This window comes from Cyanistes caeruleus, chromosome Z, assembly GCF_971803275.1.
Source record: "Cyanistes caeruleus chromosome Z, bCyaCae1.hap1.1, whole genome shotgun sequence".
Lineage (NCBI taxonomy): Eukaryota > Metazoa > Chordata > Aves > Passeriformes > Paridae > Cyanistes > Cyanistes caeruleus.
The window spans coordinates 17,157,852-17,302,030 of record NC_141732.1 but is presented as its reverse complement, the minus strand read 5'-3'; the positions used below and the strand labels follow the sequence as shown (position 1 = coordinate 17,302,030).

Below are 144,179 nucleotides of genomic sequence, written 5' to 3'. Positions count from 1 at the left end.
TAATAAAAACCAAAGGCCTTGCCTTAGACTTAATTTGAGCAAAATTATATTCACTTTGAACAAGAATATGGAAAAGGAGAGATGACTTGGGTAGGTCAAAAGCAAAGGCCTTGTCTGCTTCCTTGCAAAAGACTTGTATTTCCTAAGGGTATAGTACAATTAAGAGAGTTTTGCTTCAATGGAGTATAATGTTATATCTGTTGTTTTCATTTTTAGGTTGCAGATATCAAGAGACTTAACAATCTTATCAACGATCAAGATTTTTTTGCCCTGAGGTCTATCAAAATTCCAGTGAAAAAGTTCAGTGTATTGACTGAAACGCACATGTCTCCAAAAGGAAAACCAGCTCTTCGGCCTGCTCTGTGTTCCCCAGAAGTACAGGAAACATCTCTTTGTGATAAATTCTCTGCTAATGAGACTGCTGGCAACTTCTTAAAAGAAGTCGATCGAGATATAGAAGAAATAGTGAAATCTAATGATACAAAGAGAGAGAATCTGAATGAAGTTGTTTCTGCTTTAGCAGCCCAACAGATCTGTTTTGAAACTGATGGTAAAACTAAAAAATGCAGGGATCCTTACTACGGAGCAGACTGGGGTATAGGATGGTGGACAGCAGTAGTGATTATGTTGATTATTGGCATAGTAACTCCAGTTTTTTATCTCCTGTATTATGAAGTTCTAGTGAAAGCAGATGTCAGTCATCATTCTCCAATGGAATCTTCCCATTTGTTTGTCACAGCAGTATCGCATCAGAAAGAAATAGAAAACGGAATAAATCCAACAAATATTATGAAAGTTGATAATCAAGGAGACGTTCAGCATTAATAATGGAAGATCCTAGACAACTGTTATTTGTAGATACGTAACATAACCTTATATAAAGGGCAATCCACAGAATGCAAAATGCACTTGGAATGCAGAGAAAAAGTGTACTGATGTGTGACTTGCCTTTATAGGTAATGTTCCACTACAAGGATATTTCTGGGGATCGCATAATCTCTGAATATGGCTGTGACAGGCAATTTGCAAGATTGGGGTGTAAATTGAGGTATGAAGTCATCTCTGAAGCTTTGCACTTTTTTCTATTTTGATAGGCTTGTTTCTTAATTAATGATGAGGTGAAAAAATGTAGTTCAAACTAATACAAAAGGAGTCTCACTGTGAGTGTGTTTTACAGCCCAGAAATGGGCATATGGGGATATCTAACTTTTAAACATCTTAAAGTATTTATAGAATTGATAGTACACTTGACATTTTAATATCAGGTTTACAGTTGTAAGTTAAAATGATGTTCTCATAAGTTTATCTTTCTTATAGAGTAAGGTTTTTTTTAAAACTCAATCATTCCATTATTAATTGCCACTATGAAGTTCTTTTTTTACAACTGACTATTACAGAGGCAGTAGCAAATACTTAAACTGGAATCTTGAAATCTTGAGCCTATGGTCAACCTATTCTTTAGTACTTTTCAGTATAGGCACTAGGGTAATTTGCTTTTCTCTGTGTGCCTGAACACAGTCCAGTTAGGAGTCTTCCTGAAACTTTACATTATTCCTTAGTATCCTTCTGAAAACTGACTGGATTGCACTCTCATCTGGTCACCTGTGTGTAGAATGAAAGAAGTGCAAAAGTGTGGCACCATGCTGTAACTGCCCCAGTAGTCCTTATTTTCTGCTAATAGGCTTATTTTTTTTCCCTCTCCAGTTAATCTCAGTTCAGGACCAACTGATTCTTCAGACAGCAGTCATGTGGGTACTGAGCATGCTAATATTGGTCTCATGCCCATGAACCTCAAGCACTTAACTTTTTCCTGAAATATCCTAGAAAACTTCAAATTATATTTAATGCCTGCTAGCAAATTGCAGCAGAATAGACATCTTGCACCTTCAGATTTGTTCTTTACATATTAGTGTTTTCATTAACGATTCTGTTTTTGAATGTTTCTCTTGGAGTTTCATGATCAACTTTGGTTTTCCCCTCTTTTTTTCTTCTCCATCTGAAAATGCTACAAGTTAAAAAACAAAACAAACAAAAAACCAATTTAAAACCCCACACCTCTAGACTCTTCATACCAAAAGGAGGTACTTGTGTACTCAGAATACTTTTAAATAAAAACTGAGATGGTGCCTATAATTCTTTTTGTTATATTTGCCTTGTGGACCAAGAATTCCATTGCCCTATTGAAAATAGTATTTATTACCAAAACCTAAGATAACATACTTGATTAGTATTTAAAAAGAAAGAAGTGAAAAAACAGTATCCTCTAAACTACTATTGTAAACTTTCCAATGAGTGTCTTGACTACGTATACACAGTATAAAAAGTCAGGAAAAGTAAATGTATTATAACTATTGAGGTATTCCAAAACGCTTTACCCGATTCTTAGACTTAGGCCCCATCTATTCTCGGGGCACCTGTTGCCCCAAGAAGCTGAGCAGATAGTCTTCACTGGCATGCCAAGTGTATGAACAAGAATTGGCTAACTTGTATTATATTGAAATTGAGGCAGGCCAAAGAAAAATTGTGTACAGTTAGGTACCTGAACTATAATCTGTGACTGTTGAACGTTTTGATTAAAGGAGCATCTGTGGAGTTAGTGAGCCTACTCATAGTCTCCACACTAGAAAAGGGATTTCAAACAGCATGAACTTGACGGTTTGCATAACATTTGTTTTCAAAGATCTTTTCCAGTGGTTTCTCTTTTCATTAAGAGAATATGCCAGTAAGTCAAGCATAAACACTGAGGTAGCAGTTCTAATGCTGTATGAAAAAATGCTTCACAAAGTAATTTATGGTAGCTAAAGTGATAACAGCTCTCATGGTTAAAACTTTAAAAGGTGACTCGCTCAGACAAGAAAGCTTTAGCACATAAAAACAAATGTTTTCTATATAGGATGAAACTTGGTATATAATGCATCATTTTTTTTGCTGCAAGTGTTTTTATTGTTTTGCTCCTTCACCCATCATTCTGTTCCTGAAATTTACCAGTTCTAATACTTTATCCTTTTTTTCTTACGAATTGATCAAAGAACATTAAATTAGCTATTGTGATGATGCAGCATAAGCCTAATTTACAGCACATACCTGAACTAACGGTTACTAAATTGCTACTGGTGCAGAAGTGAAACGAACTGCAGTTATGGTTTGATTAGGTCAGGAAAGTCTCTGCTGCATTGATACAGAGGCCTGTAGTGGTACAGCTGAAGAGTCCTCCAGAGTGTCCCAGACTTGGGGCTTTCACAGTGCCAAAGACGTGTGGCATACTTGCACTGAGTTAAGGGTGATGTGCCTTGATTTACCTTAATACAAGCAGTTTGATTGGACTATATTCCATTCTAACCAAGAGCCTGGCATGTTTTTACATATGTATTATGTAGCATATTTCATACAGTACATTTTTAATTTCAGTTAACTTTATCAGGAAGATACAGTAGATCTCTTTTCAAGACTGTAGGACTCCTGATCCTGGAGGAGGAGTACAACCATCAAGCTTGGCTCTCTGCAGAATGTGGGAATCTTTACAGCTTTTTTACAAAATACAACACAACGGGTAATTCATCATTACATGTCAGCCCTGAATAAACAGGGTAACTGCTCTGTGAGGAACTTAAATCTGATTCAAGTTAAAATCTGTGAAGTTAGTCTTTTAGAAGCTGAGTTCTTAAACAAATAAACAAAAGAAACCCCAAAAGCAAACAAAAAAAAGAGCCAAACTCCCTCACAAAAACATGGAATAATTGAGTTGTAAATCACTTTTTGGATTAATGCAACACATTGTTCAGGAAATGGGTTTTAAACTTACAGTGTTGGATCATATAAAATCTAAATGTTTTAAGTCTGGTATACTTTGGAGTAAGTTCTCACAAATAGTCTTTGTAAGTTTTATAAGGGCTGAAAATACAACTTTGTGAAATACTTCTGAGTGGGGATGCAAGTCTTATTTTAAATACTTTGCTCCTCTGCTTTTCAAAGAACATAAGTAATATATGTAAAATAAAGATTTTATCATGGACTGCAGTGAAAATAGTGCATGTAATATATTTTTAGTTTTACATACTTTGCATGTTTTACTACAGCAGGCCACTACTTGTATTTGTTTAGGCCAATTTTTATGTATGATGTACAGTAAAAATTCCTGGCCAGCAAGTACTTTGTTGGCAGTAGCTGCATATAGCATTCCTATCTAGTATACCATAACTGCAGCCTTTATGGTTTATTCTGTTCATGCCTTGTAAACTTTGAACTTTTCTACATACATTTCAGACAACTTGTTAGTTCTCAGAAACAGGTATGAACAACTGAGGGAGGGATCAATGACGTTCTTAGATGGTAAGATGACACTGAAAGCAATATAAATTAAGATTTGAATATATGCCTGTTTATATTTGAAATTTGCTGAAAACCAAAGAAGAGTCATAAGCTTTGTTGGCATTATAGTCTTGCAATGAATTCTAAACAATCAGAAAATCAGCTCCTGAAAAGAGGTGCAAGCATTACACCTCTGGAAGAGCACAATCTCACCTCTTTTCAGAAGTGCCTTAGCACTGTGTCTTGCGGTACTTGTTCCTAATCGATGACCTTATTTACCATAGCTAAACTAAGCCTGAAGGGTCCAACCCAAGACTTTGCAATTCCCTCTGCAGGAAGAGGTGACTGCAGTTTACCTCTTAAAGGACTCAAAATTACTTGATTTTTAACAGAGTAATGTTTCTCAACAGTAGTTGCAGTAGAAAGTGCAATGGGAAGGCAGTTACCCATTAGCAGAATGATGAATGGTGAAAGTAATTGGTCCTCAAGAATTACTGTCTGCTGCTGAATAAGATACTATACTTGTTCAGGCAAGCCACAACTTGTCAACAAATTGTTACTCATGCAGTAACTCTTTTCTAGTGTTAATTTTACAGTTCCATCTTTGACAAAAGCCATTTATTTGCATTGCTGTTGTAGGGGGAAAGGAGTCTTATCCTTCATCTTGCACGGGGAGAACAGCTAACAGAAGCAGTTATAGTCACAGCAGGTGAATTCAGTTTTCACCATACTTGCCTCTTTCACATCTTCCGTCTGTGTTTTGTATATCACACAAAAGAAACAGGCACACGCATTCAAGAAACAGCTGCTGCTATGTGTGGTGTTAAAAAAGAAATTAACTGGCAGAATACATTTCCTGTGCAATGCAGCTGAATGTTTATTACACCTTGCAGTCAACAACACTTCAAATTAAAAGTAGTATACCTCTGAGGTGTGACCTGCATAGAATTTTAGTTTAATGTCCTTTATATATGATAGGTATTTTATCATAATATTTGAAAATTACACCTTAAGGACCAAATTCTTGCTGCATACAGAAGTTCACAGAATAATGCAAAATTGTTTCCCGGTCACCAGTGAGGTGAATTACCTTTTCAAAGAAAATAAAACCTCAAAATCAACCAACAAAGAAAGCCCAAAACCCCTGATTGCTAATAATGTAGTTGAAATAAAATAGTATTTTTTGCTATCAAAAAACCGTAAGATACAGAGAATGTGCTGTCACAATGTTCTTCAAATACCTAATCTCACTAATAACACTATTTCAACACTGCAGCTGTTGGTTCTCAAATAAAAAGATGTTTCCAAACATTCAGCTTTTTCTTAGCGTTCTCTTATTTTTCAAATTAATACATGCATTAAAATACCACATTCCTTTCCTATATTTAGGGGTTTATTATTGCTTTTTTTATCTGTTTCTGTCTAGTTTGTTTTGTAGGAAAGTAAACAAGTAATCAACAATTACATAGATAACTATCATCTGCCAGCTCACTTTACAGCTGTAGATAAGAAAGTATTGCCCTAACAGGTGGAGAAACTGAGGCAAAGGGCTCAAATTTTCATCACTAGTGAGTGCACCAGTCTAAAGCAGACATCCATAATTTCTTAAATTCTGCCATATATTCTTTCTAAGCCAAATAATCTTTAATTATGGTTTATGCTGATTCATAAAGGGAATATATTTAACTGTGTTCCTTTTTACCAAAATACTAAAGGCAGTATGTTCTAACTAGACAAAGGGTCCTTCAAATTATTGAAGGTCATGTTATTTGCCTATATTAACAAGGTCATTCCAAGTCAGTTTATATGGAAGTACATAGTTGTCAATTGTTTTCAGTTACCTGAACTCAGAAGTTTACATAAAGTTCTTCAGAGGAGTCAGCTGCCAACAAGCAGTTTATGTCCATAAAGACTGTATGTATTTTTTTTTGCAGTGGTCATCAAGAACTTCATTATTTGTTTCACGATTTTACTGTTGAGGCATAGAATTGAGTAGTGCAAGACATAATTTCTAGTAAAATGCATACTTTTTGGTTTTGTGCAGAGGAAATGCAATGGTATAAAGCTTACTCTAGGCATTCCAGAGGACCTTAAAAAGACATGTCTGCAAAACACTTTGCAAAAGAACAAAACAAAGGATTCCCTGTCCTCTTTTACAGCATAGTACAGTTAAACTCCAATGTGTTTTTGGAGAATCTCCTTAAAACCAGGACAGCTAAAGCATTAAGTCATTGATACCTCAGGAATTCAGCTTCAAGTACTATAAGGCTGGAGCAGTATAACAGGTAGAAACAACAGCTACTGTGTTGTTTTAACCATATTGCCATCACTGACAGCACCAAAGGCATCTCCATCTTCAAAACAGGAAAAAAATGTAGTCGTTTTCCTAAACCAATGAAAAAAAAATCACTATGTGTGTAGAGAAGACAATTTATAGAAGAAATATGATTTGAACTGCACTTGAGCACCCACACTTTTAAACGGTAATAGATTCTTGAGAAAGAAAAAGAAAAATCTTGTAATGAAGCTTTGATATATATGAAACAACAGGCATCACTCTTTTAGTGATGTAAAGGAGTGATTGTATTGATCGTGTCAGAACACATTCTTGTGTACAAGATCTTTTTTCAGAGCTCTTTGTGAGTAACAAGTCTAGAACACTCAAATTTACAATACAATGTAGCGGAAAAACGATCATGAATGCAATAATTTCTTGCACAACAACTCTGCCTTACTGGGAGCTATGGACATGTCTTTGCCAGCCAACACACTATCAATGACTGGGATCTGACTCCACGTAAATAAGAACCTAACATTATACCTCTTCATGGTCTTCTTCATCATATTCCTCTGGTTCTTCTGCTTCTTCATTATCTTCACCTTCTTTGTCTTTTGTTTTGTCTTTCTCCAGATTTTTCTTCCTCTTCATCCTTCTTTTCTAGCTCCTGTCACAAAACAATCTCTTAACAAGATAATCCTGTGTTACAGCAACAGCATGTCCTCCATACTACTAAAGAGTTAAGATACATTTAACTGCAAGACAGTTAGCATAGCAATGCTGTGCAAATGTTGTGTGTCAATATTTAAACCAATATGATGTGAAGCACAAGAACTTAATAAGAATTTACTTGGTCAAGCATCAGTCATAAAAATCCATATCCTGTATAATAAACTGAGATGATTATTTCCCTTTACAATACACTGTTAGAACAGTTGACAGAAGGCCATGTCATTCTTGACAAAGCAATACCATATACTGTATTTGGTAATAGAACTGTTTCAAACACCTGGTGGATCACCAGGAGGAAAAATACAAAGCTGTTTCACCTTTAATGTTCCATTGCCATATGGTAAGTAATTGCCTACAAAACAGATCAATTCCTAAGTTTCTGTATGTTTCATCCTTCTCAACTTACTTGTTTAACTTCTAACATCAGTAGATTGGTGAAACAGAGGCAGATTTAAAAGCACTGACACCAGTCCTTCCTGTAAGCTCCAGCAGTAGCTCTACTGCTCACATTAGGCAGTATTTCTACCCAGTGAAGAGCAATTAGTTGTTGTGTTCAGGTACAAACAAGAGCAAAAAAAGTAATTTCTCCACAACCAGACTATTCTTACCCTAACCCTTGCACACCATCACGCTGCAGAACAGTTTTCTGTCAGAGTAACAAGACGCAACCAGAAAAACTCTGTGCTGGTTATTCTGTTTGTATTAATAAAGATACTAGGTTTCATTTTCCTTCAATTTCTATTATAAAATTTAGAAATAGAATGCATATTTTACCTCCATTTTTTTAATCACATACAGATTACTTTTAGGCTCAGAGCTTTTTTTGCCTTTTCTGTTTTGCACCTGGTGAAATAAAATACATCACTGTTATTTTTTTTTTTTATGTGAAAAAGACAGATTTTCTTGTTTTATTCTTAGGAGTAAATTCATCCTGAGTATTCCATGGAGGTCCCATACTGTCTGTATTAAAACAACCTTAGACTTTGAGCTACATCATTCATAGAGATGTAAATGTCTGATTTGTGTAAGAGACGCCTAGAAAGCCAGTCTGAAACACAGTTTGAACAAGCAGTTGACAAAGGCTGGGCTAAAGTATGACATTCAGATTCACAAAATAATAGTCACCTCTACAGTTAAAATATTTTAAGAAGCTAGAACAAAATCTCAATTGTTATGTTTAATCATCCTGGAAAGATTAAAAACTCATTTTTACCGATTTATACAGGACATTAATGATGGGGCTTCAGACAAGTAGAAGTAAAAAAAAAAGGCAGAAGTTCATTAGCTCTAAAAGAAGACATGATTACTATAGCTACATGGCTTTTGGACTACAGTTGGCTCTCATCTAATGAATCTATGTTCTGTATTTCTACTTAGTCCCCTGATTCATGGACATATTCTTTATCACATTACTCCCTGATTAACTACGTGGTGGAGCAAAGATCAAAAATAACTCATAATTCCACATGCCCAAGTAAGAGTTACTTGAATGGCAGCGCCCTAAACCAAAGTTCCCCAAATACTCAATGAAGCAGAACACCAGGAACTGCTGAGAAAACACCCGTACTTTATCAAAAGCATTTGTCATAAATAACATTGAGTTTATTCCAGTGTTTTGCCTAGGAAAGGATTATATGACTAAAGTACTCACAGAGCTCAGGGCAGGCAAGCTGCTTTGCAAAAACATGAGTGTCATCAAAGCAAACACATCTAGAATGAAGTAGACTTTCTAGGAGAACAAGCAGAAAGTGCAATTCAGAACTGTCATCTCTGCACAAACTGTCTGGCTTTTAGAGATAATGCATATAGAACAAACAGACCTGGGAGAGTTGCCTCTAAAAACTGGGCATCTTTGTCCCTGATAAATTAGAAACACTGACCCATTGTTAGAACTTCAAACAAAATAGCTCCCTACATTATATACATTAGAGGTGCAATGGAATCCAATCCAATCCAATCTAATTTCCAAAAACCTAGTCTTGCAGTACTTGGGCTAAAATGCATACATTTGAGTGCTATATTCCTTTGCATATGGCTGGCCTACAATGTCAACTGAAGCCAGATGACATTGTTATTTATCTTATTTATTTATGGAGTTGTTTGGTTTTTTCAGCAGGTACTGCTGGTATCTAATACTGCATTTCACAGCCCAGGGTCAGTGTGGGAGAGATATGGAATTCTACCCAAAGTTTTGTCACTGAGAAGGCAGATGGTTAGGTCTTCAGTTAAAACATTCAGGGAAACCAGAAAGAGGGAGGGGAGTGTGCGAAATTAAAGCTGCCCCTCTGCATGGAACTGTAGTGCTCCCCAAACCACTCCTGCAAGCTAAAAATGTAGAACAGTACCCTGGTTTGAGTTTTTCTGCAAAGTCTGGTGATTTGTTCACCTTTGTTCCACCATGGTTAAAGTGTCACCTATGTTATCTGTCCTCAAAATACAACAAAGACATGTACAGGAGCTCTAATGGGTCACTGATAAGCTATGTACAAACTTCCTGATTCATATGTAACTCTGTATCATCAGGATTCCACAAAAAAACCCCTAAATGCATCATCATGAATCCACAAAAAACCCCTAACCCATAGGCTTATATATGTGTGTGTGTGTGTGTGTATATGTGTATATATATATATATAAATATTATAACCAACACAGCTTTTGCTTTCAGGGGAACCTGTTTCTTAATCAAATCAAAGTCTGATGGTCAGCTGATCTTTGCTATTATAACATGTAAAGGAATGTACTTTTAACAGCCAGTAGAGAAACTAGTACTGAAGAAAGAAAAATGCCTCCAGTGAGCAGTGATTCTCTTTTTATGATAATCACAACATTTTTTAACAAGCGATAATAATCTTCATTTATTATTTCACTAGATCTCAGGGCAAAAACTATTGCGCACAGGCTTATAAAAGCCCATTGGTTCTTCTTTTGGAATAAAACCTGGTATATTCTGGTTGCACCTTTGGACATTTTGCAAATGAATAATTAATTTTCAGTTGAATCTTACAGTCTACCTTCAGCACCATGCTTCCCAGTGATGTAAATTCCCTTCAGATACTGGAGGCTGCAATTAGGTCAGCCTGAAGCCTTCTCCCTTCCAGGCTGAATAGTCACAATTCTCTCAGTCTCTCCTCATGGGAGAGGTTCTCCATCCCTCTGATGCCAGCTGAGTGGCCTTTTCTGGACTGGCTTCAACAGGTCCTCCCTGTGCTGGAACCCCAGAGCTTATGCAGAACTGCCAGTAGGGTCCCACCAGAGCAGGGAAGAGGGGAATAATCCCTCCCTCAACCTGCTGGCAATGGCCAGGTGCAGCACCTTGCACTCACTCTATTAAACCACATAAAATTCCCACACACCCACTTCTCCAGGCTGTCAAGGTCTCTATGTATGTAATCCCATCCTTCAGGTACTCGCCAAGGAAAAAGAAAAAATCATAAATTAAACTAAATCTTAAACTTAGTTATTAAGAAGGCAAATAGAAAACCTCAAAATTGTGCAACAGAGTCTACAATTAAAATAACAGTGTCTCAAGGGGCATTCATAGATGTAGGAAACTATCAGCAAAGAGAGGAAAATAAACTAGTAGTTTTGATTTCAGATCAAGGCTCTTTAGTGAAGAAATAATTGCTGATGTCGTCAGAAAAAATATATATTGACTGACTTTTGCCCTTCACAACTAATGAACTAATTCCAAACCATTGCCAAACCACTGCCCAGTTTTGGCAGATACACTTACAGGGAAAAGATGAGTCATTCATAACTTACATGGTGAGGTAAATAAAGAACTTTCTATAGAATATGCCTGCTATTCTCAAAAAGAGTGTTGAATGATGGAAATCTATGCTTTATGGCACATTAACATCAACATTTCCAGGTAGAATGAGATATAGCTTTCATTTGCTGCATGAAAAATGGAAGATAGACAGATACATCCTAACTAATTAAAACATTTCCCTTCTCACAATTCAAAGGACCATTTGGCTCACAGATGTTGTTCTGAGGTTTTAAAACAATCCATTCAATCTTCTAGCAAAGACTGTTTATGAAGTTAAAGCCCACCCTATAATACCCTCTTAGTTTTACAAAATGTTTTGTAAACCAGGTAACAGAAGACATCAGTTATAAATAATCTACCGTCTTCTTAAAGCTAGACCACTTTTACCACAGAAAGCAGTCCCAGAGACAACTGCACATTGCAACTGAGATGAAAACAAGCTTTTTAAATTGCACTCTATCACTGATGCAATTATAACCCATCCCTCAGATGTGCCATTTTTGTGCAATTACAGATTTTGTAAAAAGATACCTCAACTTACCAACTTACCCTTGCAGTGGTGATGAGAATATTTGAAGCATTATTTGAATCTATAAAGTGGCTGTCTACCTGATTTCCCTGAAACTGCCAATTCTGGTAGGAAAAAAACAGTTTTCAAAGCTGGCAACTCTACTAAGGAATACACTCAGCAACACAGAGAGACTTGTCCATCTGAGAAAGAAGATTTCAGGGACAAACATAATACTGAGGTGAACAGTGAGAACAATCACATGAGGTAAAGTCAGAAAAGAGAGATAACATTGTCTCATAAAGCAGCTGGTTCACTGGAAATAACCCTGGCTGGTTCTCAGACACAGCAGTTTCCTTTTTTGTGCCTCTACCAGAAATAGCAAAACTTCAAGCCTGACAAAGATCAAGAGCACAGCAAGACTCTAGTGAGATGGAAATCCAAAGATACTGAAACTTGTTTATCCAGAAGATGAAAGAGGACATATGATAAAAGATTAACCCAAAATTCTTCTACCATCATAAAGGGATCTAGAAATAAGGATCAGATCTGTTCTCTCCTCATGACCTGTTTTACCTGGTTGCACCACCTGGGCTCCAGCTGTAGATCAGGGGAAATACTCTGTCTTTTCTGAGCCACAACATCTGGCTGTCACTGTGTTCACTGATCACACTGCACGGTGCTGCTCCACTTTATATATGGCTTTAGTACACGAACAATTGGACAAAAAGGTGTGTTACATTCGAAGCCTAATTAAAAAAAAAAAAAAAAAAAAAATTGCATACAGTTTCAAAAACACCTAGAATTTACCATTACACCATAAGCAGAAATTACCAAAAGTTCTGAGGGGATTAGATTATGCACCTGTATACTATCAACATCATGAATATTTAACCAGAAAATATTCTGATGGGTTTCAGGTGAAAATGACACCTTACATTTTAGAGTTTAAGTCAGCTCTCATTATTCAGGATAGGAAGGAAAAGATTATCCCGCATTTAGCCACTTCAGGTTTTTTAAACACTTTTATAAAGCCGTAACAGCACTTGCCATTTATAACATTCAGAATAAGCACTCAGCAGCTAATAAAACTAGGCAAAAAAACATGAATTAAAAAAAAGCACTTCTCACAGTAAAAATCACCACTGACTTCTAGATTTACAATACCCTCACAGTATGCTAAATAGACAAATAAGTCTTTCTGTTCCACTTCTTTCCCACTAGCTCAGTTTGATGACTAGGAAGCTTGAATTTTAACTGTATGATGATGTGTGACTGGATGTCAAATTAACTCCAGCATTTATTGTTATCAAACAATAAGAAAGCAATTAATTTTTAGTTATGTGTAAGCAAAAGAAAATCTTAGGTCCCACAGAATAAGATCAAGATTTGGCTTCTAATCCAGCTCTGCTTCTGATAAAACTTCAGTAAATCACTAATTCTCACCTCAGTCTTCGTATTTCAGGAGATTTGTCTGTAACACTTATTAGTATTTCCTAAGTGGACTTATGGGAAACAAAACTGAGTACCTTTTAGAATTTCCATATATTAAATAGAATATTGATTATTTTGAATATGTCTTTACACACTTTCTATGAAAGCTGAATTCAACACTAGTATTCACTACATTTTTTTCTTTTTTTTTCCTAAAGAAAAGCTTTAGGGTATTGTAACACATAGAAATACTAAATTGGCTTGTATTGGCTAGCATATAATTGAAAAGGCTGCATGTAGATGGTTGAAATGTTTATTACTGTGGAATAGATACTGGATACCTCACTTTTCCACACAGTAGTTGCTTTCTAGTTATAGCACTTCAATAAATGTAAAAGCAGAAAAATTCCCTATTAGCTTAAGCTGTCGTTTTTACATATGAAACTCATGCTTCTCACTACATCAGCCTTCACAGAATAATACGTAAAGATATAAATAAAAATAAAAAGCACACAAACAAACCTTGATGTTCATCTCCTACTGTCAAAAAGTATGGCATTTTTTTTTGTAGTTCCTCGAAGATCTTGTTGTAAGGCCAACATGTAATCTTCATGTTCTCTTGTTTTCAGAGGCACCGGTTTATTGTCTGTACTCTATACAAATTATGTTTATTATTTATAAGGTCCTGATATCCACCAAATATACACGTACATTATAAAAGCTACAAGAAACATATCTAATAAACAAAGAGTGCAACTATGCACTCTACTACTTCTCAAGTGCACTTCATTGCATTTTTATACACCTACTAACTCTGTTTTCATCTAAACTTATACAATTTTATCTTTCAACAAAAATGTATTACAAAATAAAGGGAAAAAAAATTATTGAAACTGTTACATAGTCATTCATAGTAATCCTAAACTCTTAGTTGCCAAAAGCATTATTCTCACCAACCTAAATTTCTCAGAAACTACTTCTCCCTTGAGTCAGAGTCGTGCTGTTCTTAACCATTTCCAAGACAGAGTTACAGATGCATTAAGTATGATATCCGAATAACATGAACACCCTTTCTGTGACCACTATCATGGAAACTGGTTGTGTTGTCTAAAACCAGGCCCTCACACAATTCAGTTTCTACCAGTTGAATTTAAATGAGTTCTTAAGAGTTGTATTTTTGGGATTAACTTGAATCTCAAAATTGAAGAAGATAAATATGCAAAAACAGTTTTAAAAATATCCAGAATACTACAGACAGAATTACAGAATAGATGTTATTTCTCTCATGTGATAAATGGTGCTTAATCAGTAACCAAGTGGTAGGTTGTAAAGCATAAAGTGCTATCACAGGTCCCAGATCTGGACCATGAAAGGAGCTTACTGCTTCCAGCTCTATTTGCTAGTTGGCCAGCACTTCAAATCACTTAATGTTGCTGATGATAAGCTGATGCTCCTTAATTTGGCTTCTAATTGCATTTATAGAAATTTTGTGTGAACTCAGAATGTGTCTAACAAAAATATGCAACAGCAGTAATTCACTGCTTCAAATAATTTCACTGTAAGTTAGTCAAAGCTGTAACATGCTTTAGGTCAATGTCCAGTCATTAAATCACTACTTGAATTTTTTATTGACTCTACTTACACAACTGGGATAACTCTGATTTTCTTAAATGGCACCACATTTCCCCTGAGAACATTAACTTTGTTCTGAATTTTTCTTCACAGAAGGAAGAAAGCTTTTTTACCTTCTCCATGGTATACATTAAACACACTGGGGCTAGTAATTGCCCTGCAAGGCTGATGACTGTACCTCAAAAGCTGCAGTGTATACAGAATTCAGATGTGCTACAGAACTGTGCTACCAAGCAGACTGCAATGTTCACACAGCAGTTACAGATGACCTAGTAATATGAAACCACACATCTTAATTGTAATGCTGGACCAAGAGAATGAAAAATATATGGTTCAGTAAAAGATTCCCTTCACATCAAAATGCAGTCAGAAAATGGTCTTTATTCCCCTTTGATTTTCAAATACACGCTAAATGCCAAGTCTCAATTAAGTTCCCTTAATTACACAAAGTATCAGTTATTTTCAAATGCTGACTTCTGCAATACAGGACAATCATGCACAATCTTTCATGTCTGCATAAATAGTAATTTTCTAAAATAAACAAATCTATATATAGCTTTAAGGATTAATATAAACTCATTTCAGACAAATTCAAGTATCCAGTGTTTCCATTCTTGTAACATCCAAAAAACCAAATCATGATGAGAACTTCAACACACTAACTCCTTGCAAGAAATCCAGTTAAATATGGGATACAACTGTTAGCAAAGGGGCAGGAAAGCAACAGGAAGAAAAATGGTGCCTTACATTATTTTAAAATCCAAATTTTTTAGTATTGTTCATGTATTTCATTAAGTCCTCTAAACATGAGCGTGAACACAATTTACCTGAACTCAGAGTGTGCTCCAAGACGGAAATGGTGGTGGAGGCTTACAGATGGCATCACACAGAGCTGCACCTTTACCAAAACCAACAGCCTCCAGCTGTTGTACCTAGATGACCCAGCCATTTGGATGCACTGAAAATATTATAATACATTTTCCTTACATGTTTTAAATTTATGTACATATTACCAAGAAAGTTAGTGTCTAACAAAGATTACAGTCATTTTAAAACCAAAGACCATTTTTAAATAGCAAGCCATTTCCAATCCCCATCTTAGATTCTTCCACAGACTGTAAATTTGACACATGCGTAAAATCAGCTTCATTCCTTTATTTCTGATAGTCACCTCTGCATGCCTGAAATTGCCTCCTAACCTAGGAATTTTAAGCCATCTTCTAAACCTTGGATGCACTATATTGAGTTCAACCAGAAGAATCAGAAACAACAGGTGAAAAAAAGAACACTCTAAGAACACTAGAACACTCTAAGAACACTGAACTTTCTGTGACTACATACTAGTTTTTGAACTTTTCTCCAAAAGCCAATTTGTGTTTGTAATTCATGACTTCTTCATCCTGACTATTTTCTGTCCTTTATTTTTTTGGATGCTGATAAAGTGACACAGTCGAAGAGGTAATTAAGAAAATCAAAAGCCATGAAAAGACTCCAGCAGGACTGCAAGGTAGATGCTGAAAAGAAAGGAGGTTGTTTTTAATTGAAATATTTAACACAGGTCATAAAAGAAGAAGAGCCTCCCAAACACTTAAGAGTCACATCTCTTCACCTTCACTATTATACCAACCTTCATCTCATGAATTGCATGACCCATGGGTTGACAAGTAAATCAAAATGTGAGAATGGGGGAAGATGTCAATAAATGGAAGAGAAGTTCAGCTGAAGCCCTGTGACACTGCTCACTTCCACAGACCACTCAGAGATCGGTGCAAGGTCATAGCCCAGAAATCCCACGAGCTGTTCACTATTAACTGTTCTAAATAAAAATCCTAATATTTTAATAAATAAAAATCCCTATGTTCAAATTATATGTTCTTGTTTCAATCCCAGTTTAAGTCCCTGGATAAGGGGTTTTGGTGTTGTAAGCCCCAAAAGGGCTCACTGTTAAGAAGTTCGTACTTGTTTTATCATTGCATTTGTACCCCCACCCCTTACTCCCTTCCAACCCATCGGGTATTCAGCCACTGCTACCCAGGATGAACTTCTGCATTTCCCATAAAGACTTGCACACGGGTGCATATTAAAATCATATTACCACCTGGGAGCGAAGACAGCCCTGGAAAACGAGCCACTCTTGAGGAACATCTGGAGGACCACACTGTGGAGGCAGCGGGGACCTGGGGAGACTGGGTACACCAATGTCAGTCTGGCAAGCTGGTCACCATGACCTAGGCAGGACTTGAGAGGGAAGACATCCCTGGACTTTCAAACCTTAAACAGAGTTTCTGGGTGATCCTGACGAGGATAGAGGCTCCAGTCATCTCATCAGTGGATGACGACAGGCCTGTGTGGTCCTCTTCTTCCACATCAACCACGGGGAGCAGCAGCAGCGGTGCACACCCCGAGCCCCCACCTCTAGGCTTAGTTCTTTCTAATAAAGGCTTATTAAAGGGAGCTGAAGGTCTCCTGGCCCCTTAATTTACACCATTAACTGCAAGGTCACTGTACTGCACCTTGCTTAGTACAACTGGTTGTTCAGACTTACTGCTGTACCTGTAGGAGCGCATCTGGCTTCCCCCAGACAGAAACAATGGCCTTTTTATTAAGGCCAGAGAAAACATGTTGATGCCAGCTTTTACCTACTTGTTACTTTTAACAGAAATTAGTTCTATTTGGTTTAAACAAAATCACATTATATATTTCCATGTCACTCTGCAGCACAGAATACTGTTTAACAAGCAGAGAGACCTAAATAAATATTTTTTAAGAAAAAACAAAAATAAACAAAAGAAAATGAAGGGAAGGGAAAGGGAAAGTCCTTTGAAAATAGGAAGAAAAGCAAGATCTGAGCCTTGCAGAATGGAGATGATAAATGAAACTGTAAAGCCCTAAACATGAGCAATTATCTAAGTGTAAAAGAAAAAAAAACCAAAACAACAGCATACAACAAAATAAAACTTAAACAAGACACAGGGCTAGAAAGGAAAGACATTAAATGTAGTGAATTTCAGGTCCATTTTTTAAAACTGCTTTAAAATTAATTCTTAGTAAACTACCTTTAAACAGCATTAGTCTGATGAGAAGTGACAACCATTAAAACTAGCAGCATTTCAACACCACATTTTTACCCAAATTTTTGATTTTTTTTCAAGCATACTGGTTCAAAAAGCCCATGTTTACTGAAAGCACAAACTGACAGTGACAGATGGAGAAATCCTGAAGAGCTGAGTTGTACAACTAAGTCACCAAGCATGTCAAAGTTACCACACTAAGTCTTCTCGTTGCCTTGAGGGACGTCTAAAGGATCACCCTGGGTGTATTTTCATGTTTATACATAGGTCGCGTGTCATTTATAAAAGAGAAGCTTTTCAGATTTAAGCTTTTCAAATTCCTCAAAACCTATGCAGGCAGTTTTCTCGGGCAGTAGCTCAGGGGTAGGCAGCTGATGTTTCGGGAGGAAAAGGCCTGTGGAATCCGGAACCCCGATAGCAGACCCAAGCAGACTGAGCGCTCTAACTAGCTCTTGGTGTCCCAGGCTTTCCGCACAACAAAGTTCCTGATCTTGGTTTGGTAATCGTGGATCCTTGATTTTCAGAGGCAAGCATAATCAGTTAAAGGGAACAGCAGATACAGAAGAAAGGACTGAACTTTAGATACTGAAGTTTTGTGTGTGCCTTCTTAAATAGACGCCCGTGAAGGTAAGCGGGAGAAGATATTTGTCCCGAGGATCACTAACCCCTGCCGTATGAAAATACCCCCTCAGCTGCTCTCCGCTCCTTTGCTGCTCCCTGTCCAGCCCCGCAGGGTCGCACCGTTCCCCCCACGGCCGAGGCGCTTCGCCTTTACTGCCCCCTCCGTCGGCGGGTCTCGGTGCGGAAGGGGGCTCAAATACACGCCCCCTCAGACCACAGCTGAGCGCCCACAGCCCCTCCGCACTCCGCCGCTCCTCACCCGGCACCGCCACGCTCCGCCTGCCGCTGCCGCAGTGGGCCGGGTCCGCGCCCGCCCCGCCCGCGCCGCCGCGGGGGCGCTGAGGGGGCTCGCGGGGCCGCAGCGCCGGCCGGGCCATGTCGGCGCTAGAGTGGTTCGCGCACAAGCCCCTGGGCGGCGGTATCTTTTGGATCCAGGAGCGCTTCTACGAATCGCACAACCGGGCCAACATCTGGCTGGTGCGGGGCTCGGAACGAGACGTGGTGATCGACGCGGGACTGGGGCTGCGCAGCCTGCCCGACTACTTGCGCGACGCCGGGCTGCTGGCGCCGGCCGATGGCGCCGGGCCGCGGCCGCTGCTGGCCGTAGCCACCCACGTCCACTTCGACCACTCGGGCGGGCTGCAGCACTTCGACGAGGTGGCGGTGCACAGCGCCGAGGCGGCGGCACTGCTCCACGGCGACAACTACGAGGCCGTGACGTGGCTGTCGGACCGGGAGGTGGCGCGGCCGCCGCGGCCCGGCTGGAGCGCACGACAGTTCCGCGTCCAGCCCGTCCGGCCCAGCCGCCTGTTGCAGGAGGGTAAGGGGGCCAGCCCCGCCGGTATGCGCTGGGTATTATGGAGCAGCTTCTTTGCCGCTGAGCGCCTCTAGATTTACTCAGCTCCTCGTATCAAATATTTAAATCGATTAATTTTGTCACTCCCGTGATCCTATAAACCACCCGTAGTTAGCATGGGACCAAAAAGACGCGTAGTGGGTTAAACCATTTCTACCAGTTCTGAAAGTTCTAGCGGCCCGAGATTTTCTCCATCTAGAATGAGAATCACTCAGCAGTGATTTAGGTAACTAATTGAGCACCTGATGTTTATCCTTAGGCTTCAAACAGTATGCCAGCAGATCATATTCTGGTATCTGGTGACCTTTATTATTTATAAGCTGTCAAGACATGAAAAGGGCAGTTAACAGAACAATTCCTGAAATGTGCACTGAGAATACAATTTTTGTTTTACAGAATTTACATGAATGTTACATAAATACACTTACTGAATTTTACCTGACTTATGTAAAATGTAAAAAATAATTTATTACTGATAAAGCATTTACAAAAGTGGCTTCTTGCAAATAAGAAAGATCACTTAGTCTCTAATGGGAGACAGTGACTAGGGTTCTGGTGAAAAAAGCACCTAAACTATACAGTACTGTTAAGCAGACGTTACAGGGTGGCTGTCAGACAGGTGATACCTTAGGCGGGGTGCTTACTGTCTTCTTGGCTTTATTAGGCCATCCCACATAGGTGGTTGGAAAAGCAGAACTAACTTACTGAAGGCTTCAGTAAAGATGGAATGTGACATTTAACTATAGTAAATCAATAGAAGTTTAAGTTGTTTTTGTGTTTGTTTTTTTTCCCCTCAAAAAGGAGGGAGGATTATTTAGAAAAATACTTTTGTAAAAGACAAAGTACATTGGCTGCTAGATTAGCATCAGTGTTTCTAGGATGTTAACTGACACATGATAACATGAATATCAGTTCAGTGGCTGGTACAATTAAAAGGCATTCACATTTAACACGTGGACCTATGGTAAGAAAGTTCTGTTTTTATGTCTTACTTCTTAGATGAAGAAAGTGTATGGAGGCCTGTCTTGGTGCTCCTCCAGCAATTTATGTTTTGGCCTTTTGCTTTTAGGAGTAACAGCAGTGCAATTCTAGATGAATTAAATAAGGGTAAAATTACAATGTATTGTGAAATACATTTTTTGTAAACTTTCAGAGGAGAACCAGCTTTAGATGTGTTCTATTTTTTTCCTGTTTTATTTTGTCTACTGCATTCCTTTCCAGTTTATCAGAATTTATTTGAATATATTCCATTAATACAGCCCCAAGCCTGTGTTAACTGTTAATGTTATTGGAAAATACCTTTTTGCACATTTATATTTCGGACACTTCTTTGGCGCTCACTGAGAAGATAAATGCCCCACTCCCATTGTTGCGATATGTCATATGTCTAAAGTCTCTGTGTATGAGTAGGTAGTTCTCTTTGTGTCATTTAAGAAACATGACAAATGCATACAATTTCCTGTGACATATCTGTTTTCAGGGGATGTGATCAGCCTCGGAGATCGACAGCTCACTGTCATGCACATGCCTGGTCATTCACGAGGCAGTATTTGCTTACATGACAAGGACAGGAAGATTTTGTTCAGCGGAGATGTGGTATATGATGGATCTATGATCGATTGGCTTCCCTACAGCAGGATCAGTGACTACGTTGTAAGCTGCCAGCGCCTGATGGAGTTAGTAGACAGAGGTCTTGTGGAGAAGGTACTACCTGGGCATTTTAACATGTTTGGAGCAGAAAGGCTGTATCGGTTAGCTTCCAACTACATTTCCCAAGCTGGAGTTTGTCACAAGATTTCTACCTGTGCTATGAAATCCATTGCAAGCATAGCACTTCATGTTGCAAATTCAAGAATTACTTCTCAGTGACAGTTAATTTTGTGTGATATGTCACCTGCTGTATAACTAAATGGGTTCTGAAAGCTCGGTAACAAGCAGAAGCAGTATGTGTTAACAAAAAGATGGCAAATTGATACAGGTGAGCTTTAAAAATTCTCCCTGTTTTCTCCTACTTTATTCATATTTTTATAAAAACTGTAAACTTGTAGCTTTAGCCAAAGCTATAGTTTTTCTTTCTACTTTTCACGAGCATGTTTGTACATGTATTGCAATTCAAATACATTGTTTTAATTTTGTTACAACTCTGGCAGATACATGTGCTAAAATGAGAGGTTTTACACCCACGGCTAAAACCTTGTTGCTGTAGTACTAGACTTATGATTATTCATTACTGCCTGCTCAGGTTTTGACCTAACAGCTCTTGCTAAGACCTAGTGTGTGCTAGGAGCAGCCATTAGGTCACAGCAGGAGCAACATCTATGCCAGACTCAGTGTCCAGAAAGAAATAATTCTGCAGCCATTGCCACCTGTGGGCTTGGGATCTGCTGCACCTCTCAGCACCTGAAGGTTTATCGTTGCACAATACTTGCCTGGTGGTTTCTTTAGACTACACTAACACATAGAAGTTGTGTAGACCAAACTTTCCAGCTGGAAGTCGCAGATATATCAGTTTACCACAGAAGCTTTTGGTGCAGATGGTTTGTTGAGGCTTTCGTGTCTCCTGGTGTGGTGCAAGGAGCCAGGAGAGAGGAAGCAAGCAGGAGCACTCTCACCATTGTCTAGGGAACTGTTTTACTTGTAGGCATGTGAGTTAGGAATTAGAAAATTTGTGAACTAGTGAATTAATGTGTTATGCTACTCTGTACAAAGTGGATTGAGTTTTTGCTGGATGTATTTATTTTTTTTTCCTGATCAGCTCATAAAAAATATTTAGAGAGTATGTTATGGAAAGTTGAGAGAAGTGGACTGTGACCAGCTTAAGGCATTTGTTTATGCGTAAGGATATTTTTATGTGACTGTGTTGTAACTTGGTTGTTAATCATCTGTGCTAGGGGAGGGATTGAGGCTTTAACATGACCTTGCCATAGTGAAGGTGCTGTATTAAGCACCCAGTATACCTTTTATCACAAAGAGAATGTAACTCAAATTGTTTACTGTTTGCATCAGAAGTATGTGCTGCACATGGTTGTTCTGAAATGTAAGGTGTGCTACATGGAGTTTTTTCCAAAAAAAAAGTTGAATACATTGAGAAATGCTAAATAGCATTGTAACTTGCTTATGAAAATTGAATGTGTGGTATTTAAAAACTGCTGAAATGGTTAGTTTGTGTAATTATTCTAACAGTTTGTATATATGTAACTTTTTTAAAAGGACACTGTCTGAATTTATTTTTGTACATAGACATATATATGTTCCAAAAAAGACTGCAAATGTTTCTCCCAAATATTAGTGTAGTTTAACTTCTCTTGTTTCACTTTATGCAGAAACTTGCCCCCATCATAGCCAATAAGTAAGGGAGCCAGAGGTTTGGGCTTTGTCTAAGGCATGAGGGAGAGGAAATTGATAGCCTTCTGAATAGGTGCAAATTCTTCTGGGAAAAAAAAAAATTGCAAAATTAAAAAAGCATCTCTGTCTAAAATTGATGAAAACTAGTATATTATGTAAGGCTTTTATCTCTTCATAGATGACTACACTCCTGCCTTTACTGTGAATATGTTCTTTACCAGGATTTGCACTGGTTGGTTGTTGCCTCGTTCTTCTTAGAAGTGCCTATCTCCAAGCTGAAGCAAAATTGTGAGTGGGCAGGACGTGCAGCACTTGAAAGACCTGTTATCACTCATACCACAGTATCTTTTTTTTTTTTTTTGAGAAATCCATGTACATCATTGTGTGGTGTGAGTGTTCAGTGGGTAGACTTAATGTCATAAAACCAAGAGGTATTTATCTTGGCCTCAGCTGGCAAAGGAAGAAATACCAAAACAGGCTAGTAAGCAGGCTGAAGGTATACATATCACTAAAGCTTACACCAGTCATCCAGAGGATGCCATGGTGTTACAGGTTACCTGACAGTAATTGAATTCCTGCAAATTAGTTGACAGTGGTGTAACATCAGTAATAATCCTTCTTTTTAAACATTGCTTTTGTGAAGACTGTGGGAGTCCTGGTGGCAATCCTGTGCATTAAGCCAGTCACCAAGAACTCCTATCACAAAGCTTGCCAATATTCATGTCAAGTTGCTAAAGTTTTGCAAATGTTCACTAGAAGAGTAAGATCACTTTGAATTGGTATTGGTGTGTTATACCGTTATCAGATTATTTGATTCAATATTAGAATCTTGGTAGCCAAACTTTACTGTATTGTAAAGCCTGAACTTCTAAGAGAAGACTCAAAACACGTCAGTTCAAAAGAAAAGACAACCTCCATCCTCCATCATTTGTGTTTAAATCTGTGCTCAGTATCTCTATCAGCTAGGATCCTTAAATGGCCAAATCACTGTCAAAATGCCCTATTAAGCTATGCTGAATTCCACTAAGTACTTAAACAAAACTTTGACTTTTTTACATTACCAAATTCTAGGGGATATTTTCTTAATTCAGAAGTGAGCTTATAACCCAAAGTGGAGTTTGTTAGTAAACTGCTGCTATAATCCAAATGAAAATAGTTTTTTGAGGGTCATGAAATTATTTTTTGTATTAAAAGAAATTCATTACTAGATAAACAATACTAAAATGATCTTAAGTTAAAAGAGCAGTCTCTGATTATTTTTGTTAAGACTTATCAGTTTTTAATTGTAAGAGTTTGACAGCGGTCCTTTCATGCTACTTGGATTAAATATTTAAAATGTATATTGTAAGTTTAAATGCTGCATCACATTGAACCTTTAGAGTTGTGCTGATTTCTTTGTAACATCTAAATATATGTTAATTCAGTTTTCAGTGGATTGGGGAATTGACATAAAAATCAGATGGGAATTTTTGTTCTGTAATCTGTTAAGGTTGTTACAATGTTAACAGTTTGCACATAATTTTTTTTTGTATTATCATAATAAAATATTATAATCCTATGCAGTTAAGTAATAATTTCTAGGTATTTCTCAACAGAAGCACTTTTCATTCGAGATGGAATATATTTACAAGTTGCTAGCAGAATTATTTATGCTTCTAAGAAAGAAACTGCATTAAAAATGTTCATACATCATAGATGTATTTCGCCTTGTAAGAGCAGACATCTGTAGCCAAAGAAAACAAAAACCAAAGAAATGCATCTCTGTTAGGAAAGTGGGAGGGAGATAAAGGTGGAGAAAAAGAAGGATTTATTAATCTAATATTAAAAATCTAGGTCTCAGCATTCAACCAACACTGGTCCAAGTTCCTATTTATAATTAATGCACATGTGACTTAAATCAGTAAGCAGTACCTCTTGTGTGTAAAAATTCAGCCATGTATCAACCAAAATACTACTACTGTATCTTCAGTCCCTTCACTTTCAAACTGAATTAGGAAGTTTAGAATTGATCGAGAAGCAATGAAAAAAAAAACCCAAACCCATTCATTACGTTTTATTTTAAATTCCATTAAAGTTAACTCTTACACAGGAGAGCTGCTATCCAAAACACTTTAACTGTATTGCACCGGGTTTTGAGGGCAGTCAGAAAGCCACTCTGGGGCACATCAGTAGCAGTCTAGAATGCTGTGGAGTCACTTCACTAGCTCACACATCACCTTGGCGTGGTGGAATCCTGCCCCAAAGCCTGTCACCATAGTGCATGCAGTGTCCATAGGGGTGGGGTGCCCCTCCTGTGCAGTGTCTGTGGGTGGGAAGGTGCCTTTGTTGTCCCAACCGCTGACTTCGCCAGCGCCAGACGGCCACAAGCCAGGCACGGGCTGCACTGGCCAGGAAAATAACAGAACTGAAGATCAAACTAGAAACCAGCGGTGTTACATGCCTGCTCCTTGCTTTTACTGTGCTACTCAAAACCATCTTCAGCAAGGTCACTCCTAACAACCCGGATTTTATTGGACAGGCTAATCTCACCTGTTAAAAATCATTTGTTAAAAAATTATTCTAGCAACTAACTTTGCACATATTCCTACACATTCCTCCAACAGAGTACAGGGGTTAGGGGTGGGGGGTGATGACGCATTCAACAGAAATTAAAATTGGAAAAACAAATAATAAAAAAATAAATAAAAGGACTCTGACATGGGAAAAGGTTCAGAAACTTGGGCAACACAATTTTGTGACTGTGCCAGGTATCTCCCAGCAGTTTGACCCAGATGCACAAAAAAGCATATTCAGAATCATCAAACTGGCAATGATTCTTGGTATGTTTTTAGTATGGCTTTATATTTTTACATATGATTTGTTCCAAGAGTGACATGAACAAAATTAACTTGAACTTGCATGAAATCGTCCCCAACTTGTTTAAGAAAATCAGGATTCATTTAATTACAATTCTGATATGTAATCTGATTTTGAGCAGTTGGGTTGAGGTCTATTATCTTCTGCACACTCAAATTCAGTTAAGGACTGAGTGGTAGGATAGTTTCAAATGAAACTAATGAAATTTGGACTAGAGAAGCATGTTATCTTCAAAAGGAAGACAGACCTAGCATACAGCCCCGTAAAAAGCTATAGATGACTTTGAAAATTTAAGTAAAAGCCAGTAACAACATCTTTAAGTATATCTCCTAATTAATTATTTTCTTTATTAAGCTGACAATATGTATGTTTGAGGAACATGCTAGTGCTATTCATTTATCAACTCTGTTATTAAGAGGTCATTTTAGGATGGGCTTAGCCAACTTTGAAAATGCAAGGATTTTCAAGTCACTGCTACCACGACCAGGTACTTATTTTTAGTTAATATTACTTGAGCCTGTCTTTTCTGTTTGTAATTCTTCGCATATCCATTTCACATGCAGTATGAGCACTGCTGCTAACTATAATCAATTTACAAAAGTGGCACTTTGGTTTCTGGAGCAACTTTTTAGCTTATAAATTTAGAAGCAGGGACCTAAATGTGGATCTCCAGTTCCCAGAAGCACACCCAGAGTATCAGTATCAGGTATTTCACTCTACTTGACACAGAGCAGCCAGGGCACAGGTGCACCATTAGAGAGGACAAGCTGGAAGCCAAGCACAGTCACAACACAGGCAGGGATTGTGACCTCCCTGCAGAGTAACTTGACCTGCCAGCAGCCCAGTGACTGCAGACAATGGCAAGGTGATGACTCAAGTTCATGGTGAGACCACGAAGTCTGTTCAATATGTCAGCAAGAGAGCAGCACACAGCACCAAAGCAGGAATAACCCCAGTGCAGCTCAGGCAAGGACCCTGTGCTGACACAGTGGAGGCCAGAGTGTGGGTGAAACAACACAATTTGGGGCTCTTGGTGCAGTCAGGGGCCCTTGATGCTAATCACCCACACACCACTTGGTTAATGCTTCCTTTTCTCTCTGGACACATATATTCTGTGGAACACACAAAAAATTAATCTGTGATTATATATGCACCATAGTACAGGCTGAGGGTCAAACCTGACAGTAATTTATGCTTTTAGTTGCAAAGCTACCATCTGTAAAGAGAGGTCAATTACAAAGATCTTGGCTCTGCCTATTTGATCTGAAGACCAGACATAATATAGACAGCCAGATGAGTTTCATCTCTGTTTGATTTTGTCCAGGAAAAATGTGTCCTGAGCAAGCAAAAATCTACACATTCAACACTGTGTACTTGGTGCAAACCCACTGATAGTTTATTACTGCAAACACAGGTGCAAAACATCTCCAAGACATGCTGACAGTCCTGAAAGGAACAGGACTGAAACGCTTGAAGGAATTTTTCATTGCCTGAGAATTTTCAGTCTGTCTAACTAGACTGCATAACATAGTATTAGCAAGGATCTGAATATCATTGTGGCCCAGTTAGTAACACTGTACTGTGTTGTCACAGCTGGTTATGAAACAGCCCTGTTTGCAAAGCAAGGCAAGGGACAATTGCTTTGTCACAGACCAGAGCACTGAGGCAGTACTTTTCACAAATCTGAGTTTTCTCACCAGTGATACGAGCATTTTCCCCACACAGATATGTTGACTCACTGACTGTTTTGCAAGACCAAAATACTAGTATCAATGATAACTGGAATTATATATTAAGGTATTCTGTCTCCCTCCACACAGTACATATTACTTTCCATCAAATTTTTAGTAAGGCAAAATCTGTACAAGTGCCAGAAATGCTTCTGTAAATGCCACTTCTGCGTCCTCCTCCACAGCCCACAGCATCAAGTCAGAGTGAGGGCCTGGGGCCACGGGGTGGTGTTCTGACACAGCCACTACACATTCAGGCTACAGCAGGGCCACATGTGCTGACCACAAAAATCAGATTTGTTACTCTGTGTGCAATAGGCCAATAATTACACGCTTGAGTGAGACATGGATTATTTATTTCAGAGATGCACAAGCCTGGATGCTTGGTGGAATTCCATGAATCAAGCACACCAACTGTCAAAACTCTTTAGTATTTATACATTTTAGCAAACAAACACATTAATTTTCATTGGGTTCAAGCTGCATGCTTCTCTTATTAATTATTATTCTAATCTTCTGTTGGTTAATTATTATTCCCTTATTTCTCGCGTTAATTAGTCCACATGCTTCTCTTGAATCGGTGGGCAGCTTGGTCTGTCAGAATTGGAGCTGATTCAGGAGAGTTATTAATTTTTCCTTATCTTCGGAGTTCTGCCAAATGTCTTTGTGTAAATTCTGAACTGTTTGTCTGACATCACTGAATCATGTCGTGCCCTAGACCTTAACAAGGAAATTCCACCGACAAGAGAATTTGTCTTTCTAACTAACCCTTGGACATCACTTTGAGCTTGCTTTGTAGCGTCTATCTGTTTCAAGGATTAAATCTCTTTTCTTGTTGATTAGGCTTGAAATTCAAGACGAAACATCAAGAACATCCCTCCTTAGGGAAACTTTCTTGCGCTGCCCGTTCTGCAGCAGAAGCAACTGAGCGCCCAAAAGCTCTCCCAGCACCCATCAGCCGCAACCCGCCGAACAGACCACCCCTTTCGCCCTGAGTGGCAGCAATCTCAGCCAATAGCAGAGAGTCTAGGCATCGGAGGCGGGAACTTATCAACTCGCGACCAATCAGACATCGAAAATTGGAGGGGGCGTGGCTTGAGCGGCGTCGCCAAGGGCAGGAGCGCGGCGTCGCCGAGGCTCGGACGCGGCGGGGCGGGGGTGCGTTTGCCGGACCTGGCTGCCCGGCAGCGGCACGATGAGCCTGGCTCTCAGGTCGGTACGAGCAGGTCGCTTTCCCGCTTGCCCCGTCCGGAGCCCGGAGCGCGGTGGGGGTCCCTCAGGGCCGCGCCGCCCCCGATCGGGAGGTGGTGGCGGAACGCGGGGCGCGTTAGGCCGTGGCTGGGCCTGGGTCGTCCCTGGCCTCAAGACGGTCACGTCTGATCCCTCTGGCGCGGCCGGGGGAGGATCAGGCCCTTCTGTCTGCCGGGAGAGGGACGGGTTCGCTTCTGGCTTGCCTGATGTGCCTTCAAAAGGGCCATGAATATTCATAAAGTTAAACTGCTCGGCTTTGTTTTGTTTATAAATTCTGATTTAGTAGCTATAGCATAAAGGAGCCTGGTTCATGAATCCCAGTACCTGGCAAAATCTTGTTTTCAAGCGTAATTAATACGCTTACATAGAAACTGTGATCCTTAATTTTTAAGTCTAAGAATCTCATGTTTAGTATGGTTAAAGTAGTTGCAGAAGTGGCACCGAACTGCTTGTATTTGAGTACAGCTTTGTCTTTTGATAAATTAATTTTATGCTAAGCACTAAATGAGCACTTAAGTACCCAGATTGCTCTTTCAAAAGAGTTCGATGTTAGTCTGCTTTCAGATTTATAAATGGATTTCTTCATCGTAGCTCACAAAATCTGGGCTCCCTGGATCTGAACTATTCTCCCAGTCCTAATTAAGTAGCTAGCTCATAGTTATTTTAGTCCTTCCAAGAGCTGTAGTAATCCAAAGCCTGTGTGAAATCACACTGTCTGAATTGGTCTGTTAAGGACATCTTACTCTTTGAGGGTATTGTGGTTTGAAGCAGGCTCAGCTTCTGCTTTCAAAAAAAGCTTGCACTTTTCATGTATTTGGGATTTTTGCATCTGTGGTTGTTGAAAGCTAAGTCTACGTGTTTAATCTTGGGTTTTGATTAAAATTAGCAAATGGTTAACAAAGAAGGGCACAAAGCAGCTTATTAGAGGTGATTTGGAGAGTTAATCTTGCAGAGTTTTTTGTTCTCTGATCAGTAGTCGTTATGCATTCAACACTAGGTGGTATAGGATGCATTCTGCCTCTGTTGCAAAAAGACAAGTGAGTATAAAAAGCATTTTCCTGAGAGTATAACATAAACTATACAGTAATTTAGGTTACAAAGTACTTACAGAAATCATCTGGGCCAGCTTCCTGATCACAGCAGCTTCTACGTAAAGCTGGCTGAGGATGCTAAGCACCTTTTATAGTTAGTTTCAAAAAACAGCTGATGATGGAGACTCCTTCCCAGCAGAACTGTTCTAGCACATCACCGCATGCACTGGGAAAATGTTTCCCCTTAGATCCATCTGCAGTCTCTCCACCAGCTGCAGCTTTTCCCCTTAAATTTTTTAGTTATTGTCTCTTGTCCTTTTACTATACTCCTCTAAAAATACAAGCTTATTCCTAGGCTAGCCAATCCAAGAAATGGGGACTGTCTTTGAACAAGATTTGATGATTTGGGGGGCTTGTTTCTTTTATATACACCAAAATAGAGCAAAAAGTCTTCAAAACAGTGTGTATGTGTGGGATCTAAAGGATTTTAAAAAAATACCCTGCAAGTACCATTTGTCTAAGAGCTGTTACAGGCAACAAAGACAATTTGTAGCACCTAATACCAGCTTTAGTAGTTGGACTGTCTGGCCTAGTTTGGTCTCCACTGGCCTGTTTGTCCCCAAAATTATTTTATTTTTTTAAGCTACAGTGTAGAAACCAACTATTTTCATGAGTTGTATAATTTCAACTGCTCATCTAGTTTGTAACCTCAAGAAGCCTTTTTAACTGGTAATTTTTCTACCCTCTTGTTTTTGGTGTTGCTGCTTATTAACAAAAATGCCTGTGCCAATTTTATTTTGGGTGGGGGACTGGAGGTGTTAGTCAGATTGTCTATTTCAAATGTTATTTTAAACTGTGAATACAAGCTGAGAAAATATTGACTAAGTAAGGTAGTGATTTCTAAAATTATGGTGAGTTTCTTATTGGTGGAAAAAGTTATCTACAGTGGCATCTTCCCAATAGAAATCTGTTACCCTACATTTCTTTCTCTTTCTATAGGAATGAGCTCTCAGTAGACAAAACCAAAAAGAAGAAAAGAAGAGAACTGACTGAAGAACAGAAGCAAGAAATTAAAGATGCCTTTGAGTTGTTTGATACAGACAAGGATAGAGCAATAAATTATCATGAATTAAAGGTAGAAGTTTTGTTTAATTTAAGCAATTTTACAGCAGATAATATATGTTCCATAGTGAGCTCTTAAGATGTTGGCTATATCTTTAAAAACTTCCTTCATTGTATCTTGGTGGGTTAAAGGAGCGAGGAAAAAAAAAAAAAGAAAAAAACAGGGAATACTCCATTGGTGTAAGAATAAACTTTTCTTCCACTTTTTATACTTAATGCAGTAACAGAATTGCTATAGCATTCTAAATATATAAATTTATAAATATAGTCTACCAGGGATAAGCTTGAACAGATGACCAAGTGGGAAAAACTCCTGAAAAACTGATTATTTTTAATGACACTGTATAACCTAAAGCTTGCTGTTGGTTTTGGATGTGTAGGTAAAAGATGTAAATTCAATTTGTAAAACTGTTGGCTAAAGCCAGAGCTTACCTGTATTTTTCAAAAGAAAGCCTATGATTTGTAGGAATAAGATGTGCTCTTTGCTCTATGTGTGGGAGGCTCAGTAGTTGCCCTTCCCAAAGAAGGATGCTTCTAATGATAGATATTAGCAGATGGGGTTTAGGATGTCTTTCTCAGTAAGGCCTCCCACCTGAAAGTCTACAGAGTAGTAAATGAAGCTCACTAAACTCGCCTTAAATCTTTTATGCATTTTTATTCTAATTAAGGCATCAAGAACAAAAAGTAGCTTTGGAGAGGCCCGTGTTTCAGTCTCATAGTGGGTGAGATTTTTTTTTTTTTTGAAAGAATGCCTAATCCAGTGTATTGGCTCTACATTCTGGCTCTACCAAGTAACTCAAAGAAGGAAAAAGGTCTTATTTTTACTTAATTTGGTGTTACAGGAGTGTGTTAGGTAAAACAATTCCCCTTCCTTTTTTTCAGAGTTCATGTATTTTATCTTTGTTGGAAGCCACTGTGACTAGGGTTATGCTGCGTACTCCCTTGGTTATGGTATGCTTTGAATTCCCAGCTGTCATGATTGCTTGAAAAGCTTTTTCTTAGCTGTCTAATTAAATATTGTCACCCTGACGCTAATACTATGAAATAGCAGTAAATCATAAAGAAAAAAGGTATCTCCTTCTCTACAGAGCTGGCATATAGCATCAATTTTTGAATAACTACTTCAGTAGTTTTCCACGTGTGATTAGCCTATATTCATCGATTTGGAGGAAGTCAGTGTAGTGTGTGCTGAGAAACTGCCATCTAAGGTGAAATGGGAAACTAAATGTGAAGAACTTTTTTACCATTCACTAATGGTAAAGTAAAATGTAGGTTGGCTTCTATGGCTGACTGGAAAACCAGTTAAAAGTCTTGTGGGACTTACAAATCCATGAACATACACACTCGCCTTACTAATGAAGAGTAACTTGCAGAATTATTTTCAGTTTTGTCTCAAAAAGATAAGATTTTGGAATGGTTTTGGAAATGAGGAATTTACTTGTCCTAAGATGCATTTGGTCTAGTCTGTAAAATCCCTGAAAATGCAAACTTTTTTTTTCTCACTGTAACAAGATGTTCCATTTCCTAATAGTCATTCTAAATTTTAATATTCCAAGCTCTTTTCCTTTTATTTATTTTATTTATTATTATTACTAAACTATTGATATACTCTTTCTCTCTTGGGCAAGAAGGTAATTACTGAAATTAAAAGGAAAATCTGTTAAATCTTTATTTTGATCCTTATCTATGGTTGCACTTTCATTTTATTCCAAAAGGTGGCAATGAGAGCCTTGGGTTTTGATGTGAAAAAAGCTGATGTCCTGAAAATACTTAAAGATTACGATCGAGAATCAACAGGCAAGATCACCTTTGAAGATTTTAATGAAGTTGGTATGTGTATGATTGTGTTTCTACCTCTTGAGATATTTAGCCTATAATAGTGAGTCCAGTTTCAAAGCTGTACTTTGACTTCAATTATTTATTAAGAAATAGAAGTGGGAGATTTAATTTCATATTTTGCGTAGTATAGGTCAGTAGTGAAGGAAGATAAATACTTGTTTTCTGAATTCTTAATTTGATATGTAGAGATGAATGATGGCTACTGTATAAAAGGAAGTAGAGTATACACAATCTCTTTCAAGCTTTCACAGAAGAGTAAATGCTGGTTTAAGGCGTAGATGTTCTTGTCTTGTTCATGGATCTCTGTAAGATTGTTCTTCCTGCTGTGGGAAAGGTATTTGGCACTGAATTTCATGGGAAGAAGTGCACACATAGACAAGCAGATTACAGATTTCATATATTAAAAAGATTAGAGAAATTGAAGCAGATTTTTGATTTTCTACTAACCAGGATTTTCAACTGTTGATAAAGTCAGTAGAATTACTTGTGTCTTTCATCTGAAATTTGTGTATTGTGCAATTTTAAGTACTTTGAGTGTGTAGTCTATCTGCAGAATTTTTAGACTTGATGTTTCTTTGAAGGTTTTAGGGATTTTGTTACGTATAATTTATGCTTTTGCATACAAAAGTACATACAAAAAGTAATCTGTGTGGGTTTATACTTCTAGCTTATTATGTCCATTTTAGTTCATTATGCTCATTATGATAGTCCATTTCTTCAAGGTATTATATTTCTGTAGATTTTATGGAACAAAACACCCAAACCCCCAGGACTTGCTCTTCGCTAGAAACAGCAATCATCTTAATGTATTTAACAATTAGTGATTGAAATGTGGCATTTAGTTGTTTAATAGGTTAGTACTGGACAAAATGTCTTGTAAATAATAGGTAGTATTTCAGTAGTTATATTCCAGGTCAGATAACATTATTTTTAGTACTTTTCTGATTGATAAAGCCTTTTTGGAAGTATTTGAAAGAAAATGAATGTATTGATTTAATAGTAATATTAGTCTTAAAATTGCATCCTTATGCTGTAATACTATGTAAAATGAATATACTGTAATTACCATGCAATTACTTTTCTAATTCCTGATGTCCAGTCCTGTTCATTGTTTCCTTGTTCTGGCCTGGCTATCAATATTGACAGTCATTAAGTGCTGCAAGAAGACAGGAAAATTCTCATAGAAAGTGCAGTACATACTTAGAAGGGGATTGAACCTGTTGGAAAACTTGAGTTGAAGTAGCATACAGCTGTGGTGCCATATGACCTTGACACAGAATTGAATACAATATCACTTCCAACAGAAAGATTGAGTAGTTAGATAAAATAGGTTATTGAGACATTAACTGTGAAGAGCAGCTGCTGAATATAGCTAAGCAATTCTTGAGCCACCAATTCCTCTTAATTTAATGGTCAACTGAAATATATAAAGATGTAATTATATTTTGTCTTCTATAGTTTCGTATTTAGAGTAATTTTATTATTTTTCAGCTGTCTTTTTGCCACAAAAGGTAGCATTTTTCAAACAATACTGTGATGCAGTACTGTTGTTTTAGGAAAAAATATTTAAATTTAGGCTAAATCTGCAGATAAATGAACTTGATTACTGAAGTTGGCTTATATGAGCATGAAAAATTCTTTCCCCTAAAGTTTGCTAAGCCAGAGCAGACTTGTAGCAGTTAGTAGCAGATGGCAAGTGGTTCTTCATGTGCAAGCAGTGTTGATATGATTTTTAATGGCTTGATAATACAAGACTAGATAGCCCTGTAATACAAGACTAGTAAGCACAAAGATGTGCAGATACCTTATTGTTGGTTGGTCTGAAGTAATTACTAGAAAAATACTTCATGAGGCAATGTTGTATATTCTTTTGCAGGAACTGACAAATGGTTGTCTTGAAAAGAATGAAAAAGGCTGAAGAATCCTTTCAGAATAAACATTTTGCAATTCATAGGAGCATCCTTTTCATAACCCCTATGCTTAGTCTTTTTTTGTTTTCAGGTTTTGGGGGTGGGATGACATTGGTTGGTTGCTTATGGGGGCTTTTTGGTTAGTGTGATTTTATATTTAAAAAAGAGGTTCCGTGTGGATGTTTTTTTCACTTACTGTTTCAGTGTTCTCCCCAGCTCAAAATTCTATCCTGATGAAAATATATAAAGTTAAAAAAAAAAAAATAAAAAAAATCACACTTTCATCTAAAAGAGCTTATGGTGTTTTTTCTGAAAATTTGGAATTTTGAGAGAAAGTCATTCTGTGTGTACTTTTAATTCCTATTGGAAAATATGTGGAAAATGTGACTGTGACTGAACTGCTATGGAATTTTCCACTGCAACAGTCAGGTCCCAAAGAGCAACTCATCCTGGGAAAACAGAGGTGAGAAAGAGGTCAGATGACAGCCAAACAAATATGCTCATTGAATTCTATAGAAATCTAAGAACAGGTGAAATCAGACAAGTGTTCTTCATATTGTCTTAGTTTGCAAAGGTCATTCTGAGTTTACCTTTCAGAATTTTTTAATCTAACTTAAGTATCCTTCTTGCAGTGACAGACTGGATTTTGGACAGAGACCCACAAGAAGAAATACTCAAGGCATTTAAATTGTTTGATGATGATGACTCTGGTAAAATAAGTCTGAGAAATCTGCGCCGAGTTGCTAGAGAATTGGGTGAAAATATGTCTGATGAAGAACTACGGGCTATGATTGAAGAATTTGATAAGGATGGAGACGGAGAAAGTACGTGTTGGCAAATAAAACACCATATAATCTTGTTCTTAATTTTGTTCCCCTTTTAGGTGTTACGTTGTTATAAAAATGTCCTCTTTAGTTCCTTTCTAGAGTACTTTGATTCCAAACATAATTTATCTTACAAGTAATGCAGAGGGTTGCTTTTGACAGCTACTAATCCTGGAGTCTAAGAATTTAATTGATTCACCACCAAGTCTTACTCAACCAATGTCTATTAAAAGATGGGTGAAAGTGTAGTTGAGGGTAGAAATAAGAGATTTTGTGTATCTACATTACATTTTTATTTCCTTATAAATCAGTAAAAGTATTAAAGTGCTGGGAGTCTTTTGATCACTTACTGTACATATCTTAAGTGGTGATGTGTCATTGTTGTGCTTTCAGCATTGGATATGGAGCATTAAGCTAATAAATCATGTTGGAAGTAGCCTGGGTGTGTATAGGATCAGCTTGGATGGCTCTTTACCATACTTCTGGGCCTTGGAGTGCTGAAAAGCAGAGTGTGAAAAATGGCTCTGCAATTGACAATGTCCATACAGAGTAAGCTGCAGAAGGGATTTACTAGGTAGATAATTAATTACCAAATCAAGTTCAATACTATGGTTGTTAAATCATTGTGAACACTGAAACTTTAGAGTTTTTCATTATCCTCAAAACAACCTTATTTTTACATCAGAAACCTTAATGCCTGAATTTTGAGGATCACTCATTTAAGACCTTGTACCTAAAGACAATATCAGTCCATTGAACACTATTTTTACAGAGTGGTGACTCATATATGAGATTTCAGTAGCAGGTCATCAGTTTTTCCTGTGACAATGGTATTTATGCTTGTAAGCATCTGTTGGACTCAAAACTCACACATACTAGTGGAAAAAATGTTGTTGTCAGCCTTCTGACAGATAGTCTTCTATGCTGTTTGACGTAGGTGTTATTTCCTGGAAGTCATAGTTGTAGAGGTGAGTGAAAGTAGAATTCTTTGTGCAAATACGTTTTGTCATGTGTTGATCTCCTGGAGCTGCCAAATGAGATGTCAGAATTGTGGATCAATGTTCTTTTGTCACATTGCTATTTGGGTACTACAAATAGAACACAGACCATTAGCTCCTCTCAGGAGGGTTATTGAGTCATAATTATTTTGTGTCAGTGCTACATTTCTTTAAATCAAATTGATCAGCTAAGACTAAGTGGCTTAGTTACCCCTTATTCAGTCATCCATTCATTGTCTTTGTTAGTGCAATCAAGCAGAAGATTGAATATGGAAGATTAATGGCATAATGTTTATGTATGGTACTGTTTATCCTTAAAGTTCTGTGTGTTTTTTGTTCTTTAAAGACATCTGAGGCTGTTCCTAGCTTTTTAAGATTCATTCTGAGAAAGTAAATTATCCTGTGAATCACCATTTCATTTGTCTTCAAACACCTGGGTCATGTGGCAAAATCTTGCTGTCATCTAATTCCCCTTTTCCTGCCCTCAAAAAAAAAATTTGAAATTGTTAAGTGTTAGCATTTTTTATTGTTATTTCAAATACAGGAATAATACCACTTTTGGTTGAACACCTTTATTACATTTGCGAGATTGTTTTGCTCACAGTGAAATAAGGTATCTTGTAGGCTACATGAACCCTTATGTTCCCAGCAAAACCACTGAGCTCTACTGGTGAGCTATACACAGATTTCTGTAAAAGAAAGTATATTTGACATATTTTTGTCTCCCTTAAATATGTAAATAATCTTGTTTTGGTATTCCTGGGTTTAATAATTACTCCTGGTTTTGAGCACAACTAACTTCAGAAACTCCATGGTGTCAGTTCATGCAGTTTTGTGTGGATGCAGCTGTAGGAAACACTATCCAGTCTCATGTCTCGGATTTTAGCACAGAATTATGTACCCAACCCACCACTGAAAAAATGTGCACCTTTAACTCTCAAGATTCTAAGTCAACTTCATTGAGTTATCTTAATATTAGCTGTGATTCTAGTTCATTCTTTTATGATTACTTAAGTCATAGAGTTGAGAGAAATCTGATGCCATGAAAAACAGTTCTTCTGCGTTCATGGTGCTTAACTTGTGAACAGATTCTACATCTGAAGAGGAATAACTGGGATTACTTGGGTTACTGGGAATTGTAATTACACTGGTTTTTGAAGTTTCTTTGTTCCAACGTTTGTTTGTCATTACAGTGTTGTATTTTCACTTTGCAGCATGGTTTCAAGGATGTTGTAAACCAGAGAATATTTTTGAGACAAGGGTTGAATTTGTGCTGTTAGTGTATTGTTACTATGATAAAGCTGTGGAAATGCTTTTAAAGTCATACAGTGACAGTATTTTTGTGTCTTAGAATTAGATGTAGCTATGTGATAGACTGGTGTTTGAGAGCATAGGGCCCTAAGCTAGGCTAAATCTACTTGTTTCCTATTTTTTTACATACATCACAGTAGGACATACTTAGTTTTTTTTATTTTTTATTCTTTAACATAGTTGAATTTCTTTAATTTTCTTCTAGCTGTTGAATGTAGTTCTTTCTCTGCAGTGCTTTGTTTAGGAATAGCGTGGGCATATTGGCTGGGATGGATTATTGTCAGGGCTTTGTGTGTGTCTTGTCTTTTCCATACCACCAACTTACTCTAATCATTCCCACTACAGTAATTAGTTGCAGAGTGAACATGTTCACTGGTTAATTCATTTTCAGTGGCTATGTTTTAACATATGAGTAAGGTCAGTACCTCAGGTATAACTGCAGCAAAATAATTAATGAATGCTAATTAATATACTGTTATGACTTAATTTCTTCAAGTATATTTGTGTAAACTTTTCATTAATTATAAATGAAGAAAGTTCAGATGGGTAAAGGTGCATCAAATGTCTATTTTAATTCTAGCTGATTTATGGGATAATTGCTAAATGTTCTTAAAATTTGTTTTATATTTGGCAAGTGTTAGAAACTGGGGAGACAGGAATAGCATTGTTTGATCTGTGATGGTAGACTGGGTGTAATGGTTTTGAATTAAGATTTTAACAATAAAACCGAATTAAATCATAGCTAGCGGAGCTATTGTTGCTTGAGGAGTACTTGCTTAATAAAATTTAGCTGCCATTCTTAAGATTTTTATATATCTTTAAAATAATACTATTTTGCATAGCCATCTTACATGTGTTTCTCAGGATTTTTTTTTTTCCTAGCATGTTTCACCTTTAGAATATTTTTACTTTTATAATGAGGAATAATATAAGGGATTATAAGTGAGCTAGATTCTGGCTTTAGTATTCCACATAAAGCTTCCATTCTGACTTCATGGTAGGTGAAAAAACCTGTGCAAAACTGCTGTTCTAGAAGCAAACTTGTAAACACAGTGATTGATAAGAGGCAAGAGATACTAGCAGAGAAGCCTTTAAGTAAAGTACAGATATGCATTATTTTATTTTATGGTTTATTGTTGTTTGCTGTTGTCTAATGATTTTCTTTTTTTTTTTCTTTTTTTCTTTCTTTTTTTTTTTTTACAGTCAATCAAGAAGAATTTATTGCTATTATGACTGGAGATATTTAGCATTAGAAGAAAAGAAATTAACTTACCACAAAAGGAAGGAGTTGTTGGCAGCGTCCATTACAATGTTTTGTACTTTCATTTATTTTGGTAGCTGGAGTGGTACAGAAAGTTACTTGTCACAGGACCAAAATAAAAACAGGTTACATGCACTGATAATTCAGGACTTGTATCATTAAATACTATCACTAGAATAATTAATGTAATATTTTAGAACAAGTAAGTAGTGCTGCATTTCATAATATTTAAGTAACTGTTTCGAAAATAGCCTTGTCTCAGATTTCTATATTGTATCATATTACAAGAACCTTTTGAAGTTCTTTACTTTGTGTTAGCATTAGTTGTGGCCTTAGTTTTGATACATAAGTTTTGATAAACTTCCAATAAAATGTTCTTTACTACTACTTGAAAGTGTTACTATTGTACTTCAATATGAGCTGAACTAGAAGGGACAATGACTCAGAGAAAATAATTATTTTCTTTTTTCATTTACGAGCTTTAACTTCTGCTCTTTTAGATGAGCTGCAACATTCAGTGAGCAAGCACATGCATCTTCAAAGATGCCATTTATTAACTCTGTTACCCCTGCATGATAACTAATGACATGCAACTATGCATGAGGATAAACTGATTTCAAGATATGCTTAAATCACTCAAAAGTCAGCCAGCAGTTTTCTCTCCAGTATCCACAGTTGTGATAATTGTGGCGACAATGACGGGGCAAACTTCCTGAAAGCCAAGTAGTATACTTTAGAATCTAATAATAAAAATACCCCATATGAAATATAAAACATATTTTAAAAATCCATTAAAAGACCTGCAACATCGCCCCGCAACTCCTAACCAGTATTTTGCAATCTTAGATTTGTTTGGGAGGTGAATGTTTAAGGGAGAACATTCAGTGTTTGGGACTGAGCCTATGGCTGGCTCTTACCATGTATTTTCTAGGATCAGTACAAGAATTGTCCAGTTCAGAAGCTTCTGACTTTGCTTTTAATTTTTTGTTGTAAACTGTTTCAGGGACACTTATAGTTTTTGCAGACAAAGTGATAAAGAACTGGAATGGGCTTTAGTAGTCTTCACAAAACTTCTTCCTCAAAAATCTTACCTTTGAATGTGGCAAGTGCTCTGTAAATGCTGTAGTGGTCTTTATGGGGATGGTACCATCTCTGCAGAGGTGGTACTTACTTTTTGAGAGGTGACCACTTACTCTTCCAGTAGTTTGTATTTTGTGTCTTCTGAACTGAGGCCTTATTTCTGGCTTTCACAATGTACTTGATAAACCTTACTTTGTTCTTGCAGACATGGCAGCATTTGTTATGTAATAATAGTAAAAGGCTCCATAAACACAGGCCAATGACCTGGAGAGAAGAGGTCTTGTAATTCACTCAGACTGTGGGAGTGACACAGAAGGAAAAAAGAAACAATCAGTAGTAGTGTTACTATCTCAATGTTTGGTTTTACTTTTGATTTTATTTTGCGTTTCAAAGATTTTTGTGTTTCAAAACAATGCTTGTTCTGTCCTGCTGGCTGATGATCTTGGAGGTATGTGCACTGGGGTTGTTGCAGTTCCTGTTGACTTTTCTTGATAGTCACCACCTGACAATAATTGTGACAAAACAGAGACCAGAGCTTGGTAAGATCTGATCTCTGAACTTGTAACTGTCAGCTCAGCCCCAGCACTGACACTACATTCAATTCTGTGTGTTCTGTGAGGCTCACACCTATCCTGGTACATTTTGTTTGTAGTTCTCTTGGTGTATCATAAGATATAGATTCCCAGTCTTTTTCTTTTTATACTTGCTTGATATCACAGAGGAAGAGAATAATTGGGTGGCATATTTTATCATCTCTGTTGTAGAACAGTGTCAAGGTTCAGAAGTCATTGCTATGTATGTACTAGGTGTGCTGTTGAATGTGTCTTATTACTAGACTTGCAAAAATGTGTTAGTGTTTAACGAACAAGATCTGGCTTGGAGTACCTGGGACCTTTGCTATTGAGGACAGTGATGTCAAATGGCATCTTAGGAAATGTAGTCCATTACACTGAAATCACTGGAACCTCTTTTTAAGAGCTTGTAGTAACAGTTGTTTAGATCTGTGCCAAAAATAAATAATGACATTAATGAATCCCTAATTAATCCCATGCAACTCTGAGTAAATTGAGAACTTTCAAATGAATAAAAATACCATGTTGGAATCCAGTGTACACCAAATATTACAAACACTGACTTATTTTAGAGCTGTCTTTTGCATACTAGGTTTGTGACCTCAAACATATTTGTTTTGTGTTTATGCATGGGAAAATTTCCATGGGACAGTTAAGTCATCAACAATCAGACAATTAAGGTTACATGTACTGCATCATGTAGAGGCTCTGTTTGAGTTAAGCATCTTGAGTGTTTTGCTGGTATGCTTGACTTTACCATGTACGACAGAGCTGTGCTTAATCATGCTATTGGAGCTTGGCGAAGAGGAAAAGGGAAACCCTGACAATTTGTCTGGGAACAGAGCAGAGGCCAAAGAAGCAGTTTGTCACAGGAGGGATTAGAACAGAGCCACTGGGAAGGGACACAGCTGGCCCTGAACTCTTAAGCCAAGCCACAGGCCTGAATGGCAGCCCAAAGGGGAGGGCATCATGGTCCATGATGATCTCTTTGTCTCTGGTCTCTCAAGTTCATAGTAGAGTTCATAGATAAAACTTCTCTTCCTGCAGTGTGGCTCAGGAAGACGTTTCTGTTGTGGCTGGCATTGTTGGCGATCATGTGGTGGTTAAGCAATGAAGCAGAATGTGCAAAAATCCTTCAATTGTTAAATCCCTGCCCTGAGAAAGTTTTGTAGCCTATGTGTAGTTTTGGGATATTACAATGTAAACTTTTGTCAGGAAAATAAAATCACAAACACCAGAGGTTTATGTCCAGAAAGGACCCAGAGGAGTCCTTTTATTTTATTCGAATAAAGGGAGAGGCCATGGGGCATTCCCCTGGGGTCTCCCAAAGTTTTGGAGGACACACCCTCTTTTCAGTCCTAATTTCCCAGCCACTTGTCCCTCTCTCTTTCCCCATTGGCTGAGGTACTTGAGAGGTACAGATTTGCCAGAATGCCTAAGATTCCCCTCTAATGTATAACCCTCCCTCTTTTTAATTGTTAGGAATTCATGGTGTTTCCCCATTGTCTCTTTCATCTTTCAATATCCAATTTCATTTATCATCAAACATACAGTTTGTTTGTATATGCAAATATCTTTTTTCCCATTCATCAATCAGTGGAATCTTTCCCATTGTTTATCTCAGAGTGCTAGTTTTATTTACCAGCTGACCCACAGCTTGTTTGTAAAGACAAATCTGTCATTCCTCTCACTTTGTTAGCAGAAGTTTTAATCCCAAATAACAAAAGAACAGAGTATTGGGTGGTGAGGAAAGCGTCTGGGCAGGCTACAATCATACTCACACGCTCACAAGCATGCCACAGATAGCAGAGCAATGGCAGAGAGCCAGGAAGGACCTTTGTATGGAGTTCCAGTGGGGTTTATTACAGCCACACACCAAAAGGGTCCAGGAAGAAAAACGAGGAACAATGGAGGGTCCAGGAATATATATGGGGTATGAGGGGGTGGATCCAAGGGTCCAGTAGGAACAGGGTAAAGTGGTGCAGGGTCAGGGAGAACCAATGGGAACAGGGGTGGAGGATTGCAGCAAACGGGCCAGGGAAGGGAGGACTTTCTAGGGGAAGTATATAGAAGGTAAAAAAGGGGAGGAATGGCCAGCAGGCCAACTGGGTGCATATAACTGGGTTGCAGTGAAATGGTAATGGTGCAAAGAACTATGGGAAAAGATTTCTTCCTTCTATTCTTATATGAGGGAAGACCTTCTCTTTATGCTTTAACTTCATACATTTGAGGCCTCCTTCCACACCATGACTGTCCTTGGCTCAGGAGCCTCCACAGAATATAAGGACAATTGTACCAAATGCATTTGCCCCATAGATTACTTGTAGGTGCTTATAACCCCTCACACCGTTGGAGATTTTTTTGTGGACTCTTATCTGATGGATGTGCTCCTCTGTTGAGACAGATTTTAGGAGAAAATGCCCTGGAATGAGCATTTCCTCTAAACAGAAATGGCCTCAATAACTCCCTTTTCTTCTGCCAATGAGAGAAACGGATACCGGGGGGCATAAGTGAAAAAAACCCTGTTTATTAACAAAAAAAAAAAAAAAAAAAAAAAAAGCAAAAAGAAAAAAAACCCCTGTCCTCAAGGCACAGAAAAAGAAAGAAAAAAATTGAATAAATGTTAGATATTGAAACTGTGGAACCTTATCCCCTTTCAGAGACGCAGTCTCAGCCTTCTCCCGGCCGCCCGCACGCTCCCCTCGCTGCACTTCCGGGCACGGCCGCCAGGGGGCGCGGTGCCCCGGCTGACGCGTCTCTCCCGCGGGAATAATGGCAGGCGCAGTCGGCGGAATACAGGGAAAAGGAGCTTCCTATAGCAACCCCCAGAACCATGGTGGATAGCAGAAGGAGCTGTATCAGGAATCTCAGGAGAAGCAAGCTGGGATGGCAGGATGGGCTCACCAGGAGGTAGCAAGCAAGCGGCAGCAGAAACTCCACAGCTGCAAGCTGGACCGCAGGCCCTGGTGGCAGGCAAGGGGTGAAGTAGTGTAGCAAAAATCCCAGAGCAATGGCAGAGGCATGCTCTTACTAAGATGTTACACATACTAGCAGAAAATCAGTAGAAGCATCATATACTTCTAGAGAATGTGCAAGTGTCTTATAATTGCACAAATAGTGCATCTACTGTAAAACTGTTGCTAAGCAAACTAAACGCTGGCGATTATCAGCAGTCAGAAGTGATAGCTCACAGAATACATAAGTGGAAAAATTTCCATATGTAGGTCTTTTTAAAATGACATATGAGTGTATTGGTGGTGGAGGTTGTATTTTCCACTTTTTAGCCTTTACTATTTTGAAAACCACTTTTAAAAGAGTAATGAATTTCAAAAGAAGAAATACATTTAAAGGAATAATTCCTTTAAAATATTCCTCTTAAATGGATGAAGAATGGCTTAGGAGGAAGAGACTATGTCTCTGGTTCTATGGTTCAAAAGGATTGGCTGGGGTCCCCAGCCAATTTTGTTTGAGTTTGAATCTGACCTATCAGTAACATGCCTGGGGACTTGTTTACTTCTATCTTCTAATGAGCTAGGCTAGTTGAGTTGGTGTCTGTTAAGCCAAATTATCTGTACAGCTATAGACCAGCAGTTCCCCCTTTCTGTTTTAAAAAATGCAAGATGTTCTCTGTCATCCTTCTGCAAAGGCCTTTTGCAGACAGGATAACAGGACAGCATGATGACACAGATGACTCTATCCAGCTCAACAAGCCTGGCCTCTCCCAGCCAGTGATGTATCCCATATATCAATGAAGTTGTAACATTCATTCCTGCTGTCAGGCAGGATCACCAACAATGCAAGTTTTCAAGATGGCACAGTGCAGGCTTATTATTTGGAAGTTATAAACTTGCAACTAAACTATAAACAGGAAATATTTCAACTTTTAGAACTGTGGGAAGCCAATAGGGAAATAATCTTAGTTCAGGTCTGTGACTCATATCCTTAAATATATAAAATCCTCAATTCCTCATCTTTAAATATAAAAAATCTGCATGTCCTTAAATAGATAAAGTCTTTAAATAAACTGTTATCTCAAAAGGTCTCACATTTCCATGTATCAGTTACACTAGTTGTTTTAACTCACTGCTCCACCACGTCTGCTGAAGCTTCATCAGGAAGATGTTGTCTCTGGTCCTGAGCAGGATGCAGGGCAGGGCAGAGACACCTGGCAGGTATCCATTGTGTTCCGGTGTCCATGGAAACACAAGCATACCCATGTCTCCACGTAATAAGATTGCATGGACCTTCTCACTTATTAGTGACAATATCTTTTACCATTACTTTGGGTTTAGGTGATTGGGCATCACCACATGACTGCAGTGATAGAAAATTATTTAAGATTACTGAATTCTGAGATTGTTCTGGTACTGTTAAGTGATTCAGGGTATGAACAACTTTTGCTACTCTGCTCTGTGAGGTTTCACCACACATTCCCCCTTTCTGTTTATCTGAAATGCATTTTAAAGTGTCATGTGTTTGTTCTACGATGGCCTGTCCAGCTGCTCAGCAGTGTGGTGTGTGACACCCCAGAGCTGTAGGAATTGTCCTGTTTTTTGTGATGCATATGCAGGTCTGTTGTCCATTTTGATGTTATGGAGGACACCCAAAGCAGCAAAGGCCAATTTCCAATGTGGAATGGCATCCCAACCATTTTTCCCTTGAGTGAATTGAAGTCCATATGTCTGAGGAAAAAGTATCAGTTGACACGTGTATATTTTAAACATCCAAATTTGGAGATGTGTGTGATGTCAGTCTGACAGATTTGTAAAGCCCTTAAGTCACAGGCATTAACTCCCATCTGTGGTGGAGAAGTGTGGCCCTGGCAATCAGCACAAGTATGGACTGTATTACGAGCCTCTGTGTTTGACAGCAGAAATTGCCTCTGCAGAGCTCAAACACCCTGATGGAAGAGTGTGTGTGATGCTTTTGCTTGGGCAAGCATGTCTGGCTACAGTGCTGTCCAGACAAGGCTAGCTAGCTGATCTGCTTGTGCATTGCCCTCTGTAGTAAAACCTGGGAAGTTTGTATGGCTTCTAATGTGAAGGATGTAGTAAGAGCTTGAATGGTATGCCAACAAAGTTCATAGTAGTCCAAATGATTATGTGTTTTCAATTTCTCTTAACAAAGCTCAGTCTTACCTTGTGTGATGTCCTCAACATAGGCAGTCAGTGACAATATTTAAAGAATCATGGGGAAAACACTGGAAAGCTACAGCACGTAGCTCCACTAACTGAGGTGAACCATTCTTATAACTTTACAATGTTTGTCATTCACTTTCTTCCTTCCATGTCACAATTGCTTTTCCTGTTTTCCCAGAACCATTAGTAAATACAGTAATACCTTTTAGGGGTGTGCAACTATTCAGAGGTTTTAGGGATAGTGCAGTGTTTTTACTCATTGGATTAAGGTATGACTCTGTAAAAAATAACCGATTTGCCCTGAGAAATTTTGCAAAACTCTGTAAAGCTTTGCTGTTGGCATAACACCATTCAAATTCCTTTTGCATTACAGGTATAGTAATTTTTGAAGGGTCTTTTGCACTCAATTGTAAACATCTTTGATGGCATTTGATGATAAACTGGGAAAATAAAGATGGCAGGGACTGTCTTTTTAGGTTGCTGAAGTAGAAACATCTATTCTACAACATGCAAAGGGTCAGACCACTGAGTATCCCATTGTCTAATAATAGCAGTAGGATGGAAATCAACAATGAAAATAAACACAGTAATACATACTTCTAGGCATATCCGGTTGACCTGTCTGTTTGTTATGGCCTGCTCTACTATCTTTAGAGTGGCTTTTGTCTCTGGGGTTTCCTGGGAGAAGTTAAATCAGGATCACCCTTCAGGAGGTGAAATGATAGTGCGAATTGTGGGGTAGTCAACTCTAGATCGAGTAGATAGATAGATACTTTTGGTACGCAGAAGTTTTCGTGCATCATTTTAATTTTTGTTGGGAATTGAATTTTCTGGGGCTGTATAGTCTGATCCATAATTTTGAGTCCAAGGTATTTCCAAGGTTCACAATTAGAATATCTCAGTTGGCAGGAATCATTGCAGGAGATGGCATGCCTGGTTGTAAGGTGCTGTTGTTCTCCATGGATGAATTGATCTTTCCCAAGTCATGGAGCAATCTCTATTTCCCAGTTTTCTTTTTTATAACACTGGAGTGTTCTAAGGGCTTGTGGATGGCTCTATGTGCCTTTGAGCCAGTTATTCCTATACCAAAGACCTAAGGGCGTGTAACCTCCTTCTATAGGGACCACTGTGGTATCCACACAGGCTGAGTGATAAGCCATTTTAGGGCTAGTTTGGGATATTTTACGCCCTTTAAAACAGTGAATCCTGTTAAAAATCCATCCCCACTCGGACTCCCCAAGCAGATGAAACCTCCCTCCCCCACAGGTTAAGTGGTGCTGCAGTGATGTAAGGTCAAATGGTAGCTGTTTAAGTCTCAGGATTTTTTTATCAAGAGAGATTTGCTGCTCAAGCAGCTCTGTGTGGCCCGTCTGAGGCCAGGAGCAGCATATCCTGCAGGTGTGTGGTGGGCTGTGATGTAGGCCAAGCGTTGGCAGAGATGATGGTCACATCTGCCCCATGTCAGTCGTCCCACTGACCTTTATTTGTGAGGGCCCAGGACATCTTGACAGAACACACTGTGTTGGGCCTCTGATCATCCTCAACCTGGGTTCAAAATACCTGAGGTTCTTCTGTTGACCCCCTTGACCAGAAGCCTTGGTCTCCTTGCACCTTGGGACCTGTTCTTGGGACACAAGACTAGAAAAGGATAAGCTGGGAAATTCTGGTTTTACAGGGATAGTCACAGGTGGAGTAGGGGTTGAAACCATTGGATGTATTTGTCCTGTAAAATCTGTGTCAATAATAGCAGGCTGTACAAAAATATTTTGCATCATGACACCAGACTTACCAACCAAGAGGGCACTCAATCCTCTTCCAATAGGCCCCTGGGCCTTCAGAGGGATCTTATGTCTATTTAAGATGGTTTCAGTTACTGAGATAAGAGTGGCTATTCCATCTATTCCAGTGGCTCCTCAAGTCCTTCCTGTGAGCTGGTCTCACAGGCTTGCACAGGAAGGTGAGGAGATGCTTGTGTCTTCATGTATCACCCCCTTGCACTGGGCTGTCTGTTTCCCTGGTTTATAAAAGATTCCTTAAAAGATTGTTTATTACTATAGATTTTGTATTTGTACTGTCTGGTCATGTGACCAGGTTTCCCACATCAATTACAACTAATGATCATATTCCTTTGCCCTTGATATGTCCCTATAGGAGTGGACGTGTGGGGACAATTTGCTCTCAGGTGGCCTTGCTGTCCACACCTGTAGCAATGTTACTTTTACTGCAGCTGCCATGGAATCTGCCAGTATGGACATGTTATGGGAATTAGTACTAACTTTAGTGCAGACATTTATCATATCATTTAGTGATGGGCTCTCATTTGGTAGCAGTTCTATGGTGTTTTGACAGTCTTCATGAGCATGTCCCTTGCTTATTGTAAAATCTAATTATTTCTGGCTTCAATATTAGCAATTTGTTTTTCCATACCATCTTGTAGTCTTTCTATAAATTGTAGATATAGTTCTTTGACCCCTTATCTGATTTTTTAATATATTTGGGTCAGGTTAGCTATCACATTGGGCCAGAGCTTATCTGGCTCTACCACTTCAGCCCGTACCTGTGATCACACCCCAGGAGCAGGATGCCCTGAGGTGTGACTAGAGCACTTGCTCTACAGCTTTTTGGCTGTCAGTCTGCACTCAGAGGAGATAAGGACGAGAGGAAGGTCTTTTGCATGGGATAATAGAGGATTTATTGCTCTGGGGAATCTTGGGGGCAAAAGACAGAAAATGCAAGTGTGCAACAGCTGAAATAGGGAGGTGGTTCAAAGGGAGGGTACAAAGCATCAGCTAATCAGAGATATCCTGGGGAGGGTAAAAGGCAGGGTTCACAAAATCATCCTCCAATGAGGGAGGTAGGGGGGGAAAGTTGGGTCATATGGACTAATCAAATGCTGAAGTTTAAGGGATTTCCGAAGTGGAATTCCAAGCATGCAGTGGGCCTAAGACAGATTGACAGGAGACTCAGGGTGGATTGACAACGTGGGGTGGGAGGGTCTCATTAGGATCAAACCATTAACTTGGGCAATACCATTAACAAGGAACATATTGCAACAGTTATCCATGTTTACTACCTTTAACAATGCTTGCATTCGCAGTTCCTTTACTTGTGCCACTACCAATGCATGTAACCTGGCTTGGAGTTGTGGATCTCCCAGAGGTGGTAGTCCTAGAAGTTAAGGGACCCCTGCCTCATAACATGGGTCCTCTTGTGAAACCTTTAGGTTTTTTAACTCCTGTTTTTCAGCTCTGCTTTTCCACACAGATTTGAATACCATATACTGACTGAACAGTTGGAAACATTAATTTTGCCAGTTATTTTATATCAAATAGTGATAGTGATCAGTGATTAGGAATTGTAGCATATTAGCAATGGCAGGGGAGCCTAAGCCATGCTTGGCAGCAAGCTGACTCAGTTCAGAAGGAACTGGCCATTTGATAGGGGTACATTTGTCAGGTGTAGTCCTGTTACCTATTATTACTGGATGATAAGATCCCACTGGCCCGTCCTCAGGCTTCCAGCTCCCCAGCACGGGTACATCAGTTCTCTCTGCCCCTTCATAGTCCCCACTTGAGATAACTGCTTGCTTTACCTTTTGCCAGATGCTTGCAGGATCGGGCAGGGCCGTTGGTAGTGCAGCAACAGCAGTGATTATCACGGTGTTCTGCAGAGTGACGATGGCTCTGGCTCTCTCTGCCAGTCTCCCTCGTGTGCCTTGCTGGTGTAAAATCCAAGGAAAGCTCCAGCTCTGGCAGCGGCAGCATGCTCAAGGCAGTGGCACTGTTTCTGGTATTAAGTCTCTGGGAGCTCCTGGTGACGCATTTCCCGGGCCTGCCCCGGAGTCTATATATCTCTATATATCTCTATGTCTGTATATATATCTCTATATCTATATATAGATATATATATTCTATATATCTCTATGTCTGTGCCCCGACATCAACTCTTCCTTCTTCCCCAGGTGCTGGCAGGTGCTCTTTCCACTCCTGTGCTGGAGTCAGAGAGATTGCAGCACAGTGACTGTCCCAACTGTAAGTCAAAACATAGGAAAAAGTAATATATTGAAGAATAGTTACTATTGAAAAGAGACTTGTGAAAACTCATAAAATAAATAGATCTATTTTAACCCAGTTGTAATGGGCTTAAGAAAGCCTAAAAACCAGCCAGTTTGCATTCTCCTGGTTACAGAAAGGCAGAGCTGTAGAGGTTAAAATTAGAGTAATGTGCTGGACCTGAAAAAGAAAGTATTAAAATGTCTGCATGGTATTTTTGATTGCTATATATATAAATAAAAACAATCACATGCAAACAACCCAATTAAATGAAGTTAGGAAAAAATTCTAGTTAATGTAGGTCGGACTGCACCACCCTTAAAAAGATATTTAAAAAGGCAACAATTCTGTTATTCAGCCCCCATTAGAGGTTAGCTGCTTCCCCAGTACTCCTAAAAGAGGAAACCATAATCCCACTATCCTTATGGAGACCTCTTTAGTTAATAAAATAGGTGCTGATATCGTGAGCTGTGTGAGTGAATTAATTATGCTAGTTTGTAATGGCTGCCACGTTTATGAAAACATTTGCAGTGCTAACAGCATTTAATTCATTTTTCTGTGAAACACTGAATTTCATGACTCGGAAAAGTGTCTAGCAGGACTAATTTTTCTTTCTCACACGGTTTTTTGCTTGACAAATTGTTTATGCCCTACCCAGGGCAATCTTCACTGAAAGATTTATTTAAATTGTTAGTGTTTTAAAACATAGATGTTCAAGATATTACATGATTGTCTAATGAGACAGTTCAGTAGGAATATATATTGTTGAGGCTGTGCTTTATGTTTTTAAAAAGTTGCACAAAATCTAACTGTATTTTCTAATATTCGCTTTCCTAAAAGCAGCAACTTCCACTTATTAATCAAATGTGATACTTAGCCATGTTCAGAGAAAGGAAGGACAAAATTTGTCAATTAAGATTTTACCCACTAGGGGGACCCGTTGTTACGGCTAAAAAGTGGGGTCTGAAGTTTTAATAAAACCAGCATGATCAAATGTCAGGTGAAATTTTTATACCTGAGTCTTTTCTCTCTCTTGGTGTGAATGCACATCATAAAAATCCGTGTGCCTTTCCCACCCGTGTAACTGAAATTTGCCAGCTAAGATGCAACTTCTGTGCAGCACAAATAAGAATTATTTTGCATGTATTGAGGACTTACGTTTCTGTGTTGTATCACTTTGCAGATATGTAAAAATAGAAAACAAAAATTTGGTTGCTCGTGGTGTGTAGAATTTACTTAGAAAATATGTACTTATTCAAAGATATGCTGGTAATTTTATTTGATTTTATTTCTGAATGGAGGGAAAAATGTGTCCTTTTTTTTGTTCTGGAAGCCAGATAGTACACTCATGTCCTAGTTTTTTCCTCCCTCAAGCAGTCACTCTGCTTTACTCTGGGCTTTGCAACTCAGTGCCTTGCTCTTGCAAAGGCTCCTTGCAATATCTTCTTGTGCACGCTTTTCCCTCATGCTAGACTCAGCTTTGCTCCAAGTGTGCTGCCTATCACTCTGTCCTGCCTCCCTCCTGTCTCTGAGGTGGTTCAGTGAAGAAGATCTGTGGCTGCCCTTGTCCCTTAACTCATGATCTGTCCCCATGAGTGCCATGCCACTCACCAGCATCCCTTTAGCTCCTGCAAGGGCCTTGCAGCTTGTCTTGTCTCTGATCCTTCCCCTTCTTTTCACTAACTCCATCACAGCCTTTACCTTGTTTAGGCAGATTAGGGAGGATCAAATTTATAAAAACCTGCAACAAAATGGTCTGTAAATTTCTACATGCAGTATTTCTTGACCAGTGGTCACTTCACCTCGTGGTGCTTCACCTTGTCCCCTCCTCCTATGCCCATGCCTGGGTGGGAGGCAGAAGAGGAGGGACATTTTCTCTTCATTGTTCTGTTGCCTTTTGTCAAGATGAATTCAGCACCCAAATTTTAAAAATTTGAGGCTGCATATTTCTTAGATGTGAAGTAAAAAGCAATGTAAGTTATTCCTGCCTGCCTAGAGTGAAGTTATTTTAATACTGTTTCTAATGCTGTAATAACTATTCTTTTTCTCAGAATGGATGCAAAGCTTTATTAATCCTTGTTATTTCACATATTTATTATTTTAAACTCTTTCCCAGTTGTGATAAGAATGGGATGCAGTAACATTTCTTTTGTTTTCTTAGCAGGGATTTTGTATTTAAATATGTTCAAATGAGTGAAAATGTAGTTTTGAATTAGTATGTACTGAGGTAAAATTTTCTTCTCTTACATCAAAGACTGATAAACAACTGTGCTGTGTGACCATTTAAAAAAGTATTTCCAGCAAAGGGCCCATTTGGTTCAGTTCAATGGCCCTTTTTGACACATTGTGCAGACCACTGAGATGAAATATTCAGGTCACATCTGATAACTAATGGATCTACAGCTTGATTTCCACAGTGAAACACAGGAGATGGCCATGTCAGTCACCAAGGTCTTAGCCCTTGAACTTCATGTACTTTCAAATTCCTCTGCTACCATTGGAAAATAAGTACCTGCGCACCCCTTAGAAGTGACTTTCACTTCCTGAATCACATAGTTTCTTTTGCAATTATTACACTCATCCTGTGTTGGAATCTTGATATACTACCTGTGGCAGACTTCCAGGTTTTTTTAATTTACTATGTATTTATTATCCTTGTAAGTTTAAAAAGTGGAGGAAAACAAACTGCAGAAAAATTTGTGTGGTGTGATGAAGCTGAAGGATAAATCTGCACCCACATCTCCCCTATTGATATAAATGTGTCATGCAGAGCTGAGTCTGATGTTGGCCTTTTCTGTGCTAGTCTTTGTGAATTCAGCACACCTAATAATTCCAAATACAGGGTGGAAGGCAGGCATTTTCCAGGTGTTTCCCTCTACTTCAGTGAGACGAAACACGGTACATGTCTGAATCATGGGGAATGGCTATTATTTTGGAAATGGAGTGGAAATTAAATGTGTATAATTTCTCTTAGTCCTCATGTGGTTGATCTATCCAGAGACTTGCCCCAGAGAGCTGCACTGGAGCAGCTGGGGAGGTGGTGATAGGATGGAACACAGTGTGGGGACGTTTTGTTCCGGCTGCTGTGGGCTCTGCAGCATACACTAGCAGAAAGGACATTGTCTTCTCCTTGCTGCCATTGTAAAGTCTGGTATCTGTGCTCACCTAACTTTTTATGTTGGATTAAGTCATATAAGGTGCAAACTTATATGTCTTCTACCTCTTTTGTTAGGGTACCGTTTGGATTTTTTTTGTCATGAGGCATCAGAGACAAAAGGGATGTTGACATCTGAAATTATGGAGTCTTTATACCTCCAAGATATTTGTCTGTTGAAACCTTGCATTCTGCTAATTAAAGGCTCAGCTGTATTAGTGTGGTACCTGTAGCCTTGCTTGTTCTTAAGGTACATGGAAGGCAGTGGAGCTGTTGCATCTCCTGTTACAAACCCACTGAGTATTAGACAGGGCATGGAGGCTCCCAATTCTTGTATCATAGTAGTTTTTGGGTCCTCCCTTGGGAACCTGCTGCAGACATCTGACAGTGAGTTCATGGTGCTGCACTGAGTGCATCAGGCTGGTCTGTATTAGAAAACAGGCTTCAATGAAAAGAAATGTGTTAATTCAGATTTTGCTGTTGAAAAGAATAAAGGACAATATATGTAATCTAGTAGGAAATTACTGTTTTTAAGATGCAATGAAGATCTTTGATCAATAAGAGGTAGAATAAATGAGCTATAATTCCCTAATGATAATAATAGTTATGACCTTGTAATTTACCACAAGCTCATACCATTTAATTTCTATCTGTTTCTGATTGCTAAATGACCACCTAAAATTTTGCAGTGGGTAGGTATTTATACAGATCTCCTTTGCGATCATCAAAAGTTTATTTTTTTTAGCAGATCTAAAAATCAAAATAACTTAAATGTGCTACTAATCTAATTTGATTGCAGCCTGTAAGCTGTGTGCTCTAAAGAACCCAAGAATTTGGTGTCTGCTTCTGAGTCTGTTTTTCTCTTTAGCTTTGGAAAGAAATACAAAGAAGAATTACATGGTAATGTTACTAAATTTAATAAACTAAGGAGGCACTGAAAGAAACTTGTGTGTTCTGAAATTGATTAAAATACATTCTCCTTGTCTAGAAGTGAGCTGGTGCCAAACTCATGTGGAAGATTAATTTCATTATTTATTTATTTGTTTGTTTGTTTGCATAGCCTACAAAATCTCTGTGTAAATAAGCAATACACCCCAAATCCAAACTAGCAAGGTCAACAGCAGTGTTTACTAAGGCCAGAGTGTACAATTAAAAAAGCCCAAACCAACTAATACAAAGAAGAATATAATTACTACTAATCCTTCCTATTTCTTTTTTGTAAACTGTTCCTGGTGTCTGACAGGTCCCTATGCTTGTTTTATATTCTGACACACATAGTAATATGACTCCAGTATCCCTATTTTAAATCGTTATAATGTTAACTGCAGTTTTAAATAAATACAAAATTTAATAAACTGTAGAATTGCATGAAAATTGCTTTTTTTCTCTCATGAACACCTGTTTTTTCTGCTCATTAGAAGCAAACTTTTTGAATTCTAACTGGCATCCTTCCTCAGATCTTGATCTAGGAGCAAATCTATGCATGATAGATTTGCATATTTTGCTATATTTGCATTTTAAAATCCTAACTTAGAAAAGACAAACAAATGTAAGTGGTTGGGGAATTCAGTGAAAGGAATCCAGAAAATCTACCAGGATCTACTAACTTGCCATTTAATCTAAATACAAAATAGGCACAGCAGTTGTACAACTGTATGTTATATACAGCTCCACATTTTTTACTGAAAAGAGAGCTTTCTTAATATAGACTAAAGTGTGATTTTGCTTGAAAAAGTGAATCTGTAAACTTACCATCATGTTTATTGTCTTAATGTCTTTTCAGATTCCAGACTTGATATGTACACTGGCGCAGCATCTTGTTTATGCTATCTAAAAGCTCAGTCTGAGGTCAGCAAGTCTAGCTACATTCAAGGGCCCAAAATGAATGCAATAGTACATCTGTGGGAATGGTTGCATAATTCAACATCTTATCAAGTCACCACATCAATCCAGGGTTGTGGTGGTGAGGACTATAAAAATGCTGCTGCCTTGTCTCCAAGCTTCTCCACCCTGTAATGTGTTTTCCTGTCTTCCTCCCTTCTGTTTTCCACACAAAAGGGAGTTCGTTCAAATGCCTGGTTTCTCCCCAGACTACTAAACATTGAAATAAAGATAGGGAAAAGAGCAAAGCTTCCAAATGAAGGAAGTACTTAACTTGTCTTGTTGCTAACCTAAGGCTAGGCTCTGTTAAAGGAGTCATTCAACAGTAGCACATCATCATTTTCCATGCAGGCTTCCAGTGCCACCAGCTCTGTTCATCCTGCAAGGTGCTTTTGAGATGGGCTTGCACCATCACAGTCCCATTCCTGGGAACATGTAGGCCTGGGTAAATAGGAGGAATCTGCTTGTGTAATACCTGAGGCAACCTTGAAGTCTTTGCTAAGTGCCTTCCCAAAACATGGAGAGCCCATCTGTGACTCCTGATGCCACTAAGATGAGAGCAAGTTACTTGTGTTTGGTAAGGCTGTGTCTGTAATGCACAAGTACACAGAATTTTATTGTCTGTAAACATGGTACAAAAGAGCTGATTCAGCCCTTGAGGAGGGGAGAGTGCTCTGCAGTCCTGGCACTGCATAACCTGTCAGTGAAGCAGATTTTAGAGCACTCTCTCACTACCACTGCAGTCGTAGTTAGGCTATAAATGTTGGGTTGGTTTTTTTTTAAAGTACATTTTGAAGGACATGACAGGATGCTGCTTCAGCATTGTGTAATGAGATCATTTGGTTTCAGTTAGCAGAGGAATAACTCTGAGAATGTCCTGCTGAACATCTACACAAACTGCTTTCCCATCCTGCAAAGTTTTCTTGTATTAATAGAAGGGTTTTGGTGATGATTTTTTTGGTTTGGTTTTTTTTTTTGGTTTTTTGCTTTGTGTTTTTTTTTCTTTTGTTTTGAACAGAAATTAAGTTGTTGCTGAAAAATGAAACAGGCTGCCATCTCTTATTCTTTTCTGGGCTAAAGTCCAATTTTACACAACAGTTGCAAAGAAAAAGCAAAAACATCACTAGATTCAGCGAGAAATATTATAACAGTATGTAATCTCTGTCAAGATAAAATTGCTTTGTGATTTACATTACAATAAATCCTGACCTTTAAGTGCTGCAGACTAAGCTAATCTGTGAAGTACTTTATTCTATCACTGAATCGACATGTGAAGCTAAAGCAAAGTGACTGTGTTTGTCCCACTGTGGTGCCACTGAAGAGCATGTAGGAAAGCAGATTATAATGCACAGGGCCACGTGCATAGCAGCTGTGATATAACTGAAATGTCTACTGTGGATTAATAGAGTGACTTGATACTGCTGTAGGAAGTAAAAGTTAATGTTTTTATGGATATAGAGCATATACTGTTTAAATTGACATGAATCAGGACATTTAGAATTAAGTTTAAAAATCTGGGCTGATTTTCTAACAATAACTCTCAGATCATTATCTCATCTCTTGCTGCCCTCATTAATTTTATTTTCATTTTTGTTAAGGATAACAACTTTTGTGTTAGCATAGATATTTAAATTTTAATTTACATTTTTTTTGCTTTTGTCTCTCAACATATGTTGTTTGAATTCAGACTTTAGTAGATGTTGTTTAGTGATGTCTGGCACTTCATTTAGTGCTCTTTTCTTTGTTGCAGAGAAAAAAATCCCCAGAATGAATATTTCTTTAAAGTTTAACTTCTTTAAAGTTTCTTTAATCTACCCAGTGGTCGCTACCAGACAACACATAAATTCATCAGATTGTGTAAGTAGGTAACCAAGTAGTTGTTAAAGCAGGAGTTCTTGACACATTATCCCGTAACAAAGCACTAAATTTTATTGTGTCGTGGTTTGCTTGGAGCACTCTAGTGCAATCTACACCTTCTTCATGAGGGAAAGAGGAGGGGCAGACACAGATCTTTGTGGTGCCCTGTGACAAGACTTGAGTAAATGGTGTGAAGTTGTCTCATGACAAGTGACAAGACTTGAGTAAATGGTGTGAAGTTCAAGGTGGATATTAGAAAAAGGTTCTTCACCCAGAGGGCACTGGAACAGACTGCCTGTGGTCTGGGCAGTGGTCACAGCACCAGACCTAACAGAGTTCAAGAAGTGTTTGGACAATGCTCTCAGGCCCATGGTGTGACACGTGGAATGGTGCTGTGCAGGCCCAAGAGTTGGACTTGATGATGGCTCTGTGGGTCTTTTCCAACTCAGGATATTCTGTGGTTTTCTGAAGTGTTGGTAGGAACCTGATACCATGGAAAGAGTTTATCTGGTCATTCTCCAGTCTTTAGGTCACAGCACCAATTTCTATTTTAATTTTATTATATGTAGTATTCTGAAGCCTCTTATGTTGTCTGATAAATGTCAATCAATATACGTCCCTTATTTTGGAGCTTTCAGTTGTTTATCATTCCTTCCATCTTATGAACAGGATGTATATGTATCTATTACATGATATATATATAGTAAATTGTTATGTATATATATATAATACATATTTTTACATGTATATACATATATATGTATATATTTTTGTTGGTTATATATACATTTATTTCTGTACAAATATTCATATATAAATAAAAGATCCATTGGGATTACTCAAGGCTGCCTGTGATAATCCAAGCCTGTATCTGTTAACCTGGGTCAAATCAGGAAGAAAGAGATGAGGCCAATAGGAAACATGCTGAAGATAGAGATGGGCACTGACGTGCAATATTACAAAGAGGAATAAACAGTTAAAAGCTGGAAGGGCAAGTGAAAAGTGTTGTCATGAGAGAAAGAGCTGCAGAAGCTAAATATTCTGAACTATTATCAATGGGAAGCTGTTTGGCAATGTAAGATTTGCAGTTTTGCACTTGCTGTGGTTCTGAACAGAAGTCAAGATTGAAGATTTTCTGGTTATTCTTTTTCCTTAAGACAAGTTTAGAAAATGTCTAAATCAGTTCTTTTACAACAAAACCATTTTCCGGCAATAGTAGCTTTTCAGTTTCATTTTAATTAATTAATATTTTTAACAGAAAGATTTGAAATTGCTAGGCTGAATCAATTTGACAATTTTTTAAAATTAAAATATCTCAATTTGGCACATAAGCAATTTCTTTGGAAGCTTAAGGTATCTCAGCTCAAAAGCAGCTAATATCCATAAAAATGGAAGTTTTAGAAGTTTTGAAAAAGGGAGAATTGAAAAATTTTTCAGATTTCAACTGTTGGTTTGTTCATATTGCTCCTTTGCTCTTGCCTTTGATGGTTTCCACTGAGATTTCACAGGTTTGACTGCCACATTTTTAGGGATACATTTACCTCCAGCAACCTTCTGCCTGCCTGTGGCAGAATCTTTAAGGTCACTTCTAACCCAAATCATTCTATGGTTTTATGATTCTGTGACTGTTCCTGATAACATCCACCTCTGAGGTGGCAGTGGTGATGCCAAGGTGATATATACTTATACTGAAGGACATGTCAAAGAGTGGCACTGGACTCAGATGCTATAGGAATATTGTCTATTACAAACTGTTCAAATATTCTGCTCTGGATGTTTCAAAAAAAAAAAAAAAAAAAAATTCTTCACTGCATGCAGTGAAGAAAGACGTGCAGATATTTCAACTAGATGCTAGAGGTCTTAAAGCCCTCCCTTCTCTGCTCACCAGGGACCAGGTCAGGCAGCAGGCGGGATAGGTATTAGCAGTCAGTTAGGCCAACCTAGGAGTCATCTAACCACAAAACTGGAATAAGAAAGGATGGGATATGGTGCTGTTTCATGCTTTGAGTTGGAAGGGAGCTCCATGCATCAGAAATGCAAAGGCTTAGGGAAAACCCTGTTTTCTTTGGATCTTAACTCATTAGGAGTATTCCATGCAAAAGAAAAAAAGAAAAGATCTTGCGATGGGAAGTTCTGTTGGGTTCGCTTATTCCCCTCCCTTGCCTGTTCTGTACTCATTCATTACTCTTCCATGGTCACTGCATCCAAGTACCTCCAGGTGAAAATCTCCCTCTCTAGGTTTGGCACTCATTTTCCAAGTGAGTTTATTTAGCAGTCTTCTCTCAACCCTTGTCTTCTAAGCAGAATGCACACCATCACATGAAGTGGGCTTGCAAAATAGTTTTCTCAAAATAATATATATCAAAGCCTCTCTGGAAAAATACTCATGCCTGTGCATGAGTATCTCACATGAAGATTTTACAGCAGCTTGTCCTGAGATGTTGTGCTTCTGTTCGATATGACCTTAAATATTTAATCAGGTCTCAAAACACAGAAGTCTATCTATTTACTTGAAGTTGGAGTGGGGGGCTTTCCTCCCCTTCCTGTTAATGTATAGTTTTCACTCTCAATTACACAGCAGCTCTACTTTTTGAAAGATCCTGGATTTTTTAAAAAAACACTTATTTTCAAGCAGAAAAAAAAAAAAAAGCCAAAATGTCAAACACAAAGTGTTCCTTCACATTATTTTAGATTCCTTGGTCACCTTCAAGAGCTAGCTAATGACAGCATGCTGCAGACAGCTGGCCTCCTAAATTACACCATCGACTTCCTGTCTGTTCATGTGGGTATCATTCTTGGACACAACCCCCAAAGTGAGTCATTTCTTACAATAAGAAAAAAGAGTGTGGCTTTGTGAGACAGAGGAACTTTAAGTCCCTTTAAGAAGAGAGCAGTTAATCTCAGTAATCTGTTCACAGGTGAAAGCTATCACTGCAAGGAAAAAGTCTTTTCTAGAGTTTGTGTCTTTTTTTTTATCCTCCCTCCCCAAGTTGTAAATAGAGTTTTGGAGTTTTTTTCCAAGGGAACAAGGTCTTGTCCATGTAGTCATAAGCCTACTCATACCAGTGGTGGTTTGGGAGGGTTTTACACAGTCTGTATTGTGTACTGGCTGTAGCTGTCCTCATGTGTGGTTTAGTGAAGTTCTATCAAAGGCCAGCACTGCAAATGTCCAGTGGGGTTGTAATTTTTTGGCTGCCTCTGTCACAGGCAGTGACACCTTTGGCTTCAAAGGTGGACTTTGAAAGCCCTACAGGTAATGGGGAGCAAATGATTCTTTGGGAGTAAACATAATAAGAATAAAATCCCTGGGACATAAGATGAGGACATGATCAGTAGGGAAGTGCCAGTCTCTCTGCTGAATTTCCTTGCTGTGTTGATATCCCCAGAGGCAGACTAATGATGTCTACACATATGATAAAGGTTTCCCAAAGTACTAAATTTTCTATCTAGCCATTATTGGGTTTGATGATGTTGAAAGCCCAGGTCATTCCTGAAATTGCTCTTTTCACTGGCTCTCTGTGGAAGAATCTGCTCTGCGTGGTATGTGGTGGTCCTTCCTCCCTTCCCACATTTCCAGGCTTGGCCCCAGGCTCTCCACCCCAGGAGTGTCACCCTTGTCTACAGCAGACCACCAACCATGAGATGGCATTCTGGGTGGATGGTTTTTGGTTTCTGTAGGCACTGGAGGAATTGTGTCCATGTGCACTTCAATTTGTTGGGCACGCTTGGCTCCTTCACCCTCTCCTGCTCCTGCAGGGACAAGCTGCTGTCCGGTGATTGCTGGTGCTGTCATGTTGATTACCTACATGGGGTCATGTTCCCTATGAACCTCTGAAATCATGTTCCCTACGACCCCTGTCCCTTTTCCTACATCTTAAAATGTAGGTGAGCATCTGGAATAAGTTTAGAGGTTTCTCATCTAGTTTTTTCTGTGCTTTTTTTTTTTTTTGGCTGAAAGTTGTGCAGCGGTAATAAATCTGAGATCACAGAAGGAATTCACTGCTGAAAAGAATTAATCTTGATATGGTTTAAGCCTTCATGAACCTGTTTCTATAGGTCTCCTCATTGATATTTGAGGATTTTTAAGGATATATCACCAATTTTTTCTCCTGTGAGGATGGAAAACAAAAAGAAACAAAACCAACCATGTGATCATTCAGAAAATAAATGATGTTCATTTCAGAAATAGTATTAATATTTCTGGAATGATTGTAAATAGCTTGAAATAAACTAGCATACACAGCAGAAATTTATAATTGTATCTTCTATTTTATTTAGATTTATAGAATATTAACTGTAAAAAGTCCAATTACAGCAAGAACTGTGTAAAAATATTTTTCATTAGGAAACAATGTACTGGAAATTTATTCTCACTGAGCATTGTGAACATGTTGACCACTCAGTGTAAAACAAAGCAAATACTCAGGTTCTGAAAGGTTGTTTTCTCTCTCTGTGACTTCCTGAATGTTGCTGTAATTGGATTTTTGGATTGGTTTCTGTGGTCTGCAGCTATGCACAGCAGAAGAAATTGCAGGCATCTTCCAAGCTGAGAGAATATTTTTAGATGCTTTGTGGGCTGTGTATCAATTATTTTATAACATAGAGTTAGCAAGGAATGTATGAAATATATTTAGTGCCTTTGGAGAATATTTTAGGAGCATTGATTTTGACACATGGAATATAATTTACAAAGATGTAAGTTACATCATTATAAAATTATATATTGAGTAAATACCACAACAAAAATATAAGCCAACAAAAAAAACTGTGAACAAAATTGCCCTAAGGTATTCACCCTTGAAAAGAGTGGAAGCTTTCACTAAACATCCTTTGCTTTCCTTTCAAAGAAAGCTTTTGGAGGACTACACAACCTGTGATTTCTCTATAAATTATTGTTGTATCAGTGGCTATGTTAATGTCAGTTGCATTGCTAGCTGACTGTTCCTCTAGCCTTAAAATATCTTTCAGACATGTACCAATTTTCTTGGCTCACCCTGTCTCTTGGCTTCCAAAAAAAGGAGGTAGGAGAAGGACCCTGATGAGTTTTTTTTTCACAATTTTTTTTCCTTACAGAAAAAGGTGAGATGTTTTGGAAATACAAGGTTCTACAATTCATTTTGGTTAAAAAAAAAAAGAACCAAAACGGAATTAGTATATGTTTCTTAATATGAATTACTGAGGCATTAAATTCAGGTGTTGATTTCCTAAATGTCATTGCAGACAGTGGGTAGAGAAGAGGGAATTGCCAGCTTTCCTTCTGTTTTACTGGTGACTGGGTACATTGGTTGTGTAAGGGTAGCTATAGCTTTATGCTGGAAGCATTAAAAAAAATAAATTAAACATTCTTCCTACTCACAAAGAATAGCTGGGCAAACTGAGAATGGAAAAACCATCCCCAAATTATACCAGCCTTGAGAGAGGTGCCAGCATGAGAAGCACTGAAGGTGAGCTCTGTGAGGACTGTGAGCTGTGTGAGCTCTGTGAGGACAGAGAATGCAGCTGCATATCTCAAAACACTGTTAAAGAAAGAAGTTCCCAAAGGATAAGCCACTACAAGAGGAACTTGAGACAAGCACAGATTGCAAAACAGGAAGGCTTGAATTCCAGGTCTAATGGAGGTGAAGATTTGGAATTAGTGCACTGGACAAAATTTTACTGCACAGACTGTGGGAACTTAAAATGAGACCTATCAGGACAAAAAATCATATGGCAACAAACTGTGAGAAAGAAAGGAACTGGTTATACAGATGCCAGCCCAAGCTGTGGGAATGGCTTTTTCACCCCTGGATACCCGGGACTTGGCTGTATAAAAATGGTTCCTCCAAAAGAACCACTCCAGGACCCCCACCACCGAAGACTAAGGGTAAAGTGAGATGCTTTGGGAATCCATGGGTAGTGATATCTTTCTACCTACTCACACTCTCTCTCACTCTCCTTCTGTGCCCCTACTTCTCTCCTGTTTCTTTCTGTGTCTCTACTTCACATTTACTGTTATAAAAAAGTCTGTATTATTGACTTTCAGTATGTGGTCTTGCTTGCAACTTAATACAGCCAGAGGCATCTCTTAAAATCATATCGTCATAAACCTGACAAAATATCCAGGAGGTGGTTTCCACAAAGATCTCTCCTGCAGGCTCAGTCCCATTCTATTCAGTGGCATTCAGTATTAAATTTGGACACATTATGGGCAGCAGAAGCCAAGCTGTGGACCCAACAGAATTCCTTGAATATGGGTTCTTATATGGAGGTAAATCAGCCATGTTGTTTTTTTCTCAAAAATAGAAAATAAATATAACTTTGAGTTTATTATAATTATTTAATTTTGAAATCAGTCTGAAAAAGTCATTAAGTTGATGTTTTTCCTCTTTTAAATAAATATGAAGGCCAGTGAGCTTCCCAGGGAGGAGACATTCTTTGCCCACCACCTTTTGTGTGACTTTCACCAGGAGGCCATGCTGATATACTGTCCTAGTTTAGGGCAAATCAGGAAGGAAAACTCCAAATGGGGATCTCCACAGGGAAATGCCCCTCCCCACCAACGGGTCCGGGAAAAGGGAAAAAAAAAAATTCTGTGGAGAGAAGTGGAAAAAGCTGTTTATTTAACAGAAATTGAGTAATATTAAATAATAAAACCTCTCGCTGTTTGATGGGATGGCCAGTCTAGGAAGAAAAGTCCTTTCCATGTGGTGCAGCTCGGCTCACTCAGGTTCTTATCAGTCCCTCCGGCGCTGGAAAATGCCGAGGCCCAGGCCCCGGTGGGCCACAGGCGTGAGCTCCCGGGGTTTGGCTGGGTGTTCAGTCCAGAGCAGGCTTGCACAGATCCAAGAAAATTGGAAAAAAAACAAAGGTCCAGGGAACTCCTCTGCCTCAGCTAGCTAAAACTAACTAAAAGCCAGAGAGAAGCTCTGTCCCGCTGTCTGTCCGTGCTGCAGACACCACAGTCCAGGAGCGGGATGTGTGGGAGTGATGTTTTTCCTTAACACACTGCACGCTTCTTCTTCCCCCTCTCTTGCTCTCAAAGCCAGTCTTAAAGGTGCAGAACTTAATATATAACATAAACCAGACGATTGGGGATACCAGTATCATAAAGTCACCCCAGGACATATACCCAGAAGGATTTCCTGGCTTTCTGAAGCTTGGTCAACCTTTTTTTTTTGACGATAGGTGTAGTGGGGAGGCTCAGTGGTGTTGTACAGCATCATTTCTACCTATAGAAACAAATTTACACCTGTGCTTGCAGATTTAGTGCCTGACTGTGCAGGTGCCTTTTTGCAGAGACCACTGACCCTTTCACTGCCCCTATGCAAACCCTGGGCAGAAACTAATTTTTTCAGTCTTGACTCAGACAATTAAGGTCTAGTAAAAAGGAACGTCTCTGAACTGAAAATTTTCCACCCAGATCTCAGGAGGTTTCTAGTAGTGACTGCCTCTGGTTGGAAACAACTATTCTTAGATACTTTTAAGATTTCTGCTTTCAAAATGAGCCATAACGTTTCACCTGCTAGAACAAAACCAAAAAAATGCTCATAAAAACGTAGCTGTTCTGTCATACCTCACAAAAAGGTATCTGTCAAACCTCAGTGAGTTTCCAGAACGTTATTTCTTCCAACCAGAGCAACTGACCCGTCCCTTTTGATAACCATTGGAGAAGCTGAAAATATCTACTAAAAAGTGACTTCCTTATCCTAAAATATTGCATCTCCCCTATTAAAACCACAGCTAAAAGCAGCCAGGTCTGCCCTCAAGGAAGAGCTTGGTTAAACTTTGCCAGACTCTTGTGCTGCTGCCAAACAATCCCAGCACAGTCCTGTGTTCTGGGCTGAACCTACAGGGACCTCTCTATGGCTAGGAACTGTTTGGAGATTGGGCTCTATAAATCCCGAGGCAAAAACTAAACTGAGAAACGTTTTGCAAGAATATATTTAGTTCTGTGAGGACTCGGAAACCATAATAAGATCATACTATAGAGGCCACATATAAATCACAGAGAGCAGTCTGGTCTTCTCCTGTCCTCCTGTATAAAAAAAATAATAATTATACCTTCTGCTTGCATATCACAAGGCATATATCTCTGATTAATCTAATGAAGCTGCATAACATTTCTCGCTGCCTCTGTACAGGGACACTTTTCAATGGAAATTGTGTAATTTGGTGGATTCTTCCATAATGTGTGCCGATTATCACAAACAGCAGCCAGAGACTTGCCCTTTTTAAAAAAACTTTTAATATTTATTTAATTGTAATAAATTCAAATTACTTATTTAAATGAAACTGACAGCATGTTAAATTGTGAGACACATTTCCTTTTATTTTAGCATAGAGAAGCATTAATGCATACTTTGTTTTCCAGTGGCCTAGAAATAACTGCTAAAGGATCAGTGGCAAGGGAATAAAAATGCAGGGCAATTACTGTAGATTCCTGCTTACTACTTGGCACGAAGATTCAGCTGTTGCTGTGCAGAGGACATAGCAGAAATACACACAAGCATCAGGTGAACTTGCCTAAAAGTAGATCATGCAATCAAGGAGGAGTGTATTTTGAGAAACCTGAATAAAGCATGCATAAAGCCCAGCTTGAGGCAAAAACATTTGCTCGCATCTGTGCCAGTCTAGCAGGACAGTTGACCTGACCTCAGAGACAGTAAAATTTACATTTAAATGCTTAAATACTAGTACTTGAAGGACTTAATTTTTCATATTTTGTCTTCACACTCCTTGAGGATGCTCCAGAGTGAAGAAAAAGAGGAGTGAGGAGCCTGGCCTGCAGGATTTGACCAGACAAGAGATATGCAGCTGCTAGAAAGAGCATTAGCACAGACTATTTAGAAGCTTGCAGAGAGGACAAAGCTCCCTGTGGAGAATTTACAGCTTCTTTGAGTGCCTAAAGGGGGCTCCAGGAGAACAATTATTGTTCAGGTGGTGAGACACTGGCACAGATTGTCCAGAGAAATTGTGGTTGCCCCATCCCTGGAAGTGTTCAGAGCCAGTCTGCACGGGGCTTTGAGCAACCTGATGAAGTGGAAAATGTCCCTATCCATGGAAGAAGGTTGGAATTAGATAACCTTTTAGGTTAATTTCCAAACCAAACCATTTAATTATTCTATATGCATCTCTCCTACAAAGCTGACTTTTTGCACAGATTATTTTGAAATAGATTTAGTAATCTACACTTAGATCTTTCCATTAATCTGCATCTAGTGGAATATCACACAGGCAACAGTTATAGGGACACTTGTCTCCAAAACAGCTTGGTAAGTTTGATTTTCCTTCCTTGGAAACGTTATCACTAATTATTTCTGCTTAATTCTCAGCTAACCTGGCATTATTTCTGTATTCTTTACAGCAGAAATCTGGGCCTTGCTATGAGGCCAAGAACTGAGAAATTTGGACCACACTTTCCTCTTCTTTGTACATTCATGTGTTCTAGGACTTAACTGAGTAGCTAGAAAGGTGAGAGAATGTGAACTTACTAGTTAGCTGCAGGAAAAGTGTCTCTATCAAACCTCCCAGATTCACTCCAGTTTAGGAACAAATGTTTGAGAAGAAAATGAAAATAAATGTAGGAATTCAGGAACTTAGAGGATTTGTCCCCTTCTGGATTACTTCATCAACATATTTTCTTTTGGTGGAAACTTAAAATGGTGAAAATTTAATGTTGACCTTAACTGAAAATTCAGGGTTTAGGAGATGATCCAGTGTTTGGTCTTCCTTCTGTGTTTACCAGTCAAACTGAAGCGTTGTCCTCTTTCTGCCTCTGGTGTGTTTTTGGTACACATTTTCATCAACATCATATTGCAGATGTTGGTGGAAATGTATAGGCTTTGGTAGGCTTTAAAATCCATCTTCAGAAGAAGCATTTCTGAACACGAAAGCTTTAATACATAGGCAAATTTGGGACGGGGAGCAAGCAGGAGATAACAAGAGATTTGTCATGCAGAGTGTATGATGGTTTATTTAGCTGTTCAGTGTCGTGGTAGGATTCTTTGGCATTGAGTTAGATAAATCACAGATAAAATGACAAGTATGAAACAATGCTGAAAAAGATAAATATCATTTATTATCATGAAGACCTGTGTGCTAGTTAATTCCATCAAGATTCACTTATCAGGATGCTAGATGCAATCACTGTCATAAAAGACTTAGTTGGGACGTGACAATATCTCCTGTTGAGACAGAACGGGTACAGCTGTCTTGTCAGCGCTTTCTTGGGGCTACATGTGGAACAATTTTTCTATCAATTCCATGTGACACATTAGCTATGCTGAATTAAAATACTATTACAACCTTAAATGTATTGAAATGTTGAGAAGGGAGCACTGCTTCTGCCTTGTTTATTATTTTGGTCATTAAGAGATAAGAACCAATAGCTGACATTAAACAGTATATCTGTGCGAAGAGATAGATTTATTTGCCAGCACATAAATCTAACATTCAAATTCTTTCTGAAGAAAAGAAGTAGTAGCAGCATCAACAGAGACCTCAGGGTGAGGAGCTCCTCCCAGTGTGGTAAGCAGCTGGATTACACGGTTCTATTTCAAGCAATGTTGGCTGCTAGGACATCTTCCATGTAAATTGCATGGCTCCAGGTGTGACATCAGGTAAGGTGACAGCAGTGGTGCTGTCCCTATGCCCAGCTGTGCTTCCCCAGCTTGTGGTGCCACAGGGTGAGACCTCTCAGTGCACAGAACACTCCACAGCTGGGCACAGGAGCTCAGACACCTCTTGGAGCAGATTTCCCAGCCAGCACAGCTGCTTCAGTCTGCCCACGGCCAGCACAGACTCTGCGGCATCTGCTGCTGTGCTGGTTGTGCTCTGCACAGGTCTTGTGGCTCTCTTATCTCAAGCCAGGGAATTAAATTTAGCAACAAGGTGGACAAGCATTTCCCTTTCTTCAGTAGGCCCAATATTGAGAGTTCTGGGCCATTTCTTTCCTCCTGCATTCAATGGCACAATGATTGTAGCGTGTCCTTTGCAGCTCTGTCCTCATTATTCACCGTATCCCGAATAAGGCCAGCTCAGGCAGGTTCATTTCAGGTCTGGACCAAATATTGCACCACCTGTTGAAAGCACAGCCAGCTTCTTGGCTCCTGGTCTGGAAATTACACGATAAGAGGCACATTCCAAAAATGTCAGTACAAATGAGCAGACCACGTGTTGCATGTTGCTTGTCATGTACTGCATGCATGCCTGGGAGCTCTACTTGTGTGGCTTTGGAAGCAAACATAGGAAAAAAAAACAGTTGAAAAAGGTGAGGTTACTGCTTCCCTGACTGAAAGATGGAAAAAACCAGTTCCACCATTGCCAAAACCATCTGGATTTATTGGCAAAATATAAAGAAAACAGTAAGGGCTTTTCTCTGTGGTTGCCACCAGAAAGATGTGCAATAAAACAAAAAGGTTGCATTGTTCTAACATGACTTGGTTTGGAAGTAGTTCATCTGGTAAGAACTTCTCTTAACACAAGACAGCAGCTACTAACAGTAGAGCCTTCATTTGAGAACCTACTGCATGAAAATTAAAATTGTACATGACACAGATCTACATTGATAAGACAGAGAGAAGGTGGAAACACAAAGAAATTTGTAAATAGTCTGATGTTTCTGAGCAAATTTACCATTTTTAGGGATCTCACTACTATCTCCTATGTAGAACAAGATGCTGTGAGAAAAAGGGGAATAAGTGAAACAAGCAGACAGAAAAAGAATAAAAGACCTTGTCAGACCTCTATGTGCACAATTAAGAGCTCTGATACCATGGATATGATAGACATGAAGGAAATTACCAAAAGTGTAATTTTGTAAAAATAAAAAGCTTACTTTATATGGGAAATACCAAAAAGACCTACTTCAGTTGTTAAAACAAACAAACAAACAAACAAAAAAATCACATCCTTTTCCAAGGGTTTGAAATACCAGTAAAGGAAGAAGAGCTTACAGGTACTGAGGAATTGTGTCCAGGAAGAATGCGCTCTATCATCTTCAGAACTTTTATGAAACTCAATTGTATATGAGCTGAATGAAGGGTTAAAAACACATCGTGGAATATCTTGAGGTTTTTCTAAGCAATGAAAAACAAAAAAAGAAGAATACATTTTTTGTAGTGAGGTTAATGATATGGCTTCATGACCATATGTGCTTTACAAGAGTGGGAGTGCCTCCAATTGGAGGAGAGGTTAAAGATGTCCAGGAGAATAGAAAAAAATTCAGTGATATGGAAATCACTGCTGAAAAATCATCTAATGAATCATGAGCAAAATTTCCTTTTGCTGGTGTTAGAAATGAAGAGGGAATAGTTCTTACTACTACTGGAGGGCATTTTTTAAGAAATGCATGCCAAATATCCTTCACTGCTTGGTGTATCATCAAAATTATGATTTGTGTCTCTGAGGGAAAAGAGCTTACATTCCTTGAATTGGTTTTCAAGATGGGCTTTGTCAAGCATCTTGCTGTTGAGGTGGGTACCAAAAAAACCCAACCCATCCTATTTCTTTGTTTAGCAGTGTCGTGTTTTTAAACCAGTAACTAAAAAAATTACTTATTTCTTGCTGTGAGATATAGATTAGAACAAGAGCAAAACAGGCTTAAAACTTGAATAAAGAAAGTTTATTAACAAACTACAATAATAAGAACACCAGAAATTTTCTGGAATAAACTTCCAGAAAAAACCTTTTTTATCTCTTATCTACCTACTATTCCCTTGTTCACATGATGACAGAGACAAAAACTTTGGAACTTTGGTGGTTAAAACAGTCCCAGTTCCTGGTACAGTCTTTTCACCAGTCTTTGTAGAGAAACATTAGTCTCTTTCTGTTAACTTATGGAGCTTCTCACAAGAAAACTACTTCTGTTATAGTTTCTTATTGCCCTGATGTCAGCTGCCCAGAACTGCTGTTATCAGAGCTCACTCCTCCCATTTCACATCACTCTGAGGTGTGTGTGGGCCATGAGCCTAGGGATGGCATTTTAAGGATGAGTTATTCAAAGGCAAAAGTCTTCCTCATCTGTCTCTGTGAGCTTCACCAGAACACAGTTTTCTCATTGCCCCCCCAGCACTTCACTGTATCACAATTACTCTACTTTTTACTCAAAATTTACACTTTGAACACTTTATTCCTCCCTACATAGTTTATCATGAATTAAAGGAGTTCTTTTCAGGACTTCATTGTCCATCTCCATAGTTTTAACAGAAAGATATTTCAGCTTAATTAAAGCATCTCCTTATTCTGTACCTTTTCTGAAGCTTCTTTTCTTTCCTGTCACTGGTAGTTTATGAAGTCTCTTTTCATGTTGATCTCTCTCTCTCTCTCTCTCTCTGGATAAAAAGATTAATCCGCAAGTCTCATCTGGGTAATGAAAGAGTTAAAATCTTGCCCAGGCTTTTGTAGATGGTTTGGTGATCTCTGCCGAACAGGAGCTGGAGCTGTCTGCAATGGAAGGTTCCTCATGGCTGCTCTGGAGCGTGTGTCGCTGTCTCTGCTTGCTGCAGGTTCAGAGCCCCTTTCTTTCTTTACTCGGCAGTCTCTGGTGAATTCAGTCACAGCAAAAACTGCAGCCGAGCCAGGGACCGGCCTGGCCCGGCCAGAGCCCGGGGCAAGCCCCGCAGGCCCCATCTCCCGGCCGGGAGCCGCTGGGCCCAGCCCAGCCCCTGCCCGGGCCGCATGGCCTGGGCATGGAACGGGAGGCCTGGAGCTCTGTTACCTTTCACAGCCAGGAAACAAAGAGAACCCAGAGAGCTCTGGTTTTACACTTTAAGGTAGGGTTCACAAGTTGATCTCACCTTTCAATGGCTAAAACTGCTGTCAATTCTCAGCAATGACCGATAATTGGTCAGGAGAAAAGACTCTAGTCAGTCCCCAGCAACTGCAACTTCCTTAGAGGTAAAGTAACCCCATGACAAGCAGCTCTGGCTGCTCTAAAGCTTTTTACTGCCTCCCACCCACCCCACTGCAGTTATACACTTGGGTACCAGGCTTGTTTATCTGGATTATTGCCACTGACCCCATCTTCAAGGCTGGTAGAGGTGGACAATGCAAATATGGTGATTAGAAGAGTTTCCAAAGCAGAGCAGTCAGCTTTTACATAGGCTTTTTCAGACAGCCTGCATGAAATTTGGTGGTGCCCAGAGCTCTCTGTCACTGTGTTGACTCTGGAAGCACTGTGCTTGTATTTAATTTAATTAAAATTAGACAACCATCTGTGGATCCAATCCATCAGTTCTGTGGCAATGGCAGAATAAATGTGGATCATGATTATCCACTGGTTTACCATGTTAGTAGAGTTCTGGAATGATGATCTCTGGCTCTGTTGGCCCCCTGCAACAGGGGCCAAAGACCAAATCCACGTCCTTCTGCACATCTGTCCTGTGTGATGCCTCACTGCATTTTAGTCATAGCTAGCATGCCATCTTCTTCCCATCTTGTCCCCACCCTTCCCCTATCCTTATGTTCTCCTTTCCTCTCCTCCCCACTCTTGTCTTCCACTGAGCTACTGCCTCCACATTCTCTGTTTCTCCTAAATTTTTTCTCTCCTCTTGGACAACTATACTCTCCAGAGTACATTTATTTCACTTGCACCAAGGGGTAAAGATAGATGCCCAAGTTGTGCCTGATCCTCTTTCTTTTCCCTTTCTGGTCCCAGCTAAACAAGGCAGATTATTCAGTGTTCCTTATATTGTATGGGTTTTGTCAGGAAGCTGATAGAAAAGCCACAAGGTTGGATATTTTTGCAAATAAAATAGTTTCTGGTTTTAGCCTTTCAAATATTTCTGCACTGGTGGTCAGAAAACAACCAAAAAATCATAACTCTTCCCAATTATGTCTGCAAAGCATCTTATTGCCTGATATCAACAACCTTCAATGTTTTTACTTTTTTTTTTTTATATATTTTTAATTAACATTTACCAGCTAAAAGTAATTGAATGTGCAAAATTATGGGTTTATATATTGTTTTCATCCTTTGAAATATTTTTAATTATAAGAACATAGTGTTATATCTACCTAAATGAAGATCCTGCAATCAGCAGCCATTGTTTTAAGTATTTTTTGTAGTGAGAAATAACAACATCTATAGGAAAGCAGCTGTCTGTTCATCCCATCACTCTGAGATGTGCTTTTTTATTATTATTTTTTTTAGTGTTTTTGTTTAAAGAAACCTGTCTGAAATGGAATTAAGAAAAGATCTCAAGGACATGGTAGTAAAGTTAAAGCCCTGCCCCACGGCCAGTATATTTCATGCTGCATGGTCTTTTTTGAAGGCTCTGGATGATGACTCAGAACATATTTGCTAAATATCTATCTACAAGAGGCTTCCCATTGATCCCTGTGCCAGTCACTAAGGGTAAGTGTTATTAAATGTGGAAGAATTCAAAATCACTTCAATTATTTAAAAAACGTAATCACTTGTCTCTCTCTGTGATTCTTTTCCATGTTTTCTCCTATCTTTTCCCTTGTGCATTTAAGGCTTGTCATGACAGGCACTGTCTCTTACTATATGTTTGTAGAATATGAAGGAAAATAGGAATGTGCCTAGGTGGAACACATGACATATTGCTAAACAAGAAATAATAAATGAGTTTCAGTAATTATAGAAGATGGCAGAGTGTACCCAATTTTCATATATTATCTGAAGTACTCTATTTGTTGTTGAAAACATGCCTCTAATTTTTAAGGTATTTTTTTGATATTTCACTTCCCAATACAATTTAGCTTGAAATCTTCCTCTGATGTTTCATTTTGCCTATTTATTGAGGTCAGGCTGATATTTCCACCATTCTATTTTTCTTTTATCAGGGCTGTATTTATTCTCTCCCTTGCATTCTTACTGTAATTGCATATGAAGTCCTTGGGAAAGTTGTGTTTTTCTTTTCCATGGATGAAATATGGACTGAATTTATGATGGCAGGGTGATTTCTCTTGACCTGTTGTTTGGGTCTGCAGGAGCAAGAACAAAGCCTGTAACAGACCTTGGGAGACTGTAGCCCTAAGGCCAAGGTCACATCACGTGTGGTGTCAATACTTCCTTCCCCTTTCTCTATCAAAAATGCAGGGGACTGACCAGGTGGGTCAGCTGGGCACAAGTGTAAGGTTAACTGTCTTCTTGGGTCCTTCAGCTGGAGTACAACCTGAAAATCAAGGGTGTGAATATCTCAGCTTGGCATTTCTTAGGCTGAACCTTGGAAAGCTGTCTTGGTCCCTTTGGTCTGAGAAGGTAAGACCAGCAGACCCAGCAAAAAAACACTTTGATGATGAAAGCATTGGAGAAGTTGATGTGTGAAGACACCCACGAGGAACTGGATTTGTTCACTCTGAAGAAATCGTGGCTTGGGGAGTTCTAATTGCAGCCTTCCAAGATCTCAAAGGTGCTGATGGAGAGTGAGTTATCCACTTCACAAGGATGCATGGTGCCAAGACATGATGCAGCAGGCATAAGTTTCCTGAAGAAGAATTCTGCCTGGATATGAAAAATATTCCTCACAGTGAGAATATTCAAACACTGGATATTTTACCCAGCAGATTGCTGGAAGATCATCTGAGAGATACATTGACTTGATGTGGCCCTGCTTTCAGAGCAAGATTCAATCTTAAGAACTTCAGAGATTTTTGCAACCTGGTTTTCTATGCTTCTGTGATTCAATGTTTCTTTTATTCTTCACATTGTAAATACATTCATACCCTGACTTCATGCCTAAGTGAAGCTATGATTTTTCCAATAGACAGGCATTTAAGGCGTATTTCTATATGATGCACTTTCCTTGAGAGAAATATTGAATTAATATTTTTGCTTTTCCAGGAGGATGAATGTGATATCACCTACCAATTTCTTGAGGAAGGAATAAAGCTAAACAGCCAATAGGCTGTTCTGAGTCTTTTGTGTTACCTCCATGATTCAAGTTCTACCCCTAGAGAAAGAGGTGCATGTTCAGCCTGGTCTGTGTCCCTTTACCTTTGAGGTAAACTCTCTAAGACAGTACAGTCTGAGCACATTACTCTGCTTTGTGTCAGATATCACTATGGCAATGGAAAAATATGTCAAGACTGAATGTCATACCTTTGGGTAGCTTCATGTGTTTCTGACATGAAATACATTATATCAGCCTGAAAAATGAACACTTCTTCAAAGCCTTCTGAAGTACCTAGTTTGTCTTAACATAGGCATATTCCAGGTATTTGGGTTATAGCACACCAGTATCATAAGCCATGACTAATAAATTCTTTACACTGAGAAAATCTTTGCTGAGTACAGGCCTGCATAGCAAAGTGTTCCTGGAGTGAAGACATTTGAAAGACATTTTAATTCCAATGGCACCACGCAGAGGGCATTAATCTTTCTCATGATTTCCTCTATTGTAACAAAGAAAAAGATTTTTAATGTGCAAACCTCGTTAAATCAATCATCCTTGGGAATTTAGATACACAGTGTGATAAAGGCAACAACTTTCAATACCTAGAGGCAATTTTTTCCATATGTTTTGGGTGTTGGGTTTTAGGAAACATAAGCATTTTAATGGATTTTTGGCTCTATTTACAATATAAAATTTTAATTTAAGGATGCCTTACTCTAGGTTAAATAATATAAAGTTCTCACCTATAACAATGGAATATGAACCTGTGTTTGGTGCTTTCAGGTATAGTAAGGATGACAGTGGAGAGGTCAATCTAAGCTATCAATTACCTGGTGCTGCAGAAATGTGGTACAAAGTATGACAAATATTGAAAGAAACCATTGGCTTTTAGACGTTCTTGAATTTATTAAATTTTTTAAGCAAGTGTTTCAGCTATTGCATTTCTTCAGTTCCTGGGATTTAGCAAGGCCTCTTTATTCAATAACAAATTTATACAACTTAAAACTGTTTGCATACCTGGAATTTGGTTCTTTATTTGGAGAAAATAAAAGTGTAATACTACTTGAAAAAGCCAAAGATTATGTCATTTTGCATCACAAAGAGATGGCTGACTATGTCTAATCCTCAGGCATTTGTCAAGCCTCGGCTTCCCGTGGGAGAAGATTTTTACTGAGTGCCATAGCCTTTAGAGCAAACTAGGACATTTGATGTATTTCCACATGGATAACAGCATTACATGACATCTAAGTAAACTTACATTATCCATTAATTGACAGCTTAGATCTGTCTGGCTCAAGGGAAACAGACAACTGTGTGAAAGCTGGGGTAAGGTTAGAGGACAAATGTCAAATGTCCCTGGGTTATATCTCATGAGACAGCTAGAAGTCCAGCATTGTTACCTGGATTTAGGCTTATATCATAATCTTTTGCCATTCTTCCTTTTCAAAAAACATGGTTTTTTTGCAAATAGAATAGACCATGGGCACTCAAACAAGATGATCTTTTTTTCCTTTAATTGTGTGGCTAATAAAATATAATTTCAGAATATTTTAAGAGATGTTTAATGTATTTGTGTAATCAAATCCCTTTACACAATTTTGCAGCTCCAAACATTTATGCACTTCACTATATAACAGAAACTCAGGAAACTTTGTATCTCTCTGCTGTTTGTTCTTCACTCTGAAGAAAAGCATCTCAGTTTAAATGAATGAAATAAAATAATAATTAAAAAAAGAGAACAAATAAAGACTAATAGGGAGTCTGTATGCAATTTAGGATGCCTAAATGGCTTAACTAGGCTTGGTGAACTACTGAGTAGATTTTTTTTGTGAAAACCTGGCAGTCTTAGGCGTTGCCTCCTTAAGAAGTTGAAAGATAAACTTTGTTGAACCTTTATCTTCATCACCTTCTGCATTTGTTTATCGAGTACTGTCTTAAGCAAGTAGCTAGTGTCAGAGTATGTAATACAGTTTTACAGTCTTTGTGCAGACTTGAGGATCACAAAAAAAGAATGAGATGAGAAGGCAGATAAAAATTATCCATGACATTAGAATTCCTTTTAGAAACTGGAAGTTGCCCCCTCTGACCTTAATCACTTGGGTCTTGATTTGGTTGTCTCTTTCGCCTGTGATTGAAGGTAAAACTGTCCACTTCTGCTGTCCAAGGAAAAGGAGCTCGCACATTCTGGTATGGAAATAGCAGAGATTCTCAAATTTTGAGCTCAAGTAACATCTCCCAGGCATCTCCATCCTGGCTACCTGGCTACCATGCAGCGGCCTTGAAGCCTGTGCAAAGGAAACACAGGCTATTTGAATTAACTATCCTCCACTCTGGATGAACAAAGGCAGCATTCATGATCCTTCATTTCATGGAAGAAAATACATCACCTTTTTGATCAGAAAGACTGGACACTGTTCTGAAGAAAACATTTTCTAGGACCTTTGCCACTGTTTTCCTGGTGACAACAGTCTGAGCCTCTTTCCTCAGGTGATGCAAAGATGATTTGTGATGATGAATCCCTCCGTGAAGGCATTAAGACTTTCTGCATCTGCAGGAATGAGGAATGTTAGTTTATGTGTATGGTAAGCATCTGTGAAACAGCTGATGCGTTTACAGTTTAAACCCAGAACTATCCCTCTGACCTACCACTTCTGGGCTCATGCCTTTGTGCCTTTGCTAAATACCTAGACCAAGCCTGAAGAGATAATAATCTAGTTGCTCTTGGCATCTTCTGCTGTCAGATTTATCATTACTTATTAACTGAAAACTAAAAAACATGACTAATTGGATTAAACTGAAGCTACTGTTCCTTCCTGATATGTACCTTTATAAAATTTTTTTTGGATCAAAATCAGTAACAAATTACTTTATTTCCACCACTATTTCCAGTATTTCAGCTGGTAGCAGCAGGACTACAAAAATGGTCAATATCCAAAACATTTCGTAATTTATGCTTGATTATGTTTTGTGGTTCAATTATTAAGTGCTGTCATGTTTAGCTTGGCTCTGATGTGAGTTCTGTGCTAGGTTTATTATCAGAAGTATTGTAAATATAGCCTTCTTTCTCACATGAGTTCTTGCACTGTGTGTGTCTTACAGGCTGGAAATTACAGTATTACAAATTGTCTAGGAGTTCATATTTATTAAACAAGACAATAACAAACCAAATATGCAATTTTGTGACAATGCTGTCACACTGCAAATCACAGTGGAGCTTCTTAACAGCAAAAAACACAGGTAAAGCATAACAGAAAATAACTAATATAATAAGAAGGCATAATAAAAACAAAGGCAATGATGTAGTTATAAAAAACATGATGAGAAGGCTACTGTAAGACAGATAAAAAAACTGTCACAAAATAAAACAGCTTTACAGAAGCCTTGTTCAATGATTTTAGACATACACAATAAATAATGTGTTTATCCCTTTTTGGAAAATGTGTCAGGTGCAAATTAAGTTTTCTAAATGCATTTTGTAGTCATTAAGGCTTGGACTGATTCTAAAATTAAAAGTAATTCTAAAAGTGTGAGGAAGAAAGTATATCTGTTGAAACTGGTGGCGTGTGCCTGATGCTGGATGAGGTGATCTGGGACCTTCTAAAGGCTAATGGGGTATCTGGAGTGCCATGGACAAACAACCCTTCCACAGCCACCCCTGGTCTGGCAACAAAAGACACCACCATTCCTTGGTGGAAAAAGAAAGAGAAAAGGAGATAGTCCTGTACATGTTGTTTATCCCCCAAAACATGTGCCCCAGAATATTTTGAGCTGCCCCTGCTGCAAGTCCCTGGCTGCTTTGTACATCAGCTTTCCAGACTCGACAAGTGGGCTCAGGACATACAGACACACAGATACATCCTCCTTTTTATGATAGCTCACTCTTAAATTACAAGCCTTTAACGCACCTTCAGATTATAAAATACTGTCACACAGAAATAAAAGCAGTGAAAAAGAGGCAGGCTGCAAATTCACTGTCAAGGTTTAGTAATTTGCAGAACCTTTTATTAAATCTTCCATTTTTCTGGAATTTACAGGCAATTCTAAACCTGAATTTCAGCACACATTTGCTTGAGGAAGCTATTACATTAATAACTGTGTATGACATGCATGGAGAACTATAATGTCTTACAGACATGTAGGCAAAACAGCGGATTTTTAGGATCTGAGAAAGTACAATTTGTAAACATAGTGCAGTAAAATGCCTTCTTCTCTGTTTCTCTGTTTCTCACTGGCTGATTTTCAATTTATCTCCTTCCCACACTCTCCCAGCAATTGCTGTATCCCTTCTTAAGCCAGCAATCCTAAAATGCACAAGGTCTGGACATGTCACTCAGAAGTTCTCATGCAGCTGCACAAATGAGGAGAAATACAGAAGACTAATGAGAAAACAAATCTGCTCTACACTGCCATACACTACAGAAACCGAGAGGTTGTTCAAGACTTATCACTCTAGGGAAAATAATACGCAAACCTTACAAGAAGTACTATTGGGGTAACAATTAAGATGTATTTCTGTTCTTTTTTCTAAACAAAAATGTTGGTTTGGTGCACACATTCTTTTTTTTCCCTTTGAATCATAATCTTTAATCACATTAACCTTGCAGACAGCCTGCATAAGTTACATAACTTTAAATATTCAGTATTGATCTCCTAATTGTCTTTTTCCCATGGTAGAAAACTGATGCGGAGCTTGCCCCATCTACTGCCGTCTTCTTTTATTAATTTATAGAAATATGAAAGACCATTTTGAAAACTCCATATTTATCTGTATTCTTCCTGGGCTGTGCTCTCATGAAAGCACGTGTTATTCCTTGTGGTAATTTAGGACATGGTTTAGTGGTGTTCCTGGTAGTGGTGGGTTAATGGCTGGACTTGGTGACCTTAAAGGTTGTTTCCAGTCTAACGGGTTCTACAGCTCTATATAAAAATATAAATCCATTTCTATATTATATTATATTATATTATATTATATTATATTATATTATATTATATTATATTATATTATATTATATTATATTATATTATATTATATTATATTATATTATATTATATTATATTAATTATATTATATTACATTACATTATATTATATTATATTATATTATATAATATTATATTATATTATATTATATTATATTATATTATATCATATCATATTATATTATATTATATTAATATATATTAATATATTATTATATATTATATATTATATTATTATATTATTATATTATTATATTATTATATTATTATATTATTATATTATTATATTGTATACCTCTATATAGAAATCCCAGGAAAAGGTTTAGGTGAGCTTGACATGGTATGAGTCATGGTAAAGAACACGTGCACATACTTTCCCTTCCTTCTCAGAACTGCCATAGCTTACCTGCACAATGGAGTTTAAGCAAAAAGTGTGAAAATCCAGCATTTAAGCTGCACCATACATTGTTCCCTCTCTGACTGCAGAGGTCTGCACAGAGATTACATCCAGCTAGCTATCCAGTGGTTATTGGAAGAATACAGACTGAGAACTCAACTCAGCTACCACAGAAGTACTGTATGATTTAACCTCTTGAAGGGATTTTAGGCACATATTGAAGAAGAACAAAGCCGTTTCCCATATTACCCATTTGAGGTGGTTTGCTTTTCAGCACACAATACTTACCAAGACTGCTATGATTTGCCATGCCTACCCTGTTATGTGAGAACATTTTTGGTGGGACCCTCAGGTCCCCTCAACTCTGTCAAGGTTTGCGTTATGAAAGCTGGTTATCTGAGCTTATGCCTTACTTCACTTGAGACAGTTTACACCTATCAGCTGTAATGTTCCCGGCTTTCTGCTGTTTCTTGATTTAAAATACTCCTCAATGAGTGATTTCAAATACAAAAGTTTTGAAAACTGTGATGGAGTCAGAGCGAAGTTTCTCCCCTGACACAGCCCTGACGATCCAGACACTAACAGGGATTGTAAATGGTTTGTACATCAGTTCAACTATGCCACTGGTTTGCAAGGACTAGAAAAATAATTCCTCCTTCTTGCCGTCTCTTCAATCTGTGTGCTAAGGAAAGTTTGTGGTAAAATTTGGCAGTCATCCAGCATTTACCCAGACCTTTTTTTTTAAGTCTAAATGTGAAGATAATGTGAAGCACCTGAAGAAGAGATGGAGAGACACCACCCATACACCCTCCCTTCAGCTACGTAAATTCATTTGTTGGGTTAGACTTGCGCTCAAAAAAACCAGAAGTGCACAAGTGGATGCACTTCTACTCATCAGCATCGTAAAAGCTCACAATCCAGCAATGCTGGTCATGATTAAAGCAGTCTGAAGCACCACAACCTGTTTGATATGGGTTTGATACACACAGATATAGTGCCATACTCCCTATGCCTAAGTGCACCCATTTTAAATTGTATTTTCTTCAACTTAGTGGGAAAAAAGCAAGAAACGCAGGTCGATGTGGAACATCAAAAGGCCACTGATCTCTCCAGGGGTGAAAAGACAAAGGAAAAAAATACAAAAATAAGCCTTTTTTTTTTTTTTTTCTCAGATGCTTTCAAGAAAAACAAAAGCTGCAGCTCTATTTTACAAAACACACTTAAACAACCTAACACTGAATTATTCATGCATGTTCTGAAATACATGCTTTGTAACCCAGAATTAATTGCCCTTAGTGGTGAGTGTATCTCTTCTCATTGTAAATACTTTGTCAATTGAAATACAAACGTTCTGCACAAAAAGAAAAGATGTTAACACAAACAGTGTCATAAGCTTAAGAATATTATCACCTTCCTTTTCCTAACGACTTTGGACCAAGTTTTATTTTTGAAGCTGACAGACAGACTGGATTTTCACTGGTTTGAAAACTCAGGCCAGAGATTTTTCCAATGATCAGATCTTTTTGAGGAGGAAATTCACTGATTCTGCTTGCATGCAGACATAATCTAAATTTCCATTTGTCTTATCAAACTCCCTCTGCTAGGATTTTTCTGCAGTTGATAATAATTTTGTAGGATTTTAAGACTGGACTGCTCTGTTAGAGGCCTATTTCTACCCAGACAGTCATCTGACTGTCTGTGAGGTACCTCTTCTTGAAATACATGGCTGAAATCAGTGTCACTCCTGGAAATACAGAATACAGAAGAGCTTGCCTTTTGACTGGTATAGTATAAGAGAACCACAAAAACTCAAAGTGAAAAAGAGATTGGGGCTTTTCTGAAACAAAAGCAAAATCTTTCGCAGTATGGAAATCAATTTTTTGCAATGAAGCTTTTCTACTTGATTAGGTACAAAATGCTTTCTCTGTTGATGCCTAAATATCAAGTGCACTTTGAAACCTGTGCAATTGGATACAGGGATTAGGTGCTATATTTCAAACCAAGGTCTATTCTTCAATGCTGCCTGCTAATGAAGGAAAGTTATTTCTTATCAGAAATACCACCTGTGCCCTGTGTCCTTTAACTGGGCCCTTGAGAGTTACTCACAAAACAAAATTTCATTTCACCACAAAATTCAGGGTAAATGCAATTTAACTAATGGACTCAACCTTCAGCACTTATGTTGCGGGTGGTAGGAGGAGAAGAGTGACTAATTAATTTCCTCTGATCCCATGGCTGTCATTTAAACTTCAGGGTCCTGCTGGCACCAACAATTAGATCAAGCAGTTATTCATGGCACCGCACAGTTGGCTCTGGTCTTATCCTGGGCAGAGGGGAGGGAGAGACAGAGGCATCTGAGGGCCACTGAAGTATTTCTTTGCTAGATAGGGACCTTTAGCTGACCCATCAGCTCTGGTTAAGACAGTGACTTTGTATGTGATATGTTTGATAGGCGTGTGTTAAGGCTCTGCTCTGTTGCTTAAAGGGGGAATTTCAGTTGCAAAGGGGAAAGGAAAGTTGGGGCATGGCTGCTGTGGTCTTCCAACCTAAGGGGCCATGAAGACATCAGTCTTGTTCTTGGCCCTTTCCTCTTATCAGTCCCACAGAGCAGTCTCTGTTGCTAAATGTTTGCCCTTCTGAGTCTAAAATAATGGTAGATCCAGTCTTGGGTGTTGCTCAAGAATTTTAGCATTTCCCATGGCTAAAATGTATGACTCCAAATGAATCCTGACATCTGCACACCCAAACACATCCTTTGCTGGCATCACACCTTGCCATTTTTCTGCCCTCTCATTCTCAGCATCCTTTCTTGTGTTTCCAATAGCTCAGATCCAAGTCATGTGGACATTCAGGTCAGGTTTGGGCAAGGTAAATGAAGATGTTAGGGGGTGATGTTAGGGTATGAAGTTCAATTGACTCTATTAGGAGGCTCATGCAGTTTTTATTATCTCAGCCTGAATATCTACCTGGAAAGCCTTTGGAGAGGGGGAAAGCGAAGATCACACAAGCATCCTAATCCATTTGTGGGATTTAAAAATCACAGCTTTAGGCCAGTTTATAGTGATTTATAGTCTTAATTTGGTGATGTGCTGATTCTTTTCTTCCTTATGTGGATAGGGAAAAGCACTTTTCATATGCTCTTATAGTTCATTGGCAACTCTGGTCACCTGGCAAGCATCATGATTATCACAACACCAAGAGGCTCAGAGGAATGTGACCTTCCTCACAGGGATGGGAAAGATGTGACATTCTCTTATTTTCTGGCTTTTTTTTGCTTTTGGGGTTGTTTTTTTTTTGAGCTCTGACATACCATAACCTATATGAGAGGTGCCATGGCACAGATGAGAAGTAAGAGTGACAAATAGCTTTCCTTTTATTTGGAGGTGTGAAATATGCTGGGAGATGTTGCAAACTATATTAAGGCTCTTATTATTGTACTAATTAATGACTCATGCATATATAATATATATATATATATATTCAAATGCTGAAGAGCAGCTGATGGGTTTGGACATACAACTGGCAGCTAATTACCCTGTCTCCAAAAATCAGATTGCTTCAAAATTTTTCAGAGGCTGTGCAGCTAAACCCTAGTGTTTATGAAAACATCAGCTATTTTTTACCAGTTAGGTAAAACTGGAGTTTTTATTCCTCAGAAAAAGTACTAGCAATTAACTTAAAGTATATTTTTTTCTGGTAAAAGAAACCCACACTAGATGTGACAGGCAGGTGAACAGAAAAGCATGTACACTCGGGGCCAGAATAAGATATAGTTAGTGGTCCAAGAGGAAGCAAAAATATGCAGTAGAGTTCACAGCGTTCATTGAGGTTGGAAGGATATAGCAGTGTGTCAGAGCTGCACACACACTGCAGAGTCAAGACACTGAGGATAAACACCACTGGGCTGTATTTCAGTTGTCAGACACTGTATTTGCAAGCTTGATCTCAGTTTTGTGAAAGAGTGCTATGGATGGGTTGTTCCCCATATAAAAAATGTAAATGTTTTCTTTCTCCATTTTTTACAGATAAACAAAGCCATAGCTTAATCTGTGTTATTCCCAATTAAGACTTTTCATGTACTTCACACCTAAGTTATCCTACGTGTAAAGGCTTGGTTGTGCATGAGGAGTGACAGAGGAAGCCGTCATGCTCACTCATCATAATATACCATTATTTTATTTCTGCTGTAATGTCTCTTCTAAACATCATAAAACACAACCAGTGGCTAATGTGGCAGACAAGACATGAGAATAACAAAGAAGAAGCCCTGAAAGAACTGAAATTTCTTTTTTTTCAGTGGCAATGTCATTCACCCAGAAGGGGGAGATCTCAGCCTGCATGCTGCAGCAGCCAGCACCTAGCCAGTATTTCAGCTCCAGCTCAGAATTTTTCTGACAGGGAGATTTCAACACAAACCATGCAATTTAGTGCTGGAGCACACTGGACTTCATATGCTTAAAAAGATGCACACATATAGTCATCACACTTCATAATTTAATAAACTGCTAAAAAATTGCACACGTTTTCATTTTAGCAACTTAGGTCCTGCAACTAAACTCACAATGCTACAAAGACATTTGAATTTTTCACTAATATGTCATGAGCACTGCACCCATTGCAAATTAATGAGTCTCTGAATAGCACTGTGCATTTGTCATTTGAATTTATGCTAATGCACTGAGATCTCCTGATGATGTTGATAGTCCACAGCAGCTGCTCAAACTATAGAATATACATGCATATTCCTTCACATTTTATTCATCTTTCCTTGAATTTTTATGATCTATCATTTGGACTGCAGTCCTGCAGATGGTTATTGATAGGGCTGCTAATTCTCTTTGAGTTTACACCACAGGCTTGACCCCCAACCCTGAGCAGAAGTAATGGACCAGTGTTGAGAGAATTATGTACATCACACAGCAGCAACCTCAGACCAGTGGGTCAAAAGGAGTTCATTGAGGACCAATGGTATTTACAAAGAGCGTTGGCATGGTAACTGGTAACTGTTTCCTCCCCTCCACACACAATGAATCATATCAAGTATAATTTATTTCAATAAGTCAGTCTGAGACTCATACAAATGATATGTCATTGTATATGGTATCTGTTCTTTTCTGCATGTAGAGAAGAGTAAAGGTGCCTGTCATGCACCCTTCGCACCCAGAAGAGAGTATGCAGTAGCCCTTGTATGGGAGTGACTGCAAAATGCTGGCCAAAGGCAAGACAGCAACCTTTCCATCCAGAGTTCAGGCAGTGCCATTGTGTAATGAAGAGCAGCGTCAGACTGAATCCATTTGGGGTCCTGACAAAGAAACAAAGAAAAGAACTACTAGGAAAACTAGAAATAAAAGTTGCAAAACATTTATCTGTGAGCTGTTGTGTATAGGAAGTTTGAATATTCCAGAGTAGACTGCAGTCTTTACCAACTTTAGCTTTAAATATGACAATTATAGTGCTGCTAATATACCCAGGAAACAATTATTTGAGCTGCCTAATCATTTTCAAATGACTCAGAAAAAATCAAGCACAAAGAAATAAGCAGCACAGATACAGAAAGTACAGCTTGTTAAGAATCACTCCACTTTTTTTTTGTTCTCTTCCAGGTTTCACAGGGACAGGGAGGCTTAACAGTTTAATTTTGAAACATCTGGGAGTAGTGATGCTGTACAATATAGTGTGGCCTTTTGTTTGCAGCAGGTTCTTTTAGAGGGAATGAAGCTGTGTCACATGAGGGAACTTGACTGAATTATCTGATAAATGTCAAAATTGGACAGACACATTCTTACATCTCGTAAATACTGTCAGGAAAGAGTTTAGAAAAATTAACCAGTTCATCTCTATTATCTCAGAGAAGCCCTGGAGCTGAACAATGGCATATACAAAGGGAAAAGAGAGCAGACTGACTCCACAGTCTCAAAGCAGCTCTGAGCAGAACCCTCAAGAGTGCCACTTAATATATATATATATACATGTATATATATGTGTGTGTGTATTTGTGTGTCTAACACTCTAGCACCATTCCTAGGTTAAAGGCCTGCTTCAGATAAATGTGTTTCAGTAAGAAGCAGCAAATAGCTACTTTCCTATAGCACTGTAGTTTTCCCATCAAGAAGGGTAAAGACATTTTCACTGTTCTCAAAAAACTTTGAAATGTAAACTTGTTCGATTGATGGCTCCTTCTGGTCCTGGCAGCCTTTTTGATAGCTGGTGCTCTTTCTGGAATACTTGTTAAAAATGTCTCTGTAGCAAAGATGTTGTGTTTTTTGTTGGTGTCTTTTTTTTTTTTCCCATATAATTTTTTTTTTTTAAAGTCAGTGCATGGAAGAGCAGAGATAGGTTCTTGTCTTCAATAGAGCAGACTGACAGGTGAACACCTACTCTTACTGCCCTTTTACATGATAATAATTTGTGAGTTTAGACTACTTGAATGCAGTTTTCTTCATTTTTCATTTTTAAATTTTAAATTTTCAATCCTTTTTGAGCACTACTCCTGCTCAGGAAAAGTGGCCATTGCAGACTGTTCTGGAGGCTGTGTGTCAGGGTTGGAAGCAGTCACATGCACCACTGCCATGTACTGTTTAAAACCAGTGCATTCTACAGCTGTTAATGCCTCCCTGCACAGAGTTTGACCAAAATTTACAACTGGATGAGACCCCAACACGAAAGACAGTATCCCATGTTCTTCCTTCCACCAGTGTCCATCAAATTCTGACCTTTATGAGCACAGAAACCCCTGTTCTGGTTTGATGGGTGCCTGTCTGTTTGAGGCAGCCCAGCTTTCAGAACAACTGTGCTTACATACTTGTTTATCAAGCTTGCACGGCTCTTAGTTTGGGAAAAATTTTGCTTTGTGCATGTAAATCTTTTCCTGGAGATTGTCACATATGCTTGTTTCTCATCTCTCATGCTACCTCCTCTGACCCTGTTAGCTTCATCAATGAAGTGTAATTGTAAAAGAAATCTTCCCAGTTGAAATAACAACCAGTGTCAAGGGGGTTTTCTGGAGTAATACCTTGATGCTAACCACCACTCAGCTTTTTCCATTTCACTTTTTCTTTCATTGTACTATGAAGTAGCTATCATTATTAAAGATTATTCTGCTGTACAATTGCAGGGTTTGTTTACCAAAACCAAAAAACCCAAGAATCTGCAAGTGCCTCCCAGCATGTCTCATGGACTAAACCTTGTTCCTCATTCTCCCTGCACTAGTCTCACTAGATCCCCTTTTTTATTTCTTTGAAAGGATTTGTGCAAACACACATTGTAGACAGTGAATAATTCAGCCTGCTGACAAATAAAGACATGGCAGAGGATCCACATGGGCAATAATGTCCTTATAAACAAAGGACAAAAAACTAATCCTGATAGCATGCTATGCTAGCCATGTCTGCTGGTAAAATTTACAGTGCTCAGTAGTCCCTCAAGGCTCCGAGGAGACTGTATATCTCAAAAGTGGCAACAAGTTTTTTAGGCTTTTGTAGTCTTTTATGTTAAAAACCTTTGCAGGTGATTTTTTATCAGTGTGCTTGTTAAGTGAGAGAATATTTGATTTACTTTAGTTCTATTTTAGCTACAACAATCACTTCTCAGAACATCTTTCTAATGTTTCAGATTTCTATAAAAATAGCTTTTTCTTTTTCAAATGACTGTCTTAAAAAAAAACATGTGTGAGGGACCGAGGTAGTAATGCACATGTTAAAGTTAGAAATCTACAGGGAAAAGATGAATTTGAGTCAAAATCTGAGCATTCCAAACCCCACATACTCAGTGTCATTGGACATCTGAGGAATTTGGAGCTGGATTCTTAGATAATGTGGGTCAGTCTTGCCTTGTTGATAACAAGGGATTGATCTATAGGGATCATCAATCTGTCTCTTTGGGAGATTTCATTATGGTTCCAAAATGAGATGCTGCCTTCTGATTGTAACCATATCAAATACCCAGCTTGTATTTGACCTCATACCTTAGCAGTGCTACAGATGCCTTGAAAAGTATCCCAGATTAGAAGAATTCAAATATATTAAAAAACTTCACCTATTAGTTCTATTGTTTCTTATGCATGTTAGAAAAAAAGGCCACATTCAAACCTCAGTCTAGGTCACAGATAAGAGTTGCTCCCAGATTTTTTCTCTTTATTCTAGGAATACTTGCTAGCATAACATAGGCTGATAGAGTTCAGGGTCAAGCTGGGAATACCACCCAGGTATCCATCAGGATATATATCATCAGGATTGGGGAAGGTGGTCTGTAGGATGAGGCAGATGGGAGAATTTCATCCTCGCTCTCTTCATCTCTAACAGGTTTTAGCAAGACACGCTCTACTAAAGAACAATCTGAGAGCTGGGTCAGGCATACAGAAGTGCTTATAGTAAAAATGTAGTAACAAGTATAAATTCCTTTTAGTAGTTGTTGGGAGTTGGCAGTTGGAAGTGGTACTGTGTATGGTATCTTCTCTACAGACTGCCAGGCACATCCCAAAGGCATGCTGATGAATACTTTCTGATGTGCTCAGTATTACAATGTACTTCTCTACCTTTTGGAAACAAGAACATATCCAGGGAATAGCATTTAAATACCTGTGTCAACAAAGCAAACTCATGCCAAACTTGGCCTGTAGTTCTGAGCACTAGAGGAATCCTCAGATGGCAGAGTCTGCAGTCTAGATGGCCCCAAACAAAACCTGGTGCTCCAAATTTTAGACATATCTCTGTTCTAAATTTAACATATTTTTTCAAATCTATGTATTTAATTTTATACATGAAGCATGTATAATTCTTACTTTTGAAATTCCATATGTGGAATTAATGTTTATTGTCTTTTCAAATTGTGTAGGATTTTAACTCAGGAAAGATAAGTTTTAAAAGAGACTCAAAATTTTGGTGTATTAATCTTCTCTGGGCCTTCTTCTCAGCAGAGCTCAACAGCTGCAGTGGAATAGCAGCAGTACCACCGGTATTGTTTTCCTTCTGGTCCCATGGTGCTGACATTACCCTGTGAATAGGATGCTTGATCAACAGTTCTAATGATTCAAGTGCTGTCCCAGAGGATTTGTCCTTTCTCCTTTGCAATCCCCCCCTAACGTGGTTCCCATGTGCTGTGTAGAGGCTCAGGGACTTGTCTGCTTAGCAGACTTGAAATCTCAGCACCAGGCAGTCTGCCTGCCACAGTAATCAGTCTTTGTAACCCTTTTTGCTTTGTAAGGCAGAGGAGTCACCACATTTACCTTAAACCTCTGTATTTACCTACAGATAAAATGCTGTGATTCCAGCATGTACTGGAGTATAGGTATATGTGTGTGGGAATAAATCAAGAGTCCTTTTCTAGTACAAGTTCCACAGATTTCATGCTCTTTTTTACCCCTATAACCAGAATCACAGGTTGCAAAGATTCTGCTTCGCTCAGAGGGACTCATGGTCAAACTGAAAAGGAAAAAAAAAATAAAAAAAATCATCATACCATACTTCTTAGTAAGTTCTATTTTCTCTTTCAACTAGCCAACATAAAAACCTTTTCTCCTGGCTTGTACAATCTTTTAAAGTACTAACAAGTGTTCTGTGCTTTCTAAGAGATTCTTTTTTTTCTTTCATAGCTCCAGGGTTACCACCCTAGTAGGTGTGGGAAATCTTTTTTCACTTCATTATAAGACACTTTGTGTGTACCATCTAACTGGATTTGGCCAGCAAAGAAGAGCAGATATGTCACACACTGAATGCTTTTTTCCTCATTCCTAACATCCTAGGATGTTGCATACTTTCATGTTCTAATGGAGGTTTCTTTTACCAGTGACCAATGTTTCCTCTACTCTCTAATGCACTTACAAGTTCTGTTCTGTTATAATTTTCCCTCCTGCAGTGCAGTTTCTGCCAGTGTTCCTGTCGAGTACTGGGAAAATTAATATATTGCCTAGAAAATCTGTATGCCAGAGAATGTTAGCTTGTGTACAACAGCATCTTGAGTCTTCTCCATTATATGTGTGTGAGAATTGCAGTGAAAATCAGGAGAAAAAGGGCAATTCATACAGTGTAATTCACCACAGGCTTTTTAGCAAACCTTTGCCAACAATCAGTATCTTGGGTCAGGCAGTGGTAGATATAGATAAGCACTCCAGGCTTATGAAAATGAATTTATTCTCTGAAAGCATTGCATATACTATTAGTTTATGACAGAGGAAAAATGCCCAAGTGCATTTCAAACACACATTTAGTCAAGTAATGTATTCTTATTACCCAGTTCTGTATCTGGGCTATTTTCAGAAATTGAAAGCACTGCTTCTCTTTCAAAGCTAGCCACTTCCTTTTTGACTGTCTTCCCACTCTGAACATAAAACAGGTGCATCAGCAATATTTGGCAAGTACATACCAAAAGAACTTCTATCTTTAATATCCAGCATTTCATATTGTTTGCCTTATCTCAGTCATCAACACTGATTCAAAGCAATTGAGCATCACAGCACTGACTACAAGCCAAGTTAGACAAGAATTGGCAGGGGTTACAGCTGTGGGAGGACCTGCAGGAGGAGGTAATAGCTGCTTCTGTGAGCCAAGGGATGCCAGTTATAATACTTCCTTCATATTTCTCATTTGGTAAAACAGTTTCCTTTGTTCTTTTATGAAAGGTGACTGGACTGATTAAGATTTCCAGATGCAAACAGACAACTCATCTCACATCCCTGGCAAGGAAAATAAAGTGGAATACACTTCACAGAGAAAAGATGATTCCAAATGTATTTGGCAGGGTCATAAACAGTTGAAAACTGGGTCTTACATTGCAAAGGCTCAGGGATCATTAGCCTGATGGTATCTTCAGATGATGTAGTCCTCTGCAGATTGTATTTAAATGTCAAAGTACCCATGCTTTACACTGTATTGGAGAACAAAGGCCAGAAAGAGTTAAATTTAGAAAACACAGTCTTTTAAGTGTTATTTAGGAAAAAACTCCTAGTTTCAGCTGGGAGCAAGATGAAGGAGGAACTGTCATGAGTTAAACTTTGGAAAAAATAGAGGCCCCTAGGCCCTTCGGGTTCTCGGGTGAAGGATCACAGGTTGGTGACTTGCAGTTTCATGGGCTGCAGGCAAAGCAAAATAATTTGTGAAGAAGGATTAAAGTCCAGAACTAGTGCATCCTTCCCCTGCCATGTCACAGACTGAATGCTGACCCCTGTTACAACCGTTCAATTTTGTTCTCTTGTTCCCTCTGATGAGGCCTTTCCCTTCCCTAATTTTTCATTAGCAGAAACTATTGTAACTGGTCTGGTGTGCTGTAAGTATACTATACTAATAAAATAAAATTTATCTAATCTAATAAATATATATAACTAAATGCACTTGCACTGCCAGCTATCAGTGATATGCAAAGAAAATATGTTCTGAGATGTGTAAACTCTACAAAGATTTTTTTCTTAAAAAACCCCAAATCACTGAAAATAAGTAAGAGTTAGAGACTGCCTGTGTCATCCCTATCATACAGAGAAAACTTTAGAGTAATTCCACACTTATATTCTCACTCCTAAGTCAGACATCTTGAAAACAAGGAGCTAAAAAGAGGCATAGCATTAACTTAGTACATTAGGAGACACCTATGTAATTTAGGATATAGAACTGAAAATTGTGATTTGGTTGAGTATCTTGCCATCATCTAGAGCCTATCTACAGAGGTAGATGCAAAATGAAGTCAGACTCATGGTCTTACAGGTCACCTTTGATGTTCTGCTGCTGTGTTGGTGGTGTCCCTGTGAAGGTGTCCACACTATTCCACTCTGAATTAAACTGCCTTTGAAGTTTCTTGTCATCCATAGATACCAACTTACAATACAATTAATCATGCTTCAAAATGGTTTTTACATTGCCACAGGAAGGCTACAGATTGAGAGATTTTTTGACACACCTTGACTTGCACAGTGTGCATTCAAACCATTTCATTCTCTGCAGTTTTCAGTGCAAGATGCTGAGACCATCAGCATGAATTCTGGTTTCAGTGTTCAGCCCCTCATGATGAGAAAGACATTGACATGCTTGAACAAGTCCAGAGAAGGGTAACAGAGCTGATGAAGGGTCTAGAGAATAAGCCTGATGAGGAACAGCTGAGGGACCTCTGTGAGTTCAGCCTGGAGAAGAAGCAGCTCAGGGGAAACCTTCTCATTCTCTACAGCTACCTGAAAGGAGGCTGTGGCCTGGTAGGAGCTAGTTGCTGCTCCCAAGTGACAAGTGAAATGTCAAGAGGAAACAATTTTAAGTTGAGCCAGAGGAGGTTTAGTTTGGATATTAGGAAAAATTTCCTCACCAGAACAGTGGGCAAGTCCTGGCACAGGCTGCCCAGGGCAATGGTGGAGGCACTGTCCCCAGAAAGTCTTCCAAGTGACGCGTGGACATAGTGCATAAGGACAAGGTTCAGTGGTGGCCTTGAAAGTGCTGGGTTAATGTTTGGACTTGATGATATTAGAGGACTTTTCCAATCTCAATTGTTCTGTGATTCTATGACTTTGCTAAGGAGTTTTTCACAAACAGTTTTGTGGGTAAACCTCCAGTGTGGACTGCTAACAGCAGCTCTGCCCTCCTTGTAAAGCCATTTATACTGGGTCTGAAAAGGAGTGCCTGGTTCTGATCTGTTGTCCTGCTTCCCACTGAATTTGCCTTAAACAAGCTGGTAATGACTATCACATAAAGTAACAATCACAAGACAACATGTTTGAGATCACTTTGGGCTTTGGTAAGGAGCTGTGTCCCCTTGCAGCCCATCCAAATAACTGACTCCTGTCAAAACAGCTCCTTCAGGCTCCCAGTAGTGGAGACACCATCCCTGGAAGGATTTAAAAGGTGTGTAGCTGTGGTACTTGGGGACCTTGGTTAGCAGTCTTGGCAGTACTGGATTAAGGGTTGGATTCAACAATCTTAAAGGTCTTTTCCAACCTGAATGATCCTAAGGTTCATGCTTTTCCAAAGAAAGTAATTCCTGTTGCAGTTAAGACCATGGATGAATTCAGTATTGTGATCAATGCAAACATATTGTTCTTCCCAGTGTATTTACTTTAGTTGTATCAGTGAGAGTTCTGCTGCTCTTAACACGTAGAGATTACTAATCATCATTCTTTTAAAGCATATAGGAAAATGATATTGTACACATTAAAGATTTAGGATTAAATAAGTATTAGTCAGGACTGATTTCCACTCTCACAATTATTGATTTTCCCTCTTCATCTTTCAAGCAATGTATTTTTTTAAGTTTTTTTTTTTTTTTTTTAATTTTTTAAACTTAGAAACATCTTAGAAAAATCGTTGTGGCAAGTCAAATGTTGAAACTGTCCCTGTGTTTCCACCACTAATGCTGTTCTGTATTTTACATAATAGTTTTATTTTTTTAGGTGAGCTGAATTAAAAAAGTCATGTGGCAAAAGTAATTCTGTTTTATTACAAACTTAATAGCAATTTTTATTTGTAAATTATTCACAAGCAAATGGATGCAACCTCCTCTTTCTAAAAAAGAAAGGGGGAGATGTTGCCGCCTGTTAGTTTACCTTCATTAAGTATGTTTGTTCACCTTCGTTGAGTTTAGAGTTGGTTTGCCCCAGTTACTCCCCACTATCCCGATATAGTTTGTTCCCAGTTGCCTGTCATTGTAAACCTCTCCCCTCTTTCCAGATTGTTCCCCATCCATCACTTTGGTCCTACCCCCAAGCCCTATCAATCTATGTACACCACACCTTTTGTTCTGGTTCCTTCCCTGCTCATCATCCCTTGCTCGATGCCCTATTGGTTGTATAGCTATCCTCCCTCCTCCAAGTCCCTACCATTGGATTTGTGTATTGTAACCCCTTCCCACGACACCTCCCCTGCTGCCACATTATTGGTTGTTGTATGAGCCGCCCACAGGCTTTAAAACCTGGCGCACAGAGGTGCCCAGGGTCTCGACTCGGACTTTCTCCTCGAGATCCCAGCCCTGTCCCTCATCGCCTTCTCCCTGCACCTGCTGGAATAAACTTGTTCCTGGGAAATTGGAGGACTCCGAGCACTCTCTCTCCCTTTACTGCACCTCGTGTCGCCCTGCATACTATAGAGCCCGAGCCCAAAGGAGCTCTAGAGGTTCCAGGTCGAGCCACACAGTGCTCACTTGGTTCCCCACTCCTGCCGCTGACGCTTGGCACGAGCTAGCCGGGGCGTGAAGGGCCGAGCGGGCAGCGACACGTAGAGATTACTAATCATCATTCTTTTAAAGCATATAGGAAAATGATATTGTACACATTAAAGATTTAGGATTAAATAAGAATTAGTCAGGACTGATTTCCACTCTCACAATTATTGATTTTCCCTCTTCATCTTTCAAGGAATGTATTTTTTTAAGTTTTTTTTTTTTTTATTTTTTAAACTTAGAAACATCTTAGAAAAATCGTTGTGGCAAGTCAAATGTTGAAACTGTCCCTGTGTTTCCACCACTAATGCTGTTCTGTATTTTACATAACAGTTTTATTTTTTTAGGTGAGCTGAATTAAAAAAGTCATGTGGCAAGAGTAATTCTGTTTTATTACAAACTTAATAGCAATTTTTATTTGTAAATTATTCACAAGGAAATGGTTGGATATAAAACTGTGAAACGTAAAGCTCAAGGAATTAATATGTAAAAAAAAGAAGCATGTCAAATATATGCATATTTTGTGGAAAGAGTTAACAAGCCATTTAAATATGCTTAAAAATTTAAGCCACCTAAATATGCTGCCAGGGTGGTGATGCTGGTATAATCCAATACCCTTCAGAAACCCAAGAATATAGATGGGAGAGTGATGTTACATGTGTTTCCCCCCTGGAAAATTTCATGAGGAATTGACACCTTGGGCATGAAAGTAAGCCAAAGGGGATACATAAATGAGCCAGCATCATCAGCTTCAGTAGTGATAAAGCTATTTACTGAACCTTTATGGTCAGAGACAAAAGTTGTTTATAAATAAAAACTGAAAGACTCACCAGAACAATCACCTTGGAGAGGAAAGTTCCATTAACTGAGCAACCTTTCCATGGGAACTTTGTCAGAATGTGAGAGACACCCTCTGTCTTGCGCTGTATTACTGCCACATCCAGGAGATGAATAACACACAGATGCTGTTTTTGACTCAGTGTAGGTCAGCAGTAAATTAGGATGGCACAGGTATTGTTCATTGGTGTACAGCAATCTTTTTCTTCATAATGTTATTTCATTTTGTAACTTTAATTGTTACAATAATTAAATTGCTGCCTGCATACCTTTTTGGGCTTAACTCTCTTTTTTGTCCACACACACCTTCAAACATGATCTGTGTAGAGGTAAGTGTCCACATCATGCTGGAAAACAGAATCATTATGTATCTTTATCTGGTTCAGAGCCCCATTTGTGAGAATATGAACCCTGAAGGGGTATTCACTTAACTCTCATTTTGTCTTTTTTTAAAGCCTGACTGTTTAAATAGGAGAAGCTTTCCTAATGTGGCTGCATTCTCATCTATCTCATCTTTATATGGCCCTTTTTCTTCCTTGCTTTGATTTGTACATGTGGAATGTTTTTGATCAGATAACAGCCAGTGGATATGTTGCTGTCTTTATTCAGGACATTGGTTTTGTAAGCTGCAAAGCTGATAAACACTTATATGTGCCTTATTTCCTTTTCTGCTCAAAGATCCTATTGAGACATCAGCTCATCTGGTGAAAATATGTTTTTTAATATATAGTTGTTGTTATTAATTTTAAATTCAACGCTATCATATTTGATGTCTGCATCTTTCAAAAATGCAAAATGATGTCTTGTTGGCAATAATGAATATGAGTCTAACAGAGAAGAAAAAAGGGAACCAGCCTTAACATTTCTTTGTTATAAAATTTTTATCTGAAGAAAGGACCGTTGAGAATATTAAAACTTGACTCTTTGTCTGTTAGCCTTATGAAAGATAGAGGTATTTTTAAAACTAACATGGCTTTGTTGTCTCCACAGTTATGATGCCTTACACAGCAGTTTTTCCTTGAGAATAAATCCTTGAGAGAGAAGATAAAACAAATGCCATGGACTAGTGACTGGCATATACCAACCAGAGATATATTCACATGAGAAAACTGCTCAACAAATATTTCATCTATCTGAGATATTTTCCAGCTGAGTTGCCTTGCTATTCTGTTCCCACCACATTCTCTACGTTGCAGAGACATCTCTGCAGTGGAAAAGCAGAGACATTTAACTTCTGCACTGGACTGGGAATGCTGAGACTGCTTCAGATGCTAAATACCAGGTCAATATTTTTGTTGTTTCAGTTGGCACTGAATAATGGAAACAAACTTAATATCAGTTCTTTTCTCTGTATAAAAGAAGCAAATCTGGGAAGGGTTAGCTATACGACTCAAGAGCCCCTTTATGCAATAGCTAAAAATTCTCATGAGCTAGAGGTATTTATGTATTTAATATAAAATGATGAAAACCTCGCAATACTGACTTCCTTGACATTAACATATGGATCTAACTTGTCTAACTATGTAAAAGTACAAATGATAGAATATAAGGAAATCATTCAAAAAACCTTGGATTCCAAATAAAGAGGAAACTGAAGTATTGTTATGGAGGTCAATTTATTGAAAAACATTATTTCAATTAGCTGAGCAGGTAATTTTTTTAACAGAACTTTGTAGTAAAAGTTCTAGGGTAGTGCCAATCGTAAGGGCTGAATGTCAGTGCAGTGCGAGTCGTGTGTTATGAAAACAGAAAAAAGATATTAGACTTATAAGATTACTAAAAATAAATTATTTATTTCAATCACAAAATTTTGCAACTTGTTGAATGTTCACTCTTCAGAGAAAAACTAAAACACTGACTAGGAAAAATAAATTCATTGTACCTCATGGAGTTAGATGAATTAGTAATGCACCAGTCTCAGAAATAAAAGAGGAAAACAGCTGATAGTTGTACAGCTTGTTCCTTAACCTTCACACAGAAAATAAGGCTAAAAACTCCCAGTTAATTAGCTACAATTAAACAGTATATGTGAACTTTCAGAACTTAATCATCTAATATGCCTGTGAAGTTATTTGTGTTCAGCTGTGAAGTAACCAAACAACTGTGCAGCATGCATTTGATAAATCTGAATAAAAATGTGCTCAAAAAAATCATTATTTGCTTGCAAATTAGGAAAAGAGGCTAAATTTTGTTGTATTAATTATTTAAAACAAATTTTTCACTCAGCTCTGGCTATTAGTAAGATGGGAAATTAGTCAAAAAAGCTCCACATAAGGGAAGAGTGTCAGCAATCAGATTCTGTCTTTTTATCTGTAACACACTCCCTATACCCACTTGGTTACCCCAGGTAAAAGCAGGGCTGTTTTAGCTACACCCCTGTTGCAGAGAATCATTTTGTGGGATTGGCATGGTCTAAAGCTCTGACTCTGGGTAACACTGACATGGTGAGCACCACCTCAGCACCCTCTGTAGCGTGGTTGTGCTCATCAGAATAGGCATGGTCTGAGGAACCTAAAGGTGCATCTGCTGGAAGGAGAGGCCAGGAAGGTGCTCAGAGAGCTGGAGAGCCTTTGCTAATGAGGAAAGGCTGGGAAAGTTAGGCTTGTTCAGCCTGGAGAAGACAAAAGCCTTGGGGAGCCTTTAGAGCAGTTTCCAGCTCCAGTAAATAAGAGAGGCTGGAAGAGAGCTGAAGAGGGTCTTTTGAGAAGGCCATGGAGTGATTGGCCAAGGGAGAATGCATTCAAACAGCAAGGGGGTTATTAGGAACACATTCTTCACTCTGAGGTTGGCACAGACATCCCAGAGAAGCTGTGGCTGCCCCATCCCTACAAGTGTTCAAGCTGAGGCTGGGTGGGGCTTGGAACAGCCTGGTCTAGCAGGAAATGCTCCTGCCCATGGCAGCAGGCCTGGAATTACATGAGCTTTGAGGTCCCTTCCAACACAATCACCCTTCTGTGATGCTGTAAATTGTCAGTAATTCCCTGGTACAATTGATGGTAGACTTCAGTTTTAGGTACTGCCTGTTTTTCGGCCTTCTAAGGACAAAAAGTTAATTCAAGACAAATTAAATGGATGGATATTCACCATACTCAAACTGGATGAAGCATGTTTTTTGGTTTTGTTTTCTCTTCTGGGCAGAAAAAAAAATGCAATATAAAATTGTGCAGAAACACATGTAACAGTGATGTCTCAGGTCAGGCAGCAGCAGCAGCTGTCTCAGATTTAGAGGGCTGTTATAGAGGTCTGGACTATGGTATTCCTACTTACTTGGGAATCTGAAAAAAAGTGGAGTAAAAGAGACCTATTTTTTTATATTTTCTTATGCCACCATCACAGGAAAAATAAAAATGATAAGAAAAATTTACCTTTTTTTAACATAGAAACCTAATGAAAGATTTTCAACAACAGGAGTTGTAATATTTTTGCTCCTAAATCCCTGTTAGATTTTTTAAAAAATGCCTGATTTGTAACAGTGCTGATCACCAATGCACCAGTCAGGGTCCCATGAGAAAATTGGTTTATAGACAGTGCATCTATCTGAGCTTTTTCCCTGGAGGGTTTCCTTTGCTTGAGCTCACTTGGGGCTTTACATGAACTTCACTTTTGAAAACAAGACTTTGCACTTTGGAATTAAAATTAGGGAAAGTTTTCCACAGTTACATTTGTACCTGGGCAGATCCATGAAATCAAGCGGAAGAGAAGAAAGATAACAGTTAAAAACAATTTTAAAAAGTAAAATCTCTTAATTAACAATACCAGAAATTTTCAACTAAAATACCAGATTGTGGTAAGGATCATGATTTTTCATCAGACTTCAGTCTAGGTAAGATTCTGAACTTCTGATTCCTAATCTTTTGCTAAAACCTGTCCGTATCACCTTAATTAAGTTGAGCTTTCCTTTGGTAAAACTTTTAATGTCAGAATTACACAGACTTACAATTCTGACATGAAAACTACTTCTTGGTGAGTTTTAATGAGATGCCTCCGTTTGTTTTAATGAGGTACAATACACAGCTTCATTTATACATAAGAAGAGAAACAGGAAGATTTTTGAGCAGGTTTTTACTCTGTAATCCAAGAAAAATGTACAGACTCTGCTACTCACCATTAACAGGATGACATAAAGAGTTGGCAGCGTTTTTCTGCCGAATACCCTAATCTCATGTGGCTACATTTGAAAAGTGGAAAATCATTGTTATCTCATATAGATCCTTACAATGCACCGTATGTATCTAGTGAATGAGCATCAAACTGACCCTGTGGGTGTATGCTGCACATCCTGCCAGTCCATTGATTTTGGGGCTACACTGAAAACAAAAGGCTGGCTTTGAGAAAGGGCCATGAACTCACATTTAAGGGTATAATTTTGCACAAGTCAGAACAGAGGAGAGACAAAACTGTCCTCCAGACAATAGCCTTCAGTATGGGGAATGCTAATTATAATGTTGGACAGATACAGGGTCATGCTCTTTCCACTACATTGTAATTATGTACCAGGAAGCACAGCACACAAGAGGTTAACTTCTTTCATTTGCTTTTTATTATGCTTGGGAATTTCATGCATATGCAAGGCATAATTCCATAAGAATGATATTGTTGGTTATCATTAATGGCTGCTTGTTATGAAGTGCAATATTCCTACCTTTTAAAATTCAGCAGGATTCTAGACAGGCCTTTCCACTGTTAGGATCTTGGCCAATAAATTACTCAACAGGGTGCACAGAGTGGCTGGAGCAATATAATAGCATCACCCTTGGTAACTGTGGAACAGTACCAGTACAGTAACCACAGGAGCAAAGGGGCACTTCTTCACAAGGATGCCTTTCACTGGCGCAGACGGTCAACCGAAGGACAAAACAAAATGTTTCAGGCTAGATATAGATTTTAAATGGGGCAGATATTTGGCAAGCAGGAATCATACATATAAAGCTGACTTTGAAAAAATGTCATGCAAAAAAAAAAAAAAAAAAAAAAAGCAGCATCCGCTGTTACCACAGGAATCTGAATACATTATATAGAACTTTATTAGCTGGGTCTCATTTCAACAGGAAAAACAAGTTGGAGAGAATCAAACCTCTGGGAACAAAATGATGTCACTTCTGTGCTGGCTTTTTCTCACTGACCATTTAGTTCTTGCTGATTGCATTTCTGGGAGGATTTCCTAGACAGAGAATATCTTCTTCAGTGGCTGGTTAATATCAGATCTCATTGCAATCCAGCCTGTTTGAGACATTCCAGGTGACTCTATGTATCAGATGTCACTGGAACTGTCCATACTCTTTTGTATTGAATTCTGTATATTCTATCAGCTTGGGTCAGTTCATGGGGGAGAAAAAAACCCTAACAAACATTTAATATTTTTTGTTGAGGCCAGTCCTGTGAAGGAAGTGAAAGGTGTGATTTTGCTTTGCACCCCAGTTTTTGGGTGAGCCCACATGCACACTATGAAATTTCTATAAAAGCAAACCAAGATACTTTTGCAGGCAGGAAAACATCATCTCTCTCCCAAATCTATTCTGGAATAGATTTTCCCACCAGGGGTTCTGTGTGGTAAATACCCCTCCTGTAACAGGTAAGAACATGTTCACCACTCCCTAATGGAAACAAGATCTCACCTGAGGCAAGTGCTCTGGGACAGTTCCTGAGGTCTCCTTACAGTAGGTGCATAAAGCAGAGGTATACACAGGCTCACAGCTGGGTGCTTTTGGCTTTCTAGCCTAATGGACCCCTAATTCTTTGCAGCTGGAGTGACAAGACATGAGGACTGTAATCAGAGTGAGTCCAGGACATGACATGAATTAGTATTTCTGTATTTTAAAGGCTGTCTTCACCAGCCTTGCTTCAAAATGCATCACCTGTATATTATCACTTATGTACATTTTCAAAGGTGTCTGACAGATTCTCAGCTTCCAGTTCAATATCAATCTGCATAACAGCAGAAGCAGTCCTGAATAACCTGCACATACCCTTCAGGTGCACCACAGACCCCCTTATAGATATGTGTCTATGTAATATTTACATCCTTAATATACCTCAGTATAGTCAAGGGCAACTTTCCTGCAGTTAAAAATAAAATTGCTGCTATCAAATAGGAAGTGCAGTCACTCCTTAAAAGTTGAGAAGATTATCTCTGAAAAGCCTTTTCAAAAACTCTCTAGTCTGTTATTAACAACCTAAGAAAAGATCTCTTGAAAAATGGGATAATTTTCTGAATGCAAAGGACAATATAAAAAGATGTTGTTTATGAAAGTTTTAGACTAAACCAGGTTCTCTATTATTAAGCAACAGCTCATGTTGTGTGCTAGAGACTCTACATGCCTTTATGGCACTTCTACATACTAATTGTCCAATTTTATCAAAGTTTTTAATAATTTACTGATTACAAGCATTGGGATCTGAATAATATTTTCCTTCCCATTTAGTTTCTTTCCCAGGATTTTTTGACAGTTATATTGTCTCATCATTAATGTTATTTCTCATCAAGGACCGAATTGAATATTCACATGAAAGATCAAAATCACTGTTATTTTGTCTTGTCACCATTTTCCCATATAGATTGTTAACCCATCATTTTTTATCACATTTTACAGTAGTTGTTGCATTTATAGCATAATTTTTAGTCCAATTCATTATACAGACTAACATTTTGGAAGAGCATTTGAAAAAAAAAATCTTTATGAAATCACACATATTAATGTGAATCTGCCTCCCATTTCTTTTCCTTTAGTGCTTCCTGGTATCCTGAGAGTATTTTCTTACTTTCTAATTCAAATTTTTCTGGTTTTTACCATTCAGTCATCAAAGAGATTTCAGAAGCCTTACTGCAGCTGGTGCTAGATTTAAGGATCAGAGAAGAAAAGACTGTGATCTTACAACTGAAAGCCGAAAATTCACAAGATAGGAAAAAATTTTCTCTGTTCTTGATGTTTTGTTTTTTGATTTGCTGTTTACACCCATTAACAGAGATCCTCATGAAAATAAGAGCATAATTACTACCAGTCGTTCTAGAATACCCCTTCCTTCCTTCCTTCCTTCCTTCCTTCCTGCCTTCCTGCCTTCCTGCCTTCCTTCCTTCCTTCCTTCCTTCCTTCCTTCCTTCCTTCCTTCCTTCCTTCCTTCCTTCCTTCCTTCCTTCCTTCCTTCCTTCCTTCCTTCCTTCCTTCCTTCCTTCCTTCCTTCCTTCCTGCCTTCCTGCCTTCCTGCCTTCCTGCCTTCCTGCCTTCCTGCCTTCCTGCCTTCCTGCCTTCCTGCCTGCCTGCCTTCCTGCCTTCCTGCCTTCCTTCCTGCCTTCCTGCCTTCCTGCCTTCCTTCCTGCCTTCCTGCCTTCCTTCCTTCCTTCCTTCCTGCCTTCCTTCCTGCCTTCCTGCCTTCCTGCCTGCCTGCCTGCCTGCCTTCCTGCCTGCCTTCCTGCCTTCCTTCCTGCCTTCCTGCCTGCCTGCCTCCCTCCCTCCCCTCCTCCTTTCCTCCCTCCCTCCCTCCCTCCTTCCCTGCCTTCCTTCCCCTGTATAGGCAGAGAAACAAAGATATTCAGAGTTTATAGAGCTTGGGTGATGAGAAATGTTCAAAAAGCATACTATTTCTTTTACATTTTTTCTCCCCAAGCACTTCATTCACCAAAAGCCCCATGTGAGCTTGGTACAAACCCATCAAATTAGTCCATCTCATGCTGCTACATCAAAAATTGTATGACATCTGTGGCTATTATTTGTATCACATTGGCATCTGGAAGTATTAAGATTTTTAGAAACAGCAAGAGGCCAAGGAAGCGTTAGGGATCTAAATATATGGGAGAGAAAAAGGAAACAAAAACCTTTCAGTGACAGGAAGCATAGTCGGTGAGAAATGAAATTAATTCCCAACAGAAGAAAAGGAATTTTTGGCAAAGTCAAGAATTCAACTTAGATGTCCTCTTTTCAAGTTCATTGTGTTGCTCTTTTCAAAGGAAAGAACAAATAAACCTAAATATCTTGATTTTTCATCCCAAATATCTTATGTGTAAAGCTGATCTAGGATATATTTCAGATAAGGTTGTACACTTAAATTGGCTGGTGTAATAAATTGAGCTATGCTCATGGAGAATATGTGACTTAAAATCAGCTACAAATAAGATGGGGTGGATTTGGAGAAAAGAAAAAACATAAATAATAAAAACCTATGTACATTTAATTAATTTATTTTTTTTTTGTGTCGTGACAGGTGTCTGCACATCTTGTGTCCAGCACAAGAGGATACTGGCTTATGTGTTTCACAAGAAGTGGTAAAGGTGTTTGAGATGATGGTGTAGTTTTACAAAACTTAAGGAATCACTGGATATCTCTAATTTGGAAGCATGCCAGTAAAGTGAGCTTAGATGAATGAAGCCTCACTTTTAAAAATTAAGATTTATCCAGTTATGAGAATTGAATGGCTACTTGCTCTTAGTCTGCTCCTGCCATGGAAATCAATTGGATTTTGCCCTGTCATATTGAACAAACATAACTGACCCCTGAGACTTCATATTGAAATATGGTGATTTCCTACAGAAATGGAATAATTGCATTCATGACTGGCCAGGTAATTAGTTTTGAAATTGGTTTCAAAAATGTTGAAAAACACAAAAGTCAAACCATCCTGTGCTGGTCATCCCAAGCACAGAAATCTAGATGCAGATACAAGAAATTTTGTGCATGGAACTTAGTCTATAAATGTTTGATTTGGAATAAAATTTTATTTAGCTTCAATTTAGCTTTAAAAAAAAACCTCCCAAGTGATTAAAAGGACAAGTAAATATTTTAAAAGTATAGCAAATGCTGTAAAAAAATGCTACAAAATGATGAGTTACCAGTCCATTTGAAAGAAAAACAAGCAAGTAAACAAACAAGAAATCAAATTAAGAGTGATCTGATCTATGTATAAATATTAAGTTCTGCCTCAGAGGAAAAGTAAAAAACAGACGTAGTGGAAAGAAAAGGGTTTTTTTCCAGAAACCAAGTAATGATAATTAGGAATTTGTTACCATCCCCAATAAATTATGATGCTAATCTTGTAGTTCCTTAGCATGAAACATTATTAAAACACCTCTCCTGTAAAGAGGTTGTTCTCCTGGAAGACGAGAAGGCTCCAGAGAGACCCTGGAACCTTCAAGAGCCTGAAGGGGCTACAAGGGAAGTGGAGAGGAAATTTTAACAAGAGTGATAAGACAAGGCAACATTACTTCAGCCTAAAAAGTGACAGGTTTATGTCATCCATTAAGGAGAAATTCTTTACTGTGAGTCTGCTGAGGCATTGGCAGAGGTAGACCAGTTAAGTTGTGGATGCTTCATCCTTGACCAGTTATACATTCAAGGCCAGGTTGGATGGTGCTCTGAGCAGCCTGGGATAGTGGAAGGTGCTCCTGCCCATGGCAGGGAAGTTGGAAAGGAGATGATCTTTAATGTCCCTTCCTACCCAAAGCATTCTGTGATTTTTGATTAACCATAGACCTAAATTCTTACCAAAAGAAGACAATGTTTCTTTCTGAGCCATACAAAGGTACAGAAGAGGTTTTTCACTTGTAAAAATTCAGAAAGACATAATTCTTAAATATTAACAAGCTGAAACTTGTGGATGTGTACTTCATTGGCTTCCAGCCAAGCTGTCATTTGTCTCAGCAAAATGCTGTTTGGTTCAAATAACACTAAAGAAACATCTTTAAAGATTTTTTTAAAAAGTTGACATTCTTGTTCAGCATCTGTAGATCTTTTCTTATGTCTGTTTCTCAGGCAAGGCCACAGGCTGGCCTGAAACGCAACCTAGTAAGTCCTCAGAGAGAATTTCAGGGCTGAATTTACAAAGGAGATGCTTATTGCAAAATCCTACCTTTGGTCTGAGTTAGGCTGGCAGATGCTTGCTGAGCACTCCAGTTGCTCTTCTACCCAAAGCAGCAAGCCATAAGGGCAGTGCTGGCAGGGGTGATGGAAGCAGCACTTCTGCAGATCATTTCAGTTCCATGTGGCTGAAATGAGAACAATGTGCCCAACAGGGTAATTTCTGACTGTGTATGGAGCTGCTGAGCTCTGAGCAGCTGAGTCCTTTCTGTGGAAATTGTGCCAGCCCCGAGTGGGTTACTGCATGCCTTTGATGTGCTGGCCAACCCCATATTCCTGTGACAAAACATATTTTCTGGATCACTTATTAAATATGAGAGATATAGCTGTGCTGATGTGGAACAGGACCTCCCCCCACCAGCTCAGGTGCAAGTATTGCTGTCATGGACTGCAATGATTTAGGGTAGTTGCTGGTCCCTGCAGTGGTCCATGGCAGTTTCACCTGACAACTCCCTGAAAATATGATTCACCAGTTATACCAGCTATATGGCCCAAAGATTTTGTCTTGGTTTTTGCCAATGTCTCCCCAGGCCAGATATCGGGACAGCCATAAGATGATAAGGAAGACAGCATCTACCTCTTAGTCTGAAATTAAAACAACAGAGAGATCTTGTTTTAGTAATTACTATGGCTTTCAGAGGCTTCAACACTGTCCTGCTGATGTTTTCTGCTCAAGGCAGTGCTGCCTTTACCCCATGAAAATCTTACATAATTTACATACTGTCTTTATAAGGCTCCAAGAGACCAAAGTCAAGTTTAGGGCCTCCTGCTCTCCTGATGCCACATTCAACGCTTCTGGACATAACTACTTCAAGCTGAGGAGCAACACACTGGGAGTAGCTTCAGGGATCAATTTTGGTATTTTACAGGATTATAACCTTTGGTAATATGTGAAGGCACCATTTCCTTATGGCTGTCCAGCTTCCATAAAGTTGCATTTCACACGTGCTGCTATCTGCGTATACAGAATGCAGCATTTTTCTTCCCTTCTCCATGGAAAGTGGAGAGACCTGGAACAGCCCTACGAAACACAGGGTCTAAGCGCATTCTACTGGAGCTGGATTTGTTTATGGGACAAGTGCTTTACCCCCACCCACTGCTGATTTGCAAGCAGCTTACTCTGCTACGCTTACTGTGCTCTGGAACAGCTTCCTGGTTTAATTCCCCGTGGGTGTACTAACAGGGTCCCCCCAGTCCCCTCCCAGTCTCCTGCAGCTTCTGGGTGACAGTTTTTTACGGTCCAGTAGCTACCTCTGTGCTTGATTTCCCAGCAGCTGAGAAATATAGCTATTGGAATTGGTTATGTAAAGAAAAAAAATTGAAAAGGAAGATTTTCTTCTGAATTATTCTCCTACCAGCCCCTGGTGAGAACTCGGTTTCTTTCTGAGCTTCACTCCTACAGTCACAATGTACATGTTCAGCAGTCCCCAGGCAGCAGCTTCAGAAAGAGAGCTCCTGGGTCTGGGCTTTTGAGGCACAGATAACATTTGCAGCGTTTCCTTCATCTCCAGCCACAAGCCGGTTGCTTGTGAGTCCAGCCTGTATCTGGGGTTTAACTCACTGAGGCTGGCACTTGGCACCTCATGTTGACTCAGAAGTAGTGTTTTCGGGTTCTAGTAGTCAGGACAAATAAATCAGTGCCTTGTGCATATCCTGCAAACCCTGCAGGTTGTGTTAATGGTCAGACAGTAATGAAAGACATTGCTGGTGTTCTGGTTTGGTGTTTGCTGGGAAGAAAATTAAAAACTCCACATCACTGGACTAAGAGGAAAGCAAGAAATTATTTTGTACATAGGATGTCTGTGAAGAAAGAAACTTTGTAAATATGATACTGAGATAATAAAGCAATTGATATTACAGAAACTTTATTTTACAGAGCTGTGTGTGCATATTCTATTGCCTCTCTGCTCATGTTGCCTCACTCAAGTCATCTAGTTAGCTTATGAAATGTGAGCTCTGAAAGCCCAAACCTGTTAAAACTGCATCCCATTGCCAAACAAAGCAAAAATCTTTCCACTTTGGAGTGAACCATATTCTGTGATCAACTAAATCTGTTTTCTGATGAAAATTAATGTAGAATTCAGATCAATGAAGCGTGTGTGTGAAAGGAAAAGAAAGTAGGTGTTTGAAAATGAGAATGGGTAACCTTCAGTTTCCATATCTGCACATTATAGTTAATAAAAAAAAAAGCTTGTAGTATTTCCAACAGAAATGGAAAGCTGTAACTGTACAGTCTACAGTGAGCTTGAATCATAAAAACTAAATGGAACATCCTGTAGATTTTCTACATATCTGTTCTATGCACGCTTTCAAATAACCTTTAACAAAGGCAATGAATTGCTGTTACTGTCGTAAAAATCTCTGTGTGCTGTACTAACGTGATGCTAATGAAAAGTATCATAAAGAGCAGAAGTTCAGATTACATGAACGTCAGTACATAGATCTGGTTGTTCACCTGTATCATTTTACTGGGATATTTTTTCTCATTGATTTTTAAAGAGAAGCAGGTGTGGGGTGGTAGTGACTAATTCACACTGCAAAAACAAGAATTTGTGTGGTTTTCTGTTTCTGTGATCTCTCTTCCCCAGCCTCTGAGCTCTGCCATATAGTTTGGCAGAGATTCAGCTCCTATATGAGATAGTTAACATAGGTCCTATAGTAGAGAGATGATTAAGTAAGGTGAGAAGACAAAAAAGCAGGGACACTAACTTCCTGTGGAGCTCCATTACTGAACTGCTCCCAAGAACTCCATTAGCCTGGGAAGAAAAGAGCAAAAAAGTAATGACAGGTTGCTAAATGCTCAGTACATAGCCAGTAAGTATTACCCACCAGGATGTCCCAGTAACTCATTGCTACATTATGTTCTGCCCATGAGGTACATCTTTTCCTGCTAATTCTCAGGTACACTGGGAGAAAAACATTCTGGGAGTAGCTCAGGGAATGATTAATTTTGTTTCAGATCATGGCATGCTTCCTCCAGCTTCATCCAGCTGAGATGCATGTTGGCACCCTGCTAGGGAATTGTTAGAGGCTTGAGTAAACACAAATGCTTATCATGTTCTTGTTCATTCTTGAACTGATGTGGTCCAAACAAATGTGTATCAGAAGTACAGAATGCCAAACTTTCCTTAATAGACAGTACATAAAAAGAAATGGCTCTTTTCTGACATTTTTTCTTGTCTTGGGGCAGAGGAGAGATTGACATCCCATTAACCTGAGATTATTAAAACATGACCTGCAATCCCAATAGAGTCCTTTATTCATCTATCTTTTTTTTTTAAGCAGCCATTGGTTTCCAGAATCTCATCTGAGAAAGGGTGAGGAAAGCTGCAGAGGCTATGATCCTCTGAGCAAAAAAGTCAGACATTTATTTTCATGATCAAGCTTGTGGCTTAGGCTTTCCAGACTGCTTTCTCTGGACCTCATCTTGCAAGTTTCCCAAAGAGTTTGCAAGGTCGATAGCAATGGCTGTTGTGAAACTCATGTCTTGTCATACTTGTGAGTGGGAAAGGTGGCTGCAAGCCCTCTCCACAGCTGGTCTTTCTCTTACAGAACTAGCTGCAGTGTGGTCACTATGAGTGCTTACATAGTATGCCTCTCCTTAAGTGGTTAGGGCTTTCCTTTCTGTTGTCCAGCATTTTCTTGTTCCCGAGAACATATTTCATCTTCCCACACCCGTGCTGGCAATGCTAATAACTCTGGAAGGGACATTACCTTTTATATTTCAGAAGCTTTCACATTGAACAGACATTTAAAAGTCCTGAAAGTATTAAAGTTATATATAAGGGAAATTCTAGTAACATTATTAATGCCTGTCATTTTAAAGATAAAAGCATTTCCTCAGTCTCCTTGTGATCTGATGGATTAACTGGCATACAAAATTAGTACCTTTCAGTCTTTGAAACCAAATAACATCTTACTGACCTGATTCTCCCCAGATCAGCATACAGCCCCATGAAGGTGGGAATAATGTACAGGAGCCTGATTCTGCCTCAGTGGGTCTTGGGACCCTTTGCATTTATGGAGAGGGAAAAAAAAAAAGACTCTCGAGAATAATGTCTACATTTTCAGTGTGATATAGGGAAAATGCTAATTGTCACTCTCTAACATTAAGTGTTCACATAACTTGTATTACAAATGATACAGTATGTTCCCAGTGCTTCTTTTTTTCATTCTGGGATGTTTATTGTAAGCATGAGGTAGATCTGAATGTCCTTGTCTAATTATGGGTGAGATACCCTGTATCACTAAAAGTATTACCATGAGGAAATCATTATTAATACACAATATCACTCTGCTACTATTATTAGGTTCTATTACCTTTCAACCCATATTTTCAGTGGCTTTCATAGTAAAATTACCTTTAACAGTAAAAATTTGACATTTGTTTTTCTCAAACCAGCAAAAATAAACTGCTGAATAAAATCCACACACTCATTTCAGAACAATGAAGGAAATATTATGCCTTTCTACCAAATAAATGCATCTTGCTTTTTTTTTTTTTTTTTTTTTTTTTTTTTTTTTTCCTTTTTCCATTACAGAGTCTCAAACTGTGTTTGAATGTGAAGCTCTAAACTTGGCATCTGCAGTTTTCAATGAAGATCACATGCTTTTGGATTCTTGGAAAAAATGGTTAAGCAGCTCATTACATTCCCAGCATATATTATTTTTCCATGCTGCTTCATCCAGCTCAATCCTGTGGGACACAGAGACTGCCTGAGAAATGGGCAGTGCCGTTGATTCCCAATGAAACCATTACGAGCAGAGAAATTCTAAGCCCAGGGATGTGGAAACACAAACTTTATATCACCCCCCCACACCTTTACAATGGCTGCACAGCTTTAAACATCTCTTCTGTGTGAAAACTTGGGCTTCTCTTCAGCTGAAGATACAGAAACACGCTTAGGCTGCCTTTAATAATACAGGGTATGGTCTCAACTCAGCACTGCCCAAGCTATTTTCTCTAGCTCTTTCTTCCCTCATGAACTCTGTGCCTCACTTTAATTAGCTCAGTCCAAACCCACGATATGTTGGTTATCCTTCTTCCACACTGGGAGCCAGCTCATGTCCTCCCCTCACTGATATCCTGAGCTGGTTTTACAGCCCCCTGCACTCCCACTGTGGTGGGGACAAGCCCTACAGCATGGGAATAGCTGCCATAATTAAACTGTTTAAAACTGACGAGCCTGAGAGGTTTGATTTATGGGGTAAAGCTATAAACTAAATATAGCTTCTCTAAACAATGAATAAGTTAGGATTAATAGTCTTGCAGGAATTAATGCCTTGCATGTTCACCAGAACAAAGAAAATTATTAAACAAGAATGTGGAATAAGAAGTGAGTAGGTGAAACTATATTGGAAAAAAACCCTGACTGTAGCTCATGATCTTCCTTTTGAGGTGACCCTGGGCAAGGAATACTAATCCATTTTTCTGCTTGCACACTGACCCCTACCTTCCTTTTTCCATATTTTTCAGCATTTCTTAATGCCTCCAGTGCCTTTTCTTGTCCCTCTATCATCCCTCCCCCTCCTCTGTGCATTGCCTTTGGCTCAGCCAAGGTGAGGATGCTCCAGCTGGATGGTGCAGGCAGGGGTTGTGGAGCCACCTGTGCCTGCCTCCTCCATGTGATACTGGAGTGTCTCTTCAGGCTCTCTCATGAGTTGGCAGCTGTCCTGGTGCTGGCTTCTTGATAGTCATTATGGGATGACAAATACACAGTGCTTGGTTGGTAGATCTAAAAGGCTGGAGATTTCTTGAGGCAGGTGTTGTGACGCCTAATTTTACCAGCATTAAATGCCAAGCCTTTTTTGTTTCTTTTTTTTTTTTTTTTTTTTTCCTTTATGAGCAATAAATTGCATTGTTTTAAATAAGGAAGTCTATGTTAAAAAGCTGTGTAAAACCATTATATTGTAGCCAACACTCCTGCTTTTCTAATTAGGTCATTTGAAAAAAAGATGACCTTTTACTTTCTGTGCTGCTTTTCTAGGGTCACATGTTTCTAATTATCATCTGTATTTTACTTTGCAAAGCTGTTGACAAGCTGTTACTCTGTGTGCGTGTGTTCATTTGTGTGTGTCTCTGTCTGTCTGTGTTTTGGTTTGTGTGAGAGAGAAAAAGAGGGCAAAAGAAGATAAATGGTACACATACTATGTAGGGTTTCTGTCTGCAAGACTCCAGCAGCATAGAAGGACACATGCACTAATTTTAAACTGAGAGTGACTGGATCTATGGGATGAAAACACCCAAACGAGTTCTCCACTGTTTGTGTCCCTTTCTGCCAGCTTCCCTTCAACTTGTCCAAAGACCCTTCATGAATGCTTGTGCTGAACATCATGTAAACCAGACCATGAGCAAACCGTGAGCGGTTCTTTGCCTTCCATACAAATGCAAACTGGGAAGTGCATGAAGAGATGACTCTGTGACTGGGGTCCATAGTGAAAGAAAAATGTTTAAAAAAACATCCAAAAATATTTCTCTATATGTACTTTGAATATAGAAAATCTGCCATCAGAAGCAGAGAGAGAGAGATTATAATTACTTGCCTCATAGCAGTTCTTATGCTCAGCCCTGATAATGAGCACAAGTGTAGACCAACCTGAACTTTTTGCAGAACAATGAGAAAATATAATAACAGGGCTTGACCTCTGAGAGCTTTGGTCCTTTTATGTCTAGCAGCACAGAGACACAGAGCAACTCTGTGGTTATGGGCAATAAGTGGCAAGGGCAGCATGTGAGGTCCTGAGCACTGAGCCTGAGTGGACATGAAGGTCCAGGCTGGTATTTCTGGGTGCAAATGACACCTTCTCTGCTTGAAGAAGGTATGAGAGCCTGTCTGGAGGAGAAGAGCTATGGCCACAACTTTCTGCTTCAGGCACAAAGGTTCACAAAGGTTCACGTTGGCTACTCTGCAGGGAGTGTTTGCCAATTGTCTGGGGCTCCAGCAGAGTCACAGCAGTTTTGGGATGAAAAAAAGAGTGAAAAAGACATTTGGGAGGTTTTGTTGAAGCAGACAATATGTACAATGAATACTCTAAGCAAAAATACTGTAATCTCTTTGCACTAGAACTGTACTTCTGATTTCATCAATTGGGTCTACTTGACAATAAAAGGTGCTGCTGCTTTGGACAACAGACCCATACATGACCTTCGGAACTGGGCCACTAGCTTGTCTAAAAGGGAATGTTTACACTGTATTTACTTCAGCTGGATGTTTAGTCCTTAATTAGCCCAGCTGATCTATTGTGCTTCCCTGTGTAAACTTCTGGTAGGTAGTTGTAAACTTAGTGGTGTGATGAACTGTTAATAAATGAAAAGACCTTCTGTCTTAGTGTAGTGATTCATTGGGAATTCATGGTTATTTAATTTGTACAGTAACTGGAAAATAAAAACAAAATCCTTGAAATCTGACACAGGGTTTTACTTGCTGCTCCAGGAATGAATTTCATGTTATGATTTCTTATAGGAAAAATCTGTTTACAAAGAAGACAGGAAAGGGGAAAGAGCTCTTATCTGTTAGCACTGCTTAATGAAAATAATGTTATCATTTCACGTGAAAGGGTGAGAGCACATATTATTTAAGAAAGGTTCATGAGTCAATTCATAATGAAAATGCAATTTTATCAATTTTTATTGAGAATGTATTTCATGGGTTAAAAATAGGCCATGCAGCAAGAGCACAGGCAAGTGACTGTTATAATGAATGGCCCTGATTCAGAAAATCACTGAACAGGTGCTGGATGTTAAACTTGATTTTTTGGATGTCAGTTTTGAAACAAGGTACCAATATTGCACAGGCTTCCCAACAGCAACTGAAATGTTGCTATGACAGTTTTCCAGGATTCTTTACTTCTTTTCTATCTGTAGGTGGATTCCAGGAAGAGGCACAAACCAGCATTTATAGAAAACTGAATTACCTAAAAACTGGTGTTAAAATGGAGCTGGCATTTATTTTTTTATATGCATGAGTATCTCTGTGTACACACACACAGAGGCACAGACACAAATAAGTGTGAATCATTGAATTTCACTTGATTTTGGTGTCTCCTGGTGCAAGACCTACCAGGATCACTGTGTGGGTCTAGGGAGGTATTTCCTGCATGGCATGAACATCTAACACCGGTGTGCAAATCCTGTGGCACTTGCCTTGTGGTCATCATTTACAGCCCTTGCCCTGCTGCATTCAGGTTCAAAGTTATATAACAGTCCTTGTGCTTGGCTGCTTGGGTAAACACCTTGATTTCAAAATGAAAAAGAACAGACAGACCTATTTTCCTGAAAAGGCTATACTTAATACAGCAGAATGGCAGAACCAAGATGAAATCCAACCAACCGTGTCACAAACAACAACAAAAAATTTCTTGGTCTGAAAAACACTTTTCAAAATTGCTTCAAAAGTAAGCCTAATTGTAGATCTCCAGCCTGGAGCAATTAGTTCCATTTTACTAAGTAAAATAAAATCTTTAGACAAATCACACATAATTTGCTTGTTTGTCTTTGAGATTAACAGAAATATTTTGTTGGTGATCAAGGGGTAGAGATCAAGCAGTGTTTTGGGGATTTCTGTTATGTACAAATTAACACACTGCCGATGTGGTCCACCTATGCTATGTGTCAGACCTCACAGCTGTCATGTGCAATCAGTTCATTACAAATCTCCATGGGGATGTTTTGGAGGCAACTGAACCTCACCAGGGCCACCTACATGCTTAAGGAGAGCGACACATTCAAACATTTCACTAATTATTGAGGTTACTCACATAAGGTCCTGTTCAGACCCAAACTGATTGTCTGCCAACCAAAGTGAGAGCAAGCCATCCCTCTGCAAGTATAAGAGTACACCTTGGTGTACTATAAACCCTGACCAGCCTTGAGCCTGGGGTGCCTTCCAACCCAAGTTATTCTGTGATTGTCTAGGTTTGTAGTGGCTCATACCTTCATACCCAAGCCAGGTACCTTGCATGGATGTGTTTGCCCATGCTGTTCCTGCACCGTCCCCCTCCCCACACCAGCTCAGCAGCAGCTTGTTATCGCTCCTGTCATCTCAAGATATATATGAGTTACAATTAAACAAATATTTTTATGGCCTGAAAGCGGTATGAGCAATACTTCTGGTCTCTGCTTTAATTCTTGGGTCAGAGCCTTTCTGTCAGTGTTACTTACATGATGCATTGCCTTGAGGAAATATAGTAAGTAATAAGATGTTCCTGAGTTTATAACTAGGTTTTCTGAATGTCTTCCAAGTCTTCTCTGCCCTGTTTCCTACAGGTAAACAGCAACACATACCTGTAAAAGGGACCATAATATTAAAAAAAAAAACCAAAAAAACCGGAAAGAAATGGTTAAATCGACCTATATACTAGAAATTTTGCTGACCAGATTATTTAAAAGGCTAAAAGGCTGCAGATGTCAAATCCATATATGTATCAGTAAAAATGATCATGATAATCACAGCTTATAAAATAGAGCTGAAATGCTTCATTAGGTACTGACAGCTTCTAAACCATGTTGTCACTTTCTGAAAATGTGTCACAGTGGCATTTATTATTTTTTTCCTAGAGAGGAAAAGAAAGAAATAGAGAATTTCACTGTGAAGCATGGATGAGCTGAAAGCAAATCAAAAAGGTCTCTTTTTTGAGCCAATGGTGAGATCATCATTCCCTTTCAGCAAAGCAGGACAATGTATTAAATAAAACTGCTCTTAACCTGTTGGACACTTGAATCCCTTGGGTTTCTTGTAGTTATTCTATTGAAAAGAAGGCTTAAGAAGTACAGATTTCAACAGCTTTTCAAATGCCTGTGTCTCCAAGTAAGGAAAAGTAAAATTTAAAGGTAAAGTGAATTCAGTGATACATTCATATTACAGTAACTTCCATTAATTTTTTTTTCCTTTTCAAAACCATTGGTTTGGTTTTCTAAATATTTTTAAAATTCGTTTTCCGAAGAATTTGAATATGGCTTAACAGTTAATTTTAAAGATTCAGAATAATATCTGTATTTCCTCCACGTAAAGACTCTTTCCATCTTTACAGGAATTTACAGGAGTAATTCTTAGAAAGACAGGAATATTTCACTTAGAAAAAAAAGGCATATGTTTGTGGGAAAAATATACCCTTGTGTAGTCAAAAGAAATGATATGCATCTAAGAACCCCATTCAAAATATATTTTAAGTGATATTTTAGTAATGACTGGGCCTACTTCTGCATAGCTTAATAATGCTGTTTTTCACTGAAACGCCTTAAAATTAGTTTCCCAGGCTGAGCCTACACATGCAGTACACAAGAAAATCCATCAAACTGACCTCTGAAGTCCATCCAGCAGGGGATTTTCCAGCGCTATCAACTTTTCAAGTAAGTGTAAAAGCCTGATGGAAGTTGTCTATACAACAATTTTCCATCTATTACATGTAGCCACCAAAATAATTCACCCTCTAATATGGAGAAATCACATGTCTGCTCTGGATTACACCTCTTTTATTGTTGCATAAGGATTCACAACGATTCCTGCTTCTCCTTTGTGTACTTTGTGATCACCACAGCATTATTCTGCCCTGGGAAACAAGCAAAGAGTGAGATAGAGTTTCCATATTGGGCTATATTTAATACTCCTCATCCAGACAGAGATGATGGCAGGGAGACTTCAGCTATGTTTGCACCAGAAATAATTAGACTGTGTCCAGTGTTAGCAGTAAGGATGAGAATAAAAATAATTACCTGTGATGTGGTCAGGGGTCATGTAAGAGCCAGATGAGATCATCTTATATTTTAAGCTATTAAATGCAAAAGAGGATAAGATTTACTTATTAAGTTCATTTCCTAATCATTCTTTTAAGTTTTTAATGAGTGACAAACTGACTCTGGATACAAATTTATGATTTCCCAAAATAACAATTTGATTGGTTTGAGTGATGTCTTGCATCAAGTAATCACAGCTAATTTTGCTTCTGAAGCAATTTGACTTTTCCAGTCTATCACATCTCCCATGTGCACAGCTGTATTTCCATGGCTGTGGCCCTGTTCTTTGTCTACTGTAAATCCCCAGAGCCCAGAAAGAGTTTCTTCTCCAATCTTTCTTCCTGTCCTCTGTATGGACCACCTGACTGCCCTCTCTATCTGAGCTTCCTTGTGCTTCCAGCCACATTGAAGCCTCAGTTTCTTAGCAGGATGGGAATGTGGAGATAATTAAATTGAGAGCAGCAACACGTGGTAACTGTGGGATGACTTTTTCCCACACCACCATCTCTATTAAATAAGTAAATGGAGATCAGGATGGTGTCCCTAGCCATTTTCTTGATGGCATGGGTGATAGAGGAGAGGGAAAAAACAGATGGGCTGCTCCTGGCTGAGTGAGGCTAATCTAACAGAGCTCATCTACTTTTCTGCACTTCCTTATGTAACCATGTCTTTAGCAAAAAAATAGCATCAACATCCATCTTCTCTTGTACCTGGAGGTACTGAAATCACAGTTTTCCCCTTTGATGCCAAATCCAGGCCTGCAAACCCCTGTTACACACCTAAATAAATATGGTCCGCTTTGTCAGGAGCAACCTTAAGAGGGGAAGGTGTGTAACATTTCAGACAAGGTACTTGCATCAAATTCTGCTATGCAAACGATTGCTTCTCAATCACCCTGAGTCTGACTCTGTATGCACGTGTGGATGAAGGCTCCGCTAAACAGGGAGGCAAAGATGAAAGAGTGACAGCAGTACTGTTGGGAAGAGGAATGAATCTATTACAAAGGAAAAGTGAAGTCATAAACCACTCTGTAACAATGGCAGGGGGCTGGCTCAGAAATGTGGATGGTGTTGGCTGACTCACAGCACAAAACCAGGCAACTGCTAACCAGATGTGTTCAGCTGTATACGTGCTACCCCTGCTCTGTGCACAGCCTGTCGCATACCCCAGCTGCATTGCTCAGAGTGGGCTGTGAGAAGCAGAAGGGAAGGCCAGAGCACAGTTGACATTTTTCCATTTTATTGTTTGTTTTATATCCTCCCACTCCTCATTTTCCTCGTCCTACACCCTGGTGCTGCATACTGATGAGAAAATACTTGGTTCAGACCCAGGCAGTTATTTTTGGTTATTAAGGTTGGTGCTGGCTGCCCAACTTGCCAGTTGCAGAGGGCTGTTGGTTTTGCATCGTCAGCATTTAGGAACACATTTTAAAACAATATTCTGAAAACAAAATATGCACACACAGAGGTACAGACACATGCACATACAGAGCCTTCCTTCCTGTGCATTGAACGAAGTAAAAGCAACTGCCTTTTGGCAGTTTTTACAGATCTCCTCTGCTTTCCAGGTCACATGAGCAACATTTGTAAAAAGAAAGGAAAATAGCAAAGGAAGGTATTAGATGATGAATTAAGAGACCATGCTGTTAGGAGAAGTGTGTGCAACAGGAGGGGCATGGGGATAAATGGTATTACAGGAGGATGTATGTGTTTTGTTCCCCTTGGAAAGTGAATCACAGAATCAATTAGGTTGAAAAAGAACTCTGTGATCATGTCCAACCTATGACCAATCACCACAGTGTCAACCAGACCATAGTTCAAAGTGCCATGCCCATCTTTTCTTACACAGTTCCAATGATGGTGACTCCACTGCTTCCCTGAGTAGTCAATTCCAATGTCTAATCACCTTTTCTGAGAAGAATTTCTTCCTGATGGCCGACCTAAACCTCCCTACGCCTTCTATCTTCTGTAAATTAATACACAAAAAAATTAGGGAAATCACCTGGGATGAAATTATCTGAATATGAGCTTTCTCCTAACTGTTTCCAGATAACAAAATTTCAAGCAAACTCCAGTCAGTAAATGGGGCACTCAACTTCCCTATTGAGCTGGGCATGCTCAACTTCCTTTTCTATAACCAAATTCCTGGGCACAGATCTGCTCAACATCTTTGCCTTCCTTTGGTGAGCTCTGACTGAGACACTCCCCCTACTGCCGTCACAGCAGGACTCATGCTCCCCCTGAGACTCAAGCTGAGTTTTAGGTTAATTCTTGTCACTGTTGTTCCCTGATGAGGGGAGACAGGTGAGGAGCCGGAATATGATATTGACACACCATTTGGCCATGGTACTTTGGTTCTTCTTCCTCTCTGTATTTTTGCCACAGGGGTTGGGTGATTATGACCAATGAGACAAGTAGCACAGCAGAGAGACTTACAACATCTTGTGACATTTTGCAGTTATTCCATTTACCAGTCTTCTGGACATTGAAATGATATCCAGATAATTCCCTTGAAAAAAAAAAGGAAGCAAAACTGGGCCAAGAGCTACCAGATTGTTTGGTCCTTTGTTTTTATTGGAGATGACTGCTGCACCCACCCTGTGCTTGGCGGCAGAGCATGCAGTTGTGTTAGGAAGTGAACAAAGCCGGCTGGTAGTGAGCTCAAGCAAAAGTGTGTGCTAACCTCGTGCTGTAACTCGTGCTGTGATTTGTTTTAGGTAAGCTGTCTCAGGAAAACCTCGTTAAGAGCTCATTGCTATTGCCAACTGCCTTCTTCAGTAAAGGAACAACTGTGTGTTACTTCTAAAATTACAGACTGCCTTGCAAGCCTGGATGTTGGCAGGAACACTGCCTTTTAGATATCTTGCTTTAGGAAGTCCTGTGGTGGCCAAGATGATCATGCTGGTGTTTTCTGTGCCCCCCAGATAAGAAGCATGCCAGGGATGCCTGTGTTGGCAGCTGAGCATCAAGATTGCGGCTGTTTAGGCGTCTTGCTGGTCTCCTTTCAAAATTTTCTGTGCTACATACCCAAGGATCCTCTCCACTGGGGTGTGTCAGTCACTTCATATCACAGTGCACGAAGCAAAAGGCATCTCCATCTGCCCAGGAGCTCTAATGTATGACAGCTGTGACAGCAGCTGAGGCTTGGTCCCCCTGGCTGTATGAAAAGGGCCTGAAAAAAGGTCAGCAGACTCACAGGGAGATGTTGTTGTGATGCTCATCCCCTCATATAGCAGATGAGGTGCTTTTAGTTCAACATTTTGAAGCCAGAATTTGGCCCCTCACTGTGAAGAGAGTCTGCTCCGATGGTCAGAGCTGTGGGAAGGAGAGCAATTAGCCCCTTGGAAATGACCACAACCATTGAGAAAGGCTGGGTCTGAGCTGGGAACACACATGTGGATGATGGAGCCAGTGCAATGGGTTGGATGCTTAAGCATCTCCGAATCACCAGACTCTGGAGGGGATGTCTCTGCCTGCAAAGAAATTCCACATTTTTCCCCATTTATCTCCCCCTTGTAGCAGCCTCTGACTGCCCAGAGCAATCCTGAAAACACCCTTGTGCCTGTAAACACCAGCAAACCAAGTGCACTAAATCTATGCATGGCTATTTTTGGTAAGCTAGAGGAAAAATAGCAGCTTGCACTGGGAAAGCCTAGGAGTCTGCCAAGGCCATGATGTAAAGCTTTCCAAGTGAATGCTATGGCTGAATCAGAAAAAGCATGTCTGAGTCAGGAGCTGCTGTAAGACCTTGCCTTCGGAAATTCAATCCCTCTTCTCCCACAGTGAGGTAATATTTCATGCTGTTTAACCCTTTGTTCTCAGCAGAGCAGTGAGCATTATAGCTGCATAATTCACAAACTTCATTCAATTTAGGAGGAAATGCTTTGTTTATTATTCAAAATTTGTCTGCTTACAATGAAGCCAGAATCTACTAATGAAGACAGAAATTCCCAAAGGAGAAATAATGAAAATCACTGTTATTTTGATTTTTTTTTTTATTTTTAAATCACATCAGTGTATTCTTGCACAAGAGCCATAATCAAATAGATGCTAGCTCAGAAAATGCAACAACTTTGAAAGACAGATTTCCATATTTCCCCTTCAAGTTTTTATTTGTATTTGTGGTTGATTTTCTTCTTCTGTAAGATGTAGATAGGGTTGTTAACATGGCTATCTCTACAAAAAAGGGGATTCAGCAGCAAAGAACATTTGCATATTATTGGAACAGAAATTATTTCCCTAGCATTCTCCCTAGTATCTCTGCAATGAAGGTGATATCAGGAACCTAAATGATTTTGGAACTTTGACGCAAAATACAAAATCTCTTTCCTTAGTAAGAGTGATTTGCAGATTCTTAATATCTCTCTGGGAAAAGGTTTATTAATGAGGGAATGGTTAGTATTAGTAAACTATCTGGATTACACAGCTGGTCGGTTTAAGCAACATCAAACCCTCTCAGTGTTGTCATCATTGAGAAATGTTGCCAATGCTGAGAAAAAATGCACAAGAATATAATTTTCTCTGAAAATAAAGAGAGATTTGGGGCTAATTCTAATAAACCTCAGCTTGTAAATTTTGTGTTTCTGAACAACTCATCTGACCACATGCAATGTGCTTAACTCACCAAATAAATGGCAACAAAAGAGATTTTGTTTCCTAACAATTATTTGGATAGGTTTCTTCATCCCAGCCATAGGAGCTAAGGACCTAGGAGCGAATTAATAATGTATTCAAAAACCTATGAAACGCAAATATTTTAGTTGCAGAAAACTAGGAAGCCAATCAAAGCCTTTCAGTCCTGAAGCAGAAAACTCACATCTATGCTGTCCACACCAGTTTCTGAGATGTTGTTGAAACGCACTTGCCTCAAAACTTATATGTAGTCTTGTGTCTCCTGCATTGCAGGTCAGAATTAAATTGACTGTCCTACATGCCCAGAGACATGGACGTAAGCAGGTATGAAAAAGTTTTCAGTCTTTGTGGAATGGTAGAGCAAGCTGATTAAAGATTGTAGGTTCCATTGATTTAACTCTTTACATTACCGCTGTCATTTCAGAACAGGTTTGATTACTTTGTCAGCTATGTATATGAGGCTTTCTAGGCTAACAGAAAAGTCTTTGGAACCCAAAGTCCTTTCAGGTGTTCCATGCTCGTGATCTGAGAGACCTCAGTGCTTCAAGCACCGGTTCTAGTTTGGAAGAAACTAGGTAATGACAATAATTTAAAATACCACAAAACATTGAAGGTACTTTAGGTGCAATGACATTTGGTGCTTCCAAAACTGTTGCCTGAAGTGCTTGTGTTCCTGTCCATTTTGCACTCCTGATTGCTCTAGATGAAGATGGGACAGGGATGCAGTTCCTGCTCTCCCTCCATCTTCTGTAATTTTTCAACATTGACTGTCTTGGAGTGCTTAAGCCAGGGAAGTGGTATAGGTGTTGGTTTGCATTAAGGATGTAAAATGAAATAGAGTTGTGTTATAATGAGTTACTGCTCTCATGACAACTGTTTATTACCGTCAGTGGTCTTTATGACGCTTCTCTTGCAGAGGCCAATTTAGTCTTTGGGGCATTTTAACCATCTTTTGCTTTCCTCAGCCACTGGAGAGCTCTCTTGGTGCTGCTTACCCTCCTGAGTTTTTTGCATTGGAGGCTACACTTTTGACCCAAGCTCTTCATTGTTTGCTGTTCCTCCATGAATTTGCCTTATGGCTTTTCACTGGGGGAATGGCACTGAATATTTCCTTCCAGCAGCATCCTGTTCAATTAGTGCTCTATGACACGTTGCAGTCCCTACTCAGCAGCAGCTGGAGAGTTGAAACATAAGCTTGTTTTTTTGCTTGGTAGCCCTACAGAGGCTTCTCCATCAAGATCTGAACCTCTGGTGAACAACTGAATCTCATTCCCTGCTCATTTGCATTTTATGTGTAGCATCTTACTTTGCATTCATCTATATTTATGATACATCACGGTGTACAGGCAACTCCTTTCAGAGCAATTTTCTTGATGTCATTAGCCTCACTGGCAACTTGCTAAATGAACAGCAAAAGGCTTTAAGAGGATTCAAATAACAATTAGATAATTATGTCTACAAGAATAACATGACATTTTGTAGGTAGACAAGGGAACAGAAAGTGGTGCCAGTGATATTAGCGGAAGCATGTTTTAGATGAATACCCAGAAGTTAAAGAGATTCTCTAAACCAGCTGAAGTTCCATGAGGCCTCACAGACCCTTTATCTGCCCACAAGGTCCCATAATAGATTTTTTATTCCTTGCTCTCAATGTTTCTCTTTTCCAACAGTTCAAGGCCTTCCAGAATATATCTGCTGCTACTCTGTCCTGAAGCTGCTTTCCTTTCCCAGCTAAACCCCCTGGTACAAGGCTGCAGTTTTGAGAAATGTCAGAGGAGAGGTTGGAAGGATAGCCAGCTCTGTGGCAAAGCCCAAAGTGATCTCAAACATGTTGTCTTGTGATTGTTACTTCATGTGATAGTCATTACCAGCTTGTTTAAGGCAAATTCAGTGGGAAGCAGGACAACAGATCAGAACCAGGCACTCCTTTTCAGACCCAGTTTAAGTGGCTTTACAAGGAGGGCAGAGCTGCTGTTAGCAGTCCACACTGGAGGTTTACCCACAAAACTGTTTGTGAAAAACTCCTTAGCAAAGTCATAGAATCACAGAACAATTGAGATTGGAAAAGTCCTCTAATATCATCAAGTCCAAACATTAACCCAGCACTTTCAAGGCCACCACTGAACCTTGTCCTTATGCACTATGTCCACGCGTCACTTGGAAGACTTTCTGGGGACAGTGCCTCCACCATTGCCCTGGGCAGCCTGTGCCAGGACTTGCCCACTGTTCTGGTGAGGAAATTTTTCCTAATATCCAAACTAAACCTCCTCTGGCTCAACTTGAGATTGTTTCCTCTTGACATTTCACTTGTCACTTGGGAGCAGCAACTAGCTCCTACCAGGCCACAGCCTCCTTTCAGGTAGCTGTAGAGAATGAGAAGGTTTCCCCTCAGCTGCGTCTTCTCCAGGCTGAGCAACTCCAACTTCTTTAGCAGCTCCTCATAATACCTGTGCTTCAGACTCTTCTCCAGTTCCATGTTAGTCTTCACCCATCTGTGCAACTTAGCCCCTGGAGCCCCTGGAGGATGGTTTTATTCAGGAGGAAAAAAGCAATTTATTCCTCAAGTGGGGACTATTGCAAACCTAAGTTGTTTTTTAGAAACAGATAGAAAAAAGATATGTGAATTCACTGTGGAGAGGTTGAATGTTCATCACATAGGTATCTGATGTCAGATCTTGAGAGTTCATCATATTTTGGTTAAAAATTCCAAGAAAATATTTAATCTTAAGATCGTAAAATAGCTGGAAGATATTTTTAACTGGATAGGCCTGCTTCCAAGTTCATGTAGATCCCTCAAGGAGACCTTTTCATCACCAACCTGTTATTGGAATTTAATTTGCATGAAATAATGGGGGTAATGACAACCCATGCACTGCAATATATAAGTATGCAATTGTGCAAGTAGCAGCACCAGGATCACCATGAAACTTTCATAATGAAACTTTTTGGACAGGGACAAATGAATGAGGATCCAAACAGATGATAAAACATTCACCTTTGGCACTTTCCACTGGTGGAGATGAGGGACTGGATTTTCTGTAAAAATATTTAATCATTCAAGATTGGAATGATTTCCCAGGCAGAATTTCAGAAATATTTGACAAAGAGCCCTTCAGAATCTCCTGAAATGTTAGACTTATATATAATATATATAATATACATATTATATATAATATATAATATTATAATTATATAATATACATATAAATATTTAAAAATATGGTGTATATGGTTAAAGAACTTGTCTCCCATTACAACAGTTTTTCTGGTTGGACCAGAATAATCAACAGGAGATGGTTCTTTAAAGGTGGTTGCTGGTTGCCAATCTGCTACAGTATAATCCATGAGACAGAAAAACTTGCCAAGTCAGCTTCTTCCTCTAAGGGTAATTTGGAAACAAAGCGCTGAACTATTTTTATGTGCTAAGGAAGAAAATGGGGATGAAAATAATACTTCCTGAAATCACATCTCCTCTCTTCTTTTTCAGGAAAACACAAGTAGGGATCAGATCCTTCTCCAACAGGTGGAACAAAATAAATATCTACTTATAATATGGAGCCATGGTACTACAGAGAGCTAGAAGTACACCACAAAAAATTGCATAATCTACATAGACTGGTCCTTCTGACTGTTTATCATATCACACTGCACTGACTTCTGAAATCATAGAATAAAACCATTTTTTTCCATTTGGAAGCAGTTAAAAATCGAATCAAGTATCCTATAGTTTAATCTGACTGCTGACAAACTCACTGGCTATAGAATACCCTCTAGAAACAAGTGGGGATGGGTTTGTGACACAAAAACTATGTCCTAATGATGTTCAGAGAAACAGTTCCTTTTGAGGTTATAAAGCAGAATCTTTTGCACTTATTACGACACAGTATAACTGAAAACATTCTGGAGGGTTTTCCAAAATGGAACAAATTAACAGTGATGGCAAAATATTGCTTTACTTAATTTTTGGACAGAGAAAAGGAAAGAAAATGAGAATAAAGGTGTTTGTGACAGTATTGAGAATAAAATTCAGAGCTTCTTTTTCTCTTTCATCATCTTTAATCATTCAACTTTCATTTGTTTTATGATCCTCTGTATAGATGTATAAAATTGTGCCAATCTACATATGACTTCTCCACTGACTCTGAAATCTCACTAAATTACACTATGGTTTCTTGGCATAAAGTTCATACCTTCCACTACAATTTTGTGAAAGAGTGTCTTCCATGTTACTGTACTGCTGCCAAAGTCACAAATCAAGCAATATGCAAGGTGTTCCAAGATTATGAAATTGTAACTACTGTAAGATGGAGAGAAAATACCTAGGCTGAGATTCTTAAGTGATTGATTTTAATTTTGCCTGTTTATTTAGGACATTTTCTTAATTTCTTTGTTCTAGGATGCATGCTAAAAAGACTTTTGTGCTTAAAAAGCTTAACCATAAATTCCAACATATTCAAAACCTCCTGAAGCTGCAGCCTTAAACAACACACCAAACAGCTCTCTATGAACAATGGTCTTGTAAGCTGGCAACGTTGCTACTGATACACAAGCCTTAACAAAATATAACAACGTAGTTTTAAATTCTGGTAAAGAAGTTTCTTGCATCTGAGCAATGTTAGTTAAAGGTTAGACAGCTGTAAGTGTGATAAATGTGTCTTTGTTATAGGCAGTTGCATCAAAGGAATCTCACACAGGACTGAACATCTGCAAGTGCTGTAGCAAATATCATTCATCTGACAGACCAACTAATTTGCTGCAGTTATTCCAGGAAGATTTTACATCCAGATAGCTGAAGTTTCTGTATAAAATGTAATTTACTGCTGAAATGCCCTAGGAGGAAACTTCACAATTCAGTCGTGCCTATTGAGCCTTTGCCAAATACCTCAGGTCCTTAAATAATCGGGCCAAATCTCCATCTGGTGTAAATTAGCACACCTCCACTGGTGTCAGTGGAACGATTATGATTTACACCAGCAGAGAGTATAAGCATCTGTGTTTATTCATGCAAAATAAATGATTTCACGGAATGATTACGAAACAATTAAGCCTGGCATTTACTGGCATCATGTAACTGCATGTCATCCTGTGTACCTGCAAATACAGGCAGTTACATACAGAGAGTACTCAGGCTAAATATTGGGTTGAATTCACAGCAGATAACTAAAGCACCAGTGACACAATTCCCTGCTGAAACAAAATTTAATGAGGATGATGGAGAGAAATAATTCTGCAGTCTACTTTTCTCTTCTCTTAATTTAATGCTTGGTGCAAAGTTACAGCAAATTACTCAATTGATTGTGTCTCTTTCCATCTTTTTTCCATTAATAGTGAAAATAGAATGAGTTAATCCTTACAGATAGTGCACTGTAGAACTGCTTTTAGACAATACAGACAGATGGACTCTCTCTTCCCTGAAACCTTTTTAAACTAATATGCTATAACATTAATATTTTAATTTTAAATAACAGTTTATCAGCTACTGTCTCCTAGTGTACACTTCAATTGTAAAGTACAGCATTATATTAAATTTGTGTACAGGATTCCTCCTTTTAAAATCTCAGTGGGCTTCGGTTCTTTATCTTTGTGACTGTGATTCAGCATGGCAGGGGTTAGCTCTTAGATGCCACTGTTCTCCAGGGAATTAGTAGTGATGATTAAGTTGAGAATCCCAGCCCTTATAATTAGTTCAGAGATTCTGTATCTGGATATGTGCTGTGAAAAGGAAAAAAAAAAAAAAAAAAAGTAAAGAAGTGATTTTTGGAGCAGTTAGCCCTAAGGAGCTGGCTAACCAGCTGTCTCAGATTCTATACCTGCCAGCAGCTGGTTGGACAAAATAATTATTTACTATTTGGAATGGGCATGTTTATTGTCTCCTCCTTGATTGACTGGTTTAATAGGCTGTTTTTTGTAAGACAGGAAAAGAAGAGAGAGGGAGAGAAATGAAGGAAGAGGAGAAAGAAAGGAAAGAAGAAAGGCAAAAAGGCAGAGAAAGAAAGGCAGAAAGGCAGAGAAAGGCAGAAAGAAAGACAGAAAGACAGAAAGACAGAAAGACAGAAAGACAGACAGAAAGACAGAAAGACAGAAAGACAGACAGAAAGACAGAAAGACAGAAAGAAAGGAAGTGGCGGAAGGAAGGAAGTGGCGGAAGGAAGGAAGGAAGGAAGGAAGTGGCGGAAGGAAGGAAGTGGCGGAAGGAAGGAAGTGGCGGAAGGAAGTGGCGGAAGGAAGGAAGTGGCGGAAGGAAGGAAGTGGCGGAAGGAAGTGGCGGAAGGAAGTGGCGGAAGTGGCGGAAGGAAGTGGCGGAAGGAAGTGGCGGAAGGAAGGAAGGAAGGAAGTGGTGGAAGGAAGGAAGTGGCGGAAGGAAGTGGCGGAAGGAAGTGGCGGAAGGAAGTGGCGGAAGGAAGTGGCGGAAGGAAGTGGCGGAAGTGGCGGAAGGAAGTGGCGGAAGGAAGTGGCGGAAGGAAGTGGCGGAAGGAAGTGGCGGAAGGAAGTGGCGGAAGGAAGTGGCGGAAGGAAGGAAGGAAGTGGCGGAAGGAAGGAAGTGGCGGAAGGAAGTGGCGGAAGGAAGTGGCGGAAGGAAGTGGCGGAAGGAAGGAAGGAAGGAAGGAAGTGTCGGAAGGAAGGAAGGAAGGAAGGAAGGAAGGAAGGAAGGAAGGAAGGAAGGAAGGAAGGAAGGAAGGAAGGAAGGAAGGAAGGAAGGAAGGAAGGAAGGAAGGAAGGAAGGAAGGAAGGAAGGAAGGAAGGAAGGAAGGAAGGAAGGAAGGAAGGAAGGAAGGAAGGAAGGAAGTGGCGGAAGGAAGGAAGGAAGGAATGAAGGAAGGAAGGAAGGAAGGAAGGAAGGAAGGAAGGAAGGAAGGAAGGAAGGAAGGAAGGAAGGAAGGAAGGAAGGAAGGAAGGAAGGAAGGAAGGAAGGAAGGAAGGAAGGAAGGAAGGAAGGAAGGAAGGAAGGAAGGAAGGAAGGAAGGAAGGAAGGAAGGAAGGAAGGAAGGAAGGAAGGAAGGAAGGAAGGAAGGAAGTGGCGGAAGGAAGGAAGGAAGGAAGGAAGGAAGTGGCGGAAGGAAGGAAGGAAGGAAGGAAGTGGCGGAAGGAAGGAAGGAAGGAAGGAAGTGGCGGAAGGAAGGAAGTGGCGGAAGGAAGTGGCGGAAGGAAGGAAGTGGCGGAAGGAAGTGGCGGAAGGAAGTGGCGGAAGGAAGTGGCGGAAGTGGCGGAAGTGGCGGAAGTGGCGGAAGGAAGTGGCGGAAGGAAGTGGCGGAAGGAAGGAAGGAAGGAAGGAAGGAAGGAAGGAAGGAAGGAAGGAAGGAAGGAAGGAAGGAAGGAAGGAAGGAAGGAAGGAAGGAAGGAAGGAAGGAAGGAAGGAAGGAAGGAAGGAAGGAAGGAAGGAAGGAAGGAAGGAAGGAAGGAAGGAAGGAAGGAAGGAAGGAAGGAAGGAAGGAAGGAAGGAAGGAAGTGGCGGAAGGAAGTGGCGGAAGGAAGGAAGTGGCGGAAGGAAGGAAGTGGCGGAAGGAAGTGGCGGAAGGAAGGAAGGAAGTGGCGGAAGGAAGTGGCGGAAGGAAGTGGCGGAAGGAAGTGGCGGAAGGAAGGAAGTGGCGGAAGGAAGGAAGGAAGTGGCGGAAGGAAGTGGCGGAAGGAAGTGGCGGAAGGAAGTGGCGGAAGTGGCGGAAGGAAGGAAGTGGCGGAAGGAAGGAAGTGGCGGAAGTGGCGGAAGGAAGGAAGTGGCGGAAGGAAGGAAGGAAGTGGCGGAAGGAAGGAAGGAAGTGGCGGAAGGAAGTGGCGGAAGGAAGTGGCGGAAGGAAGTGGCGGAAGGAAGGAAGTGTCGGAAGGAAGGAAGGAAGGAAGTGTCGGAAGGAAGGAAGGAAGTGTCGGAAGGAAGGAAGTGTCGGAAGGAAGGAAGGAAGGAAGTGGCGGAAGGAAGTGGCGGAAGGAAGTGGCGGAAGGAAGTGGCGGAAGGAAGTGGCGGAAGGAAGGAAGGAAGGAAGGAAGGAAGGAAGGAAGGAAGGAAGGAAGGAAGGAAGGAAGGAAGGAAGGAAGGAAGGAAGGAAGGAAGGAAGTGGCGGAAGGAAGGAAGGAAGGAAGGAAGGAAGGAAGGAAGGAAGGAAGGAAGGAAGGAAGGAAGGAAGGAAGGAAGGAAGGAAGGAAGGAAGGAAGGAAGGAAGGAAGGAAGGAAGGAAGGAAGGAAGGAAGGAAGGAAGGAAGGAAGTGGCGGAAGTGGCGGAAGTGGCGGAAGTGGCGGAAGTGGCGGAAGGAAGGAAGTGGCGGAAGGAAGGAAGGAAGTGGCGGAAGGAAGTGGCGGAAGGAAGGAAGTGGCGGAAGGAAGGAAGGAAGTGGCGGAAGGAAGGAAGTGGCGGAAGGAAGGAAGGAAGGAAGTGGCGGAAGGAAGGAAGGAAGGAAGGAAGGAAGGAAGGAAGGAAGGAAGGAAGGAAGGAAGGAAGGAAGGAAGGAAGGAAGGAAGGAAGGAAGGAAGGAAGGAAGGAAGGAAGGAAGGAAGGAAGGAAGGAAGGAAGGAAGGAAGGAAGGAAGGAAGGAAGGAAGGAAGGAAGGAAGGAAGGAAGGAAGGAAGGAAGGAAGGAAGGAAGGAAGGAAGGAAGGAAGGAAGGAAGGAAGGAAGGAAGGAAGGAAGGAAGGAAGGAAGGAAGGAAGGAAGGAAGGAAGGAAGGAAGGAAGGAAGGAAGGAAGGAAGGAAGGAAGGAAGGAAGTGGCGGAAGGAAGTGGCGGAAGGAAGGAAGGAAGTGGCGGAAGGAAGTGGCGGAAGGAAGGAAGGAAGTGGCGGAAGGAAGGAAGTGGCGGAAGGAAGTGGCGGAAGGAAGGAAGTGGCGGAAGGAAGTGGCGGAAGGAAGGAAGGAAGTGGCGGAAGGAAGGAAGGAAGTGGCGGAAGGAAGTGGCGGAAGGAAGTGGCGGAAGGAAGTGGCGGAAGGAAGGAAGGAAGTGGCGGAAGGAAGGAAGGAAGGAAGGAAGGAAGGAAGTGGCGGAAGGAAGGAAGGAAGGAAGGAAGGAAGGAAGGAAGGAAGGAAGGAAGGAAGGAAGGAAGGAAGGAAGGAAGGAAGGAAGGAAGGAAGGAAGGAAGGAAGGAAGGAAGGAAGGAAGGAAGGAAGGAAGGAAGGAAGGAAGGAAGGAAGGAAGTGGCGGAAGGAAGTGGCGGAAGGAAGTGGCGGAAGGAAGGAAGTGGCGGAAGTGGCGGAAGTGGCGGAAGGAAGGAAGGAAGTGTCGGAAGGAAGTGTCGGAAGGAAGTGTCGGAAGGAAGTGTCGGAAGGAAGTGTCGGAAGGAAGGAAGGAAGGAAGGAAGGAAGGAAGGAAGGAAGGAAGGAAGGAAGGAAGGAAGGAAGGAAGGAAGGAAGGAAGGAAGGAAGGAAGGAAGGAAGGAAGGAAGGAAGGAAGGAAGGAAGGAAGGAAGGAAGGAAGGAAGTGGCGGAAGGAAGTGGCGGAAGGAAGGAAGTGGCGGAAGGAAGGAAGTGGCGGAAGGAAGTGGCGGAAGGAAGGAAGGAAGTGGCGGAAGGAAGTGGCGGAAGGAAGTGGCGGAAGGAAGTGGCGGAAGGAAGGAAGTGGCGGAAGGAAGGAAGGAAGTGGCGGAAGGAAGTGGCGGAAGGAAGTGGCGGAAGGAAGTGGCGGAAGGAAGTGGCGGAAGTGGCGGAAGGAAGGAAGTGGCGGAAGGAAGGAAGTGGCGGAAGTGGCGGAAGGAAGGAAGTGGCGGAAGGAAGGAAGGAAGTGGCGGAAGGAAGGAAGGAAGTGGCGGAAGGAAGTGGCGGAAGGAAGTGGCGGAAGGAAGTGGCGGAAGGAAGTGTCGGAAGGAAGGAAGTGTCGGAAGGAAGGAAGGAAGGAAGTGTCGGAAGGAAGGAAGGAAGTGTCGGAAGGAAGGAAGTGTCGGAAGGAAGGAAGTGTCGGAAGGAAGGAAGGAAGGAAGTGTCGGAAGGAAGGAAGGAAGTGTCGGAAGGAAGTGTCGGAAGGAAGTGTCGGAAGGAAGGAAGGAAGGAAGGAAGGAAGGAAGGAAGGAAGGAAGGAAGGAAGGAAGGAAGGAAGGAAGGAAGGAAGGAAGGAAGGAAGGAAGGAAGGAAGGAAGGAAGGAAGGAAGGAAGGAAGGAAGGAAGGAAGGAAGGAAGGAAGGAAGGAAGGAAGGAAGGAAGGAAGGAAGGAAGGAAGGAAGGAAGGAAGTGGCGGAAGGAAGTGGCGGAAGGAAGTGGCGGAAGGAAGGAAGGAAGGAAGGAAGGAAGGAAGTGGCGGAAGGAAGGAAGGAAGGAAGTGGCGGAAGGAAGTGGCGGAAGGAAGTGGCGGAAGGAAGGAAGGAAGGAAGGAAGGAAGGAAGGAAGGAAGGAAGGAAGGAAGGAAGGAAGGAAGGAAGGAAGGAAGGAAGGAAGGAAGGAAGGAAGGAAGTGGCGGAAGGAAGTGGCGGAAGGAAGTGGCGGAAGGAAGTGGCGGAAGGAAGGAAGTGGCGGAAGGAAGTGGCGGAAGGAAGGAAGGAAGGAAGGAAGGAAGGAAGGAAGGAAGGAAGGAAGGAAGGAAGGAAGGAAGGAAGGAAGGAAGGAAGGAAGGAAGGAAGGAAGGAAGGAAGGAAGGAAGTGGCGGAAGGAAGGAAGGAAGGAAGGAAGGAAGGAAGGAAGGAAGGAAGGAAGGAAGGAAGGAAGGAAGGAAGGAAGGAAGGAAGTGGCGGAAGGAAGGAAGGAAGGAAGGAAGGAAGGAAGGAAGGAAGGAAGGAAGGAAGGAAGGAAGGAAGGAAGGAAGGAAGGAAGGAAGGAAGGAAGGAAGGAAGGAAGGAAGGAAGGAAGGAAGGAAGGAAGGAAGGAAGGAAGGAAGGAAGGAAGTGGCGGAAGGAAGGAAGGAAGGAAGGAAGTGGCGGAAGGAAGGAAGGAAGGAAGGAAGGAAGGAAGGAAGGAAGGAAGGAAGGAAGGAAGTGGCGGAAGGAAGGAAGGAAGTGGCGGAAGGAAGGAAGGAAGTGGCGGAAGGAAGTGGCGGAAGTGTCGGAAGGAAGTGGCGGAAGGAAGTGGCGGAAGGAAGGAAGGAAGGAAGGAAGGAAGGAAGGAAGGAAGGAAGGAAGGAAGGAAGGAAGGAAGGAAGTGGCGGAAGGAAGTGGCGGAAGGAAGGAAGTGGCGGAAGGAAGTGGCGGAAGGAAGTGGCGGAAGGAAGTGGCGGAAGGAAGTAAGGAAGTGGCGGAAGGAAGTGGCGGAAGGAAGTGGCGGAAGGAAGTGGCGGAAGGAAGGAAGGAAGGAAGGAAGGAAGGAAGGAAGGAAGGAAGGAAGGAAGGAAGGAAGGAAGGAAGGAAGGAAGGAAGGAAGGAAGGAAGGAAGGAAGGAAGGAAGGAAGGAAGGAAGGAAGGAAGGAAGGAAGGAAGGAAGGAAGGAAGGAAGGAAGGAAGGAAGGAAGGAAGGAAGGAAGTGGCGGAAGGAAGTGGCGGAAGGAAGGAAGGAAGGAAGGAAGGAAGGAAGGAAGGAAGGAAGGAAGGAAGGAAGGAAGGAAGGAAGGAAGGAAGGAAGGAAGGAAGGAAGGAAGGAAGGAAGGAAGGAAGGAAGGAAGGAAGGAAGGAAGGAAGGAAGGAAGGAAGGAAGGAAGGAAGGAAGTGGCGGAAGGAAGGAAGGAAGGAAGTGGCGGAAGGAAGTGGCGGAAGGAAGTGGCGGAAGGAAGGAAGGAAGGAAGGAAGGAAGGAAGGAAGGAAGGAAGGAAGGAAGGAAGGAAGGAAGGAAGGAAGTGTCGGAAGGAAGTGTCGGAAGGAAGTGTCGGAAGGAAGTGTCGGAAGGAAGGAAGGAAGTGTCGGAAGGAAGTGTCGGAAGGAAGTGTCGGAAGGAAGTGTCGGAAGGAAGTGTCGGAAGGAAGGAAGGAAGGAAGGAAGGAAGGAAGGAAGGAAGGAAGGAAGGAAGGAAGGAAGGAAGGAAGGAAGGAAGGAAGGAAGGAAGGAAGGAAGGAAGGAAGGAAGGAAGGAAGGAAGGAAGGAAGGAAGGAAGGAAGGAAGGAAGGAAGGAAGGAAGGAAGGAAGGAAGGAAAAATACAAGAAAGAAAGAAGGAAAAAAGAGGGGAAGAAAGGAAGTTAGAAAGAACAATAGTTTACAACTATGTTAATCAATTCATAATGTATTCCCCCCAAAATGATGTATAAACCTCCACTGAAAGAAACAGAGTTGCTCTGTTGTAGATGAGAAAAGAGTCAATACTTTTTGTGCAATCTGGTGTGTTTGAATCTGAAGGATAATTTTCTCAGTGCAGGTCGTTTTGTCCACTTCTGGGCTTTTTTCATGTATCACTACTATTGTTTAATGGGGTAAGAATTCCAACTTGCTGTACTTACAGCATACTAGATTTATCCTGGAGCATTTCACATTTATTTATAGATATGAAAAAAGCAACAAAAATATCTTGCGTTTTAGCAAGGCAAGAATTTTCCTACAGGTGAGTAGGATTTACATATGGTTCTTTTATTTGGGTATGGGCTGAAGATTAAGGGTAACATGTACGGCTAACACCCTTTTAGCTGCGATAGGCACTTATTTTAAATGATCAGTGGAGTATTTTCTTAAAAACCAGATATTATGTTTCCATGCCAGCACAAGATATACTCAAGTCTATTATCTAATTTTTGAGTTTTCAGTGTAGAAGGTATTATGAAAATCCATTTAAGAAATGGTTTTTTAGAGAGGCCAACAGAGCACTTGTCCTGTAATGTATTCCTCCAAACTAATTGCATATTTTCAAATTAAATCTGTTTCAAACTCATGGAAAAAATGTTTTTTGTTGAAAGGTTTATTCTAATTGTGAATTTTACAGCTCAGGAGTCAATAGAGATGAGTCAGTTATTCAGATGAGCCTATAGAGGAAAAATTTGGCAAATACATGGACCTTAAGAAATCCTGACTGCTGATATGTGGAAGTGCAATTATTTAAGTTTTGGCAGCCAAGAAAAAAGCATCAGGGAAAAAATAACACTCTAGCCTTTGGCCCTGCCTAGAAAAAAGAAATTATGCTTCAAATATCCACAAATATTATTATAAATAGGATTCTGAAGTGTCCATACATCATCTTAAAGGTATATCTGGCCTTTTTTGTAGGTACTACAGAGGACAAAGAGGTTAAAGGGCTCTAGTACTTTAAAAACTGTCTGGATTTTTTTTTCCTGAGTATTTTCTACAAATATGCCAGTGGCCATTTATTGAACACACACCTGGTAAAGTGTGTGCACCTTTTCCGGGTTAAGTGACAGTGGCCCGTCCACCGTGGTCGCAAATCGATAGATTCGTGCCAAAAGGATAAGGATCTTACAAGGACGCGATAGAACACGCCTTGCGGCGCGGGACGGCGAGAGACCCAGGCCCAATCTCAAGCCCGGAACAACTGCGCACAACCAGTGATGTGGCCCTGTACAGCACAAATGCATCCTTTGCCTCTCGTACGATCCCCCAGAGGCCCGGTTTTCCCCAGGATACCACTGCTCCACGCCCCAGGAACTGGCACCTGCGTGAGAGCTTGACATGTGGCAGTCCTGGGATCATGGGTTAACTCCCATCCTACCAACTTTAATTGGATTAAACGGATGGGTACACGGATGCCCTGCTGCACAGTTGTCTGTAAAGCAAGAGCTGCTGGGATCAACTCCTTGCCCACAAACTGGCCCTGGCGTGATACAGCGTGCCTGGTCCCTGGTGGAACCACCCTAACCAGCCCAGCATCACCACCACCGTTGGGAGGAAGAGTTTGGGGTCGATGGTATGACCAACGACTCCGACTGTGAAGATGTTTGCTCTTAGCCAGCAGACGAGGAATAACGTTACCGCAAACGTTACCCTGTACATCGTGTGTGCTTCCTACTCTCTTTACTAAGCCTCATTCTGAAACAATACAACTGCTGATATAAAAGGACATTGCAGCACCTGATTACGACATAAACAGTGATAGTGTGATTGTGGCAGTATTTTTGATGTAGAGGTATTTTTGAGCATGGGACATCTGGCGTTATTCTTCAAGAACAAGATCAGTCTGACATATGTATTGCATAGTATGTAAATAGAGAGGAGCTGCTCTTGGTTTGCAAAAAACCCACAAAACCCCCCACACAATAACCCCAAAACCTAAACAAGAAGCCATATAGTGCAAATAGACCACAAGCTTCTTAGAAGAAAGACATACAATGCAGGTTGGAGGCACTCTGGTGGAAAATTTCAGATGTGCCCCACCCCCAAAACAAGCCATGCTCTGTCCCAAACATCACTGTAGGGGAATAAACTGTGTATGGGTCTATTTTCTGCTTTGGTAGCTTTAAAGTCACAAAAGCACATTCACTTAAGCTAGCTAAGGAAAATATGTTATTCGGCAAGATGCATGAAAAATATGAATAGTTCAACAAAACTCGAATAGTGGTGAATTATACTGAGTCGCAGAAGAAAATCATGGAGATTCCTCTCATTGTAAAAGTATGGAAGATCTAATAAAATCCTGTTAAAATCACAAGTGAGAACAATCAGATTTACTGTGTTGCACATTCTGAGAACCAAAGAATGACACTGCCTTGTGATGCCCAGTTTGCTAAGTCTTCTCATTTACCCTGCCTGAATTGTGCAAGCAGAAAAACAATTGGTTCTGATTATGAAAACAACATATATGTGGGACTTATATTCATTTCAGAAAGAATTAGCTTCATACAAATGAGACCATAATATGGTCCTTGACATTTAAAAGGCCACAAGCCTCCAATTTTCCTTGCTAAAATCTGTGTTCTTTTAAATACTATGAAATACATATCCATAGATTTTAATGAGAAAAGGCACCATATAAATTCTGAGAAATCATTTCAATACATTTAAATTAATTTCTGGAACAAAAGAGAGTTTTTCTGGATCAAGCTTCCATAATAATATGGATAATTAGCCTTTCATTCCAAAATTTCTCTGGGGAGAGTGGCAAATGGTTTTCATTTGTTACTAAACATCAATCTTAAATGACTCTAAAGACTGTGCCTTTATTTGTCATGCAACATGTTGTATATTCTTAATCTGTTGAATGAGGACATTGTAAGCCATATCTTAAAAGACATCACACAAACATCTCCTTTCAAAACAAAGGAATTTGTGTATTTTTACTCAATTCTGATTCATCTTCCTAATACTAGCCTCTTTATATTAATTTTATATCATTATGTATTACGAAAAAATTCTAACTCAAAATAATTTCCTTCTTACCATATAATTGTACAGCTGTCTTTGTCCAGAGGGGAAGTTCTGGACCCTGATTTGATTTCTTTCTTTTATTTTCCTTTTGTGATGTAATTCAGATTTTATTCTGAATCAGATCACATCTGAGGCTGAGGAAGAGAGAACTAATCTGCCACTGCTTTTTTGGCTAATATCTGTTAAAAGTATCATTATCACCCAACATGCAGAATGGAGTCTGAAAAAAGAGAAATAACATCTACTTAAAATTGCATCTTCTTTATTAATCCATAGTCAGCACAGGTGAAGCAGACAACCATGATTTTTTTCTCTGTCCTGGGTCTGGCTAGAGAAGTTCTTTGAGTTTCAACAGAAATATGGAAATAACTGGAAGAGATCTCACTTGGATTGTTCTGTCAAGACAAAGAGGTAAGTCACTTTTGTGTAGTGAGAAATTTATCCAAACATGGACTGATCAATAGCATTAGCAGTTTTACATTAATACAGATAAAGAAGAGTTTGAAGTTGCTCCCAAAAAGTATGCTGTAACTCTTCTATCTCTTTTATCTTTAATTAAGCCAACTCAAAGTATAATCCTTTAATGACATTTTTTACAGCTGTCATTGTTTTTCAGTGTGCTGTTACACCTTTTTTTTCCTGTTTTTCAGTTGATAGATAGGGAAGTGGAAATTCTCAATCTCCACCTTGAGAGTACTAGCATGACCCTTCACAGGGGACTCCACAGAGCACTATTAGTGATCCAGAGACAAAACATACCCCTTGTCTTTAGTCTCATCTCAAAGTACAAGGCTGTAATTTTGAGAGGTGTCAGGCTTGCACTAGTTCTTGTCAAAATCAGTATAAAATGGATTGCAGAGAATAATGGCAGTTAAAGTATTCTAGAAGCGATTAAGTAATCTTGACTTGTTGTTCACTCTTAGGCTGAACTGTGCTCAGGTCTCTTACAGAGGCTCAGTGCTGTTGCCACAGAGCAGCATTCCAGTTCAGAATCCCAATGATAGACACAGACTAACCTCTGGTCAGGGCTGCTAGCTCCTGCCTGCCAGTATAATCGCTGAAGAGAAGAGCAAGTTGTTTAAATTGGGGATTTTAAGTGGTAAGCTGTATGTAGCCCACAGAGATTGTCCAATATACTGACTATTTTGGGTGCTACATCTGTAGGTTAGTTGCCAATGTTGTACTACTGAATCTGAAAAGCCACCAAACGCAAACCACATACCCATGAAATAAAACACAATGAAGGCACTGGTGAGATAGAGAGAACCAGAGTGTTGGAGGAATTTGGGGTGGGGTGGAAAATGGTAAAGAGAGACTGAAAAAAACAGTGCTCCAAAACACCAACTTGTCTTTCTCTGCAGATTCAGAACTCTGTGATATTTTGAGCTCAACTGCAATCATAATAAAAAAAAATAAATTAAAAGACAAAGGAGATAAAAAGAAAGGATAAGGAGATAAAAAGAAGGGGAATGAAAAAGAAAAGAAAAAGAAAAAAGGAAAAAAGAAAAAAGGAAAGAAGAAAAAAGAAAAAAGGAAAAACAACAAAAAAAAAGAAAAATAAAAAAGAGAAAGACAAAAAATGGAATCTGTTGAAAGTACAGGTAGAAAATAAAATAAAAGGAGTGTTTGACATACGTGGCGGTGCCATTAATAATGTGAGCAGTATTAGAAAGAAACATACCCCTTCTGCCCCTGCCAAAAATATAGCAGACCTTTGGAAAGCCCCTGTCATACCTCAAATCTAGATGACCTAAACTTTTCTGAGAAACAGTAATTTTTTGTGCCAGAGTTTCCTGCATTCTTCTAAATTAATCATTGTGATACAATGTGAAAGGTCTGTAAGAAACCTGAGTATAGAAATATATTTCTCCATGACAGCAAAGGCTGACAGATCAATAACTGATACTATCTCTGCAAGAAGGAGCCTTGGAGTATTGTTACTACATCATGAGTGCTTCTCTCAGAGTCACAGACAATGGAGCAGCGATGAAGGTAAAAGAGAACAGAAACAGTAAGCAGAATAAAGCCTAGCAGAACATTTCCTGCATAGGATTGAAGCTCATACATAAGTGGAAATGCTTCTGCATGTTACTACAATACTTCCCTTATTTTTCTTGACATGTTTGTGCCCTGGTTGACCCCTTTTTCCACCCCCCTTAAGTCTCAGTAACATGGGAGAGATGCTTTCTGACAGACAAAAGATAATCTTACACTTGACTTCCAATATCAAGGCATTTTAACTGGCACACTTTATATTGAATAATTCATGGCTATTCAAGCTTTATTTCATTTCACAAAGAAAGTGCTTTCTCTTAGCAGTGACTAGATATGAGCAGCTAATTCATTATTTAAAGAGATTAAGTATTTGCAACTGGTATGGGCTCATCAGAGCTTTTTTTATTCCCTTTGCTCATGTTATCCCCTGCCACTTCACTGCCTAGTACAGATTTTAGATTGATTTTACCATATTAAAATCTTTTTAAAACAAATCTCTACCTTAAACCCTCACAGTTTCCAGTGTTTCATTGTCCCACTTTGAAATGCAAAATAATAGGTAAAAGCTGCAACATACTGGTGAAATGTTTTAAATCCCTGTGAACTCATGGGAACATGCACAAATAGAATGTTTTTTTTTTACTCTTGTTGTTAAAAAAAACAGCAGGTAAAATTTGGGAAATGGTGATGTGTATTGAGGACAGTCTCCACAGTCTCACATCTTGTACTGGGGAAAAGAAGAATGGATGTTTGATTGAAATAACACAAATTCCTCATTGTTAAATTTTGAAGAGCTGTGGTTGTATAGATCAACTGCTGGCACTCGGGGATTCCTCTCCTTTGGAATGCAGACCCTTAAATGCTGAAATGAGGTGGGATGATTTAAACACTAAAAGCTCTGCCATTAGACAGACAAATTCATTCCTTTGGACTGGAGAGAATTAAGATTGTTCTGTTTCAGCAAAGTTCTTATGATCAAAACTTCTTGTAGCTTGAAATTAAAGAGAATATTTCCCTGGGACTTGACCAGACTTCAAAGCAGTTTTTAGTGTTTCATGCATTACTTTTGATACAGATTTATGGACACATAGTGATATATTTTGGTGAAAAAATGTGAAAATTCAAGCAGAGTGTAGCTGGGGAAGATTTTTCTCCTGATAGTCCCAGCAAACCTGCCCAGTGTATGGTCTGTGGCATGAGTATCACCACTTGACCGTACTGCTGTTGAGTCCAGTATTTACGCTGGACTCCCTTGCCCATGGCAGGAGTTTTGCAATGTGATGGTCTTTAAGGTCCATTCCAACCCAAACCACTCTATGAGCTTGTGATTCTGTGACTCTATGCATGGCCAACTGTGCATGAACTCGTTTTATCAGAGAGAGATCCTAATTTGTTTTCTTCACATTATGCCCCTGCATGCCAGGGGCAAAGGTGTGCACTGACAGGCAGCACATACCTTCAAAGGCTGCCATCCCATGAAGCTCCTCTGCAGCTGCACAATCTCTGCAATTTACAGAAAACAGACATTTTTATGTCTTTCTGCTGCCAGCATTTTAAATGTAACGTAACAGTGGTATAATCTTGCTCTGCAGAGGAAGAATACCTGTGTATACCTAAGAAGAGTAAAGAAGCCTCAGACAGCAGAGCATTTAAGACCATTATCACGTCAGTGTGAGTAAGCCCCGGTGAAACACTTGGCTCTCCTGATCTACAACTGATAAATTTTGCACATTTGTGTGCATCTCTGCACAAAATCTGTGTCTCAGCTGCAAAAAGACATCTTTAGCTCTCAGAGGTGAGCAAAGCTGAGCTAGGCTTCTTTGGTGCATGGGAAGGCTTCTCTACACCTACTGATAGAGTCAACAATGCTAATGTAATTATGTTAGAAAGTAACTGTCCCATCAAAATGTAGGTTTCTTGCAACTTAGTAAATTTGCTGTGAATCCAGGCTTCAGGTAAATAAATAATGAAACAAAGTGAAGCAATTTCATTTCAGGCATGGGTACCTGGGGAAAGGCAGCCTATGCTGTCTTCTGTGCAGCTGAAGAAGAGACAGAACTCTGAGCACCTGAACAAGTGTCTGGATTCAGGTTAGCTTTAGACACCCCACTCCTGCACAATGCTGATAGTGTTCGAGACGTGTCCTGATGCTTTCACTTTCATCACTATGACAGTAATGGGAAAATGAATTAAACCTATCTCATAGACATTCTCTTTAAGTATGAAATTTCTTTACCTTACATATATATGAGCGTGTTCTCATTTGTGCTAAGTAACTTGAAGAGAAGATAAAGAACTCTTTCTCCTCATACCTCTCTTTGCTACTGCTGTTTACCTGGTTTCACAGTTTTACCTGACTTCACACAACTATTTTGTTTTCTTTTTTTAATCTTGTGAAAAAATATGAGAATCTGGTTTATTCAAGCTTTCACTGTTTTTTTAGCCAAATAGCTTGCAGCTCCCAGGATTTACTAGGAAAAACAGCAATACCTGAGGTCACAACTAAAATTTAATTCAGACCACTTGTTTTAAGTTCTATTTTAAAAGCTAATAATTTTTTATTAAAGGGAAAGGTATGTTTTTATTCCACTGTTTGGACTGAATTTAAAGAGTTTTGATATGATTCTCACAACTTAAGCCAAACTTAATCACTGTTTTCAACTAAAGCTGGTTGCTCACTGAATCAAAGCACTGTTGCTGGAGAAAATGCAGAGAGCACAGGACTCTTTCACCTTAGCAAAGTTACAGGTCAGACAAGCAAAAACATTTTTCAGAGAAACTTCAGATATAGGATAGGAACTTTATGTTGGAAATATCTTTGTTACTGTTGGTACTACTTACAGCAGGAGACAGCAGGGTCAAGGAAAGGAGATCACTTTTTCTAACCTTAACCTTAACCTTTCCCTTAACTTTAAGAGCTTCCTGACCTGAAGGGCAGTACAGACAAAACAATTAATGTAGAGAAATAAAACCATAGGGTTTCCAATGTGGATATACATAAAGTTGTCTTCTTCTTCCCCTGGTGGTTCTGTTAAATCCAGTGCAACTTCCAGCAGATAAATGTATTACATCTGATTCTGACTCTAATTAAGGAGGTCATATTCTGAGCTTTTTGGATAAATATTTGTCAACTAGATTTTGTGCCTGTTTTTGAAAAAGTCATAGAATAAGAGAGTGTCCTGAGTTTGAAGTGGCCCACGCAATACAGTTCTGGTCCCACACAGGGTAGCTCCAAGAAACTATGAACCATCTTCAAATTATCAAGAAAATTTCTTCACTGAAAGGGTGGTCAGGCACTGGAACAGGCTGCCTAGGGCAGTGGTAGAGTCACCTCATTGCTGGAGGTGGTAAAAAAACCTGTAGACCTAGTTAGTGTTTAGGGACATGATTTAGTGGTGAACCTGGCAGTGTTAGGTTAATGGTTGAGGATCTTAGCATATTTTTCCATACTTTATGGCCTTGTGATTCACAAATAGTCTCTTTTGTTAGTGCTTTCTCCTTACTATCTAGGAAAACAATGAAAGTCTCATTGGAAATCAGGATAAACTTTTTCCAGTGTCTTCAGGGGTTTAGGGTGAGAAACATTCCTGACTGAGGGAAACTGGTCTTGAATTCAACTCCCAAGTTTCTATGTTCCTTTCCTGGGGACGTGAATGGGGGTGAAGGGTACTTACCTTACACAGAACATGCCTTTTTTTCCTCTCAAGCATAAATTACACCCTTTGCATCTCTTGCAGCACTAATCTCTAAAATCTGTGCCAAGTGTGGTGAGGATAAGGTGGACAGTAATTCTCAATTTTAGGTAAAGAAAAAAAGTTTCTAATAAGGAGCATACAACACTTGCATCCTTTTTTTTTTCATTAGCCTTTACATCAAAGTGGATTTTGACTTGATACCAGGTGGTAAAATATATACAACCCTGAAAATAGATTGCAATTTTTGCCTTCTAAATTAGAGGCCTGTTTTCAGAATATATTGGATTGTATGTTTCTACTGAAAATTAATTTTATATCTGGAAAAATAATTACTGTATCATAAACTGGACAGAAGAGTGGGCTCAAAATTTCTAAATAATTCACAATCAGCTCGGTTGTTTTTATTAGACAATACAACACATGTAAAAGGGCAAAAGCTTTTTTTAGTGATTTAAATATATTTTGGTTTAAGATTATTGGTTTCCCTAGCTTGCTGTGTGGGTGGTCTAAAGTTATGTCAAAAGATATTACATTTCCCTCAGAATTTATGCACTCTTCTCTTCTATAAAAGATAATTATCTCTACTAGGCAAAGGTAACCTAGCCTAATTTTGTACAGAAATAGAGCACATGGTATTAAAATCTGTTTGTGGAGATAGAACATACATTCCACAGTCAGAATCTCTCTGATCCTGTCTCTGTCACCAGCAATTTATCTTCCTAATTTATTTATCCAATATCAGGAATTTATAAATTACATTAAACAAAGGTGATTATCTATAGGATGAAATAATGCCTTCCTTTGAAAATATCTCTCTATTCCCTGTTCTGCCCTCTAATAATTGTAAAGAAAAAGTAAATGAATTTTTTGTTCTATGTGTGGAATGCCACATTTCCTTCTGTAGGAAGATCTTTGATTTTTGAGGCGTTTTCCAATAAACCTTCTTTCAGATCTGATCTGAGGAAGGCATTGGAGGCTATTCTAAACCCTAAATCTGGTGGCTGGAGGGGGGTCCCATCGTCTTGAGAAAGCAGCACAGTGATGCAAGTGTGTGAGTAAACTGACAGTTCCCCGAAAGCCTTTTGAAGTAGAGCATTCATCTTCTCTTGATCTTCCAAGTGAAACACATAAATGAGGTCTAGCACCTTGAAAAACCATCTCCATGATACAACCCATCTGCCAGACACACCAGAAAGCTGTCCATGGCACTGGACAACTCAGTAACTTTTGCAGATTATTATCTACTCACAAGTGAGAGCATTCCTCCCCTTCCTTCAGTACTCAGCAGTGGGCCCACCAGTGATCAGTGGGAAACCTCCCTCCACCAGCATGTGCACAGCAGGGATTTGAAAATATCCATGTTGGCCTCATCACTGAAGAAGGGCAATTACAATATTCTTGTGATGTTTCAGTTCAAGTGCTTGCTGCTGTGGAGGTAGGCTGCTACTCTTGGCTGAACTAGATTTCAGGTATTTTTCTCTTCTCTTTCAGAAACCAGTCACAGTCGTCAGCCACTTCTTAAAACCCATTATTCCATCTAACATCTGGAACAAAGTGGTGCTAGGGGAAAGCAGGCTTGAGATAATAATTATGGCATGCATGTTTCTTCACCATGAAGTGCAGATAGGCTACGAATGGAGTTTCTTTTTAAAAAAAATATATTTAGGAAAACAAGGAGAAAATGTAACCAAAGGGAAAAAAAAAAGCCCTTTATTATACTTTATTTTAGGTATACATTTATATATATATATATATATATATATATATATATATATATATTTAAAAGACAGGATCTCACTGAAGCAAAAGTGATGATTGTCTAACCACAAACTGAAGCTTTATTAGATTAATATTAAAGATATCCTTAATTGTTACCATACATGTAACATGTAACATATACATGCATAAGTCATTGACTGCTAAAATGTCTGAAATTATAAAGATTTTCATTTAAGACAGCTCTAGAAAATGTGACACACTAATTGAAATACTGCATCAGAAAATAACTGATAAACTGATAAAAGTCTTAAAACAATAAACCAATTGATCCTTACAAAGAAGACATAGGGATGTCTACAACAAATATATGGTTAGGGTAGTGTTAATGGAAACTTTCTGCACTTAATAATAGTTCTTAAAATTTTATGCATGCTGTACCTATTAGGTTGTGGGGTTTTTTTTTTAATTATAGACAAGCAAATATATTTGGCTTTGAGCAATGAGATTAAGGAGAATTATCTAAAAGGTTATCATTCACATCAGGTGGATATTTCAACTGACAAGTTAAAAAAGGGTGTTTCTTCTCTTCAGTATATGAGATTATATTAAAACAGATTATTGTTTTTCAGTCTATAAATATAGAAGTTGGGGACTGGGGAGTGGTTTTGTGTGTTAATGAATAAAACAATCTATGTATGTGCCTTGTGGCAGGGCTGTAATGAAACTTTTCATGCCAAATCTTGAGACTTTACTCATCAGTAAAGTCAAGGAGAGTGCTGCCCAAAAAGGAATTAGGGGATAAACCCAGAGAAACTGACATTAGTAGAGCACAGAAAGCCATTTCTCTATTGAAATGTTTCTAGAAAACTTCTATTTTCAAACTTTTTCTGAAAATAGAATTTATTTGAAAAGAAGACCATGATTTTGCCTGTTTAGCTGAAAAGGAATTTCCATGTGAATAAAAAAAATCTCATTGAGAAAAAAATTGATTCCTTTTAATACAAGACTTTTCTTTCACTTTTGGCATTAGAGTGCTTTTTCTCTTAATTTTTTTTTTTTCTTTAGAGCAGAGGTGGGATTCAGGGGCTGGAGAGTGGGAGCAAATGGGATATAGAGGAGTGAGGCAGGTGAAACGATTGATTGAAGGTGAAACCTTTCCAAAGCCCTTGGCCTTCCATCTGCTTATCCTTAAAAACATAAATATGGCTTGCTGATTAATGCTTCATGGTTTTTGGGATGGTGTGAGAGACTGACATGTTAATTGGTAATGACTCAAACAGTTTGCCATTTGCAAAGGCAGAGTGTGTTTTTCTGCGGCGAGGTTTGCACCCCCAGCCTGAAACAGAAGAGGAGAAGTTTTTGTATGTGGTTGTGAAACCTTTGATCCACATAAGACAGAGAGGGTGAGCACTGGAGGCTCTGGATTTTGAACCAGATGAAGGAGGGGACTGATAAGAAGCAGACCCTGTTGAGGTGGGGTAGTGCTTTTTATCATGCCAATGTCCTCCCTTACACAACAGGTTCAGCTGTAAAACTCCTCTCTCCCTCCAGCCCCAGAGAAGATCACATTCACATGAAGGCCGGAGGTTAATTCATCCCTTCTGATGGGCATAACTGGCTCGACTACACTGATGAGAGGCAGCTGTCATCACTTAGAAAGGCTCCTAAATCATCAAAGACCCCCAAAGTGCCCCCCAGGCCCCCCTTCTGAGGCCTTCCACCAGAGGTTACAACAGAAACACAGCGCTGAAATAGACAGTGTAATACTCTTCCTCCTGCCCAGGGAAGCGATGTTCCACCTAAATCTAAATGCACATTAACCAACTGATCTTTGTGTTTCATGGGCTTTTCCCAGCCCCTGACGGATCAAGACTGTGACCATCACCCCTAAAAATTGACACCAAAATTGCAACAATTAAGTCTTGTCACTGAATCCGCAGGTGGTGATATATTTCCTCTCCACTATATACTCTTATATCCTTTCTGTCTTTGTCTTTTCCTAATACATTTGCTTAATTTTCATACTTTTATATTGCTATATTTTTATAGATAGCCAAAATGGTTACATACCTGCTTTCCACTGCAAGCAAATTGTTCCAAAATAAACCTTACATATATGTATGTGTAAACACTGGTAATTCAGTGTCATTTCATTCTAATCTACCCCAAGGGATCTATTAAAAAGAACCTCTGTCACCTCACCTTCAAGGCTGGTTGTAACATATGGCTGGGCCAGCCCTGCTGGGTGAGCTGCAGACCCTGCAGCAGTAGCTCCGGAATTTTGTGGTTCAAGGAGGAGGGCAGCTTTCCCTGGTAGACCCCTGAGAACAGCAGTTTTGCTGCAGAAGGTTTGTTTTTGAATGTGGGCACTGATTCCTTGGAGAGGAGACTTAGGAAAAGGAAATGAAAAGAGATTAAGTTGTGCATGAACTCTCACAGCGATAACAAGCACTTCAGACTTGTCCTGCACAGGATTCATCTACAGTAGATAAAAGGCTCTGCACTACTAACATTGGTATTTCAGAAAAGCCATGTACTTTCACTTGTATTGTTTAAATTTAAGATTCTCCTCTGCTGTCACTATAAATAATAGATGTCTGTCTATTCATATGTACATATACCTATACATCAGTCTTTGTGACTCACAGACCTACAGAAAAATATTTTCTAATAATTTTCCATGTTTCAAGTCAGGCAATTTATATTTCTGGAATTTGAAGTAAATATCAGTTTGTTGTCTTTCTTCCTATATCCAGTTCAGTATCTGTTTTGGAAAGTGATAGATACTAAAGAAATAAAACTCACTCTGATTCTATATTGTACATGGAT

The 144,179-nt window shown here is 39.4% G+C and overlaps 3 protein-coding genes and 4 long non-coding RNA genes across 14 annotated transcripts in view; 5 read left to right on the top strand and 2 right to left on the bottom strand.

Annotated features, from left to right (window-relative positions):
- Nucleotides 1-4,024, top strand: part of LYSMD3 (LysM domain containing 3) — a 6,065-nt gene extending 2,041 nt beyond the window's left edge. The window contains exon 2 of the mRNA XM_023945045.2: nt 217-4,024. Within this exon, the coding sequence (XP_023800813.1) occupies nt 217-825 (609 nt within the window). The 3' untranslated portion in view covers nt 826-4,024. The remainder of the gene's footprint in view (nt 1-216) is intronic.
- An 11,004-nt stretch (nt 4,025-15,028) lies between these two features.
- LOC147648181 (uncharacterized) lies at nt 15,029-18,665 on the bottom strand. The gene is made up of 2 exons (XR_015280003.1): nt 16,766-18,665; nt 15,029-16,181 (listed from the first exon to the last, which is right to left on the bottom strand). It is a non-coding gene; the product is annotated as an uncharacterized LOC147648181 (long non-coding RNA).
- On the top strand, nt 18,664-24,118 carry MBLAC2 (metallo-beta-lactamase domain containing 2). Its single transcript, XM_023945044.2, has 2 exons — nt 18,664-19,179; nt 20,696-24,118. The coding sequence occupies exons 1-2, from the start codon at nt 18,735-18,737 to the stop codon at nt 21,082-21,084; spliced, it is 834 nt and encodes a 277-aa protein (XP_023800812.2). The 5' UTR covers nt 18,664-18,734; the 3' UTR covers nt 21,085-24,118.
- Nucleotides 24,119-26,248: 2,130 nt separating this feature from the next.
- On the top strand, nt 26,249-39,080 carry CETN3 (centrin 3). 5 transcript variants are annotated; one of them, XM_086868795.1, is made up of 6 exons: nt 26,249-26,422; nt 27,990-28,358; nt 30,428-30,563; nt 32,266-32,380; nt 34,932-35,123; nt 38,636-39,080. In XM_086868795.1, exons 2-6 carry the CDS (start codon nt 28,342-28,344, stop codon nt 38,677-38,679), a joined length of 504 nt encoding a protein of 167 aa, XP_086724921.1. In that variant the 5' UTR covers nt 26,249-26,422; nt 27,990-28,341; the 3' UTR covers nt 38,680-39,080. The 5 variants fall into 5 exon arrangements, with proteins under 5 accessions (XP_086724921.1, XP_023800818.1, XP_023800817.1 ...); XM_023945050.2 differs by having other exon boundaries at nt 26,269-26,410; XM_086868796.1 differs by lacking the exon at nt 26,249-26,422 and adding an exon at nt 27,046-27,213.
- A 1,231-nt stretch (nt 39,081-40,311) lies between these two features.
- Nucleotides 40,312-54,537, top strand: LOC147648180 (uncharacterized). Its single transcript, XR_015280818.1, has 3 exons — nt 40,312-40,408; nt 49,445-49,514; nt 54,473-54,537. It is a non-coding gene; the product is annotated as an uncharacterized LOC147648180 (long non-coding RNA).
- A 15,503-nt stretch (nt 54,538-70,040) lies between these two features.
- On the top strand, nt 70,041-95,199 carry LOC111941637 (uncharacterized). 4 transcript variants are annotated; one of them, XR_015280819.1, is made up of 6 exons: nt 70,041-70,178; nt 71,558-71,761; nt 73,214-73,373; nt 75,403-75,847; nt 76,365-76,502; nt 94,590-95,199. It is a non-coding gene; the product is annotated as an uncharacterized LOC111941637 (long non-coding RNA). The 4 variants fall into 4 exon arrangements; XR_015280821.1 differs by lacking the exon at nt 94,590-95,199 and adding an exon at nt 79,814-83,609; XR_015280820.1 differs by lacking the exon at nt 94,590-95,199 and adding an exon at nt 77,535-77,694.
- A 16,189-nt stretch (nt 95,200-111,388) lies between these two features.
- On the bottom strand, nt 111,389-115,171 carry LOC111946099 (uncharacterized). Its single transcript, XR_002871947.2, has 4 exons — nt 114,956-115,171; nt 114,156-114,211; nt 113,744-113,992; nt 111,389-112,703 (listed from the first exon to the last, which is right to left on the bottom strand). It is a non-coding gene; the product is annotated as an uncharacterized LOC111946099 (long non-coding RNA).
- Nucleotides 115,172-144,179: the final 29,008 nt, after the last annotated feature.

What these genes read in the sequence shown, in the direction of transcription:
- MBLAC2 (XM_023945044.2), top strand. Translation starts at nt 18,735, where the DNA reads ATGTCGGCGCTAGAGTGGTTCGCGCACAAGCCCCTGGGCGGCGGTATC. An exon ending in CAGCCGCCTGTTGCAGGAGG is followed by an intron (nt 19,180 to 20,695) that starts GTAAGGGGGCCA and finishes ATCTGTTTTCAG; the next exon opens with GGGATGTGATCAGCCTCGGA.
- CETN3 (XM_023945049.2), top strand. An exon ending in TAAATTATCATGAATTAAAG is followed by an intron (nt 30,564 to 32,265) that starts GTAGAAGTTTTG and finishes TTATTCCAAAAG; the next exon opens with GTGGCAATGAGAGCCTTGGG. An exon ending in TGAAGATTTTAATGAAGTTG is followed by an intron (nt 32,381 to 34,931) that starts GTATGTGTATGA and finishes TCCTTCTTGCAG; the next exon opens with TGACAGACTGGATTTTGGAC.